This window comes from Medicago sativa, chromosome 2, assembly GCF_051527215.1.
Source record: "Medicago sativa cultivar Bolivia chromosome 2, Bolivia_mono, whole genome shotgun sequence".
Taxonomy (NCBI): Eukaryota; Viridiplantae; Streptophyta; class Magnoliopsida; order Fabales; family Fabaceae; genus Medicago; species Medicago sativa.
Window position 1 is genome coordinate 74613604 of NC_140750.1, and position 123573 is coordinate 74737176.

A 123573-nucleotide genomic window follows, 5' to 3' on the forward strand; every position below is an offset into this window, starting at 1 on the left:
AATCTTTTTTTCCACTAAGAGGGCCACCACTGCCGGGTAAGCAAAAAACTCCAATCATGTGCCTTGGGGTAATTCCTAATCACTTTGTGCTTATTTACTTGAAGAATGGTTGTCCACTACCTCCATCATCTACGGAGTGGCACAATCACAAGAAACAAGATGCGGTGACTTGGGAAGATGAGTATTTGGATCAACATGAGTTGTTCCGAAAGCTCATGGCTATTGAAAGTGGAAACAAACCGCCAAAACCACAAAAGGAATCAAACAAAGCGGCGCCTATTTTGTTGGACACTCCCGAAAAACCAAAGCAACAATTTAAAGTTATTGCGGAAGATGAGGAAGATTTTATGTCACTTGATCTTCTCCAATCACTTGGCCTTTAACGAGTGATTTTTTTGTCGGTGTTAGTCCTTTTTTTTGGTAGAAATTACACCGACGTATATTTTGGGGTCAAAATTGTAATGCCAATTTTTTGTGGCCAATATATAAGTAACATTATGTAATTAATATTGATATATATGATAATATGACTTTTATTGACTTGAAACTAGTGCAATACTTATTTATGGCTTATTAATGTTTACGCATTTGATTTATTCGTTATTACATTCCATTTAATTTTGTTCTAATCTATGATTATTTTGTTAAAGCTTTTGTCAAGTGAAACATGTCAGAGGTTGCAAGAATTGAAGGGCGTGTTAGGTATTGCGCGTTTAAAAAGACGGTTAAGGTTATGATAACACCGACGGACTCTATTGATGATTTGAAGACACAACTTAACACTTATTTTGAGCATCTTGGTGAAAATCAATATACACGTCACTTGTCTGCTCTAATGCCAATGATAGACCTAGGAGAAGATAGTGATGAATTCGCATGGAAAACGGCAAGCTATATGCCTTGGATTATTAAAGACGATAGCGACGTCGGATTTATGTTTAGGAATATGGTGGAAAATAATGTATTATATATATGTTCGTTCCATATGCAATTGTAATGAATGTAAGTAGGGATTTAATTTAATGATGTGTAATGAGTTGTAATGTGTTGTTTGATTATGGACACTATGTTCCGTTTTGATGAATTTCAAACTTTTGTGTGGTTTGAACCAAATGTCGGTTTGATTTAATTATGGACAAATGTAAAAGATATTGTATTTTTCTTGTTTATGACCGAGTTTCATTGTTGTATAATTTGAATTGCCTATGGAAATGCTCTGGTGAAATTACAGGTCAAAACTAGCCTAAAAACGGCTTGGTAAGGGTTAGCATTAATGCAGAACCTGCTGTCTGCATAAATGCTTTCCTCGGCAGTTAATTACCGAGGAATTCCTCGGCAGTTAACTGCAGCCGTATTTTGAATTCCTCGACAGTTAACTGCCGAGGGAGCAAAAACGTATTTTACATGTGTGCCACAACTTTCTCACATGTGTGAACAGCAATTTTCAGAGATTTTTCCGTCACTTTTCAAATATGATGTGAGGAGTGACCACCAGTGAGTTACACTCTAGTGGTGCCATTAGAGTAAATTATCAAATTAATCCTTGATTTTGTATGGTACTTTCAAATAGGTTTTTTACCTTGTAAATATTTTTAAAAAGTTCCAAACACTATTAAATTTTACATATATTTTAGGGACTTATTTGAGAGTTATAGAAAATCAATGTGATTAATTTATATATAAGATTATATTATATATCCTCTCTTTCTTTATCTCTTCTCTATATACTTATTATAAGAAACAATTGACTTTTTTGGTTTATTGTATAAGTGATGTATCTAGTCTATATTTACAATAAGATACATTAATTATTCTATGAACTTAAAAAGTCAACTTTTTCTTATAATAAGGACCGGAGTGAGTATAATACTAATGTGTAAAGTTAACAAGTCAACTTCCACTTATTTTTGAATAAAATGTCAATTTTCTAAGTCAATAGAATTGGTCTAGTGGTGACGGATTTGAGTAGTAGGCATGAGGTTCTAGGATCGAACCTCATTGCATCCGTTGTACATAAAAATAATAATTCATATTCTACTATTTGAAACTGATATTGATAAAGGTAAATTTTGTAAATAGCTAAGATTAGTACAGAAATGAGAAATAGCCAAGATGACATGGAAATAATGTTGTTGTTATTTGACTATTCTACTATTTGAAACTGATATTGATAACTATTTGAAACTGATATTGATAAAGGTAAATTTTGTAAATAGCTAAGATTAGTACAGAAATGAGAAATAGCCAAGATGACATGGAAATAATGTTGTTGTTATTTGACTATTCTACTATTTGAAACTGATATTGATAAAGGTAAATTTTGTAAATAGCAAAGATTAGTACAGAAATGAGAAATAGCCAAGATGACATGGAAATAATGTTGTTGTTATTTGACTATTCTACTATTTGAAACTGATATTGATAAAGGTAAATTTTGTAAATAGCTAAGATTAGTACAGAAATGAGAAATAGCCAAGATGACATGGAAATAATGTTGTTGTTATTTGACTTCTAGTAGGCCACAATATGTATTTATATAAGCACATAAAGTATACCTAAAATTCAGAACTGGATTACTACCCATGTTTTGTGATTTTGGAGTCAACTTATGGATGAGGGAATATGAGAAGATGTTTTGTCCCTCCTTTTTTATTCATCAATTCCAGTGAACAAATATGTTAATGGACTTATGGTTAAATTCGCTGTTCAAATGTGCTTTAAAAGATTAGATATGATCATATGAGCCTAATTTATCCTTTTTTATTTTCTTTTCAATTGTTTGAGTTTTTCAATTCTATGTAGTTACTGCTGTAAAATTCAATTCTAAAGTAAATATGTCATATTATACTGTGTATGCAGGGGGATTCAAAGAAAATATTGCTGGCCCATCTTTTTGACAAGTCATGCTTTTTATGGTAGCTTGCATTACAAGTAACTAATATCAATTCTTGTTATCACATACTTCTATGTAATCCACATTGTCTTATATTTTGGCTGTACATTTCAAGAGGTTGCAGTTGTTCTTCAAATTAATTTTCAATCCGGAATTATAACTAATGCTATCTTTCAGATGAGCAATATGTAAAGTGCATAACATACAATATATACTAGAAAGTTTACATGTAAAATTTAATTAGTCTTATTTTAACTTCAACTTTTATGACAAAACAGATAATGTAAAAGGGAAAACTCAGACAATCAATGTATTTGTTTCTATTCTTTTATTTTTAGATGATCAATTCTACATTTCTTTGTGAAGTCCTTTACTTCAATTTTTGCGCAGTAGTGATCCAAAGAGAATAGCAGACAACATTAGAACTGAGAATGATGAATCGTGCATAACTTAATTATATCATGAGTTATCATTCTTTTGAATTAGACCTTTTACATAGAGCAAGAAACAGAGAGAGTCAATTGTGGTCATTTCCGCACGAATATGTACCCCAATAGAAGTAGTGTATAAGTTAGCCGTTTCAGTTACCCCATTTCTTTACATCAGGTTGTTCTACTTCAAAAACTACTTTCCTTTATGTGCTTGTAGCTCAAGAATGCGATATCCAATCTCCTTTGTAAGAACCTCAGACTGTAGTTTGCAATCCAAAATGCATTGTTGAACAGTTTCCAAACTAGCAATTTCTTGATCTCTGGCCTTATCCTGAGTTCAAATACATAGTAATAATTTATTCATAACCAGTGTGAAAATGGAATGTTTGATAGAATAGAAATCCAATAAGAAAAACAGAAGAACCTTGATTTCAACGGAGTTGGTTTTCTTGCAACTGTTCACACAAATCAGTTTGGCATTTTGGATGTGTTCTTGCAAGAGATCAACTTGTTTAGTCTTGTCAGCCAAGTTATATGTACAACTGAATCTAACAGCTACAACAAATTGCTTCCTCTTGATAAGATTCTCAACAAAATCTGCAAGGTGCAAGACCAGAACAGGCAGAAAATATGTACCAATTAACAACAACAAAAATCTAAGCAGATTGGACTGAACATTTCAAAAATTGTCAAACCATTTAAAAAATAGAAGAGACACATAGAGAGAGAGAGAGAGAGAGATTTAGTTTATTTCATTTTCCAAGATTAACACCAAGATGTCAATTCTCTCTAAACAAAGGCGAGAACTGTGGGGGAAACAAAATTACGCCAATTAGATATCAGTTCAATTTCGTACCAACAACTAATATCATAATCTTTGTATTTAAAATTATCTGACTTTCACAAATTATAACCAAGAGTTATCCTATTTTCTTAAAAGGATTCATTTCAGCCATTTTCTTTAACAGATCCCTTTTTTGCTCCACAAATTGAAAAATGGCATTTTAGCAAAAGAAAAACTTCTCTAATGCCAACTGACATTCTCTTGGTTGTTAGTCTTTTTTACTGACATGTCTAGAATAATAGGTGATTTGGTTTGTACTACTTGTTTTGATATGAATAAATGTGGTGATCCATAAAAGTAGGGAAGGAAAACATGGGATATTATTTTACTTTTTTGAAAGAAACATGGGATATTTATATTTCACAACTCATGCAACTATCATAATATTGACTTGTTCTGTCATATCAATATAATTTGAATTGCAATAACAAATTCCTAAAGACTACATCCACCATAAATGATAAAATGGGTAAAAAAATCCACCCTATAGTGGGCAAGTAATCGGCACCTTTGATCATGAATGGCCATAACCATCTCACCCTAACTGTAGATAAGAATGGCATGGAAAGTAACAATGGATATTAACACATTTTATAATCATATGATACAATGTAAGATATCAAAACATAAAGATAAAAGGAGATACTGATCAGACCAAAGCAGTTCTGAATTAACATACCAGAAACTTTATTTGCAAAACCCAGAGTCTGAAACATCTCCATAGCTATCTTGTGCTGAGCAACCAATGCAAAAAGCTCCAAAATTTCATCTTCATCGAAAGAAGTAAGCAATCGATAAATTGACAAAAGCAGTAGAAATCCAAGAACTGCCAAAGAATCTTCACTATTCTCTCTTATGTAAGCTTTCAAATCAACTGCTAGCGTCAGTGCTTCTTCTCTTACACAATCTTCAATATTCGGTGAGATTCTCATCAGTTGTTCTAGTAGAAAGATGCGGCTATCATCAAAAATCACAGCATTGTCTCCCTTCTTACACAGTGGATTAATGGGTTTCTGTATTATATCTAAAACAACTTTTGCTCGACTAACTAGAATGTTATTGCCATGTGACTCAACTGCAACAGTTTTCTCGCTTGTGTCCAACTGCAAACTTGTTCCATCAATGGTATGACTTAATCGATCATCCATGAAAGATGCAACTGCATATTTAGATAGCAGATATTTAAGCTCCCTCATATTTATAGAAGCGTCAGTAAATGATAGTGACAATAGGAATTTAAAAAAAAATAAAAAATAACAATACTATGCATGAATGTAAGACATCTCCTAGATTGAAATATATGGGTGACTAAAGAAAGCATTATATTAACTGTTACAATCAATGTCAACACAACACCTTAACTGAATCACCAGAGACAGTGTTTGATTTCATTGATTAATAAACAGGACTAGAAACAGTTGCACTAATAGGACTATTAATGCCCCTCAATGTTTGTCAGGAGGTTGAACCTACACCATTTGCAATATACTTGAAAAATTAAAACTACATTACTATACTACTCTTTCATTAGCAGTACCATAATATTATAATTAAGCCTTAGCCATGAATAAAAAACGCAAGTGTTTTTTGAACTTGAGAGATTCATAAAATGTTCAAGGGTGAAATTCAAATACAGCTTGACAGTGTGTGCGTGTGTGTGATATGAAAACTGGAGAAGCTTTTCAAATTGACTAAGCATACAACATTAATACGATTAAAAATAATTTTAAAGAATTATGTATATCGAGTTATCAAAAATATCAACATCATTAAAATAAACAACTGAAATGAAATTCTTTCAGTAAACTATATGAATAAGAACATTTACCAGATTCTTGCTCCCCGTCAATATATTTTCTTAATGCTTCAGATTGTTTACCTGTCAACTTAGGCTCCTTCATTTGTCCATCCAATTTATTCAGCTTTGAATCAGGATCCTTGGCTTGTCTTTCAAACTGCTTCTCATTTAACCTGAGCTCATTCACCTTTTCCTTCGGACGTTCTTCAAATTCCTTCTTCTTTGATTCGAGCTCCTTAACTTGATCTTCGAGTTCCTCCACCTTTGATTTCATTTCCTTCAGTCTGCCTTCAAATTCCTCCTCTTTTAATTGAAACTCCTTCATTTGTCCCTCGAATTGCTTCTCTCTTGATTCTAAATCCTTTATTCGTCCTTCCAAGTTCTTCTTCTCTGACTCAAGTTTATTAACCTGACCCTCAAATTGCTTCTTCATTGACTCCAATTCCTTCATTTGAGCACGACCATTCTCCTTTTCAGACTCTAATTTTTCTGCATGTTCGCCAATTAATTTGTTCATTGTATCAAGCTCTGTCTCTTTGGCCTTAAGTTCCAAAGTACATTCATCAATTTTTTGGGAAAGAGCTTTGAGTTCCTCTTCCTTCCTTTCACGGTCCTTATAAATGACTTGATGAAGTTCTATTTCTTTTGAAATGTTACCCTTGACTTGATTAAGTTCTATCTCTTTTGCCTTGAGCTCTATCTTGCGCTCTCCAATCAAGTTCTCCATCAAATAGAGCTGCTCTTCGTTCACTACAAAATCCTTAATACATTCTTCAATTTTTCCCTGCACTTTGTCACGAACTTCATCAATTCTTCTAACATCACTAACTTGCTTCTTCTTATTGTTCAGCTCTTTGCAGCACTCTTCAATATCTCTCTTTATGGACTGTAATCGCTTCTCTTCTACTTTCTGCTTCCATTTGCATTCCTCAAATAATTCTTCTAACAGCGTAAGGTCTTTCTTCAGTGAGGAAAACGATTTATCAGTTAACTTCTTCGAAAATGAAAGATCATCTTCATCTTGGCCGTGATCATGATGTAGTGACAGCTTTGATTTCTTAACAGAAACATGCAAGGAGGAATCGGGGTTATCAAACATAGAATCCCTCTTCTTAATCTTAACAGAAGCATCACATTTAGTACCACTAAATGTTCCCAAACTTAAAATCTGAGGAAAACTTTGTGACAATGGAACATCATCATCAACATCAACATCATCATCATCATGACCACAAAACTTTGGCATATCAGAAGTGTTAAAATCCATCAATAATCAGCAGCTATAGCAAGCAAGCAAGCAACTGGAATAAAGAAAGAAAAAAAATCAAATAAATAAATAAATAAATAAAGAAGAAGCTTATTTGATTGAAAAATAACAATAAATAGGGGTAAAGGTTAAAACTTTAAAGTTTGAAGATGTAAACAGTAGTAAAGGTTCCATCTTTCTAATCCTCTAACATTGCATGAAAATGTAAATGTAAACGTAAATGTGAAATAGAATGAAGAACAATAATAGTAAGAAAAAGAAGAAGTGATGCTTACAATGAATAGATGAATGGTTGATGCTATCTTCTTAGTGTATACCCAAAGATTTGAGGTAGCTAACCCTAGATCTGAAAGAGAGAGAGCCAAGTTTCAACGATTTCTCAGGCTTTGAAGAGTAAAGTGAAATGAGAAAGAAATTAGATGAGTGTGGGAAAATGAATATTGAAAGTTTGTTTGTTTCTTTACTTGCTTTGGTTTCGGACACAAGGCGTCCTGTGTGCGCCAATGGGGCCCACTAAATACACACTAAAATGGCAAATGGTGTAATGATATGTTTATTGGATAAAAATTATATAGGTCCCACTATATTTATTTAAAACTCATATGAATAAGTGTGTTGTTAAACCCTCCTCATGCCAAATAACTTATTAAAAGAAGTTGTTGGATGAGGAATGCTAACAACACTCTCTTTTGAACACTCTCTCTAGCACTCACTCTTTCATTGGGTGAAATTAATGTAAGACCAACACTTTGGAAATGAAACCCACATAAAGTGGTGGGACGTACATTGATTTTACCAATGAAAGAGTGAGTGCTAGAGAGAGTGCTCAAAAGAGAGTGTTGCTAGCATTCCTCAAAATTTAATGGAAATGCTAACTAGTGCTCTAAGAAGATTAACATAGAAATTATGCATTGAAAATTGGTGAAAAGTGGATTTTTTTTTATGAAAGTCAAAAAGTTGTGTTTTTAATAAAAAGATTCTATTTTTGACATCTTTAACCATTGCCCTTAGGACACTGGTTAGCAAAACCCAAAATTTAATTAGTATAACATAAATACATAAATATGAATATTAATTTAAGAGGTATTATGAGATAACTCTAAAGATTTGGTCTAGTGGTAAAATGACAAGCTTTTGATTTGAAAATCACACGTTCGAGTCTCATTAGTATAAAGAAGAACAGAAAAGGAAAAAAAGAAATACCTCATGATTCAATACATAGAAAAAGAGGATGAAATTCATATTTATTCGGAATTTAGAAGGGGAACATAACTCTTTTTTTTTCTGTTAAACATGCGGTTCTTAGGAAAAGAGGTATTAGTGAACGTAAGTAAAATTTGAGTAAGAATTGTTCAAGTTGAATATAACTTTGAAGTGTGGTAAGAAAGAAGATTTATTAAATGAATTAAACTCTCTTAAAGAAAGAATAAACTCTCTTAAAGAAAGAAGATTTATTAAATGAACATAACTTTTTTTTTTTGTAGATAGACGAAATGACAAAATCATTATAAACTCACGCATACAAGTGGAGGTACCGGGGTTCGAACCTCAGTCATGGCGTCCAGCCTAACAATTTCGGCATTTTACCAGTTGAGCTAGGACTTGCAGACAATGAACATAACTTTTTGTTTCGTCTAACACTATTGATGATGCGATTACCTCTAATAATTTTGATCTTATGATGCTTGATCCTATTAAAAAATATTGTAATTATGTCGGATCCTGAAATAAAGATGAGTGATGAGCAGAAAGAGATTCTCTCATATTTTGAAACTCATTCATGGCAAAAGAAGGAAGGACAACATGAACCACATTATGATTGGGAACTTAAAAGGTGCAATATTGTAAAAGTTAAATTTTTCTGCTCCTTTTAGCAACACATGTTTATTTAATGGAGCTAGAGAGAAAAGATCAACAATAATGTACACGATCCAAGACTTAAACAACCAATATGTTATAAAAAGAACTTCAGTGATCAACTAACTTTGACATTAAGTAACTTAAATATTCATTGTTAAAGATTTCAACATAATAAAAATCACAAAAAAGATAAATCTCAAAAATGATTTTTTTTTTAGAATCTATTCAAAATACTTCTCATTTTTTATGCATTTTATGGAAGAAAAAAAAATTATCCTAAAAAAATCGTAGCAAAAAAAATAAATACATAAAATGGTTTTTTATGAGAATCTATTTAAATCAAATTCTCAATCAGAAAGACAAAACACTTCAAAAATCATTTTTTTTTTAAATTGTAAAAAACACGCATTCAGTCAATTTTATAAGAGACACTAGTGAAATTAAGAAACACTATTTGTGTAAGGATGAAATGAAAGACATCAATGTGGACTTTGTTTTAATAAAAAAAATCCAAGTGAAGGGAAGAAGTGATTTTCAGAAAATATTCCACCCAACACCCAAAGAACTCTGAATTCCTGCTAGTTTTTTGGAAGGTTACATGGTTGTAAGATTGTTCTTCAACTTTGCGGTACTAGTTCAAGACTTTGACACAGAAAGAAGTCTGAATTCCTTAAAAATATATATATAGACACCAAAAACACACCCCAAATGAAGAAGATCCCAGCACAAAACAGAGAACCCTTTTGTCACAGTAAACAAATTGGTCAAATTAGCATTTCACTCTCAGTTACAAAAACACATCAAGTAGAAAACTAATAAGAGAATTTTAAACCACATTTACTGCATATCTATGGAGTAGTCTTAATCAACAGAGATGATTCTCACAAATATTACATAAAAGTACGGATTTATACCTGGATCGACATAGCTTTATTATTTCAAGCTGGCTTCCCTTCTTTATATCAAAAGAAATACAATTTCCTTACAAAGATGTTTAAGTGTATAAAGATCTACATTTTAAAAATGGTTATTTAGTTAAAGCTTTTATACATTCAAAACTTCAGTAACATGTGGCATGTACTCCAAATAACTAGTTTGTATATGAAACATAATAACAAATTCAAGCCTCTAAAAGGAAATAAATAAAAACACCAGAAAGAAAAAGGTAGCCAAGAAATAAAGATAACTTTGTTAACTATATCAAGAGTTTTCATTCTTTCCAATTACATCTTTTTACAGAGTAAGAAAGAGAGAGAGTCACGTGAAAGTCAATCATGCTACCCAAACAATAGTAGTTATAAGTTAGCACGTTTCCATTACCCCATTTCTTTGCATCAAGTTGTTTTGGTACAAAAAAACTAATTGCCTTTATGTGCTTTTAGCTCAAGAATGCGATATTCAATCTCCTTAAGAAGCAGATCCTCAAATTCTAGTTTGTAATCCGAAATGCATTGTAGGACAGTCCTCAGACTAGCAATTTCTTCATCTCTGGCCTTATCCTGAGTTCAAGTATACAGTAACAATTTATTTATAACTATCATGCTAGCGTATGTGTGAAAATGGAATAGAATGTTTTGATAAAGTAGAATTTCAACAAGAAAAGCAGAAGAACCTTGATTTCAATGGAGTTGGTTTTCAGGCAACTGCTCTCACAAATCAGTCTGGCATTCTGAATGTGTTCTCGCAACATATCAACTAATCGATTCTTGTCATCCAAGTTATATGCACAACTGAATCTAACAGCTTCAACAAATTGTTTCCTCTTGATAAGATGCTTAACAAAATCTGGAAGATGCAAGAAATTTCACTTCATCATAACTTATTAGAACATGCATAAAAATTGAAAAAACTAAGCAGATTGAACTGAATATTTCAAAATTTGTAAACCATATAGGTGATTTGGTTTCGAATAATTATTTTGATATGTAATGTGGTGAATCGTGATCCATAGAACCGTAGGACAAAAACAGGGCAAAAATTTAGATTCTACACTTCACACAACAATCTTAATATTTACTTTTTCTATGTCATTTTCAATATATTTTGAATTTAAAACAAAAATTTCTCCATACCATGTTCACCATAAATGATAAACTCTTATAGTTCTGTACTATAACTTATGGTTTTTCATCATGAATAGGTATAACCACCTCATCCTGACTGCACATAGGAATGGTAGGAAAAGTAACAATAGACACCAACTCATTTGATTTTATAATCATGATAAAATATCTAAAGTTTATCTAAATAAACATACCCGAAACTCTGTTGGCAAAACCCAGGCTTCCAAACAGCTCCACGGCAATTTCGTGCATAGCAACAAATGCAAAAAGCTCCAAAACTTCATCTTCGTTAAAATAATCAAGCAACCCATAAATTGACAAAAGCAGCAGAAAACCCAGAACAGCCAAAGAATTTTCAGTATTTTCTTTCATGTTAGCCTTCAAATCACGCGCTAGCTTCAATGCTTCTTTTTTTACACAAGTTTCAATTTTTGGTGAGGTTCTCATCAGTTGTTCGAGCAGATAGATTTGGTAATCAGCAATAATCACAGAATTGTCACCCTTTTGACACAGTGGAATAACGGGGTTCAATATCATATCCAAAACAAGTTTTGATGGATCTGATGATTCTCGCATACTAACTAAAATTCTATTGTAAAGCGATGCAACTCCACCAGTTTTCTCACTTGTGTCCAACTGCAAACTTGTTCCACCAATGGTACGACTTAATCGATCATCCATGTAAGATTCAACTGCATATTTAGAAAGAAGATAATTAAGCTCTTCATACTTACAGAAGCAACAGTAAATGATAGTGACAATAAGAATTTTATGTGTGTGTGTGTACTAAGCAAGAATGTATGTCATTGATGAGTTATGGCTGCACTTATACTAAATATTGGAATGAACTGGATCTTGGCGAGGAAAGATGTGGATGCTGGTGTTGAAAGTTACAGATAATCTAGGGAAAGTCATGGAACTTGGCATATATCATTATTCAAGTTCAATTTTCTGTCCAGTTGTATAGAGGAAGGTTGAATTAACTGATCGTTGCTAAACAAGCTCTTCATTGGACAATTTTATATGACCAATCTGCCATTTTCTCTAAAATCTTTTTTCACTGCAATCATTCTAGGCTTTATTTCTTCCACTTGTACTGCTTATTTTGCTTGTTCCCTGAGACTTGAGAGTCTAGACATAAATGGAGGACATAAATTTCACAACATACGGCCGAAATATTTTAGAGAAGCCTTTTGTACATGGAACTCATAAATGTACTTTCTATTGTTGGGTTGATGCAGACTTAACTCATCAAATTATGAAATATATGGATGAGAGAGAAAGCATTATACTAACAGTTACAATCAATTTCAACATAGACCTTAACTGGAGCCAGTGCTAGTCTGTTAGAGTTCATTGATTAATAAGCAAGACTAGAAATAGTAGCACTAATAAGACTATTAAGTGCCCCTCAATGTTTGTCAGAATATTGAACCTACACTTTTTGCAATATACTTGAAAAATTAAAATTACATTAATATACTAATCTTCATTAGCAGTACCATAATATTATAGTAAAACCTTAGCCATTGATAAAAAACACGAGTTTTTTCACCTAAGAGATACATAAAATGTTCAAGGGTGAAGATATACTGCAAATTAGTTTGAAAGTATTTGGGTGTGATATGAAATCTGGAAAAGCATTTCAAATTGACTATGACATACAACATTAACATGATTAAAAATGTTTCTACGGAATTAAGTAGATCAAGCTATAAAAAAAAAATATCATCATCATTAAGAGGAACAGTTGTAATAAAATTCTTTCAATAAACTAGATAAATAAGAACATTTACCGGATTCTTTTTCCCCATCAAAATAATATTTCCTTGACTCGGGCTCCTTTATTTGTCCATCAAATTTATTCAGCTTTGACTCAGGATTGTTGACTTGTCCTTCAAACTGCTTTTCTTTTAAGTTGAGCTCCTTCAACTTTACTTTGAACTTATACTCTTTCAACTCCAGTTCATTCCATCGTCTTTTAAATCGCTGCTCTTTTGATTTGAAGTCCTCAACTTGGCTTTTCAAATGCTCCTTTTGTGATTTGAGTTCCTCCTCCTTTGATTTAATGCCCTTCACTTGTTCTTCAAATTCCTCCTCTTTTGATTGAAACTCCTTCACTTTTCCTTCGAATTTCTCCTCTTTTGATTCAAGCTCCTTCATTTGGTTTTCGACACGCTTCTGATTTGATAGCAAGTCCATCATTTGACATTCAAATTCCTTTTCTTTTGTTTCAAACTTCATTATTTTGCCTAGAAGTTCGTTATCTTTTGACTGTAATTCCTTCAATTGGCCTTCAAATTCCTTCTTCTTTGACTCAAACTCCATCACTTGTCTTTCAAAGTGGTTCTTTTTAGATTCCACCTCCTTCACTTGGCCATCAAGTTGCTTCTCTTTGGAGTCAAATTCCTGAAATTGTACTTTCAATAGCCTCAATTTTGATTTGAGCTCCACCATCATGCTTTCGAAATGCTTCTTTTTAGATTCCAGCTCCTTCGCTCGACCTTCAAATTCTTTCTCCTTTGATTCATGCTCCTGCAACCGGTCTTCAAGTTGCTTCCCTTTTGACTCAAGCTCCTTCATTTGGCTTTCATAATGCTTCTGTTTCAATACCTGCTCCTCCATTTGGCATTCAAATCCCCTCTCTTTTGATTCAAACTCCTTCATTTTGCCTACAAGTTGGTTATCTTTTGACTCTAACTCCTTCACTTGGCCTTCAAACTTTCTCTCTTTTGAATCAAGCTCCCTCATTCGGTTTTCAAAATCCTTCTGTTTTGATACCAAGTCCATCATTTGGCATTCAAATTCCTTCTCTTTAAACTCAAAATCTTTTACTTTGCCTACAAGTTGGTTATCTTTAGACTCTAACTCCTTAACTTGGCTTTCAACCTGCTTCTTTTTAGATTCCAGATCCTTCATTTGGCCTTCAAATTCTCTCTCTTTTGATTCATGCTCCTTCACTCGGCTTTCATGTTGCTTCTCTTTCGACTCAAACTCCTTCACACGGCAATCAAATTGCTTCTCTCTAGACTCAAGTTCCTTAACTTCTCCTTTCAATTGCTTCTCTTTTGCTTTGAGCTCCTCCACTTGGCTTTCAAAATGCTTCTTTTTAGATTCCAGTTCCCTCATTTGGCCTTCAAATTCTCTCTCTTTTGAGTCATGCTCCTTCACTCGGCTTTCATGTTGCTTCTCTTTTGACTCAAACTCTTTCACACGGACATCAAATTGCTTCTCTTTAGACTCAAGTTCCTTAACTTGTCCTTTCAATAGCCTCTCTTCTGTTTTGAGCTCCTCCACTTGGCTTTCAAAATGCTTCCTTTTAGATTCCAGTTCCTTCATTTGGCCTTCAAATTCTCTCTCTTTTGATTCATGCTCCTTCACTCGGCTTTCATGTTGCTTCTCTTTTGACTCAAACTCCTTCATTTGGCTTTCGAAATGCTTCTGTTTTGATAGCAAATCCATCATTTGGCATTCAAATTCCTTCTCTTTTGATTCAAACTCCTTTACTTTGCCAGCAAATTTGTTATCTTTTGACTCAAACTCCTTCAGTTCACCTTCAAATTCCTTCTTTTTTGATTCAAATTCCTTCACTCGGCCTTCAAGTTGACTCTCTTTTGACTCAAACTCCTTCACTTGTTTTTCAAAGTGGTCCTTTTTAGATTCTAGCTCTTTAATTTGATGATCAAGTTGCTTCTCTTTAGAGTCAAGTTCCTCAACTTGTTCTTTCAAAGACCTCATTCTTGATTTGAGCTCCTCCATCATGCCTTCGAAATGCTTCTTTTTAGATTCCACACGGCCTTCAAATTCCTTCTCCTTTAATTCATGCTCCTTCAATTGGCCTTCAAGTTGATTCTCTTTGGACTCGAGCTCCTTCACTTGGCTTTCACAATGCTTCTGATTCAATACCAGCTGCATCATTTGGCATTCAAATTCCTTCACCCGACCTTCATGTTGCATCTCTTTTGTCTCTAGCTCCATTGCTCGTCCTTCAAGTTCCTTCTCCTTTGATTCAAATTCTTTCACACGGACTTCAAGCTGCTTCTCTTTTGACTCCAGCTCCTTAACCCGTTCCTCAAAGTGCTTCTCCTTTGACTGAAGCTCCTCCACTCGTTCTTCACACTGCTTCTCTTTTGACTCAAGTTCCTTAACTCGGTCTTTAAATTGCTTCTGCTCTGACTCAAAGTCCATCATTAGAGCACAGCTATTCTTCATTTTTGATATTATATTTATCGATATCTTCTTTGTAGACTCTAATTTTTCTGCTTCTTCAGCAATTAATTTGTTTGTTGCATCAAGATCTCTCTCTTTGGCCTGAAGTTCCACAGTACATTCAGCAATTTTGTGGGAAAGAGCCTTCAGTTCCTCTTCCTTCACTTCAACTTTTCTCTGCATTTCGTTGTGAATTTCATTAACACAACTAACTTGCTTGTTCTTATCTTCAAGCTCTTTGCAGCACTCTTCAATATCTTTCTTTATGCATTGCAATCTCTCTTTTTCTACTCGACTCTTCCTTTTGCATTTCTTAAACGACTTTTGTGCCAATGCAAGTTCATTCATCAGCGAGGAAAATGATTCAGTAGTAGATCTGCCCTGCCTTTTAGACATACTAGACGAAGGAATACCATCTGCGTCATTGCCGTGATCATCATATGGTTGCGCTTTTGATTTCTTAACAGAAATATCGAATGAATCGCTGTCATCAAACAGCCTCTTAACTGGAAGTGTAGCAGTATCATGTTTACTACTACATGTTCTAAAACATGATTCAAAGTCTTGACAAGAAACAGGTTCCTTCTTCACATCATCATCACCACCACCACAAATTTTTGGCGTATCAGAAGACTCAACATCCATAATTCAACAGTTGAAACCTGAAAGCTTCAGAAATTACAAACACCAAATTAAATCCGGGGAAGAAATATAAAAATAAAATAAAATAAATAAACAACCAACTTCTTCAACTTAATAAATTGTAGGTTAAACTAAATCATCAAATAATAATAACACATATCATTTCCAGAAGTAAAATCTTAATCAAACGATAAACACAAAATAGACATTTCAAGCTTTAATCAGAAAACAATACCCATGTGAAAAAAAATGTAAACTTTTTAAAGTTTGAACATATAAAAACAGATTTAGTAGCTCTAACATTGCATGATATTGATTTTGTTGAGAAACATGAAACTAAAAAACCCAGAAAAAAATACCCATGTAAAAAAATGCAAACTTTTAAAGTTTGAAGATATAAACACACATAACAGTTGGAGAATGAAAATGAAAGAATAAAGAACAGAACAATGGCAATAGAAACAGCGGTTAACATTTAAAAATATATAAATATACATAGAGATGATTTATGAGCTATAATCTAACATTGCATGTTGTTGAAATAGAGAAACATGAAGTTGAGATGATGCTTACAAGGTTGATGATAGAAGAGAAGAGAAGAGAAGAGAAAAATGGAAAATGAAGAAGGTGAAGAGTTTGTAGAATTTGTTTTGTATTATTAGTGGAGAGTAAAGTGAGAAAATAACGAATGAAGGAAGGAAGAGAAAAAGAAAGGAAAGAGCGTTGAGTTGATAGCTTTGTTTTGGGATAATCTTAGTGTGGGCTCCACAAATCTGAGGACTCTGAAATGCCAAATTAACTTCGCCATCAAGTTGTTGAGGACTGACCAATGGGCTGTTAAGGATAAGAACAAAAAAACTTCTGTGTACTACCAAAACCTAAATTATAGTACTTTTCTCCTTTTAAGTTTTGCTTTTGGTTTCTTAAGTCTGCTTTATTTTATTTTGGTCCCTTAAATTAAATGTTATATAATCTTTTAATATCCTCTCTTAATATAAGAATCTCCTATGCTGGTGAAAACTCAATTTTGACCTTTAATTAATGTTTGACACGTGTCCAATTTGAGGGTAAATGTTGTCCTAAATTTGCTTTTTGCAACCAAATCATTTCTGTTTGCAGCAATTCAGTTTGTTTGCCTTTTACAACACCTTTTCCTTGAGAAGTAACTAAATATTTGCCTTTTACAAAACAAATCCACTTTGAGAGGATATGTGGTTACAAGTTTGCACGGTTACCAATATTTACAGATTGGAATAATGCTTGGCTGTCAAATTTATTTTGGCTCTCAAATTTGAAATTCAAATTTATTTTGCTCAAACATAAGTTTCCCACAAATTTCAATCTTTCTTCACACTATTTATCTCTTTTTCAGTTTCTTTCTCTCTCTGCATCTCTTTCATTTCAAATTGCATTTGACTCCTTCCTTTTTGCTTTCATTTTCCTCCCTCTTTTGTAATTGTAAACTTCAATATCTAATAATTTTTTTTTGCAGATAGCTTGAAAGATATACATCTCTGCACAACAAAGAAGAAGGAAACGGGTAAGTAAAAGACAATAACACCAATTTTTTTGCCTACACATATGCATTCTTCATTATTATTTTTTATTTTGTTCATATCATCTTTAACATACTACCATGTTATTTCTTACATTTTCTTGCTTAGGTTCATTAGCACACATATTACACATAAATGATAATCTTATACATATTTTCATTCTTCCTTACATGTAAAAGAAGCTTTTGTTTTTCTTCAACTTCAATATCAAAATTGTACAAAAAGATTTGAAGAGAATCTAGAAGGAAAAAAGATGCAAGTAAACACTCCAACTCAAGAAGAAGGAAACAGGTAAGTAAAAGACAATAACCGATTTTTTGACCTACACATGCATTCTTCATTATTATTTTTTTAGTTCATATCATCTTTAACATACTACTACCATGTTATTTCTTACTTTTTCTTGCTTAGGTTCATCAGCACACATATTATTCATAAAGGATAATCTTATATATATTTTCATTCTTCCTTACATGTAAAACAAGCTTTTATTTTTCTTCAACTATAAACACTCCAACACAAAATAACATCTATACTTCGGTAAAATACATTATAATTTCATTTGTAAGGAAAAAGAAATCCAGATCAATTGATTAACAAACAACAAGCATAAATAAATGATGGGGAAGATAGTTTCCGTACCTTTATTTTCATATTCATTATTTGCACATTTCATCTTCAAATGAAGTTCTTCTGCAACAAATGTTTTTTTTTTGCAGGAAACCCGAATGATGTTGTCCCTCCAAGAAACTACAAAAAAAGACATGCCTAAATAAATGATGAGGAAACAACGGGAGAGAGTTCGAAAATAGTTTGATTATGAGAGTTTGATTTTGTGGACATTATGTATCAGTGTCTTTTATGTTGCTAATAAGATTGAAAAATATTAAATTTTGCAGGAAAGTTGAATGATGTTCTTATCACTTTAACAAACTGCAAAAAAAGGGATGCTTAAATACAAGATAAAGGAAAACCGAGAAGAGTTTGATTAGTATATTCTTGTGTGATTTTATATTGTTTTGATTCTTCATATCATCTTTAACAAACTACCATGTTTTTTTTCTTTTGCTTAGGTTCGTCACCCCACACATACTACTTACAAATCATCTTTTATGTAACTTTTTCAATTCTTTTTCTTCTTCAATACACAAGGACAAGGATAAGTAAAGTACAAATAACACCAATTTTTTATCTACACATGCATTCATCATTCTTTTTTTTTTTTTTAATGTTGTTCATATCATCTTTAACAAACAACCATGTTTTTTTTCTTAGGTTCATCACCACACATATACTACATAAACGATAATCTTTTATCTAAATTTTTCAATGTGTTTTTTCTTCAATAGATGTAGTATATACGTGGTGATGAACCGACAAGGACAAAGGTAAGTAAAAGACAATAACACCAATTCTTTATCTACACATATGCATTCTCCATTATTTTTCTATTTTTTTCATATCATCTTTAACAAACTACCATACCAAATTTTTCACTTGCTCTGTACTGATTCTGTTAGTATAGAATGAAAGTATTTCAACTTCAAAAAAAATAATACCACCATATTTTTTTTCTTAGGTAGAAGTAAAACAAGCTTCTATTTTTCTTCAACTTCATTTTCAAAATTCTACAAAAATATTTGAAAAGAATTTAGAAACTAAATTGAACATAAAAGAGAACAAACTACAAGAATAAATAAATGATGAGGAAAATGGTTACTTTACCTTTTTGTTGATATTATATTTGCATATCTCATAACAAATGTTATTTGTCCAGGAAACTCGAATGATGTTGTTGTCCCTCCAGAAAACTACAAAGAAAGACATTCCTAAGTAAATGATGAGGAAATAGTTTGATTATGAGAGTTTCAATATGATATGTTTTTTGTGTGATTATAATTGTTATGAAAAACAGAGATATATAAGAAAAGAGTTTAGTTGTGGTGCATACAAATAGACCACAATGGCTTGAAAACAAAATTTACAAGTTAACTATTTTTTTTTTTTTTTTGAGAATTTGAATTGATAGAAACATGGAATGGAATGAGTTGATAAATAAATATTTGATTTGTCATTGATGAGGGAGATGAATTTGGTTTGGTAGAAAAATAGAAATAAATAGTTGATTTGTATGCAATTTCAATTCAATGTCAGACCAAAAAACACAATGTGTTTGCAAAAGAGAGATGAAGAAGGAAAGGCTTTTGAACTTACAATAACATTATCAGAGATATAAATCTATGTCATCACCAGTACAAACAATGGTGATTTTAAACATAGAAACAAAATGAAGTAAAAATTATAATTATTATTTTCTGTAAAATATTTGTTAAAATTATTATTTTTTATTTGAAAAAAAAAATACCAAATGAAATCTGGGTATACATACATACTCATTTGAAAGAAAAAAAATATAAACATAATAATAAATAACAAAATTTAAAATGAATCATTTATTTTTTCATTAATAAGTTAAAATCTGTTTTTACTATCCACATAAATCAATTAAATGATAGAAAAAAAATATTAAATACAGTTTACACATGAAATTAAAAAAAAATCTGTTTTTTCTATCATGTAAACAAACCTACTTAGTTCTTAAACAATAGTTTTCATTTCAAGGAATTTGCAATATAAAAGGTTCTTTATCAAAGATTCGGTAAAAGTATTAACAAAAGAATACCAGTAGTAATAGATCTAAATAAAATCCTAAAACAGATTCATAAATCTACAAAATAATATTCTTACATCTCTTGAAGATACAAGAAAATCGCATCAAATTTCATCTTCTGAATTTGTTGCATGTTTGATGAAGCTATTGCTGTTGTCTCCAAAAACAGTTGCTCCGTCCTTAATTTTTGTGGGTTTTGTTGTGGATGTTAAGAGTAAGTAAAGTATCAGTTTGATTTTTTACATTGGAGGCTCACGGTGGCAGCAAAATCGGTGAAATAAAAAAGGGTGTTTTATAAAGAATGGAGAGATTAGTATAGTTGTGGTGGTGGTGCATCCAAATGTTGGCCGGAAACCTCATTTTTAAAAATGAGAAATTCTCAAGCTATTTCCTTTTGAAAATTTAATTTGATAGAAAGATAGAGGAGAATGAGGTGATGAATAATATGTAAAAAAAAATTAGTAAAGGTCGCCGGAAAGATGTAGATCTGGTCAGAAGTTGCGTTGACGGTGGTTCATGGTGGAGGAGAAAAAGATACGGATGGGGAGAGAGAGTGGGAGGGACGATTGAAATGAAATGGAGAAGAAAAAGATCTGATATGTTAAAAATAAAAAATTTATTAAATAAAATTAAATAAAAAAAATTAAAAACTAGAGAGAGACGTGTGAGGATTTGAGAAAGTGAATAGAATGTGTAGAGATTTGAAGTGGGGTGGTAGGCACGTGTTGTGTGGAACAAAATTTTTAAACTAGCATTAAAACAAATTTATAATTAATTAATATTTTTTAATGGGACAATTAAATAATGAATACAACAACAACTAAATTTTATTCCACTAAGTGGGGTCGGCTACATAGATCAAATGACGTCATAGTGTTCTATCAAAAACCATATTTGGATCTAACTTATTGACCTCTAAATAAAGAATAAATTTCCAATTTAATTTATGTCTTTGTAAGTCATTCTCAGGATTTTATTAATATTTCAAAAATAATTTTTATCAAAATTTTCTCAATTAAATCTTTATCTTTGTGTTTTGTCACACAACGAGTTACTTAATTGATAAACTTTTGACAAAAGTCGAGGGTATTTTGAAATATTATTAAAAGTTCTATATGTCATTTGAATTTTCGTCCATGAAATTACTCATACCATGGATGATAAAGGCCACTGAATTTGCAATAAAAGGTCTTAAGAGATCAACTTATTTATTTCAAAGAAACCAACAAACTAGGTATATGGTACACAAGAGAAATCAAATCAGTATTGAATTAGTACTGAATAAATAATAAATTAATAGTTGATTTGTTATTGATGTGTGGTTAAATGTTATGACATACATCCCGTGAGAGTAGTTGAGAAATCTGATGTGCGATGACCAAACTTTCTTTTTATCATTTCCATATATTAAATGAATAAAAGATTTTTAATTTCTGACAAAAAATAAAGTGGTGAAAATTAATTTTTTTGGTATAATCTGAGTTGTGATTTCTTACCAAAAAATTGAGTGGCGATAATTATATTTTTGTGGTATAATGTGTCGAAGGAACTTTGTTTTAGATTTCAATTAAACTTCAGACCAAAAAACACATGGTAGGTACAAAAGAGAGAAAAGGAAAGAGGAGAACTTACAATAGCATTAGCCGAACTTAAATTCGTGTCATTACCACCAAAAAAGAATGGTGATTTTAAACCATAATGTCTAAGCAAGATGAGAGACAAAACGAGAGGGTCGATCAGAATTTTGTTGAAATAAAGTTCAGAGTCAACCATAGTATCTGCAACGAACGGTAATAAACTATTAGCAACACAAGAAACTCAAATTTTCTCAGGAAATCGATAATCTTCGGGTATGGACTAGACAAGGAATAAGGTCTCAATGAAACACTAGAAAGACACTTAGAAAGACACATATTAAGGTCTCAACCTACTTCTTTAAATATATTGATAATATATTTAACAAATTGTACAAAAAAAATAACATTATTGTTCTTTAAATTAAGAAGATGATGAAGAAGAAACATAGATCCAAAAACATTTTTAAGAAGGAAAAAAAAAAGATAAGTTGTCATTGACCAAACTAATCTTGATCTACATGACAAGCTGTCATTTAAAAATATTGTTCATGCTAAAATGTTTAAACTATTTAGACTATCATATTGCCTAATTCTTTAAAGATATCAAATAATTATCGAACATGTGTATAAATTAAGTAATTTTATTTTTTACAATTGTGTTTTTTTAGTTCACAACCACACGTGTGAACCCCGGACACCCCACTTATTCAAAAAATTGTCAAAAAAGAAACCACACGTGTGTATAATCCCTCAAAAAAAAAAAAACCACACGAGCTAAGTCTCCGGTGATAAAAATTTGGAAATAATTGTCATAAACATTACAAGTTGCCACTTTCTTTATTCAAAAAAAAAAAAAGTTGCCACTTCTTAAAATTTATAATTAATTATTATACAAATTTCATTATCTCCCATATTTTAAATTTGGCAAACATATTCCAAATCTAATAAGTCGATATTTTTTTTGGAGAAAAATTATATAAGTTGATATCATTATTATTTTTTTGGTGGTGTCCGGGATTTGAACCCCGGATTATTATACACGGGACATGTTGACATTGACAAAAAATTTAAATAATTATTATACACGAGCTAAGTCTCCGGTGATAAAAATTTGGAAGTAAATTTTTTTTTTTTGACAAAAGAAATAATTGTTATAAACATTACAAGTTGCCACTTCTTAAAATTTATAATTAATTATTATACAAATTTCATTATCTCCCTTATTTTAAATTTGGCAAACATATTCCAAAATCTAATAAGTCGATATTGGTTTTTGGAGAAAAATTATATAAGTTGATATCATTATTGTTTTTTTGGTGGTGTCCGGGATTCGAACCCCGGATAATTATACACGGGACATGTTGACATTGACAAAAAGTTGAAAATAATTATTATACACGAGCTAAGTCTCCGGCGATAAAAATTTGGAAATAATTGTTTTTTTTTGACAAAAAAATAATTGTTATAAACATTACAAGTTGCCACTTCTTAAAATTTATAATTAATTATTATACAAATTTCCTTATCTCCCTTATTTTAAATTTGGCAAACATATTCCAAAATCTAATAAGTCGATATTGTTTTTTGGAGAAAAATTATATAAGTTGATATCATTATTGTTTTTTTGGTGGTGTCCGGGATTCGATCCTTATCTCCCTTATTTTAAATTTGACAAACATATTCCAAAATCTAATAAGTCGATATTGTTTTTTGGAGAAAAATTATATAAGTTGATATCATTATTGTTTTTTTGGTGGTGTCCGGGATTCGAACCCTAGATTATTATACATGGGACATGTTGACATTGATAAAAAATTTAAAATAATTATTATACATGAGCTAAGTCTCCGGTGATAAAAATTTGGAAATAATTGTTATAAACATTACAGGTTGCCACTTCTTAAAATTTATAATTAATTATTATACAAATTTCCTTATCTCCCTTATTTTAAAATTGGCAAACATATTCCAAAATCTAATAAGTCGATATTGTTTTTTGGAGAAAAATTATATAAGTTGATATCATTATTGTTTTTTTGGTGGTGTCCGGGATTCGAACCCCAGATTATTATACATGGGACATGTTGACATTGATAAAAAATTTAAAATAATTATTATACACGAGCTAAGTCTCCGGTGATAAAAATTTGGAAATAATTGTTTTTTTTGACAAAAGAAATAATTGTTATAAACATTACATGTTGCCACTTCTTAAAATTTATAATTAATTATTATACAAATTTCCTTATCTCCCTTATTTTAAATTTGGCAAACATATTCCAAAATCTAATAAGTCGATATTGTTTTTTGGAGAAAAATTATATAAGTTGATATCATTATTGTTTTTTTGGTGGTGTCCGGGATTCGAACCCCAGATTATTATACATGGGACATGTTGACATTGATAAAAAATTTAAAATAATTATTATACACGAGCTAAGTCTCCGGTGATAAAAATTTGGAAATAATTGTTTTTTTTGACAAAAGAAATAATTGTTATAAACATTACATGTTGCCACTTCTTAAAATTTATAATTAATTATTATACAAATTTCCTTATCTCCCTTATTTTAAATTTGGCAAACATATTCCAAAATCTAATAAGTCGATATTGTTTTTTGGAGAAAAATTATATAAGTTGATATCATTATTGTTTTTTTGGTGGTGTCCGGGATTCGAACCCCGGATTATTATATACGGGACATGTTGACATTGATAAAAAATTTAAAATAATTATTATACAAGACCTAAGTCTCCGGTGATAAAAATTTGGAAATAATTGTTTTTTTTGACAAAAGAAATAAATGTTATAAACATTACAAGTTGCCACTTCTTAAAATTTATAATTAATTATTATACAAATTTCCTTATCTCCCTTATTTTAAAATTGGCAAACATATTCCAAAATCTAATAAGTCGATATTGTTTTTTGGAGAAAAATTATATAAGTTGATATCATTATTGTTTTTTTGGTGGTGTCCGGGATTCGAACCCCGGATTATTATACACATGACATGTTGACATTGATAAAAAATTTAAAATAATTATTATACACGAGCTAAGTCTCCGGTGATAAAAATATGGAAATAATTGTTTTTTTTTTTGACAAAAGAAATAATTGTTATAAACATTACAAGTTGACACTTCTTAAAATTTATAATTAATTATTATACAAATTTCCTTATCTACCTTATTTTAAATTTGGCAAACATATTCCTAAATCTAATAAGTCGATATTGTTTTTTGGAGAAAAATTATATAAGTTGATATCATTATTGTTTTTTTGGTGGTGTCCGGGATTCGAACCCCGGATTATTATACACGGGACATGTTGACATTGATAAAAACTTTAAAATAATTATTATACACGAGCTAAGTCTCCGGTGATAAAAATTTAGAAATAATTGTTTTTTTTTTGACAAAAGAAACAATTGTTATGAACATTACAAGTTGCCACTTCTTAAAATTTATAATTAATTATTATACAAATTTCCTTATCTCCCTTATTTTAAATTTGGCAAACATAATCTAATAAGTCGATATTGTTTTTTGGAGAAAATTTATATAAGTTGATATCATTATTGTTTTTTTGGTGGTGTCCGGGATTCGAACCCTGGACCTTACCAACTGAGCTAACCTCACAGGGACATATAACATTTTTTTTTGAAAGAATATAACATTATTGTTTAAACTTTTATATACATTTTTTTTTTCATTTTTTAAACAATTGGTTTTTTAATACAACTTTTTTTAATCTATTTTCTATACTTTTCAAAGTTAATAATAATTAACCTTTAAATGGTCTAAATTTAAAATGTTAACAAATGCATATTGTCAAGTTCTAACTACAAAAAATCATCCACGACCAACCAGTACCCGTGCGGATGCACGGGTATGTTACTAGTAATGCTGATCAAAAAAAAAAATCTTTTAATATAAAGAGTATTGATATTTATACAATCATTTGTGACAACTTTCTTTTTCTCTCTTCTTATTAGTAAAAAATAACATAGAAATAAATAGTAAGAAAGATAATAAGAATATAATGCGAATATAAGAGAGTTGTCACAAAATGGTTGTACAAATATTATTTTTCTAAGGGTGTGTTTGTTTCAACTTTACCAAATTTATTCCTAGGAATAACATTCCTTGGAATATAAAAGATGTGAATTTTATTAAAAAAAAGATGTTTGATTAACATTATAATATTCCCATAAACCTTAAACATAGGGATTATTCTCATCTTCATGTGAACTTTATTCAACTCTTGTCTTTGGGAATTTTTCTCTATTCCCATAAATATTGTATATCCAGTAATAAAATTTAGTAGACTTGTAACAAACATAACATGTATATATCTATCATTTTATTCTCAGAAATCCATGAATATAGCTTAAAACAAACACACCTTAATATAAACGCGAGAAAGTTCTAATATTAAACGACTGATTTATTACAAACCTTGAACTTGTACAAACGCGAGACACATTTAGCCTAAAATAAATATCATCCGGGTCTGAGTGTTGTGAATTGCATAATTGCCAAAGTGTACACTCACATTTTAGTTCCTTTTAAAACGTCAGGTTCGATTTGGTTCAAGAAAAATATTTTAAATTAAAAATAACAGTTTTTAAGCTTTTGAGGAATTGATTGCATAATTTTTAATGTAATACTATTATATATATATATATATATATATATATATATATATATATTTCTTAACCTGTGTTTTTGGGTATTGGTTATCATTTTTGCATAACGCTTAAGTCGATTATAAATTTTGTTTTCGTCCTTTAAGTTTTTTTTTTCCGTTTCATATTGATTATTTAAATTATAAATATTAGTTTGTACCAAAAAAAATTATATAAATATTAGACAATTTGATCTCTTAAGTTTTTTGTTTCATTTTGATTACTTAACTTATAGATACTAGATATTTTGATATCATTTACGTTACAAACTTAAACACTTTCTTCCTTCCTACCGGACACCAAAATGTCTTATTATTTGTTACTTAAAAGATAAAGTGTCCAACATTCATAACTTAAGGGGCTAAAATGAAATAAAAACAACTTAAAAGAATAAATTGTTTGATGTTTGTAGCTTAACAGACCAAAATGAAACAAAACAAACTTAAGAGACCAAAGCGAAATATAAAAAGAATTTAAAGGACCAAAAATACAATTTAACCAAAATAAATCGGAAGAATTTAATCCCAACCTAAATCGCCATGACATTTTGATTTTTTTTTTTGAGAAATGATATTTTGACAACCATTTTTTGACAACTTATGGACAACTTTCTCTCTCATACTCACATAATGTTGTTATCCTCTCTCTTCCTTTTTCTCTCTCCATTGTTTTTGACTAATAAGAAGTGAGAAAAACAAGGTTGTCAACAAAGTTGTCATCAAATGGATGTCAAAATATCATTACTCTTTTTTTTTTCTATCTATGATGATGACATTATAAAACGTCGAGGTTGATTTGGTTTTAGAAAAATGAACGCAACGTTTAGTCTTTGAGAAAAATAAATTGAAAAAAATTTAGTCCCCTGAAATTTAGTCTCCATGAAAAATTAATATTACTTTTGGGTGGGATTTAGTATGGGAAAGTGGAGTTGTTTCCCACCATGGGAAAGTAAATATTGACCATTAAATAAAGTAGAGAACATAATTTTATCATACACACTCAACACCAGATTTTTTTTCCATGCTCACCAACCACTAGCCGTCCCCAATTCTGCTACTTCCTCTCCTTCTTGTCAGTTTTTTTTTTCCTCTAGTATATTCATTATTCTGGCAAAAATTACAATGATAGAGAAAAAATATGGTTATTTTTCTCAAGCTTCAGGAAGCTTTCAAGAATAAGTCAAGAATTGCTTCTCTCCAAAACAAAATGAGGAGTCTCCTTCCAGTTTAAACAGATTGGAGTTCAACTGATTCATAACCTCTTATTCTTACTTAACCCCATCTTTCATATTTCAATTAATAAAAAATTCACAGATCCAGAGAAATCAAATAATGAAACTAACATAAAGATCCAAATTTTCAAGAAACAATTGCAAAATAAAGAACAAAATCCTTGGATTGAATTTGGGTTTGGTTTTTAGATTGGATGAATTGCTTTAAGGGGTTAGAGAGAACCACATACCCAATGGAATTTTTTTCCATGAATAGGTTTGTATCGTGTTCTTGGCAGGGGATCAGTTACAAACTTCAAACACATTACCAAAGGTCGTCACTTTTCATAAATTCTAATTGAAATTTATCTATCATGTCATGTTTTAATTTATTTGTGTAATTTTTTGCCACTGTAGAGAGAAGGAGAGAATCATATGCCCATGGAAGTTTTGCCATTGAAATATAGGGAATAGTTTTTGAAAAATCTATTTTTCTGTAACTGCCAAGGATTGAAGGAGAGGAAGAAGGAGATCTGTCGACGGTGAATGGGTGTGGGGAAAGAAATTTGGTGTTGAGTGTCTATGATAACATTATGTTCTCTACTTTATCTAATGGTCAATATTTACTTTCCCATGGTGGGAAACAACTCCACTTTCCCATACTAAATCCCACCTTACTTTTGTGATGACATCGTTTTCATGAACTAATTTAACAATTTTTAATTATTGTCAGATATATGTTGTGAAACCCCGATACTTCAAAATGGATGACGTACCGTATCCCCTGCGTGTAACGCCCGTCTTAACTATTTAATTAATTTGATGAAGTTTAGAATATATTTATAAATATATGCTTATATGATTTATGATTTGAGTAATTTATATGATTTATGATTTGAGTAAGTTATATGATTTATGAATGAATTATGTGGAGTATTTGATGTTGTGAAGTTGTTATGTTGGTGTGACTTATTTTATTATTAAATAAAATAAGATATTAGAAATAAAATAAAAATATTAGAAGTTGGGCTGTGAGGTGGAAAGAGTAAGTTTATAGGTGAGATGAGTAATAAGGGTAAATAAATAATACAGACATAAGTGGGAAACGTTTTTACGTGAAACGCTTTTGGAGAAAAGGGAGAAAAGTCAGAAGAGGAGAACCAGAGGGAGAGGCTAACGATTCTGCAATTACAAGGTAAGGGTGAGACTAATTCTCAATATTATTAAGAGTATGATTCTATAGGATGAATTTAGCATGATTAGATTAAGTTTTGGTGAGAATTGGGAATTAGGTTTAAGACCGAATTTGATGATTGATTCATGAAAAGATGTTAGGTTGATGTTAAATTAGTGTACAGAACTTAGATACACCATAAGATGATAATTAGATGTTGAATTGAGGATAGAATTAGGAGATTAAGTGAAAAGTTGGAATTTTTAGGTTTCTGGCCGTACTGACATTCATCGCTCGCACCTGCGAGCAAGAACACTCGCATCTGCGAGCTAGAACCCAGAACTCGCAACTGCGAGCAACACAACTCGCAACTGCGAGTGCCATGTGAGCTCGCAACTGCGAGCAGAATAACTCGCCACTGCGAGTAAATACGTAGGAACCCAGAATGCACACTTTGCTCGCCATTGCGAGTGAAGTTACTCGCCACTGCGAGTTAGGCTGTTAGTTGCCCAAAATTGTCCCGATGCGATCCTTTCGCACGTGTAGTCTTGAGATGACCTTAGAAGTAAGATAGAGAGCTGTTAGGATGCTTTCATAAGCTCCAGAAGTCTGTTATGATGACTGAAATTAGAAGTGTTACTACATGAATACTATAATGATGTTTTGTGCTATTTATATTGATGTAATTAATTCTTTATGTGAACGTTAACACATTCCAGTGTTGTTAATTGTTGTATGTTGCTGCTGTTTTCTGTTGTCGACTGTAGTGTCTTGAGGTTGCATGAGTCGGTCTATGTTGTTGGAATTTAAGAAGTTGTCCATGATTATTAGTCGTATGAGTTGTACACGTCGTTGTCTAAGTTGTTGGAAGTTGAGTTCATTGCATACTCATTAAAGTTGGGGGCTTTAGGCCCGGCAGCCATTGTGCTCATTAAAGTTGGGGGCTTTAGGCCCGGCAGCCATTTGTGCTCATTAAAGTTGGGGGCTTTAGGCCCGGCAGCCATTTGTGCTCATTAAAGTTGGGGGCTTTAGGCCCGGCAGCCTTTGTGCTCATTAAAGTTGGGGGCTTTAGGCCCGGCAGCCTTTGTGCTCACACGTTGAAGAGCCTATTATGCTCATTTTGTTGTTGAATGGTACCACATGCATTTCCATATCAAGAAGTTTCAAGATGAGTCGTGTTGTTAAGTTGTTGTTGAGTTGATAGAGTTGCATGGTCAAGGATGAGTTGTGTCGTCAAGTTGAGTGTTAAGTTGATTATGATTTGTGATGAAAATTAGTAATGGTAATGATGATTGTATTTGCTATGTAATGAAAAATATGCTAATTGTTAATTGTTGATATGTTATTAATGTTTAAGTTGTTAAATGCATTTTATTGGATTATATGCTTAATGTATTGATTATGAAATCTCACCCCTTCTGCGTATATGTTGCCTCGACCGTGGGTAATGTGCAGGTAATAAAGATTAGAGGCGTTCATGAGTGGACTCTCAGTTGGTGTCTAGGTGCTCTGATACGTAACGGGATGGGGGATTGCTTTTACTTCTATTCCTTACGTGTCTCTTTTATGAACTAATTTATGAGATTTTTCAATAAGGCCTGCGTGCCAAGACTTCTAAATGTTAAACTATTTTCCGCTGCAATAGTTTAAGATTTTTCATGATGTTGAATTTGAAGGATAATTATTATTATCCATTTTATGATTTAAAAGAAGTATGTGACATTCCGTTGTGATCAAAATACTCTGATTTTAAATGAAATTTTTATGTTGGGAAAACGGGGTGTTACACTGCGTATCCTGCACCGATACCTGCCCGATACTTCCCGATACGTATCCGGAGAGTATCCAAATATTAAATTTTATTTTTTAAAAAAATAATTATCCGATACTTCCCGATACATCCCGATACGCACGGATACTTGTGTTTTTTATAATATTTTGATTTCTGTTTTTTTTTTATTTTTAAAAATAAGAATAAAAACATTATATTACTATAATATATATACATTTCATTTATCTTTCTTTGGTGCCACGACGACCCACACCACACCACACAAACAATTACATCTTCCCCTTTCTAAAAAATTAGGGTTTCAACTTTTTCTTCCAAAGTGGTCGCCGTCCACTTAGGTCACCGTCGAACTGCTAGGCCATTTTCTTGTCAAGGAAAGAAGATGGATATAAGAAAGGACAATAAAAAATGTGGGACATTAGTAGAGATCCGCATGAACCGCTTGATGATGTTGGAATTAAGTTAGCAAAGTTGTCTTTGGATGAATCGGATTTGAAAGCTGATTTGTATCTTGATGATGGGAATGGAGAGGAGATGTAAAAGTTAGTTACATGTTAGTGTTAACTCTTAGCACTGATGTGTTCTTTTTTGGATATAGTGCTTCTTTTTTGGATCGATATAGTATAGCACTAACAATGTTTCTTTTGGATATAGTGTAGCATTGATGTATAGCACTGATGGTGCTCTTTTTGGTATATATTGCGTATGTAATTGACTAATGACCACTCTCTTAATAGTCAATATTATTTATATTTATGTTAATGTGCTACGAGTCTGGTTTCTTGTGTTTGTTAATATATTTGCATATTAAAAAATTGTTATAATTATATTGTACATTTAATTATATAATTTTTTTATTAACGTATCCCAGCCGTATCGTATCTTGATTTTTGAAATTTTTCCGTATCGAAGTATCGGTGCAGTATCGTATCCGTATCGTATCTCGGCTTCACAGGATATATGTAATTGTCAATTTTCTAACACTAGATCAAGTAGGGACTAAAAATTAACTCTTTTCTAATAATTGACACAGACCTAATTATTGTCACAGACCAAGTTCATTTTTCACACTAAAAATTGTTTATTTTTTTAATGACTAAATTTATTCATCGAGTTTTTCTCAAGAACTCCTTAAGAAAAAGTTTTTCTTAAGAACTAACCTGAATCACTCTTAATCTTATATAATTTCCACTTCAAACTCAACTCAACCCAATCATTTTTACAAAATTAATTCAATTCAATACAAAATAAGATCACCACAAGCCAATCCCAATCCCCACAATATATATGAGAAGATAATCCCAAAATCATCCAAAGTAGAATGAGTTGTGGTTTTCACATTCGAATTAAATGTGTTCAAGGGTTAGGATCCTATAGACAGTTTGGTTGGTTACAACAGTTGAGTCTATAAAAATCTATGCTTTTAAAAGTGGTTACATAATTAAGATTTTATACATTTAAAATTTCAGTAATTATGTTCTCCATATTTTTAAAAAAAATGAAGAGCATCAAACACTCAAAATACAAGTGGCATAGAGTAAGAAACAAGTACAAGTTTGTATATAAAAACGTTTCTGCATAACGAAATCGTATACGAAAATGTTTGAACTTAAAATTGAAAACTTAAAAAGTGCAAGACAATGAAAGCACAGGGAGCCAAGAAATATAGATAGCCCTGTTAATTTTTCACGGGTTTTCACTCTTTTCAATTAGACATTTTACAGAGGAGTCGGAAAAAAAAACTAGTGTTCGAAGACATTTACACGTGAATATGTACCCAACAAAAGTAGTGTATATGTTGGCAGATTTCCATTACCACATTTCTCTGCATTAAGCTGTTTAAGTACTAAAAAAAACTATTTCCCTTTATTTGAGTTTAGCTCAAGAATACGATATTGAATCTCCTTGTGAAGCAGATCCTCTGATTCTAAACTGATGTCTGAAATGCATTGTAGAACAGTTCCCAGACAAGCAATTTCTTGATCTCTGGCCTTATCCTGAGTTCAAGTTCGTAGAAATTTATTTATGACTATCATACATAGGTATATGTATGAAAATGGAATGGTTCATAGAATAGAATTTAAATAAAAAAAATAAAAGAACCTTGATTTCAATGGAGTTAGTTTTCTTGCAGCTGCTCTCACAAATCAGTTTGGCATTCTGGACGTGTTCCCGCAACATATCAATTAATTGATTTTCATCAGCCAAGTTATACGCACAACTGAATCTAACAGCTACAACAAACTGCTTTCTCCTGATAAGATTTTTAACAAAATCTGCAAGGAACAAGAAATTTTACTTCATAAAAACTTACCAGAAAAGAACAGATATAAAATAAGTTCCGATTAACAAAAAACTGAGCAGATTGGACTGAATATTCCAAGTGTATTTCATTTTCTATGCACCAACACCTTGTCAATTTTATCATGAATAGCAATAGCAACCTTATCCTAACTGCAGATAAGAACAGCATGAAAAGTAACAAGAGATATTGACGCATTTTATAATCATATGATATGATGTAACATACCAAAGCATAAAGATAAAAGGAGAGATACTGGTCACATACCAGAAACTTTATTTGCAAAACCCAGGGTCTCAAACAGCTCCATAGCTGTCTTGTGCTGAGCAACCGATGCAAAAAGCTCCAAAACTTCATCTTCATCGAAAGAAGTAAGCAATCCATAAATTGACAAAAGCAACAAAAAACCAAGAACCGCCAAAGAATTTTCAGTATTTTCTCTGATGTAAGCTCTCAAATCATGTGCTAGCTTCAGTGCTTCTTCTCTTACACAAGGTTTAATAGTTGGTGAGATTCTCATCAGTTCTTCTAGCACGTAGATGTGGCTATCATCAATAACCACACCATTGTCTCCCTTTTTACACAGTGGAATAATGGGGTTTTGTATTATATCCAAAACAAGTCTTGATGGATCTGATGATTCTAGCAGATAAACATAAATGTCATTGCGAAGTGACTCAACTCCATCGGTTTTATCACTCATGTCCAACTGCAAACTTGTTCCATCAATGGTAGGACTTAATTGGTCGTCCATGTAGGATGCAACTGCATGTTTAGATAGCAGAGCCAGATAGTTCAGATCCCTCATACTGATTCATTAAATGAAGGTGACAATAGGATTTTTTTTTTTTTAAAAATATACTATGGGAGAATGTAAAACCTTTCTTAGATTGAAATGTATCGAGTGCATAGGAAAGAATTATACTAATAGTTACAAACAATCAATGTCAATATAGGACCTTAACTGAATCAATGGAGATAGTGTTAGATTGGTTCATAAACAAGACTAGAAATAGTTGCACAAATAGGACTACTAAGTGACCCTCAATGGTTTGTTAGGATATCAAACCCACATTTTAACTCAGAGATTACATTATTTGCAAATACTTAAAAAATTTAAAATATATTAAAATACTAACAAATCATTAGCAATACAGTAGTAGCATATATTATAATAAAACCTTAGCCATGAATGAAAACGCAAGAGTTTTTCGCATATAAGAGATTCATAGAATGTTCAAGGGTGAAAAATATAATCCTCCAAATACAATTTGACAGTGCACGTGTGATATAAAAACTGGAGAAGTGTTTCAGCTTGGCTGAGCATACAGTATTAACATGATTAAAAATATTTATAAAGAATTATAAACATCAATAAATGAAACAATTGAAATGATTTTTTTCAGTAAACGAAGGATAAGAACCTTTACCCGATTCTTTTTCCTCATCGATATATTTTTTTAACGCTTCATATTGTTTCCCTGTCAACTCAGGCTCCTTCAGTTGTCCATCAAATTTATCCAGCCTTGACTCAAGTTCCTTGACTCGACCTGCAACCTGCTTCTCTTTTAACTCAAGCTCCTGCACCTTTACTTTGAACTGATTCTCTTTTGACTCAAGTTTTTTCCACCGTTCTTCAATTTGCTTATCTTTTGATTTGAAATCCTCAACTTGGCTTTCAAAGTGCTTATTTTGTAATTCGAGCTCCTTAACTCGACCTTTGAGTTCTTTTTCTTTCAATTCATGCTCCTTCACTCGGGCTTCATGTTGCTTCTCTTTTGAATCAAGTTTTTTCATTCGGCTTACAATATGCTTCTGTTTTGATACCAGTTCCTTCTCTTTGAATTTGAACTCCTTCACTCGTCCTACAAGTTGGTTCTCTTTAGACTCTAACTCCTTCAATTGGCTTTCAAAGTGCTGTATTTTAAATTCCAGCTCCTTCATCTGGCCTTCAAATTTCTCCTCTTTTGACTCAAACTCCTTCTTCCGGCCTTCAAGCTGCATCTCTTTTGACTCTAGCTCCATTGCTCGTCCTTCAACTTGCTTCTTTTTTGATTCAAGCTCGTTCACCCAGTTTTTGAAAAGCTTCTTTTTTGATTCCATCTCCTTTATACAATATTCAAGTTCCCCCTTCTTTGATTCGAACTGTTTCACATGTCCTTCCAGCTGCTTCTCTCTTGATTCTGATGCCTTTACTCGTCCTTCTAAGTGCTTCTCCTTTGACTCTAACTCCTTCAATCGGCTTTCAAAATGCTTCTGTTTTGATACAAGCTCCTTCTCTTGGCCTTCAAATTTCTCTAGTTTTGATTTAAACTCATTCTCCCGGACTTCAAGTTGCATCTCTTTTGAGTTTAGCTCCATTGCCCGTCCTTCAACTTGCTTCTCTTTTGACTCAAGTTCCTTAACCTGACCTTCAAAACGCTTCTTCATTGACTCAAAGTCTTCCATTTGAGCACGTGGATCATTCTGCCTGATTGACATTACCTTTAGTAACTTCTTCCTTTCAGACTCTAAAATTTCTGCTTGTCCGCCAACTAATATTTTCATTGCATCAAGCTCTTTCTCTTTGGATTTAAGTTCCATATTACATTCAGCAACTTTTTGCGTAAGAGCCTTGAGTTCCTCTTCCTTCCTTTCAACTTTTCCCAGCATATTATTGTGAATTTCATTAAGTCTTCTAACACAAATAACTTGCTTCTTCTTTTTTCCAAGCTCTTTCCAGCAGTCTTCAATATCTCTCTTTATAGACTGCAATCTCTTCTCTTCTACTTTCCTCTTCCTTTTGCATTTCTTAAACAATTTTTCTACCAATTTAACTTCTTTCTTCAGCAAGGAAAATGATTTACCAGCTGATTTTCCCATCCTTTCAGTTCTATTCGAGGACGGAGTATCATCTTTGTCTTCGTTTTGATCATAATATGGTGAAACCTTCAATTTCTTAACAGAAATGTGCAAGGAATTGCTGTTATCAAACAGCCTCTTAACTGGCAGTGCAGTAATACTAATATCACTCTCCTTAACAGAAACATCACGTTTACTACTACATGTCCCCCAACTCGAAATCGGAGAAAACCTTGGTGACACAGGAACATCATCAACATCATGTTCAGATTCAAAGTCCTGACAAGAAACAGGTTCCCTCATCACATCTGAATGGGACGTTTTTTGCTCACATGAATTGATCCATTTAACATTTAAGTTCCCATCATCATCACCAACACAAAAGTTTCGCTTATCAGAAGCCTCAAAATCCATTAAGTAATAAACTCAAAAGTTTCTCTTTGGATAAGAAGTTTCGCTTATCAGAAAAAAATCCTGGGAAGAAAAATAAAACAAATAAATAAATAAATAAACAAGAAGCTTCTTCAATTGAAAAATTTATAGGTCAACTGAATCATTAAGTAATACATTACTGTTCGAGAAGCAAACATAAAGGATAAACACGAAGAAAAATGACAATATAAACAGGGGTAAACATTTCAACATATAAATATATACAAATTTATCAGCTCTAAGCCTCAAACATTGCATGTTGTTGATTTGTTCTAGACAAAGAATTGAAAATAAAAAATTGAAAGAGCAATAGTATAAAAATGATATGAGGCATAAACACAAACACCAGACACGATATGGACACTAACACATTGACACTGATGAAATTTTTAGAAAATGACATAATTCAATGCATTCACATGTGTTGGTGTTGTGCCTTGTCGAACACCGGGACACACCATCGATCATAAAAAATAAAATTAGTTCAAGTTGATCCATTTAACATTTAAGTTCCCATCATCATCACCAACACAAAATTTTCCGTTATCAGAAGGCAGAAGCCTCAAAATCCATTATTAATCAACTACAGAAAGAAAAAATAGATAAATAAATAAAGAAGAAGGTTGTTGAATTGAAAAATTTCTAGGTCAAATCATGATGAAGAATACATAGCATTTATTATAAACAGGGGTAAATCAATGTTTCAACATTATAACAATAATAACACACACATTTATTTATTAGCTCTAACCAATAGTAAATCATGAAGTAATGAATGGATTATAGTTTGAGAAACAAAATCTATGATTGAGCTATGGAAACTGAATCATGAAGTAATATATAAAAATGAGAATGAAGTTTAGAAGCTTACAATACAAAAAGTGGTTGACGATGTTATCTTCTTGTTACGGAGATAGAAGAGAGTAAAATGGAGGAGGAAGAAGAAGGTGAAGTAGTTTCTAGAGAAGGAAGAAAGTTGAGTTTGTTACGCTGCTGCATTGCGCTGCTAGTGTGTGGGGTCCACAACAATATACAACTTGCGTACGAAGTTGTTGACATGACAGTGAGGGACGTTCAGTTAAGACAAAAAGTTACTACATTGTTCTCATTTTTGTTCTGTTGGTCATTGGCCCCCTTAGTTTGTCATGTCCCCCAACTAAGACTATTTTGTAGACTACATAATACTCCCTCCGGTCCTTATTATAAGAAAATTTTCAAAAAAAAATTTGATCCAATTTATAAGAAAATTTCACAACTTTTAAGGTGTATTTATTGTTTAAAAGACTTTTATATCCTTCATTTAATGCTTCTCTTTTTAATATTAGTGTGTGTATTTAATGTTTCACAATTTTTTATGAGGGTATATTTGTAAAAATATTCAAAAAGTTTCTTTAATCAATGATTGTATTGGTTTTGATGTTTTTTGGTTTTGTTTCTTATAATAAGGACCGGAGGGAGTAAAACTGGAGTCATGTCTCTTATTTCTTTTAGCAGATTAAGGACTAAATTCAATTAAATGGTAGTATGAGACTACATCTAAGTAAATGGTTATGGGTTCAATGGATCCAAAGGCTTGTGTATTGAGGAAATGTGAAAAGAATCTATCTTATGCGCGTCACACATTTTTCAATAGAGATTAGTCATGGTTAAATGACACTGAAAATTTTGTACTTATAACAAGGTAGGAAAAAAAATTGCTATTTCAAGCAAAATACAATCTCGCGAATCCATCGCGACTTTCTATTCCATCCCACCACTTTTATTGACTCCCGTCTTTTGCAATTGAATTACCGTGAATTCCGCTCAATTCTAAGTTTTCGTTGGTTCCTTTTTAATTCGCTATGCTTTCGTGATGGTTTTATATAGCAATGCCGGAGAAAAAGTGTTACATTAAAATGAAATAAAGGCTTGGAAAGGTAACCGAAAATATAGGGTTTGAGACAATGCGAAAAGCAGGCTAGTTGTCAGTTATGGGGTAACACTTGGGTGACATTGGGGTGCCAATGTTATGTGACATTGACCAACCACAAAGTTACAAGTGTACAAAAAAATAAATTTTCATTGAGAGAGAGAGATGAAAGTCACTTGTAACATTGTGGTTGACCAATGTCACATAACATTAGTACCCCCAATATCACCCAAGTGCTATCACCCAAAAAGATAGGAGAGCCAAGTAATTCTACATGTTGCATTGGTAATTGCTCTATATTCCACACTTTATTTCTTTGTCTTCCAAGATACTTTGCTTGGACTCAAATACATAAGTAATAACAGGTAGTTGAGCACCGAGTGGTTGGACAACTAGCCTAATTTAAATCACAATAGCCTTGAAGACATAGTAAAACCTTGGTTAGAAGTGGACTTGAGGTAGCAAAAGAGTAATGCATGGTTGACGAAGACAATTTAACTGTAAATGTTGACATGATATATGGATGTGTTAATGTAACATTAATAAGACGACCCACAAGGTGCCATCTTTTGATGAAAGTTTTAGGGTTTAGCCATGAATCACTAGATACAAATTATAGCATATCATCAATAACAAAAAAAGAACAAGAGATTGTGTACCTTTGAATTAGGTTGATGAAGGATAACCGTAGACAACGCCGACAACTATGAGAGGGGTAACTACCCTCATTCCGTCTAGCTCTAGGTTTTCTCACCAATCTTCAGAATAATTAACCGTCTAATGGGATGACGTTTAAATAGCTAAACGGCTGAGGGCAGAGACCTCTCATTGGGCTTATCTAAATGGTCCAACCCATCACGGTCCATTTAGTAACAAAAGCCCAATCACTCAAATTCATCATATAATTAGTGCTTAACACAATAGACCATAATTTATATTATGACATCAACTTACAATAATTGATTATTGTCAATCCATAATTGATTAATTAAATAATTAATCCAACAATCTCCCACTTGGATGACAATACTCAATTACAGAAAAAATAAAAAAAATTCACTTGTCATAAAGAATTTAAAAATTTAAAATTACATGTATGGTCAAAGCACTAATCATGCAAAAGAGAAGTAAGCTTTAATGCTGCAGAAATTGAATCCGATAGGGAAAACAAATCATACAGATCAAAGACTCACTTTTCTAACAAATGATGAATCTATAGTGACACGTTTGAATTAAAAAGAATATGTCACTAAAGAATAGCCCTAGCATTTTAAAAATGCTATAACAAACTCCCACTAACCCAAAATAACATAGACTTAATCAAATCATTATGAGTTACAATACTCATATATAAGTATGTGGTTAGTGGTTCTGCCAATGAGTTTTCAATTCCATAAAAGTCATATATCCACATAGGTATAAGAGTAGTAATTACTTATAGGGATAGCCTATAAAGAGATAGTAATTACATTTAGTCAAAGTCGATAAATGTTCTATGACATTCAATTAATCCAAGTTTTATAAAAAAAATGTGACTATGAAAATCCATAAAAGCAAAATAGGAAATTCAATAATCCCCAAATTGGATTAACATAGACACGTAGTTTAAAGAAAAATATGTGGATTAATGTGGCCACTAGAATGTCAATAACAAAAGAACATTTATGATTATCTCAAATTATAAGTACCACAAGAACACAATATCATACTCGATAGGAGTATTGATATTATACATTGTACTTACTATTTATGACCTCAAAAATGTGGAATGTTGGTAAAACAGAAACACAATGTATATTTTCATGCCAAGAAGTTATTGTGCATATTCCAACAAAATTGACTTAAGCATCCAATTATGATGCTCATTGAGATCGATAGAATTTTAACATATATCTCAATATAATAGAATGAGACTAAAGTTTAAAGTCTCTTAAGCTATGCCATATTTTATAGTGTGCACAAGAGTATATGGCGATAACGACAATAATATTGTGTACACATTTCTCTTGATCTCACATATATATATATAAACAAGAGTGAGATTTCTCATTTGAGCTCATAATATATAATATTGTGTACACACTCCCACTGATCCCACATATATATAAACAAGAGTAAGTGGAATTCTCATTAGTGATCACTGATACAAAATATTATAATAATGTAATATTCAACAGTGGGATACTCAATTACTAGTGCAAGATCATCAACATAAGTGGTTATATAATTTTAGCCAATAGAGTTTCATGAACTCAACCACATATTTTGCACATGAGCATAGCAGAATTATTAACACAAGTGGTAACTCAAAGATAATATGAAACCCCATAAATACATATTTTATCAATGGCAGATATTATCAAGAATTGGGTTTCGTAGTTAACCACATATTCTGCATTTACAATTAAGGAGAACGTAAATTTTCATTTAAGAATTTTATAACACAAGATCTCCTTTTCACAATTAAAATTCCACAGAATTTTATAAACATAGTAACCGTTATATGACAGAGTATGATGATTATATAAAAAATTTATCATCATATGAGTGAGATGAGTCTCTAAAAATAGGATATAAGACTCTGTTCACAATTTTAATAACTCACTCAAAACTCAAACGCTACAATTATACTTACACAAATTTGAGAAACAATTAGGTTACAAGCAGCGGAAATACACAAGACTTAAATTTTATTATTATTGAGGATATAAGAGAAAATAGTCATAAGCTTCCATAAGTATTAAAGAATAGCAATAACATAATTAATATCCTCAATATAAGTCTCTATTTCATATCTAAAATATGAAAACAAATAAATATATTTGTTTATGAGATATAGTTAGTTGACATGTAGAATTTTTCTCACTTGTTGAAGAATGATAGTTAAACTATCTTACCCACAAAAGGATGATTATGTTAAGTAATGTCATACCGATAGGGTATGTCCATCACGTTACAGAATACATAGCAATGATTCTCCCACTTGATAGAGAATAGACAATGATAGTTGAATTAAAAAGGTTTGAAAGATATTTTAAATAAAATATTCAACTATTTCTCTATCACAAAATGATATGTTAAGTAACGTCACACCGATAGGGTATGTCCGTCACTCACATAACAAAGGGATAGTAGCAATCCGATATATATATATATATATATATATATATATATATATATATATATATAACACATTTAGGTAGAAATTTAATTCAAAATGTAATAATATTGGATTGCAAAATTTATACAATTTTCTACATGTCTTTTAACAAAGTAACTTACTTATATTAATCTCATTCAAGGATCTTAACGATAATAAGTAAAAACTATATCATCACAATATACCATTCTTATGTCTTACAAAATTTAAACATTGATAGAGTATTCTAATTATAATTGACATAAGTATAAACATTTTAGGTACATTGAATAATAACAATTATATTAATAACAACACACCGATAGGGTATAACTGTTATCAATATAATGCTAATCTATTTAAGAAAATTTGCATAATTGTACCCACGATAGGTGAGATTACAATTATACAAATAAATAATGTTTATGCTTAAGAGAATATGATACAATAATATCATGCATAAACAATTATACTTAAATTTACTCAACTTCGGTCATATTCAAATGATAGAAAAATGTGCTTAACAATATTTTAAATTAGCACATCATAAATATGACTTTAGAATTTCTTTTATATGAAGTAGTATAATAACAAAAGTTGTTATTTGGAATAGAAGTGTGTCAAATAGTTTTCTAATTTATCCAGAAAAGAACTCTTAGAATAAAATTTTTCAATACTCCCACTATAAATTAGAAAAAACACAAATACAAAATGGAGCATTATAGTAAGAAAATAGTATATAACTACAGAGTTTTGTTTAGAATATTCTGAAAAAGGATTTCACTTCTATATAGGATATCATAATTGCACAACAAACGAGAAGAAGAACTAAATTTCTTCATATGTGCAATAATAAGCAATAAGTCACAAGAGGATAAAATAATTAAATAACAACTTACCTCGCAGAGTGTGACATTCATCCTTATACTTAGAGCCACTGAATTTTGATGACTTAACGAGAATATCTTATAATATAGTCATCTCAAAAATATTCATCAATAGAGAATAAGCAATTATAAATAAGCATATGTGAGACTCTAATTATAAATCAATATGATTTATATAAGAATCCAGATGTAAGGATGATACATATTTCAAAAAATTGCCTCCATTCTTAATAAGTTGTTTTGATAATAGTTAACAGATAAACAACAAAGAGGCTTACAAATTTTAATTCATCATTATAATTTTAGCATAAAAAATGCAATAATGCATTATTTACTATATACAAAAATACATAGTTTAACATAATTGTGATCCAAATATTTAATTGCGACAAGACACACTAATAGTATTTATCACAAAATTTAGAGTAATAAATTACGGGTCTAGATTAGAGAGTATAGCAGAAAGCATAATGTATATTAAAGAGAAATATGTCAATATTATATTCAATTAATATAAATGACATATATATAGAACTCACTATACTCATTTTGAAAACAAAATATTATGAGGACCCTTCAAAACAATTTGTGACAAGAATCAAAGACAAGTGTCTTAGTTTAAATATGTTGCCAAAAGAATGATCAATTAGTGAACTTTGGATCTTTATGCTAAGACAATATGAATTCAAGAATATCTTACATTACAATATTTATAATGCCAAGAATATTTAAAATCGTAAAATATAAATTAATTATACTTGGCATTAAAATTAACAAAATTGAGCCTTCTATAAATTCACAATAGTAAATATAAGAGAGAATTTTCAAAAAACAGTTTAAGCTCAAATATTGAGAATACATGATTTGAAATAAATTATTCTCAATTTAATCGATATATGATCTTTTCAAGATTTGACAAAATTTTGAAATCCATGCATCAAAAAATACAATATCAACAATTCTCAAAAATATATTAGTTTATACAAGATATTTGAGACAATAATATAAGACTGAGTCTAAAGATTCTTCACAATACTAACACTTTAAAAGAATAATTTACATAAGTGTTATATTTTAGACTCAAATCTAAAGAATGCATGATTTAAAAGAACATATGATTTTCATATCAATTTACATCAAAAATTTAGAGATTTCAAAAATAGTTTAAATCCCAAATTTTAAGGGTATAAAATAAATCAAATCTTCCGAATATTTTGGGTACAAGATAAATTATATTTATATCCCAAAATAATATAATATTTACTAGTTAATTAGGGATGTAAAATTCCTCATTGACACATCAATCCCAAGTTTGAGAGGGTAAAATTTCTCAAAAATGTCAATCAAGAATAAGGAATATTCATGTAATTTTCACACAACCAAAATGTGAGAATATAATTTAATTATCCCCAAATAATATCATATAAAATATTTATACGTGTAAAATAAATGTGCCAAAATTATAAGAATAGTAAACAACTTATTTGGCATTTAAAGCGAATAAAGTTTGGAACTTTAGAAAATGGCACGCGCTAACACATGTCTGGGTTTTCCATCAAGTTTTTTTTTTTTTTTTTTACCCGGTTTGCAAAGAAAACGGGTCGAAACGACCCGAATTGGACCCGACCCGATCTCATATTCCAGCAACGTAACGCAGCAGTTTTAAAAAAAAAAAAAAGGTTTTGATCGCGAGTCAGAAAACAGAAGGATTTCACATCAATTTCATAAATTTGTCGAATAAAATTTTAGATCAAAATTGGAATTCTTTGTACCAAAAGGACGAATACGTTGAATTCGGCATTCACAGCATAAACATATGTTTATATCACAACTTTGAGTTTCAAAGGAAAACGTAAGTAAATTCTCTCCTTTAATTTATATTTGCATAAGAGAGAATTACGACAAACATAGCAAGAGAGTTACGACAAACAGATTGATCTCCTCACACAAAATAAGTTTTATTCAACCATATACAATTAAACCCTAGATCAAACTTTAAACAAGAATTTTAATATTAAAATTTGATCTAATAAGACCAGGATTAGAATGATTCCACAAAAACAATAGAATACGATGATAGCCATAATATGTATCTATTTGGCTTTGATACCAATTGATGAAAGTTTTAGGGTTTAGCCATGAATCACTAGATACAAATTATAGCATATCATCAATAACAAAAAAGTAGACAACGCCGACAACTATGAGAGGGGTAACTACCCTCATTCCGTCTAGCTCTAGGTTTTCTCACCAATCTTCAGAATAATTAACCGTCTAATGGGATGACGTTTAAATAGCTAAACGGCTGAGGGCAGAGACCTCTCATTGGGCTTATCTAAATGGTTCAACCCATCACGGTCCATTTAGTAACAAAAGCCCAATCACTCAAATTCATCATGTAATTAGTGCTTAACACAATAGACCATAATTTATATTATGACATCAACTTACAATAATTGATTATTGTCAATCCATAATTGATTAATTAAATAATTAATCCAACATCTTTGTGATAAAAAAATGACTTTTTTGATCGGCAACTTCAATACCAAAACAAAACAAACAAAAAAAATCAAATGACCCGATCTTTAATTTTGATTTTGAAGTGGTCTTGCCTGTTTGCTTGCTTGCTTCGAATGAACTCAACATGACAGTGTAGTAAATAAAAAGATATAAAAAATATTTCATCGATCTTGGATATAAACAAATATAATTTACCTTCACTCTATTGATTGATGTCTCTATTCTAAAATATCATTCAACTCATATAAATATTATGTGTGGAATTACTTTCACTCTATTAATCTTGGTTGGAAAGGTTTGATTTCATGCTAATTACCAATTTCAATTGTACTCAAATTAACTAACTTCTATTTTAGAGTTCTATGATGACTTTAATTTCAGCCACAACTCTCCCATATATATTATGTGTGGAATTGATCCCAATTGTTATATTATAGCCGAATTTATCTCATCGTGCTTTTTGAAAATTAAGAGAACAAAAAATGAATTTGCTCATGTAAAATACTTCTCAAATCGTTCATGCGTTTGAATATTCTACTAGTTCATTGGATTGTTTAGTTGTAGATAGTTTACTTGGAGAAATCATCTATTAGGACGATTGGAGAAATCATCAAAATCGAAAGGGAAATATAAAGTGACGGATGATAAAAAAACATTGGGATTAGCTGTGAATGTTGTCGCCCTTGCTAAAGAATGAGTTACGCCATTTGTTAATCGCCTAACAAAACCAACACCATAGTTTGTAAAAGAACTAAGAAGGAACTTACCATACTTAAAAATAGCACCCAAGTGAGAGATGTGATCAAGAGGTCATAAAGACAATTAACAATCCTCAAATCATCTAACTCGAAAAAGACATTAAGTAGGCTTAGTTCTATGACCCATTGGAGAGCTTTAAGGAGACATGTAGTTTCACCTTCAAGAATAGATACGCAATAAGGGTTTCAAACTGTTCTTGATCGAATAAAATTACCACAGTGATCACGAATGCCCATGCTAAAGCTAAATATGCATCAATGTTACATTTATAGAAATCCATGGGAGAGGATTGACAACCATTCAAATATTCATTATAAGCTCTACCTTCCACAACTTGAGTTTATTGTTTTGCCTTAAGACAATCACAAAGGAAGTTATGTCCTCTTTCCACAATTTGATAAGAAGACAAGACATTATTTTTCTAATATTTTCACTGTGAGTTTCATATTCATATTTTGAATACTAACTCCAATTTGAAAAATAGAACATCAACTTCATTAAGTTTCATATTCATATTTTGAATACTAACTCCAAGTTCACACAAATATTTTGACTTTAATCTTTCTTTGGACTTAAATATTCCAGTCCCTATACAAAATCAGAGTAAATATTAGAAAAAATAACCAATAAGTTCGATCTGCTTACTTCATTTGTGAGATGCTTTTGAAGAGTAGTACGAGGGTGAGCAACAAGTTGAGTGCTGGGAACTCAAAGTCAACTGCATTCTCAGATAATTGTTCAGTATATCAATATAGCAAATGTAAAAAAAATTAAATGTGAAGATATTGTAACTTGAAATAAAGAGGAATTAACTATATCTCTATGAACATTTTCAAAAAAAAAATGTAAAGAAAATATTTTAAGACTTTATTTAAATACAAAAAGATACGGTGCTTAAAAAATTACCATATGAGAAAATGACAGAAACAGGAACTAGAATCTTATAACACAGTTATACACGAATAAATTCAAAAATAGATTCCCAGAAAACTTGAAATGCATTAGCTATATTTACCAATTTGGCTCCACTTGTGTTCAATTCAATGCACCACTTAATAATTCATTATCCATAATACAACTCTACAAGAACATTCCAAAAGCGACGAGACATGTTTAATGGTTCCAAGTTCATCTAAAGAACCAGACACCAAATTAAGAAAACAATTGTGAAAAACTTGCAAACCATAAAGAACCAGACACCAAATAAAGAAAACAAATGTAAAAAACTTGCAAACCATATTTGAAACACGGTTCTAAGATTCAGCATTCTCAAAGTAGGATATCAAATTCGAACCTATTCAAAAACATCTGTACAATCACACATATGTTGTGTACAATTTTTTCTCAAGCACCGATAGCTAACACTTGCAATGTGAATTTAAGAGAAGGTACAATCACACTTGCAATATGGATTTGATAATTCTATGGTCTAACATGTCATAGAATAGAGAAAAGGAGAGATATCGGTGACTGACCAAAGCATAAATAAAAACGTACCAGGAACACTATTTGCAAAACCCAGGGTCCCAAACAGCTTCACAGCTATCTTGTGTTGAGCAACAAATGCGAAAAGCTCCAAGACTTCATCTTCATCAAAATAAGTAACCAATCCACAAACTGACAAAAGCAACGGAAAACTAAGAACTGCCAAAGAGTTTTCAGTATTTTCTTTCATGTTAGCTTTCAAATCAAGTGATAGCTTCAATGCTTCTTTTACACAAGGTTTGTTATTTGGTGAGTAATTAATTTGATAACAGAATTCATATTCATAAACACACAAATGGTGCTTAAGTACTGCATTACAAAGATATCTAAAATATGCACATTATTAGTGTATTAGTACCAAAATAAGCACATCATTGGTGCACAAGTACATAATTTACAAAGATGACCAAAATAAGCACATTACTAGTGCATTAGTACCAAAATAAGCACATCATTGGTGCATAAGTACTTAACAAACAGACATCCAAAATAAGCACATTCCTTGGTACATAAGTGTCATATTACAAGATCATAAAGTCAATCCTTAACAACAAATGCCCTGAGTGCTGCCATACACAGTCCAATCTTTGGATTAATTGTTTCTTGAGTCAGCTCACCATCTCTACCACAATTTCCATCACCATTATCTGCCACATTCATCTCACCATCATCAGATACAGTTTCATACATCTCATCATCATCATCAATCACAAATGGTGCTTCTGAGCTGCTACCAGGACCTTTGACAATAGTTCTCATCTTGATTGTGCGTAGTCTTCCACTTGTTCTTCTTTGTAGTCCCAAATGCTTCACCTTTGGTTTGTTTGATTTCTTTGCAGCAGGGGCAATAGGTGGTCTTTCTGTAACCTTTACCTTCTTTTTAACATGCCCAGGAGCAATAACAACAGGAATGCCAAGAACAACAGGAGGTCTTTCTGCCATTTTCACAAAAAAACTGCAATTGAGTTCTGGTTTGTTGAAGAAAAGAGTCAAGGAGGAGGAAATCTGTTTTTACGTTTTTTATTTTGATTTTAGTCCCTGAGCATTTTAGTAATTTTGCATTATTTGTACAGGTGTGATGATTTGGGCTGAATCAATATTTTTGGACACGTGGATGTGCCGTGTCACTGAACCAATGCCAATTCATGGTCTTTTTCGATGACAATGTTAATGAGGGATTAAATATAAATGAGTTCAAATATTATAGTGGTAAACTGTAAGGATTTCTTTGTAGGGTCTAGAACCCAAATTCACCCATGTTACAGGGACCAAATGCACAAATAACCCTAAATAAAACTATAAATAGTTGCACTAATAAGACTATTAAGTGCCCCTCAATGGTTATCAGAATATTGAACCTACATTTTAACTTACGAGGTTTACACTATTTGCAATCTACCTGAAAAACTAAATCTACATTAATATACATATCTATCATTAGCAGAACTATAATTTTATAATTAAACTTATCTATGGGGTTTTCGCATTTTAGATTCATTAAATATCACGGTTGAAAAATATAATCCAACTTAGCTTGACTGTGTGTGTGTGTGATATAAAAACTGGACAAGCTTGTCAACTTGACTAAGATACACTACATTTTTTTTGTCAAGACTAAGAGCAAGATATACTACTTTAACATCATCATTATTATTTTTTTAAGAAAATGTAGATCAGATTATTAAATATATCAACATCATTAAACTAGATGAATAAGAACATTTACCCGATTTGTTTTCCTCATCAAAATCTTTTATTAACCGTTCATATTGTTTTTCTCTCAACTCAGACTCCTTCCGGTGTCCATCAAATTTTTCCAACTTTGACTCAGGATCCCTAACTTGTTCTTCAAACTGTTTCTCGTTTAACTTGAGCTCTTTGACCAGTAGTTTGAACTTATTCTCATTTGTCTCGAGTTCTTTCCATCGTTCTTCAAATTGCTTCTCTTTTGATTTGAGTTCCTTAACTTGACCTTTGAACTCCTCCTCCTTTGATTCAAACTCCTTCACTTGACCTTTGAATTCCCCCTCTTTTGCGTGGAACTCCTTCATTTGTTCTTTGAATTTCTTTTCTTTTGATTCAAACTCTTTCAGTTGACCTTTGAGTTCCTCCTCTTTTGACTGGAACTCTTTCATTTGTTCTTTGAATTGATTTTCTTTTGATTCAAGCTCCTTCAGTTGGCTCTCGAAATGCTTCTTTTCTGATTCCAGCTCCTTCACTCGGCCTTCATGTTGCTTCTCTTTTGACTCAAGCTCCTTCATTTGGCTTTCGAAATGATCCTGTTTTGATACCAAATCATTCACTTGACCTTTAAGTTCTCTCTCGTTCAATTCGTGCTCCTTCAATCGGACTTCATCTTGCTTCGCTTTCGACTCAAGCTCTTTCACTTGGCTTTCTAAATGCTTCTGTTTCAATACCATCAATACCAGTTCCTTCGCTTCGCCTTCAAATTCCCTCTCTTTTGGTTCAAACTCCTTCACTTGGCCTACACGGTTATATTTTGACTCCAACTCCTTTACTTGTCTTTCAAATTGCTTCTTTTTAGATTCCAGCTCCCTCACTTGGCTTTTAAATTCTCTCTCTTTTAATTCACGCTCCTTCACTTGACCTTCATGTTGCTTCTCTTTTGACTCAAGCTCCTTCATTCTCCTTTTGAAATGCTTCTGTTTTGATGCCAGTTCCTTCATTTGGCCTTCAAATTCCCTCTCTTTTGATTTAAACTCCTTCATTTGGTCTACAAGTTGGTTTTCTTTTGACTCTAACTCCTTGACTTGGATTTCAAACAGCTTCTTTTTAGATTTCAGCTCCTTCACCTGGCCTTCAAATTCTCTCTCTTTTGATGCAAGCTCCTTCACCCGGCCTTCATGCTGCTTCTCTTTTGACTCAAGCTCCTTGATTCGGTTTTCAAACTGCTTCTTTTTAGATTCCAGCTCCTTCACTTGGCCATCGAGTTGCTTCTCTTTAGAAGCAAGTTCCTTAAATTGTCCTTTCAATGGCATCAATTTCGTATTGAACTCCTCCACCCAGTTATTGAAATGCCTCTCTTTAGATTCCAGCTGATTCACTTGGTCTTCAAATTCTTTTTCTTCGGATTCATGCTCCTTCAATCGGCCTTCAAGTTGCTTCTCTTTTGACTCAAGCTCCTCCATGCGGCTTTTGTAATGCATGTGTTCTGATACCAAATCATTCCCTAGCTCCTTCACTTGGCTTTCAAATTCCTTCTGTTTTGAAATGTTATCCGTGACTTGACGAAGTTCCAACTCTTTTGTCTTGAGTTCTTGCTTGCGCTCTCGAATCAATTCCTCCACCAAATAGAGCTGTCCTTCCTTTGCTACAAAATCCTTGACACATTCTTCAATTTTTCCCTGCATTTTCTTGTGAGCTTCTTCGTTAATTCTTCCAACATAACTAATTTCCTTTTGCTTATTTTTAAGTTCTCTGCAGCACTCCTCAATATCTCTCTTTATGGAATGCAATCTCTTCTTTTCAACTTGCATGTCCCTTCTGCATTTCTCAAATGATTTTTCTATAAATGCAAGTTCTTTTTTGAGTTCGGAAATTGATTTATCAGTGGACATGGCAGGAACATAATCATTGTAGTCCTTAACGGCATTATCATCATATGGTGTTGGGGACACCTTGGATTTCTTCATCAAACCGCATAAGGAACTGTTGTTATCAAATGCCCTCTTAACTGGCAGTGTAGTAGTATCCCTCTTCTTAGGAAACCTTGCTGACAAAGGAACATCATCATCATCATCTTCAGATTCAAAGTCTTCATGTGAAGCTGAATGCGATGTTTTTTTATCGAATGATGTGAGCCATTTAAAATTTAAGTGATCTTCATCATCATCACCAACACAAAACTTTGACTTATCAGAAGCCTCAACAACATCCATCATTCAATGAACTATAGAAACTGTAAACTCTCGGATATTAAATGAACACCTCAAAATCCTGGGAAAAAAAAGATAAGATAAAAGCTTCAACTTTTAGCTTGAAATTCAATTTCTAGGAAATTAATCAAAATTACATTTTCATTAGTAAAATCTTAACAAAACAAAAACTAGCTAGAAAATAGACATTGAAGTTTTAATCAGAAAACAATGACCATGTAAACTTTATAAAGTAGGTCTAATTAACATTGCATGATATTGATTTTGTTGAGAAATAGCATGAAAGTGAAAAATGTTGGAGAAAAATATAGAAAAGGCATGAAAAAAGTGGAGATTTTTACCAATTAGTTCAATTTGTTGTCCATGGCGACGACGGTGAGACACGAGAGATGGAGTTGTTGAAGCCGTCGTGGTGAAGAGAGAGGGCGAGGAAGAGCAAGAACAAGAGGGTTGAAGCAGACGAGAAGACAGTGTTTTTTCTTCTTTCTTTTTTCAATTATTTCTCTCTGTTTTCTTCTATCTGCTTTTACTGTTATAAAAATAAAGATATATACTGCTACTATTATTAATTATTAATTACCCATTTACCCCAACTAAATCTCACAAAACCATACAATTAATGGGTTAAAATGTCATCTTATACACTAATCAGTATGAGTCTATCTAATCTACGTAATTAATATAGACGCAGCTACATCCTTTCCCAATGCACTTTTTCCTTGAGGCAATGTACAGAATATCTTTTGTTTTATTTACCAAAAAAAAAAAATATATATATATATATATATCTTTTGTTTTTTACACTTAAATAAATGAGGAAGATGATAGCAGCTAGCTAGTATCTCGCTGTCATTATTTCAAGTTCAAGCGCTTAGTTAGTTTCCTCTCACTTCAGCTATACATATATATGCTAATGTTTTTAGGCAATTCTCTATGTTAAATGCCATCATACTCAATAATCTTTTTGTTTTACGAATGTACTAAGGAAAAAGTAAAATGCAAACATGTGTCCAGACACGTGTTAATATATCAAAAATATATATTAGAAATTGTGTCACTTTATATTTCCAAAAGTTAAAAATTAAATTATTTTAATAAATATTTGTTACTATTTGTGAAATCCATTTTAATTTTATATTATAAATTATGTTTTTCTTGTCAGAACTCAAACATGCAAATTCAAAAGTATAGGTCAAATTTTCAATATAATAGTTAAGGTAGGAAGATGAAATCAAAAGAATAAAAATATTCCAATAAAATTTGGTAGTAATGTAAATTTCTTTTACGCTAGACTAAATTAAATAACCTCTTTTTTTTAAGTTATTTCCTAAAATACTTTCATAAGTATCTACTTTGTGTGCTTTGGTTGGATGTCTGTGAAGAACAAAAAATTACATTGTTGATCGATGTGTGAAAATTAATTTCTTATTTATATGGTATAAATATAGAGAATTGTTTATGATGAGGGGAAGGAGTTTGGCCAGAGGCAAGAAATATATTAAAGACTCAAAGAACACTCACAAAAGAATTTACGTTAACCTCACCCAACATACAATCGAGTTAACCGTAAGTCAAATCCAATGTAGTCAAACTAAATGTTACACCAAAATATAGTGTATTTTTTTTCCCCAAAATATAGTATATTTTTAAGTTAAAATATTGTATCTTAAAAAAAAAAATGCCATGTATTCCCTACATAGTTGAGATTAAAAAGTTTCATAAATGATATTCAACAAAAAAAATTGTTTCATAAAAGGAATGTTATACTTACATTGAAGAGCTATGCAGTTAAGATGACAATAAAACTAGTGCCATATCAAAGTTATATTAAACAATAAAAGTAAGAATGAAGTAGATAAAAAATGATGAACTAGAGAAAATGAAACTATAAACTTTTATCAAAACAAAGGAAGCTCTGAAGGGATCAATGGAAGATTATAAATAAATAAGTTCCTGGAATGATCAAGCGGTGACAGAACCACCATTAAGAATCAAATCCGAGCATGGGCTCAATGCTCTTTGTATTTGCGATTGAACATGAAGACAGAGACGAAGATGATGAAACCTTTACTATAGTGTTTGAATTGGGAGAATGATCTTGTGTAAATATTTTTTGCAATGACGGTTCCATTGCTAATCGCAGAGCTGCCAAAACTTTGATTGAACCAATGACGATTTCCATTACCACATTTCTTTACATTAGGTTTTTCTAGCACAAATCTTTCTTTATTCTTCTCAACCAAGTGATATGCACAGCTGAATCAAATTGCTTCCTCCTAATCAGATTCTCAACAAAATCTGTGAGGTGCAAAAAAAATTCATTTCATCAAAACTCAACACTTACTAGAACAAACATTAAATAAGTTCTGGTTAACAAAAAAAATTTACCGGATTAGACTGAATATTCAAAATTCGTTAAACCATTTAGAAAATGGAAGAGATACGTAAGAAAGAGATACGTAAACAATTTACAAGCATTAACACAAAGATGTTAATTTTCTCTTAACAAATGACAGAACTGAAACACAATCAAGCCAATATCTTAATCATACTATCATAGCATATTTGTATCTATCCTGCGTAGTTTTTACTTATCATCTAAAAATAATTGACCTGAGCAAATTTAAACAAGAGTGGTCCTATTTCTTAAAAAGGTTCATTTCACCCATTTCCTTTACTATCTCGGATACAAGCAAGGAACTTGAGGTTTTCATCATGAATAGCTATTAGTTAACTACCTCATCCTGACTGTTGATAAGAATGGCAGGGAAATCATAAACAGAATATCACTTGAAATTAAAAAATAATAATTCTCATCACATGAGAAAATGACAGAAACATGAACTAGAAGCTTATAACACCATCACACCAAAATAAATTCAAAAAGAGATTCACAGAAAGACTTAAGAATTCATAATCGATAATCCAACTCTACAAGGACATTCCAAGATCAATGAGACACATCTAATGATTCGAATTTAATTCAAAGAACCAGATACCAAATTAAGAAAACAATTAAGAAACATTTGCAAACCATATTTGAAACACGGTTCTAAGATTCAACATTGTCAAATAGGATATAAAACTAACTTACCAGAAACTTTATTTGCAAAACCCAGGGTCTCAAACAACTCAACAGCTATCTTGTGCTGAGCAACAAATGCAAAAAGCTCCAACACTTCATCTTCGTTGAAATAAGTAACCAACTGATAAATTGACAAAAGCAGTAGAAAACCGAGAACCAAATAATTTTCAGTATTTTCTTCCATATTAGCTTTCAAATCAAGAGCGAGCTTCAATGCTTTTTCTTTTACACAAGTTTTAATATGTGGTGAGATTTTCATCAGTTGTTCTAGCAGAAAGATGTGGTTCTCTTCAATAATCGCATCATTGTCTCCCTTCTTATACTTTTGAATAATGGGGTTCTGTATTATAATCAAAACAACTTCTGCTGGATCTGAAAATCCTTGCAGATTGACTTGAACGTCATCACCAGGGGACTCAGGTTCATCAGTCTGCTCAATTGGGAGCAACTGCAAACTTGTTCCATCAATGGCAGGACAAAATTCATCATCCATGTAACATGTATCTGCATATATAGACAGCACATATTTAAGCTCCCTCATATATGTAGATCAGATTATTAAAAATATCAACATCATTAAAAGAAATAGTTGTAATGAAACTCTTTCAATAAATTAGATGAATAAGATCATTTACCAGATTCATTTTCCTCATCAAAATATTCTTCTATTAATGCATATTGTTTCTCTGTCAACTCAGGCTCCTTCAGTTGTTCATCTAACTTATTTAGCTTTGACTCGGGATCTTTGACTTGTGCTCCAAATCGCTTGTCTTTTAATTTGAGCTCTTTCACTAGTACTTTGAACTTATTCTCTTTTGACTTGAGTTCTTTCCATTGTTCTTCAAATTTCTTCTCGTTTGATTTGAAGTCCGTAAGCTGACCTTTGAATTGCTCCTCCTTTGATTTAAACTCCTTCACTTTACCGTTAAATTCCTCCTCTTTTGACCGGAACTCCTTCATTTGTCCATCGAATTTCTTTTCTTTTGATTCGAGCTCCTTCATTCGGCTTTCAAATTGCTTCTGTTTTGATACCAAATCATTCACCAATTGGCCTTCCAATTCCTTCTGTTTTGAAATGTTATCCATGACATTACGAAGTTCCAGCTCTTTTGTGTTGAGTTCTTGATTGCGCTCTCCAATCAAGTTTTCCATCAAAGAGAGCTGTGCTTCCTTTGCTACGAAATCCTTGACACATTCTTCAATTTTCCCCTGCATTTTCTTGTATGCTTCCTTAATTCTTCCAACATCACTAATTTCCTTTTTCTTATTTTCCAGCTCTTTGCAGCACTCCTCAATATCTCTCTTTATGGACTGCAATCTCTTCTCTTCTACTTCTCTCTTCCCTTCACATTCCTCAAATGATTTTTCTACAAATGCAAGTTGTTTTTTGAGTGAGGAAAATGATATATCAATTGACATGGCCTGCGTTTTCATTCTCGAGGAAATAGGAACGTCGCCATCGTCATCATCCTTGTTGTCGTTATCGTCATCGTCATTATCATCATATGGTGTCTGGGACACCTTAGATTTCTTCATCAAACCGCACAAGGAATTGTTGTTATCAGATACCCTATCCCTCTTCTTAGGAAACCTTGCTGACAAAGGAACATCATCATCATCTTCGGATTCATTGTCTTCACGAGAATCTGAATGCGAAGTTTTTTTATCAAATGATGTGAGCCATTTAAAATTGAAGTGTCCTTCATCATCACCAACACATAAATTTGGGTTATCAGAAGCCTCAACAACATCCATGATTGAACTATAGAAAACTTTAAACTCTCAGCTATAACACAAACACCTCAAAATCCTGGGAACAAAGGATAAAAGCTTCAACTTTTAGCTTTGAAAAATTTCTAGGACATTAATCAAATAATACCCATGAAAATACTCAAAAATCAAAATAGACATTTCAAGTTTTAATCATAAACCAATGACCATGTAAAAAAAATGTAAACTTTTAAAGTTTCAACATATAAATAAATATGAACATACACGTTTAGTAGCTCTGATCTAACATTGTATGATATTGATTTTTCTAGACAAAAGGGATGAAAATATAAATGTAGAAGAAAAATATACAAAAAAACATGAAAAATGAAAGAGAATGAAGAAAAAGAAGTGAAGGATTTTACCAATTAGTTGAATTTGTGAAGCTTCCAGTGGCGAAAAATAGAAAGTAAACCCTAGAAGAAGAGAATAACAAAATGAAATTTGGAGAGTGAAATAAATGAAACAGACACAAGAAAGAGCATTTTGTGTTGTTGTTTTTGGTTAGGCATGAGCTTGGTTCGTATGTTGAAGTAGGCCCCACAAACAGACTTCTTAATGGCAAATAACTTGCTTATTAAGTTCTTGAGGGAATATTAGAAGTAGGAGTACAGTTCAGCATACGTTAGGGATGGCAATGGGTACCCTGTGGGTAGGTACTACAGTGCCCTTTTCCATACCCGCATTTGTAAAAAATACCTGTATCCGTGTCCGTACCTTCGTGGGCAACAACTCTAGTACCTTCCTCATACCCTATGGGTACCTAAGTGCTCATACCCGCACCCATTACCCGCACTTTAACTATGAAAAGACAATAAAAAACATCACAATTGAAATAAAACGACGGTCCAAATTTTTTAAAATTAACTCATAAAATAGTATGAATCATAGTATTTAGTCAAATAAAAAACATCCAAAATATCCCTAAAAAATTGTACACTGGCATGATGGAGTTGTTATTGTATTAAGAAGTTTTTTGGTTTAAGTTTAGGTTTAGGCTTAAAGAGCTAAATAAATAAATAAATTATACACCAAAAATAAATAATTTTTTTTTGACGTTATAAAATAAATAAATTATTTATGATATGGAGTTTTCTAACATGTGCAATGTTGCAAAGTTTAAGCCTTAATTAATGCATCTTTTTTTTTTCTCTCTCTTATTAACCTTTCTAAATTCTAACCTAAAAATAATTTGTGGGTATTACCCGGACCCGTGCCCAAACCTAAAAATGCAGGGTTTTACTCTACCCATTATGTGTATTTTTTGCGGGTACCCATAGGGCCTGGGTCCAGTTGCCATCCCTAGCATACAAAGAAATGAATAATTGAATTTGAATCCATAATACTATCAAAAAACTTTAGAAGATGAAAAGTTGAATTGAATATATATGTAAATTAAGGGTAATTTAGTAGTTACTAATTTTTACTAATATATACAGTAGAAACTCTTTAATTTAATACTCGGTAAATTAATAAACTCTCTAAAATAATAAATTTGTCCGGTCCCGACTTGGGCCAATGTAAAAAATTGAAAAACTCGATAAAATAATAAGATAATAATTTTTCGGGAGATCCCTTTATAATTTTCGGTCCCAAGAAAATCATAAATTAATAATTCATAGAAACTGAAAAAAAAAAATATTAAGAATACATTGAACACATTTGTTCCTATTGTTTACATTTACTGTACTTCAAAAGTCATTATTGATTTCCAATGCATATGAACACACTAGTTACTAATTTACGTTGAGTCCCAAGGTTCGCTGCAACGTAATTCTAAGCATAGACTAATTTGCCTTTTTGTTTGGTATGTACAGTATAATTACTTAAAAACTCTTTAAATTAATAATTATTAATTTATCGATAAATTAATAACTCTCTAAATTAATAAATTTCTCCGGTCCTGACATTATTAATTTATAGAGTTTTAACTGTAGGTATAAAATATTTCATAGAGTTTTTTTTTTTTTCTGAAGCAATATTTCATAGAGTTTTATAAATTGGAGGCGGTAGGAAATGTTAGGAGTGATAAAAGATATGTTCTCCAAACCATGGATGTTTGGTTCCATTTTTCAAAGAGTCAAAATTGATTCTAGAAATTAAGAATTTAATTTTGAAATATTGGAGTTGCTTTTGACGGAATTAATTTTCAATTGAAGCTAAATATTGGAGTTTTTTTTTGTCAAATAGTCTAATGGTTAAAATTCACTTTTTTCAAGATGAATGAGTGGGGTGTCCGGGTTCGAACTCCAGCTCCTGCATATAACAATGCATGCCCCTATCAACTGAGCTATGCTCACGGGGACGATATTGGAGTTTTTTATGCTTACACTCAATTTTTTTAACTCACTTTTATATAAATCTATAACCAAACATAAATTATTTTAGCTTCGTTTTACTTTTAACCATAATCAATTTTTATTTTTGACTCATTTATATTAAAACAATTATTTTTTATCCTTGTTATTTTATTTCAGTCATAAAATTTGATAATGTTGGAATTGATCCTATAATATGTATGTATTTCTGAAAGACTACGTGTCCAAGAATATTTTGGATATTAAATTTTTTATTAATGACGAACCTGTTAACTTTTTCTGTATAAAAGAGAGGATAATTCAGTTTATACTTTACTAGTATGGATACTCGTGCCAAGCACGGGCTAGAATTTTTTCATATTTGAGGGAGATAATGTCGTGATGTATCAAATGTAAGTTATAGTCTAACATTGAGTAGATGATTGAAGGTTGAACAACATATGAGTGAAAAAATTCATACACTTAGTGCCTTAAAATATTGGGTGAAAATGTGGTATCATTCTTATTTGTGTGGTTCATCTCTATTCGATTCGACTTTGTGGGGAAAGCGGGAGTGATTCAAGGTGGTAGATCACAGATGCAAAGAGTCTCATACTTGAAGAAGAGATGTTAATGTGTCAATTGTGAGTTAAAGTTTTGCATGAAAGCAAGAGTAAATTTTAAAGAACATTTAAATGATATACCATATACCTAGTTAATTCCTTAAAGTTCTATATTGGATGGAATAGTAGATTTCGAATAAGGTATCAGTAAAAAAGACTCATATACTTGATGCTATAAGATATTTTGTAAGGATGTGGTATCAATCTCAGTCGTGTGGTTTCTAGTATACTGTGGGAATCGTACCCAGTGTAGGATTCCCTGGTAGTTCCAAAATTATGATGAATTTTTTTGTTAGTTTTTGGATCCCCGGTAGTCCCCCAACAACTCAATATATTCCGTATACTTTCACAGACAAAGCACACACTCCTTAATTTTTTTCCCTTATCATTTCTCTTATGTTAAAATTCATTTTCATACTATATTTTTATTCAACTTCTATTATTTTAAATTCCTTTAATTTTGATATTAGGTGGGATATAACAATCGAAAAATGCAGATGTGTTATGTTGAGTTTAGAAAATACATGCTTATTAAACATTTTAAAATTATATTGAGTTTTTTTAATTAAGTCTAATTTGTTTGTAAAATAATTACTCAAGATTCCTCAATTCCTTCAACAAATCTATAAAATTAACGACAACTCGTATTATTCACTACTCTATTATGGACAAAACACACTGCATATTTTTTTCTCTTATTATTTCTCTCATATCCAATGTCCTTTTTCGTATTCATTGTGTTTCTTCTAATTTTCTTTATCTCTTCTCGTGAAAGAAAGGAACATAAACATATATCCACGAAATCATCATCAACCCAAATTTTTGAACATGTTGTGTCTCTATTTTACTTTCCATGACTATGTCACATAATTAAGAACACATGTAATCACACAGTTGGTTAAAATATGGTAACATTTTCAACCAACTGTGTGCCTTAAGGTTTATTGGCCCATTTACCTAGTGCCTTAAGGTTTTTTGTGAAGACGTAGTGTCAATCTAACTTGTTTGGTTGCTATTAACATAACATGATTATCCAACCTAATGTAGGCTCTATTGGAAGGCCTAACATTATGATAAACTGATTTGTTAGTTTTTGAATGTCATTTGTTTGATTTTTTTTTTATCTTAAATTTTAGTTAGTAGATGTCATTCGCTTTAATGCTATATTTTTTATTCAAACTTAATATTTTTTTCAAATTCATTTACTTTTGGCATTTGATGAGATTTTACGTTAGACAAATGCAGATGTAATATGCTAAGTTGATAAAATACATGCTTATTAAAAAAATTAAAATGATATAACACTTTTTTTGGTTTAGTCTAATTCTTCTTCTAGAAAATATTAAATTTAAGTTTTTCCATGTTGTTCTCTTTCATACCATTTTTTTCATTCAACTTGTATTATTTCAAATTCTTTTATTTTTGGTCACTTTTATGTTATGTTAATTTGACAACATACATGTTTATTATACATTTTTAAATGATGTGGTGTGTTTTTAATTGAGTCTAATGTTTTGGTAAATTAATTATCGAGAAATTCTCAACCCTTTCAAAAAACTCACAAAATTACCAACAACTTTTGAAAAATGTGTTTCATAGTGTAATTCCAATAATCAAGAACAATTAAACCAATAAACTTTTTTCAGTAAAAAACCAAGATGAGAGATGGTTAATGTATAATAAATATGCTATTTATCATGATTAATTTGAATTAAAAATGCATTTTCTACTTCATTGTGATTTTCCGACTCTAAGTGTTTAATCTAGTGGTAAAAAGAAAAACTTTGGATTTAGAGGTTCCAACTCATGACAGAAAACACATTACATATCTTTTTCTTTTATCATTTCTCTCATATTCAATGTCCTTTTTCGTGTTCACTTTGCTTCTAATTTCATTTATACCTTCTCATGAAAGAAATGAGCTTAAACCTACATCCATGAAATCACCACTAACCCACATTTTTGAACATGTTTGTGTCTCTATTTTACTTTTTATGACTACGTCACATAATTATGAATGCATAAATTTACACACTTGATTAAAATACATTAATGTATGAAGTGTGAGTTAACGTTCTACATATCAGAAGAAAGAGTAGAATTTGATCAACATATAAATGAGATTACCCATATGTCTAGGGCTTTAAGGTTCTGCGTGAAGATGTAGTGTCAAATTAACTTGCGTGATTGCTATTGACCTAACATGATTACCCAACCCAATGTAGGCTCCACCGGAAATCCTGGCATTATGATAAACTCTCAGGATTTAGTCTAGTTAATTGTGATTTTCCAACTCTCAGGGTTTAATCTAGTAGTAAAAAGACAAATTTTAAATTTAGGCTAGTATCATTGGAGATAGATGAAATCATATTTCATACCTTTCACAAAATCAACATTCGTCGACATATTTTTTTTATTAAAAATAAAGTCAATATGATTTTTGTTTCTTATTTTATTAACTTCATTAAATATTATACCTCAAAAATCGTTAGTGCTATGATCGTTAAAGAGTTATCCCATGTACATTTTTATTTATAAAATTAGACATAAAGGCATTAAAAAAAGTGTTATTAAAAGACTTTTACATGCATTATGCTATTAAAAGGACACGACATATATACTTTAAAAAAATTTGAAATACAGACTTTGCAGAAAATTAGTAAAATTGGAATTTAAAAAATCACCGGTTATTGTTCAAATTTAATTTTGGGTAACATTCGCTTCTTCTTCAAAACTTTATTATTATTATTATTTCTATAATTATATGATTTTTCCATTTTATTGAATAATCTTTCCTAAAAAATGTTTTCGATTGATCTTTTTACTTTTATAATATGCTAAAATTTAGGCTTTCATTTTGAATCAAAAAGTTGAGATTTTTCATTTTTAATTTTTTTTAAATTTACAATTTAAAAAAAATGATAAAATATTTGGGGTAATAGTCACTTTGGTCCCTGAAATTGTAATGGGTAGTCAAAATAGTCCTTCAATGTATCAAAACTTTAAAGTAGTCCCTGATTGTGCATTTTGTTAGTCAAAATAGTCCTGAACTTTAAAATATTTCATTAATATTGTCAGATTAGTCCTCCAATATACTTACTTATTGTCATATTAGTCCTTATAAGTACACGTTTATTGTCATTTTAGTCCCTATATGAAAAGAGTTATTGCGAACATTGAGAGGTTATTTTAGTGTCAAGGACTATTTTGACTAACATAATGCACAATCAGGGACTATTTTGAAATTTTGATACAATGAAGGACTAAAATGACTAATCATTACATATTCAGGGACTAAAGTGACTATTACCCCTAAAATATTTAGATGAGTTAGGCTTCGGAAGCTCATTAGGGTCAAAACAAATCTCATGGCTCGAAGAGCATTTAGAGAGGTACTTGTAAATCATTCACTAAAGAAGTCCTCGCGCAAGCACACCATAAGTTAAATCAATTACCTTGCAGTTAAGTCAATTCTTTACCAATTGAGTCTACCTTCCTTTGTAATGCTACTATTAGTAATTTAGTATTAACTTATAAAAAAAAAATTAAAGACATGTTACCATATTTAAAAAAAAAACATGATAGCAAATATTAATACTAATAATATCATTTAATTCTCCTTTTAAATATTGTTGTTATTACTATTTCTATAATTATATGATTTTTCCATATTGTTAATTTTGTTTCTTTGGCTTAAATGTCACTTTGGCCCTGTAACTAATTTTAAAAGTTCAATTTAGTCCCATAACTTTAAAATTGGTCAATTTAACCCATAAACTTATTTTAAAATCTCAGTTTGGTCCCTTAATTTTAATATAAGTCAAATTGATCTCTTAACTTGTGTAAGTTAGTGCAACTTGATCCTTTATCGTATAAGCAGATCAAACTTTGTTAGTATCATTAACAAAAAAACACCATTAAATAGAAGCAAATTTATATGTAGTACAAACCTATGGAATATCATCTTTTAAAAAAGGAATAGGTGTAAAAATATGATGACATATTCAATTTCATTATTTTTAGAAAAGTAATAAAGACCGTTTAGTGGAAATTATATTGTTGTATATTGTATGATTGTTTTTAGGGAAAATGATAATGAGCATTTATTCCATAAAATAATAATAATGGGTATTTAGGTGTCTTTATATTTTTTTTTGTTAACCTTATGGTTCCTAAGAGAAGAGTTCAACCGCGAAGTAACTAAAATTTGAGTTTTCCAAAAAAAAAATCATTTGATGGAGTTCATAAACAACTTGAGCCAAAATAAGTGATTTTCATATTTATTTTTTTAAATTACTATGATTACGATTTCAAAATCAATCAATTTTAATTTTTCAAGTTTGGAGAAGTGTTTTAAAAGTATTGTTTTTCCGTAGAAGTCAAGGATGGAACGAATATTGTGGAAAGAATTAAATATGGAGTCGTTTTTAAACCATTTGCGATTATAAGTTTTGATAATAGAATGGATGCTCCTTAAAAAAAAATGAATGAATACAAAGATATGGCGTTGAATAAAACATTAATATTTTTTTCTAAAAAAATTTAATAATTTAATAATCATTAATTAGAATATTATTTTTAATAATAGTATGAATTCATTTAAATATTTCATAAGGATGAAGGAAATAAAACTAAAAAAATCAAAAACATTATACACTAACGCAAGGTCTTCTTTTTGTTTATTATTTATACGCCCATTAATTAATTAACTTTGTCCTCTCAAATATCTATTTGTTTTAATTATAAAATATTAGTTTTGTTGTTGTCTGTTTTAAATAAATCAAAGGAGCCATAAAAACAATTTTTTTTTAAAGGAAAAACAATTTTTTTTTGTTATCTACAAAAGAAAATAGAAACATGAATAGAGATTCGGTCAAAAACAAAGAATATAGAAAAAAAGCACCAAAAGAAAAATTTAAAAGAAAATATGAATAGAAAATAGCAACATAAGAAATCACAATAAAAAGTAACATGTCATTAAGAAATAAACAAATAAAAGAAAAGAGAATGGGGTTGAAAACAACGATTTTTTATGGGAGGAAGGTGTAGATGAAAATAATGAAAAACAAATTGTCTCTATATATAGGAAAAAAAATCATGTCATTATCAATTTTGATTGGCTCATGAAAAGTAAATGAGTCATTGAACCATTTTGATTGGCTAACAAAAAGTAAATGATTCAATATCTATTTTGATTGGTTGACAGAAAAACATTAAATGAGATGAAGAGCAAGAAGATGTCACGTGTACTATCGCTTATAGAGGTATGCTTTTGTATTATATAAAGATAAAGATGTGCATGATTAGGGAAAAGAATCAACTAAAAAGGCATAGTATCATGTTAATTCATTTGAACATTGAACATTTAGATGATGACCTGCTTCCAATCTTTCTAGTTAAGTAGATCCACAGATATTAGAGCGGTCATGTCCTATGTTCACAATCATGTTATTTATAACTAACATGCAAGTGCATGAAGATGGAATGTTTCATAAACTACTAGATAACAATTATCTTATTTATATCCAACAGTGTACAAATAAAGCCTTAAGAGAGAGATACAAATCGGTAGTAGCAGTTCAATTTACAAGAATTAGCAAGAGTTTGAAGCTAATTACATGAACACTGTTAATTCATTTACAACAGAATGTGTCAGCAAGTTTTGTCTACCACTCACTAATTCCAGTAAAAGACTATCTGCCGTTCTGTCTCTTCAGCTCGATAGTACGATCGTCAATGTTGTTAAGTAGATCCTCCGATTCTAGGTTGTTATCTCTAATACACTGTACTACAGCTTCGAGACTAGCAATTTCTTGATCTATGGCTTTTTCCTGTGTTCAAGTTCAAAGTATTTATAACTATTATGAAACGGTGTGAAGATGGAATGTTTCATAAAATAAAAATTGAATAAGAAAAAAAGGACCTTAATTTCAGTGGAGTTGGTTTTCATGCAAGTACTCTCAGAAATCAGTTTTGCATTCTGCACGTGTTCTCGCAAGAGATCAACTAATTGATTATTGTTGCTCAAGTTAAATGCACAACTGAATCTAACAGCTTCAATATATTGTTCTCTCTTTCTCAGATTATCAACAAAATCTGCAAGGTGCAAGAAAATTTCAAATTATCAAAACTGACCAGAATAGTTATAAATAAGTTCTAGTTAACAAAAAACATAGCAGATGGGACTGAATAGTTCAAAAGTTAAGAGATAATTTTAAGATATCTTGCCTGATATTTTATCTGCAAAACCCATGGCCCCAAACAGCACTACAGCTAAGTTGTGCTGAGAAACAAGTTCAAAAAGCTTCAAAACTTCTTCTTCGTCGAAAGAAGGAACCAGTCCATAAATTGACAGAAGAAGTAGAAAACCAAGAACAGCCGCTGAATTTTCAGTGTTTTGACTTATGTTAGCTTTCAAATCAAGTGCTAACTTCATTGCTTCTTCTTTTACATGAGGTCTAATATCCGGTGAGATTCTCCTCAGTTCATTAAGCAGATGAATGTGGCTATCCTCAATAATAACAGCATCATCTCCCATCTTACACTTTTTAATAATAGGGTTCTGTATTATTTCCAAAACAACTTTTGATGGATCTGAAAAGCCTTGCAGATTACCTAGAATGTCATCGTCAGACAGCTCAAGTTCATCAGTTTGCTCACATGAGAGCAACATCAAACTTCTTTCATCAACGGTGGGACTTAATTGATTACCTGTACGATGTAACTGCATAATTAGCTAGCACATATTTAAGCTTCCTCGGTATTTATTCAAGGATCAGTAAATCAAGGTGACAATATATACTTTATATAATATTATATAGCATGAAATAGTGAAAAACCTCTCCCACATAGTTTGAAAGGATAATGAAATTTGAACCTGTACTGTAACTCATAAGCTTAACACTATTTGCAATAAACTTGAAAAATTAAAACTGCACCGATGTATTGATCTTTATATTGATCCATCAATCATCATCATATTATAAATAAACAATAAAGCCATTGCTAAAATGAGAAAAAAAAAATATTGTGTTTAAAGCAAAAAATATATTCCAAATTAGTAGTAATGAAGATATCTGATATGAAAATTAGTGAAGATTTTCAAGTTGACTAAGACATAGAACATTAACATGATTAAACATGTTTTTAATAAACTAGACAGATTAGGTAATTAAAAACATCAACAACATTTGAAAGACACGGTTGAAATGAAATTGTTATAAAATTAAAGGGAGAAAAAAAAAAACATTTACCGAATTCTGTTTCTTCATCAAATGGTTCTATTAAAGCATCATATTGTTTCTCTCGTAACTCAGGCCGCTTCAGTTGTCCATCAAATTCACTTGGCTTTGACTCAAGACCCTTCATGCATCCCTCAAACTGCTTCTCTTTTGGCTTGAGCTCCTTCGCGTCTACTTTGAACTTCTTGTCTTCTGATTCAGTCTCTTTCCCCTGTCCTTCAAATTGTTTTTCTTCTGAATAAAAATCCTCCATTTGGCTTGCAAAACGCTTGAGCTCCTGCATTCGAGCTTTGAATTTCTCCTCTCTGGACTTAAGTTCCTTTCCTCGGTCTTCATATTCATCCTTTATTGATTGAATCTCCTTCATTTGGTCCTCAAATAACTTTTCTTTTGACTGGAACTCCTTCAATTGTCCTTCAAATTGCTTCTTTTCTGATTCGAGCTCCTTCACCCAGACATCAAGTTGGTTTTCTTTTGACTGAAGGTCCTTCACTTGGCCTTTGAATTGCTCCTCTTTTGAACGAAACTCCTTCATTCGGCCTTTCAGTTGCTCCTCTTTTAACTCTAGCTGCTTCGACCGTTCTTCAAATTGCCTCTCTCTTGATTCCATCTCCTTCACCTGGCTATTGAAATGCTTCTTTTCAGATTCAAGCTCCCTTGTTTGGTAATTAAATTTCTCCAACTTCAATGTAAACTCCTTCCTTTCGCCTATGAGCTGATTCTCTTTTAACTTGATCTCATTTGCATGGCCTTCAAGGAGCTTTTCCTTTGACTCAAGCGCCACCTCTCTTTCTTCACACCTTTTCTCTTTTAACTCAAGCCACTTAACCTTTTCTTCAAATTGCTTCTTCATTGACTCAAACTCCATCATTTGAGTTCGTGGATCATTCTTATTTAATTGCACTACCTTCAGTAACTTCTTCCTTTCTGACTCTAATCTTTCTGCTTGTTCGTCAATTTGTTTTTTCATCGCATCGCGCTCTTTCTCTTTAGTCTTAAGTTCCACAGTACATTCAGCAATTTTTCGGGAAAGAGTGTCAAATTTCCTTTCCTTATCAACGTTATCCTTGACTTGACGAAGTTCTGTTTCTTTTATCTTGAGCTCTTGCTTGCGATCTCCAATCAAGTCGTCCATCAAACGGAGCTGTACTTTCTTTGCATCAAAATCCTTGCCACATTCATCAATTTTTCCCTGCAAATTCTTGAGAGATTCGCTAGCACTACTAATTTCCATTTTCATCTTTCCGAGCTCTTTGGAGCACTCCTCGTAATCTCTCTTTATGGAAATCAATCTCTCCTCTTCTCGTTGTTTCTTCTTCTTACATTCCTCAAATGCTTTTTCTACCAATTCAAGTTCTTTCTTCAATGAAGAAAATGATTTATCAGTCGATTTGTTTGGAATTTCAACTCTCCTTGACAGAGGAGTACTCTCTTTATCTTTACCGAGATTATCATATGGTAACACCTTTAATTTCTTAACAGGAGTTTGCAATGAACTGCTGCTATCAAATCCCCTCTTAACTGCTATTGTAGTAGTACTACCCCTCTTCTTAACAGGAACATCGCGGTCGCGGTTGCTACTGCATGTTCTTGAATCCGACATCCGGGATAACCTTGTTGACAAAGGGACATCATCATCATAATCAGCATCGTCATAAGAAACTGGATTGCTCAAATTTGAGTTATCAGAACCCTTAAAAGCCATATTTCAAAAGTAGCATTCACTCACACCTGTGAAAAACAAAACAAAACAAAACAAACAAGAAGCTTTCTTTAGGAAATTTCAAGATCAATACATGATCAAGGACAGGTTAAATGAAAACAAAACAGCATCCATCACTGGAGTAACATATATACATTGACAACAAATAAAACAAAAACACGTCAAACATAACTTTTAACCATAAAAAACGAAACTTTTTCAAAATCAAACTCAAACAATAAACACTAAGAAAACAGAATCCATCACAAAGCATGAAAATTGATTGAAACAAACCCTCGCAGGAACAAAGCATGAACTAATAATAAAACAAACATTAACCATTAAAAAAAATTAAAAAAAAAATATATAAAGATTTGGAAGAAATAAATGAAAAGAAGATGAAACGTAATAACAATGCTGATGGTTACAAAAAAGAACGTAGTTGATGGTTTAAAATCTCGTTATTCTCAGTAACAAAATAAAAGAAACATTGAGCATTAAAAAAAAAAGATAAAAAGAGAAATGTGGTTGAGTTATTTCTTACAGTTGCAATAAATGAAGATGGTGAAAGAGCGAAAGAGGAGATCTGTTGAGTGTGGTTTGAGAGAAAATCGCAATGAAAGTGAAGAGCAATGATTGTGTGGGGTTCACATAATAAAACACACTTCAAACTCTCAAAAGGGCCAAAACAAACAACTTGCTCAGGAAGTTCACTAGATAGAGCCTTCTTGGCCGTTGATTCAACATTTATTATACATTTAAACTTTTTTTTTTTTAGGGGGCATTTAAATGTTGTTGTTTTCATTAGTAAATGATTTTTTTTAAAAGATCTTTAGTAAATGATTATATAGTTGATTAAGTAAATGATTTTAAAAATATATTTTTAATCTCTAAGATAAAGAAATTCTAAATATTTATAAAGATCATTTATTTAACTCACCAATGCTTATATTTCATGACCAACGAATTAGATTTAAGTGGTTAATACGTTTTTTGTAAGATGAATCGTTCGAGAAAATCTGAATTCAATTAGTGATAAAAATAATTTTTTACTACATTTTACTTACTGACCAATTCCAAATTACTATAGCTCATTTCTTTAAAAATCAAAGAGTTAACACAAACAAAAATAATGTATATCATATTTCTGAAGAAGAAAAAAAATCTCATATTACTATAGTCCATTTCCTTCGTTTGTTTCTTTTGATGTTTCATTTTTCTAAATTAATTTATTATATCTGAACACCTCGTATGTTATATTTATTCAACATCTCATCTTTTTTAAGGTAAAATAAAGGGGCTAAACATCCCCAACCAAACTAGAAACCACGAGGAAAAACTACACTTGAAGTGTTACCAACACCTGGAAATAAACAAAAAAATTGAAACATAATAAAAAAAATATGATATTGACCATCTAAAGGCGACCCAAACTTTGTCAAACTACCATGCAAGGACACAAGTAGACCCACAATCACCTTAGAATCACACTCAACAAAGATTTGTTGGCCACCCTTGTCTAGAGCTACTTTAACACCAAGGAAGATAGCCGAAAGCTCGCACACGTGTAAATTGTATATTTGGTCTCTTAACTTAATTAATGTCTTCATACTGGTCCCTTAATTAATTATTATTACATTTTGGTTTCCTAATTATACTATCGTCTGCCAGATAAATCTATTCCATTAAATCGCGTGAAAAGATTGTTAATCTTCGTCAATAAAATCCAGAATTCTAACAAAATCCATCACTTTCATCTAGGAGTGGACAACGAACGGGTTTGGGCCCAAAACCCCAATATGTCGTGAACTGCAGGTGACACTACAAGCCGCAACTTTGTCCGTTTCAGATTCGGTTAACCGTGATTTCGGTTTTGGCAGGTTGTATGGTCGGATTTCGACGATTTAATAGGATGAAAAATAAAACTGAAAAAACTCAATATTGAAGAAGAGAAGAAACGTAAAACATTCTCGTAAGAGAAGAAATCCAGCAAAAATTCAACAACCCAAATAGATTCATCATAAAAATTACAACTTTTAAAAACTAAATAATTTAAAAGTGTAATATTTGTGCAAATTTAAAGATCTAAGAGTCTACGAGTGCACACCCTGGTGACGCTATAGATCCGCCCCTAATTGGTATTGTGTAATTTTTGTACGATTGTTAATTTTGAGTCATATACGGCAATTTAATATAGATGTCTTGATATTAATGACATGGAGTCGGGTGGGTTACGTTAATGACTTAGAGTCATGTGTGTGCTTTAATCTCATTGGATAATTTTTTGGTAAATAAAAGTTTAGGTGAGTTGTGTTTCAGAAACTCACCAAAATTAGAACAGGCCTTAAGCTTAGAAAATATCAATAGGAAAACTTCAGTTCAAATTACCCTCCAACGAGGCTGTAACTCTGATTGTGGAAGTTAACCACATTCCTCGTGGGATATGAATCAAATCATAAGCTACTGGATCAACCTATATTGGCACATATATGTAGTTGGTATTAGGTTTAGTATTGAATGCAAAGATATGGGAAAATGGAGATATCATGCATTGATAGTGTAATCTTTCCCAAAGTTGTCAATCTTGAGCCGTGCGCAACAATTTAATGCAAATGTCTTTGTGTTAATGACGTAGAGTTATATGCATACATTTTTTGTAGATGGATGAAATGACAATAACATTGAAAACTCAAACACATAAGTAGAAGAGTCGAAGTTTGAACATCAATCACAACATTCAGTCTAACAATTTCAACATTTTTATCCTTTAAATTATAACATTAATGACATAGAGTTAAGTAGATGCATTAATTATCCGTTTACATGTGATGTTTTTGCGGGTTTAAGTTGAGGTTTGCTCATAACGGCTTGGAGACTTAATAAACTTTAGATATTTTAAGATTAGGCACTTGCCCATAATTTTGTATTATTTGGTTGGTCACGAAGGCTACTGCATGCATACCTCAATTTTGTCCACTATACTATTTTTAATCTGCCTTACAAAAACAACACAATACACTATTCCTGTCATCATTTCATATCTTTGAGTTGGATTACAATTTCAATGTCGCCAGTAAAGTACTCCCTCCGTCCCTTAATGTAACCACCCATTTGATTTTATTTTTGTCCCTAAATGTAACCCCCTTTTCAAATTACTAGATGCATTTATTACTTTTTTCCTAAACATATCCCTAATTAATACTACTAACTTATCTTGAAATATGAAAAGTCAAATTTAATACACATACAAACAAAGGACAATTTGGTAATATTAATACACAAAACAGACACATTAATTACACTGACAACTTTTCTTAAGAAATGTGAAAAATGCAAAGGGGTTACATTAAGGGACGGAGGGAGTAGAATAGTACAACACTGTTTACAAGTAACTTTTACTTTTTTGACGTCATGTTCATTTCTGATCGGCTTTTATTGTTTACCACTTTTTCCCACAGGCTATACAATGATGACTTTTATTAGGGATAGTCTTTTTTTTTGTTTAGAACTAGTAAAATACCCGTGCATCCGCACGGGTACCGGTTGATCGGGGATGATTTTTAATAGTTTGAACTCGTCATTAAGTATTTGTAAATAGTTTAAATTTATACCATTTAAAAGTTAATTATTACTAATTTTATAATATATATATATATATATATATATATAATGTCGATATTATTATTATTATTATTATTATTATTATTATTAATTTTTACCATTTATTATTTATTTCTTAACTTGTCGGTATTATTCACGGTGCGAACGATTTATATAATTTCAAAAAAAAAATTATTTGCAGGTTTAAACAATAATAATATCAATTTATATAATTTTCCTCCTGAAAAATACATCGACTTATAAAAATTTAAAATATGTTTGTCAACTTGTCATGTGTACAATAATCATTTTTTTAAGGATGTGTACAATAATCATTTTAAAAGTTTATCAATGACAACATTTTTCGGTTATAATTATTATTTTTAACTTTCAAGAAGTGATAATTTGTCCCGTGTATAATAAATTTTATCATATGTATTAGCGATGACTTGTCACATGTTGCATAATAATTATTTATATAACAATAATTTTATAATATGTATCAGCGATGAATTATCCCGTGAATCATAATTATTTTAAAATTTATATGAGTAACATGACCCGTGTATTTTAGTTTTTTTAGTTTTTTCCTTCAAAAAACATGTCTTGTGTATAGCAATTACTTTTAACTTTTTAGTAGTGACTACCTGTCATGTGCATAATAATTATTTAAAGAGGTGATATTATAAATAGTAGGACTATTTAAAAGGAACAATTTTTTTATAAATAACAACTTGTTATGTGTATCGAAGTTTGTTTAGTCAGTAACAACTTCTCCCGTGTATTTATGTTACTTCTGAAAGATGCTCACTTCTCCCACGCATTTTTAATCAATGTCGACTTATCTCGTGTACTTTAGTTGATAAGTGTGTAATATCATTGTAGAATTGAATTGAAGTGTTGGTATTCTAAATAGTTTAAACATTTTAGCATGAAAAACTTACCCCGTGAATTTGATTTATTTTTGAAATGTTAATTAATGCTCGTTTATCACGTGCATTTTAGTTTATGAGAGTTCGGTATCATTAGTTGATAAGTGTTCAATATCATTCTCGAATTAAAGTGAGGCGATGCTATTGTAAATAGTTTAAACGTCTTAGCAAACACAATTTTTTATAAATGACAATTTGTCCTGTAAATCAATGTTTGTTTAGTCAATGAAAATTTATCCCCGTGCATTTTAGTTTACGAAGGTTTGATTTAATTGTAGAATTAAAGCCATGTGATGTTCTAAATAGTATAAACGTTTTCGCAAGAACAATTTTTTCGTAAATATCAACTTGTCTCGTGTATCAAAATTAGTTTGACTTGACATTAACATGCATTTTTAATCAATGTCGACCAATCTCATGCATTTTTGTTTATAAGTGTGTAATATCATTGTAGAATTGAATTGAACTGATGATATTCTAAATAATTTAAACAATTTAGCATGAAAAACTTATCCCGTGAATTTGATTTATTTTTGAAATTTTAGTCAATGCCCATTTATCCCGTTCATTTTAGTTTATGAGGGTTCATTATCATTATAGAATTGAAGTGGGGTGATATTAAAAATAGCCGGAATGTTTTCACATGAACAAAGTTTTATAAATAACAATTGGTTCTGTGTATCAAAGTTAGTTTAGTCAGGGACAACTTATCCCATACATTTACGTTCCTTTAAAAATGTTAGTCAATGCCCACTTCTTTCATGCATTTCAGTTATCTACGAAATTTTAGTCAATGTCCATCCATCCCGTACATTTTAGTTGATAAGTGTTGAATATCATTGTAGAATTAAAGTGAGGCGATGATATTCTAAATAGTTTAAATGTGTTAGCAATAACAATTGTTTATAAATGACAACTTGTCATGTAAATCAAGGTTAATTTAGTCAATGAAAACTTATCCCGCACATTTTAGTTGATGAAGGTTCGATATAATTGTAAAATTAAAGCCAATGATATTCTAAATAATATAAACGTTTTTGCAAGAACAATTTTTTCGTAAATATCAACTTGTCCCGTGTATCAAAGTTAGTTTAGTCACTGACAACTTATTCCGTGTATTTGAGTTACGTTTGAAAATTTTGTCAATGCACAATTCAAATTTTGTCAATGCACAATTCTGACATGCATTTAAGTTATTTAGAAAACTTTAGACAAACCCCGTGTATATCTTACATTTTAGTTGTCGAAGATTCAATATCTTTACAAAATTGAAGTGAGTTGATATTTTAAATAGTATAAATGTTTTACCATGAACAATTTTTTTTTTTATAAATGACAACTTGTCATGTGTATCAAAGTTAGTTTAGTTAGGAACTACTTATCATGTTTATTTGATATAATTCTAAAATGGGGGTTTTTCTATCATGTGCAAATTTGCACATGTTAAGAAATTTAAAATGGTAAGTTTGTATTAGAACTTGTGTATTCTATATTAAATAGACAACTTTTTAATAATAATTGGTATTTTTTAATGAAAAGTTACTACATTTAGTTTCCTTAACATGTGCAATATTGCACATGTTAGACAAACCCTTCTAAAATTTTATTATTGAAAAATTGTCAAGTGTCTGATAGTGTAATTTAATCAATGTCATATTCTCTCATGCATTTTATTGATGACAACTTTTGTATTGTTTAATTTAATCAATGTCAACTTCTCCTATGCATTTTGGTTTTTTATGAAATTTTAGTCATTGTTCATATATCCAGTGTATTTTAGTCTATTATGGTTGAATATCATTGTAGAATTGAAATGGAGTGATATTCTTTTTTTTTTTTTAAATGGGGTGATATTCTAAATAGTAAAAAGATTTTAGGAGGAACAATTTTTTATAAATGCCAACCTATTAAGTATATGAAAGTTAGTTTAATCAATGACACATGCTGTCCTCTCGTGAGCTTAGCTCAGTTTGTTGGACAATGCATAAAAATATGCAAGGTCTGGGGTTCAAACCCCGGCCACTACCAAAAAATCAATGACACATGCTAGACATATGTGTTCCTTGTTAGATATATGTGTTCCTTAAAAAAAAAAGGTAGACATATGTGTAAAATATCATTTATTCGCTGGCTTAAAAAAAAGGTTGACATAGCTGGCTTAAAAAAAAGGTTGACATATGTGTAAGATATCATTAATGAAGCTATTTTTTTAGGTAAATTGAATTATTATTATTATTATTATTATTATTATTATTATGTTACACTAATTTCTCAAATTTTCAAACAAAAAAGCATATACTCCTCTCTCTATCTCGGTTGAAAGAGTCTTTTTTTATAATTTTCTTATTATTATTATTATTATTATTATTTTTCATTTAACTTTATCCAACACACACAATATTCATTTCAATGTTATTTTTCTCTCTCTTCACCAAAGAAGTTCTGGAAAACTCTCCCAACCCTCTATCAATCCCTAGCCGCCGCAACAAATTTTACGGTCTCCCTCAATGTGTTTTCCGGGCTCGTTTTGTTGTTCTATCATCTTCATTCTCTCCTTTTCATCTATAGTTTTATTCTATCAAATTTATTTTCCGGTCAAAGATGTTTTTAAATATACCTACAACCATCTTTTTGGCTAGATCTCGACAACCACATGCAAGATTTTGAAAAATCATCATCATAAAAAGAGTCCCCTCCATCTCCTCTACAAAACCCATTAAGAAAAATCAAGATCGGACTACCTTCGTCGGTGACCACCGCGCGGGAGCTTGCAACCACCATGCCGGAAAAGAGCTTTTCTCCCATCTTGTATGTTTTGGTCCAAATCTAGGTCAGAATTTTGTACTGTTTTTTTCTTCTTCTCTATTTTTAAAATATGCATTTTTATTTTTTGTAAATTTGCATTTTTTTAGATCCTCCATTTATTTGGTTAGACTATTAACTTTGACTGAAACGAACAAATATTATATTCCTTCTTTTTGTTTATTTTGTTTGGAACATGCATGTTTTCTATTTTCTTCTTCTGGGTGTGCACAATTTTTTAAAGGCATTGTATCTATTGTTGATTTATTACCCTTCATTGCAGTTATTATATTTTTAGAGGCATTGCAGCTATTATAATTATGGCATAAATTTAAATTTAAATCTGAAACTTTTAAATTTTTTATTCTCCCGCTGTTAGAGATCACAAGGCAGTAGTGGCATTGATTTATCTCCCACTTCATCTTTCATTGCAACAATTTTTTCGACCACTCATTTATACAAAAAAAAAAAATTGCATCTATCAGGTTTTCAGGACTCTTTTTCTATTGCTTAATTTAATTTTTTTTTATCATCACATTTATCAACTGTTCACACCTGATATACTGATATTCTTTACCAAACATCAACTTTTTCTTAAAAAATACACAAACTTTTTATCTATTGTTATTATTTAATAATAATTAATAGTAATTTTTTTAACCAAACAAATTCATTATCATTTTCAATCTCTCTGAACCCAAAACAACTTAACCTCTCTAGTTTTCTTTTTCTTCTTCATCTCCACCATGTACTACCAACACCGACCACCTTTCAGCCACAACCAGTCTCCTTCCTGTGACTTAAAAAAAAAAATTGCACATTACTCATCATCTCATTCTCCTCTATTTGTATTTCAAATCAAATTTTCAAAAGGAGTTACCTTTAAAATTTATCATTTTTAAAAATTAGTTTTCCATCCATTGTGGGTTACCTTTGGAAGTGGCACAACTATAACTGAACTCTTTTCTTCCTTTTGCATATATATTTATTTTCTTATTAACAGCCGGTGTTACAAACTGATAGAAGTTAAAAACACATATATAACTACATAGAAAACTTCATAATCAAACTCTTCAAGTTGTTTTTCATCATTTATGTATCCATACATTTCTTTGATGTTTGTTGGTGAGATAAGAACATTGTTCAACTTTCCTGGAAAAAAAACATTTCCATGATCACAAAAATGAAGTTGAAGATGAAAATGACAAATAATGAGATTAACAAAAAAGAAAAAGTGCAGTAAGGAATTTATGTGTTTGTGTATTATTGATTTGGTTTTTTAACACAAGAAAGTATGTATATGAAAGAAAGTAGAAATATGTCAAAACATGCATTTTGTGTAGATTTTCTTTCAATTTTTTTTTTGACAAATTACTTGTTACATAGATTTTTGAAAACAGCATTGCTTAAATCCAATAGAAATGAAAACAAATAAAATACACAAACACAGTAAGACTATAAGGATCATTCACTTACCCGTGTTTTTTCCATCAATTACTTACTCGTTTTTCATCATTTACTTACCCTGTTTTTCTTTTTGTAGAGGTATTGAAGACAAGAAAAGATATTGAGACAAGAAGTTGAAAAGAGACAAAAGTTAAATAATGAAAAGTGGGAGAGAAGATAGCTTCCCACATATTTTATGTGAGAAGAGAGTATCTTATAGGAACAGAAAATTTGAAATAAGTGAAGGGAGGGAAACAAAAATTTGAATTTGAAGTGACATTGGGAAATGTAATAAGAGTAAGGTATTTGATTGATGTAGATCTGATTTTTAGTCCTTTGTTACAAAAGAAATTTTTTTTCATTTTGTTTAGTTGGCATGTAATGGAAACATTAGTCTCATGAGCAAATAAGCTAGACTATTAGTTGTTTTCGGTTACATGACATCACATTAGTTAAGTGAGGTCATTTAGTTACATAAAGTAATTTTTAGACATGTTTTACCCCTAATTGTGGGATGTGGCAGCCAATGAGGTTAGGGTAATAATAAGTTTTCCACAACATATTCCTTTCTTATATTAAGAGGGATAATCTTTCGTTTAGTAAACCTTCGTGAAATGATCCTCGTAAGGATAGTTCAGTTGGTATGACCAATGTATAAAATATATAAAGTTCGAGTTCGATTGGACACAAAAAAAAAACCTTCTGGAAGGTCTGATATCTATTGACCATCCGAAAGATGATCTCCCCTTCCCAGTACAAATAATCTCATCTCATCTCATTCTTGCTAATTTCTATAATTTTCTATTTTTAAAGTTAAATCAGTCGCAACTTTTTTTTAAATATTTTTAGCATGTATCTTTGTCTCTTGAGATCATGTTAGCATTTTTTTTATTAATTGTTTATGAGTATTTTTCAATTGACCCTAAGCACTTGCTCTAATTATAAGGTCATTTTAAGTATTTTTATTTATTTATTTTTACAAAACTTGTTTTAAATTTAAAAATACATTATTTTTTATTAATATACTTTTATTTATATTACATATTTTTTTTTACAATATATAATAAATATTGTACAAAAACAATAATCATCTAGTTGGTTCGATGGCAAATGGTTCTTAATTATGTGTTGTCATCGTACCTTAATTGTGTCCACTTTATTTTTTTCCTATGTAAATTAAATTAAATTTGACTAACAAAATAATAAATCTACTATGTACACTAAATATTACTGTTGGCTTGGATGGCAAGTCCATTCTTATTAAAATGTCACCAATAAAAACAATAGAAATGTTGACAGATGCATTTATGATGATCAAGAATAAGTTTAAAGTAAAAAATTTATCTTAAATTTGTGTATTTAATACGTTGAAATATTAAAAAGTACTCCCTCCGTCCCGGTATAATTGACCTACTTTGGTTTTTCACACAGATTAAGAAAAGTGTATAAATAAAGGGGAAAGTGGAATATATTGTATTGGGAATGATAAAAGTAGTATTATTTAGTGTTATACAATATATTATTTATACACTTTTCTTAATCTGTGTGAAAAACCAAAGTAGGTCAATTATACCGGGACGGAGGTAGTATTATTTAGTGTTATATTGTATTGGAAATGATGAAAGTTGTATTGAAAATTGAAATGGGTCAGTTATTTTGGGACATTTTTTTTTAGAAAATGGGTCAGTTATTCCGGGACGGAGGGAGTAACTTTTTTTATATGAAAGTTGTCGATTGTTTCAATTTTTAATTTCTTAACAATTATCCTAAGGGCACATGTTAACAAGACTTTAAAAACAATAGTACAGTATGGTTTTCCTTTTAATGATAAATGTTAATAGATAGTGTATGTTTGGCAACACATAAAAATAAACTTATACCTTATAAGCTCATACGATTAAAAAAAAAAACATGTTTAGTAACTATTATTTTTACACAAACTTATTGTCTATATATTTTCATGAGCTTATAATGATTTTTGTTAAACTAATTTAAGTAGTTTATATCTTATTATTTTTATCTCCATTTTACCTTGTAATCTTAAATGAAAAAAATACATTAATTAATGCACATATTTTCATATGTCATTTCATAATTATAGACGACTTCAATCGTCAAATTTTTTTTTTTTGGTACAAGAGAGGGCCGAAGCCCAAAAGAGAAAACTAAACACTTAAACGAACATTTCTAGGCATACAAGCTCCAGAGATGTCATCAAAGAGTAGACTATTGAGCTCACTAGGAGGGGTTTCCAAAAGAATAAAATTTCAAGAATTCATGGTAAGGCTGAAGTTGGCAAGCCAATCAGCACTTCTGTTGCCTTCTCTCAAAGTGTGATGAACCTGAATCTGCCAATTACGATTCAAAATATTTTGAATACGCCCCTAATTTTTCAAGCACTTCTGTTAGGCACCCATTTATCTTGCAATTATTTGTTACCATGTCAATAAGCAACTTTGAGTCACTTTCAACGCAAAGATGAGAAATACCGTCCCTCCAAGCCAACTATAGACCAAGGTACATACCCCACATATCTGCATGAAGAGCATCACAAGCGCCAATCTTGCGGACAAAACCTTTGATCCATCTACCATTAGCATCCCGAACTAGGCCTCCACATCCCGAGCGATCTCCATTCTCTTTGCACGCTCCATCACAATTGAGTTTGATCCATCCCTCTTGAGGATATTTCCAGCCAATATAAATTGTTTCGGTGTGTCGAAGATCCATTTGAAACTGATTAAGAGTACAATCTTCAATTTCACTAGTAAACTTTTGGATGATAGTTGTGGGATTCTCCGGTCTCTGGAAATTTTCCTCGAAGACTGTCTTGTTCCGCCATTTCCAAATATACTAGCAAGTAGTCATGAAAGTTGTCTTCCACTTAGAGTTGGGATCTCTGTTCCAACGCTTGTTGAGGTTTGTAAAAACCCAATTCCTGCAATCAAAGGAAAAAAAGTCAGTTATATAATATGAAGGTACAAGTCTGATCCATACCTGAGTTGCATAAGTGCAGTCTCTGAGTGCATGAAGAGTAGTCTCATCCTCACTCCCACAACAAGGACAAATTGGGGATATGCCAACACCCCATCTACTTCGACGATAATTAGTTAAGATGCGATCATGAGCAACCAACCAAATGAAAGTTTGAATACGATGAGGACCCTTCCAATTCCACAAACTTTTCCAATCCCCTTCGGTATTAGCATGATTCCCGTCTTTCAATCGTCAATTTTACCAAACACCATAAATTTAATAAACTAGTATATGCGCTGTCAACTATAAACTAGCTTATAAATCATCCCCTGTAAATTCATCCGTGATAAATTAACTTATCAACTCTTTGTCATTTTATTTATTCTTACCAACAAAACCTTAATCGTTAGCTTAGTTGATTTTATTCGTCTAAGTTTGAGTTAAGTACCTCCAATAACTCATCCTTAACTCAAATTAGTTAAGAGTAAATTACACCCTCCTCCCCTCAAAGATGCTTGAATTACACTCCCCTCCCCTCTTATGTTAAAATATACACCCCCCTCTCCTCTTATTCAAAACATATTAGAAAATATTTCACTCCCCTCCCCTAAGAGAAGCTTGAATTACATTCCCCTCCCCTCTTATGTTAAAATCTACACTTTACTCCCTCAATATTTTTTTTTTAATTTCTAATAGTCTAGCAAAAAAAAAAAATCTAACACACTTCGAAAAAAATAGTATTGCTGGTTTATTTTAATATATTCAAAATTTGAATACATATTTTTCGCTATTTTTGATTCACAATTTCATTATAATATAGTTTTAAACCCTATTATAAAATAGGAAACAACCCAAAATAAAATTAAAATATGCAAAAAATTACTAAAGACAATAAAGCATGGTTATTTAAAATTTAATTTTATACTCTAAATTATAAAATTAATACAAAAATATTTAAATTTAATTATCGTTGACATTTAAATAATAAAGAAATGAATTTATTTTTCTTAAATGGTAGCTCAAAATTAATATATATCATAAAAATATTTATTTATGCGAAAATAGATTAAAGTGTAGTGTATATTTAATTATTAAGGGAGTGGGTTGTAATTCAAGCATCTTATAGGGGAGAGAAATATAAGTTTTACTTTTCAAGGGAGGTGAATGTATATTTTAACATAAGAGGGGAGATGAGTGTAATTTAAACATCTTTAAGGGGAGGGGAATGCAATTTGCAATTTACTCATTAGTTAAATTACTCGACCACAATACAAAATGGTTCATATCCCCTAGAAAAGTTAACGAATAATAAAGGACATTAACCAATGGAAGAAGACAAATTTCGGTTTTATTTCACAATTTTGCACCGGCTTGCAATGCCACCGTACCCATGCACATTCACGAGAAGATGTTACTCTCACTCAGGCTATGTTTGACCAAAGCTTGAAATGAAAAAAAAAAAAAAAACATCTTTCCTTACAACAAAGCTGCTCTGATTATCATCAATAGTATCTGGACACATACATAAATAGATTATCCTTACAACTTTCAATCATTTTTTTTTATCAATTTTCTCTTTATTATTAAAAAAATGTATTTTTTATGTGTGTGTGACCAAAAACTATTTATTTGGTCTTATGATCATATTATAATTCCTCATGAGTGAAAGTATTGAGGCTGTAACGTGAGACTTAGCCTGCAATCCTATTTATAGACTAAGGGGATTTATGCAAGCTCCAATAGTTTAGAGGGTATTTATAACATGTGTATTAGGGTTGTATGTAAGTTTGTACATGATCGAAGGGTTTGTATTGAACCGATCCGAATTGTTTTAAGGGTTCGGCTCTATGATTTTGAACCGAATCATAACTAATTTTTAAACAAATTAAAATTTAATATTCTTTTTTTTTGAGATGAAGTTGTAATCCACTGAAAATAAACCCACACACAACTGTGAGGTCCTGAGTTCGAACTTAGATCACGGCGTCCGACCTTGCAATTTCGGCATTTATCAGTTGAGCTAGGACTTCTAGACTAAAATTTAATATTCTAAACCGAACTAATTATTTTTTTAGTATTGTTAACGAGTGTCCTTCAAGCATTTTTTAACCAAATTATGTTTATTATTAGTGTCGTTAAAAAAATATATAAAAAACCAAATCAAATCTTAAAACTTTTTGAAAACCAAAATGAATCAACCAAACCAAATTGAACTGGATCAATCTCTTTCAGTTTAGTTTCAAAATTGTTGGTAACCAAACCAATTTTTTTTTTTTTTGAAGTAATAAGAAAAGAAATTGTTTTTGTTTGATATGTGCTTACTTGCTCGTGGACAGTGGTGGGTTCGCACTTTGCAGAAAACACATTCACTCGGGATTTTGTCGGCTCATACAAATCAAAATATTCGTTTATTCTAAATTGAAAATTTTAATCCAAGTTGTGTAGTTAAAACCAACCAATCGTGTCAAAATCTTTTCTTCACGTTTAGAACTAAAATTTACTACTCTTCTAGAAAAAATTTACTACACTAAATCTTTTCTTCTTTGTCAATACAGACAGTATTAAGGTTGTGTTTAATTTGGTGAAATATAAGTTTTGAACAAAATAATATAAGACATAACAACATAACATAAGACAGAACAACATATGATGAATTATATAGTATTGAACTTTTTTTGTCTTAAAAAAATAATTTATCAATTTACATAATATTTTTGTTTAAAAAAAAATTGGTGGATAGGTGCCTAATCATTTTTATTTAGGGTTGTACTCCATCCGGTACTTTATATAAGAAAAGAAACCAAAAATCATCAAAACCAAGATAATTATTAGTTGTTGCAATTTTTTGAATGTTTTTACAAATATACCCTCATAAAAATTTGTGAAGTATTAAATACTCCCTCCGTTTCACAATACTTGTCCATTTTGGAGAATTATTTTGTTTCATTTTACTTGTCCCTTTCAAGTTTCAATGCAACATTAATTATTGGTTTATCAATAATACCCTTACTTATTTATTGTAGAGAGAGAAATAATAGAATGAAATAATAAATGAGCAAGGGTATTATAGAAAAAACACAAAGAATTTCATCAAAAATGACAACATTTATTTGATTCCTTGGTATGTGTAATTTCTTCAAAATGGACAAGTATTGTGAAACGGAGGGAGTATATCCACTAATATTGAAAAGACCAACATTAAATGAGGGTTAGAAAAGTCTTTTAAACAATAAATGTATTTTAAAAGTTGTGACTTTTTCTTATAAATTAGACCAAATTTATTTTTAAAAATTTTCTTATAAATAGGACCGGAGAGAGTATCAAGTAAGTAAGGTAAGTATACTCCAAAAAAATAAAAAAAAAATTAATGAGCAAGTTATTTGCCATTTTTGGGTCTAATTCGTGGCCCCACTCAACACAACGACTCTTTGACGCCTAAATCCAGCAAGTAACAAAGTTTCACTCAACTCTCATTTCTCATCACTTTACTCTCTCCAAAGGCAAATGCAAAAGAAACTTTAGAAATTCCTTCTTCTCCTTCTTCATCCTCCAATTTTTCTCTTCTGGTTTCACCGTAACAAGAAAACATCAACGATCAACAGCGTATCTGTAAGCATCTTAACTTCATTTTTCTTTCAGATTTCTTTATATTTTCACGCTATTTCTATACAAATTACTAGATGTGTATATTTATACGTTGAAACTTGATGATTCAGTTTCACCTACAAATTTTTCAATTCAACAAGTTTCTTGTTTATTTATTTTCAGCTGAATGATGGATTTTAAGGCTTCTCATAACCCTCAATTTTATGTTGGTGATGAGAGGGAATTTGTTTCTTGTGAGAACTTTAAATCTCAAGATTATGATCATCTTCCTTTGTTACCAAGATTTTCCCGGGTTTCGAGTTTGGAAAAATGTAGTAGTAGTAGTAGTAGTGCTGTTAAGAAGAGGGATTTTGAGTTTGATCATGACAACAACAATTCCTTACATATTCCTGTTAAGAAATCAAAGGTGTTACCCTATCATGATCACAACAATGATCTTTCATTGTCGAAGAAATTAACTGATAAATCATTTTCCACGCTCAAGAAAGACCTTACATTGTTAGAAAAATTATTCGAGGATTGTAAAAGGAAGAAGAAAGTAGAAGAAAAGAGATTGCAGTCCATCAAGACAGATATTGAGGACTCCTGCAAAGAGCTTCAAATTAAGAAGAAGCAAGTTAGCGTTGTTAGAAGAATTGATGAAGTTCGTGAGAAAGTGCAGGAAAAAATTGATGATTGTATCAAGGAGTTTGTGGTAAAGGAAGGGCAGCTCTATTTGATAGAAAACTTGATTGGAGAGCGCAAGCTAGAGCTCAAGGCAAAAGAGATAGAACTTAATCAAGTCAAGGGTAACATTTCAAAAGAAATAGAACTTCGTCAAGTCATTGATGATATTGATAAGGACCGTGAAAGGAAGGAAAAGGAACTCAAGGCTCTTTCCCAAAAAATTGATGAATTTACTTTGGAATGTAAGGCCAAAGAGAACGAGCTTGATGCAGTGAACAGATTAATTGGTGAACAAGCAGAAAAATTAGAGTCGGAAGGGAACAAGTTGCTAAAGGTAACCTCCGAAAAGGAGAATGATTGTGCTCAAATGAAAGAATTGGAGTCAACGAAGAAGCGACTTGAAGGTCAGGTTAAGGAACTTGAGTCAAAAGAGAAGCAATGTGAAGGACGGCTGGAGGACCTTGAGTCAAAGGAGAAGCATTTTGAGGTACGGGTAAAGGAGTTGATGTCAAGAGAGAAGCAGCTTGAAGGATATATGAAGGAGTTTGAATCAAAGATGGAGGAACTTGAAGGTCGTTCAAAGGATCTTGAATCAAAAGAGAAGCTAGTTGAACGACGGGCAATGGAGCTAGAGTCAAAAAAGATGCAACTTGAAGGTCGGGAGAAGGAGTTTAAATCAAAAGAGGAGAAAGTTGAAGGCCAAATCAAGGAGCTGGAATTTAAAAAGGAGCACTTTGAAAGTCAAATGAAGGAGTTGGAATTAAAACAGAAACATTATGAAAACTGGATGGAGGACCTTGACTTAAATGAGAAGCAACATGAAGGCCGGGTGATGGAGCATGAAGCAAAGGTGAGAGAATTTGAAGGCAAAGTGAAGGATCTGGAATCTAAAAAGAAGCATTTTGAAAGCCAAGTGGAGGAGCTCAAATCAAAAGAGAGGCAAAATCAAGGACAAGCTAAAATACCATTTTTCAATTGGTGGATCAGAAAAGGGAACAATTAAATAAGATGGGTGAAATAATTCCTTTTAAGAAAATAGGAAAACTCTTGTTTAAATTTGCTAAAGGAAAATACTTTTAGATGATAAGTAAAACCTATGCAGGAAATTGAATTGTTTTGTAATTCGATTCATTTTGTTTCCCCCAACTGTTGTCTCATTTGTTAAGTGAAAATTGACATCTTAGTGTTAATGCTTGGAAAATGAAATTGACTTGAAATGTATCTCTCTTTTTATTCGTCTCTTCCATTTTCTAAACGGTTTTGACAGATTTTTAATTATTCTGTCCAATCTGCTTAGTATTTTGTTAACTAGAACTAGAACTTATTAATGTCTGTTTGCAACCTGGGTTTTGCAAATAAAGTTTCTGGTATGTTAATTTAGATATGATTTAGATATTTTATCATATGGTTATCAAATCAAATGTGTTCATATCTATTGTTACTGGGTTATTCATGATAAAAACCTTAAGTTGCTAGTCTTTGAGATAGGGCCATTTAGGTTTGAATGTTGATTACCGGTGTAACTCTTTCTCAGTGCAAACTATGAACTTAAAGAAATTAATTGAATGTTGATTACAGGTGTAACTCTTATTAGGTTTGTTATGGATCTTCTCTTAAATCAATATTGCAACTGTTAGCTATTGATGCTTGGTAGTAGTGGGTTTTGTTATGTGAATCCAATCTTGTTGTTATACAAGTATTATCAATTTATCACTGTTTGTTTTGTTAATTGGTGGCTGTTAAGTGAATGTTGCCGGTTGATAGAGACTTCTATGTGTTTTGGATTTGATGTCTAAAATGTATGTGTTTTAGTGCATCATTTTGTAGTTTCTTGCATATGATGTTATGATGTCGTTTTGGTCAAGTATCTGACCATTGTTTTGCTTCTGTTTGTTTGTGTATACCGATAATGAAGCTATAGCAAGGTTACCAATAGTTTAGTTGTATACGAGAACATGCCAAGGGTATGTTTGAAATGGGGGGTTTAGGAGGGGAGGGCTTACTTTTAATGATATAGGCACTCAAGGAAATCGAACCACAATATTCAAATGGTTTTGATTTATATAATGATACACACACAACATTTTCAAAGAGCATAAAATCAGAAGATATAAAATCATCTGCTAGGTTGAACCATGATATAGGAGAAAAGTTGAATTTATTAGAAGAAAGCAAGAGATAAATATGATGAATTGGTTCAAATTTTTATATCCTATTTTGAGAATGTGTAATAGTAGATTTGTGTTTCAATTCAAATATGGTTTGCAAGTGTTTCTCATCTGTTTTCTTAATTTGGTGTCTGCCTCTTTGGAGTAACTTGGAACCGTTAAATGTGTCTCATTGCTCCTGGAATTTCCTTGTAGAGTTGTATTATGGATAATGAATTCTTAAGTGGTACATTGAATTGATCACAAGTTGAGCCAAATTGGAAAATATAGCTAATGTATTTCAAGTTTTCTGTGAAACTCATTTTGAATTTATTTGTGTATAATAATAGTGTTATGAGATTCTGGTTCATATTTCTGTTATTTTCTCATGTGGTGAATTATTATGATTTTTTCAAATGATTTTCTGTTTGTTTCTTATATATAGTTATTTCCCTGCCATTGTTATCTGCTATCAGACTGAGGTAGTTATGGCTATTCATGATGAAAACAGAAAACCTATAGTTGCTAGTCTATGAGATAGTAAAGGAAATGTGTAAAATGAATCCTTTTATGAAATAGGACAACTCTTGATTAAATTTTATAAATTCAGATACTTTTTTATGGTAAGTGAAAACTATGCCGGATAGGATACACACAAAAATACTAAGGCTATGTTTGGTAATTTCAAGAAGCTAGCTTATAGCTTATTGAACTAACTTGTAAGCTTGTTTGATAAAACTAACATACAAAGATACTAAAGTTAAGTTAAACAAGTCATGGAATTGAGAAGAACCATGTAATTAGTTAACGAAACTCAAGCCAAAAAAATAAAATATACCCACCTTATCTTTGATATAAAAGGATATAAGATGAAATATTTTGCAAGACAAATCGAAACCCCTTTATGCAGGACTGAGAAGGATTAAATAATCAGAAAAATCTTTTAAAAAAATAAAAAATAATATTCAGAATTTATATATTAAACATGGCCTAATGTCGAGTTAATTGTGATCAATGGTGAAGAATTTTTTTTTTTTTGACTAGGAGATCAATGGTCAAGATGAAAATTATCATATTTAAAATTAAAATAAAATATATTTAAAATATATTTATCAAACACTTCAATTTTGATCGACCAACTCTTCAGATATAAACTATAAGCTAACTTTTCAGCTATCAGTTAGTTTATAGTTTATATTAACCAAACAAAGCTTAAGATTAATACATTAGATGTTGGTAATTTGGCACAAAATTCAACTCACGTAATTGGCTTCATTTTCCCCCCTCTGAAAGTTCTGTCATTTGTTAAGAGAAAAAATTGACATCTTAGATGTTAATGTTTGGAAAATGAAATAGACTTGAAATTTATCTCTTCTATTTTCTAAATGGTTTGATGGCTTTTGAATTATTCTGTCCAATTTTCCTAGTTTTTTTGTTAACTAGAACTTATTTATGTGTCAATGACTTTGATAGGACTATCTATTTCTTACTTTTTAAAATATTAAAGTATGAAAAATGATAGGGTCTTGTTAACCGGTGCTCCCGGGGCACTGGTTAAGGAAACTAAAAGAGGAAATTTTAAAGTAAAAATAACACTTTTTAAACTTTTTATGAGTTGACAACACAAGTTCCAATGCTAGACTTTCTACATTTGATTCCTTAACCAGTGTCCCGGGCCTTAGTTAACATTTCCCAAAATGATATGATAAATTAACAGAATTAAAATTAAAATAGAAACACGAAAAAACTATTTGTCTAACGGCTCACTGAATTGGGTGGGCCTCAACCAAATCTCGTAGGCAAACAACAACCTTGTTTGTGTCTGTCTTATTCTTCCATTTCACTCTCAAAATCCCAACAAAATTCAAAACTCCCCAGAAGAAGAAGAAGAAGAATATAACACAAAGCATTGTAAGCTTCACATTCCTTTTCTATATTTTTCTTCAACATTTTTATTTTCATGTTATTTGTAGATTAGAGCTACTAAATGTGTATTTATATGTTTAAACTTTAAAAGTTTACATTTTTTTTACATGGCCGTTGTTTTCTTGATTAAAAATTCAAATCTCTATTTTCTTTGGTTTGTTGAAATAGCTAATGTTAGAAATTAGTTGTTAGATTTGTTTTTTTTTTTTTTTTTTTCCTTTGTATGTGTTTTAACTCCTTATCCCTTAGGTCTAACCCCAACCCCCAAAAGTTGACATGTCTGTTTTCTAGGTGTTTATATTTTCATGCTATTTGTCAAGAAAATCAAGCAATGTTAGAGCTACTAAATGTATATTATATTGAAACGTGAAAAGTTGACATTTTTTTTTATATTGCCATTGTCTTGAGACCGGAAGGTCACGGGTTCAAGTCCTGGAAACAACCTCTTGTGTAAAAAACAGGGTAAGACTATGTACAATACATCAAATGGTGGGACCCCTTCCCGGACCTTGCGTATGCGGGAGCTTTAGGCTTTGTTTGGGAGTTTGGAGGGGAGGGGAGGGGAGGGTTTTGGAAAAAAGGAAGGAGCAAGTGGAAGAAATAGAAGACATTGGGAGGAGAGGGCTTTGGAGGTTAATTTTTTACTCATAATAAAAAATCCCCCTCATTTGGGGGAACTCAAAAATTGCATTGGGGGAGGGTTTTGGGGGGTTATGGAGGGTTTATATGAATTTTTCAAATTCAATCTATGTTGTTATAATATTCTTAAAATTAAAAGTATATTAATCATAAGTATTAGTTTATCATTCTCTAAAAAACTGTTCTTTCAAAAAATGTGAATTTTTTGTCCATTTTTCTATATATTTCCAACCCCCCAAAGCCCTCCCCTCCCTTCCCCTCCAAACTCCCAAACAAAGCCTTAGTGCACCGGGTAGCCTTTTTTTTTTTTAATTTTTTTTATTGTTTTGTGATTTAAAGTTGAAATCTCTATTTTGAGTATTTTCTAGGTATTTATCATTTGACTTAGATTTTACTTCTGAAAGTTTTTCAAAGCTAAAAGTTGAAGCTTTTATCTTTTCTTCCCAGGATTTTGAGGTGTTCATAATACCCAAGAGTTGACAATTTCTACAGTTGAATGATGGGTTTTGAGGCTTCTGATAAATCAAAGTTTTGTGTTGGTGATGCTGATGAAGAACCTTTCAATTTTAAATGGCTTGCATCATTTGATAAAAAAACATCGCATTCAGCTTCATGTGAAGACTTAGAATCTGAAGGTGATGATGACGTTCATTTGTCAGCAATGATTCCTCAGATTATGGGTTTGAGAACATGTAATAATAACAATAATGGTTCTGTTAAGAAGAGGGATACTTCTGGTAATACACTACCAGTTAAAAGGATGTTAATTGATAACAACAATGCCTTGCACGGTTCGATTAAGAAATCAAAGGTGTCCCCAGCACCGTATGATGATAACGACGATGACAGTGATGACGACAATATTCCTATTTCGTCAAGAATTAAAATGGCTGAGATGTCAAGTGATAAATCATTTTTCTTACTGAAGAAAGAACTCACATTGGTAGAAAAATCATTTGTGGGTTGCAAAAGGAAGAGACAAGTAGAAGAGAAGAGATTGCAGTCCATAAAGAGAGAGATTGAGGAGTGCTGCGAAGATCTTGAAAATAAGAAAAAGGAAATTATTTATGTTGCAAGTATTGACGAAGCTCGCAAGAAAATCCAGGGCAAAATTGAAGAATGTGTCAAGGATTTTGTAACAAAGGAAGCACACCTCTATTTGATGGAGGACTTGATTGGAGAGTGCAAGCAAGAACTCAAGACAAAAGAGATAGAACTTCATCAAGTCAAGGATAGCATTTCAAAACAGAAGCATTTCGAAAGGCAAGTGAAGGAATTTGAATCAAAAGAGAAGGAATTTGAAATCCAGGTGAAGGAGCTAGTGAATGATTTGATAACAAAACAGAAGCATTTCGAAGGCCGAATGAAGGAGCTTGAGTCAATAGAGAAGCAACATGAAGGCCGGGTGAAGGAGCATGAATCAAAAAAGAGAGATTTTGAAGAGCAAGTGAAGGAGCTGGAATCTAAAAAGAAGAGTTTTGATAGCCAAGTGGAGGAGTTCAAATCACAACAGAGGCAATTGAAAGGACAAGTTAAGGAACTTGAGTATAAAGAGAAGCAACTTGATGGGCGAGTGGAAGAGCATGAATCAAAAAAGAGAGAATTCGAAGGCCATGTGAAGGAGCTGGAATCTAAAAAGAAGTGTTTTGAAAGTCAAGTGGAGGAGCTCAAATCAAAAGAGAGACAATTGAAAGGACAAGTTAAGGAACTTGAGTGTAAAGAGAAGAAAATCGATGGCCGAGCGAAGGAGTTTGAATCAAAAGAGGATGAATTTGAAGGCCGAGTGAAGGAGTTGGAATCAGAAAAGAAGCATTTCGAGAGCAGGCTGAAGGAGCTCGAATCAAAAGAAAAGCAATTTGAAGGACAAGTGAAGGAGTTCCAGTCAAAAGAGGAGGAGTTTAAAGGTCAAGTGAAGGAGTTTGAATCAAAGAAGGAGGAATTCAAAGGTCAGTTTAAGCAGCTCAATTTAAAAAAGCAGCAATTTGAAAGCCAGGTTGAGTACTTAAAATCAAAAGAGAAGCAATTTGAAGAACAGCGGAAAGAATTTGAGGCTGAAGAGAATAAGTTCAAAGTACTAGGGAAAGAGCTCAAGTTAAAAGACAAGCAATTTGAAGGACAAGTCAAGGATCCAGAGTCAAAGCTTAATAAATTTGATGGACAAGTGAAGGAGCCTGAGTTGACAGTGAAACAATATGAACCATTAATGAACTATTTTGACGAAGAAACAGAATCGGGTAAATGTTCTTATTCATTTAGCTTATTGAAAATTTCATTTCAACAATTTCTTTTAATGATGTGTTATTTTTTATAACCTGATATACACATATGAGGGATCTTAAAGGTAGGAAAAAAGTCCAAAATATGTGTGAACTTGGAGTTAGTATTCAAAAGATGAATATGAAACTTAATGATGAAGTTGATGTTCTATTTCTCACATTTTTGCTTGTTTTATATCTGATGACAATATATCCACTGACGAAATGATACATGGTCTCGGTCTGCAACAAGAAAAACACACAAGTTTGTTATTTCCCTATTTGGATTCTGTTGTCTGCCATACTTTTTCATATTTTGTGTGTTCTCATCTATGAAGCACCAACAGAGACACAAACACCGGATACGACACTAACACGTCGACATTGTTAGGAAATGAATTAGTTGCATTTAATCACATGTGTCGGTGTTGAACACCGACACATGTTGAACACTGGACGCGCCTTTGATCATAAGTGTCAGGGCTATAGAGGTTATCACTCATTTCATTGGTACTCATTTTGTTGGTACTTCTGTGGATTGATGATTGACACACATTATTTCTTCTATTTCAGGTTGGAAAAGAATCTTATACAGGTTTTGCCCTTCTCAATTATCCAAAGTATTTAAAGGAATGTGAAGGAAGATCATACTATCAGTTTGAGCTTGAGCCACTGCAGCTGGAAATCCCCATGTGTTCATTTTGACCTCTTGATTAATGATGCAATTACAAAGTAACAGTCAATAGCTATTAGCTACTCATTACACATGTGATTCAGTTGCTTTAAGAATGCCTCTAAATTTATGTTCCTTAAGTTTTTGTTTTTGGCTTTTAGACTGGTTAATTCACTCTGGACAAACTTAACCCACAGTTGCCTATCATGAGTTCTGTTTTATTTTTCCTGCAGTGACTGGTTGATCTTGCTTTATTGAACATTAACTAAACAATTTTTAAAATTTTGTGTTTTGTTATGTTATATATATTGGGGCCATAATATAGGTGAACAAGCTTCAAGGGAAATAAATATAATTTTTTGTTCTTTTGCCTATTAGAATTGAGAACTGAGATCCCAGATTGTTTTGTTTTGTTATAGGTGAACTATCTCATAGAAATTGGAGCTAATATTGCGAGGATTGCCGGATCCCGAAAATATATTTAATTAAAATACTTCTTCTCACTTCCTCTCCCTTCCGTTGAACCAAACGGCTCCTAAAAGGCCAATAAAGCTAAAAAAAAAAAATGAATTTTGCTCAACTATGATCATCCTCCACCGAGTCCACGACGGTTGGTTTTAGAGATAAATTTATGGAATTGAGAAATGCTATGAGCACCGTTTATGGAATAAACAAAGGAAAAAGTAAAACCAACTTCGAAAGCAATTCTATGGCATTTCTCAACCCTTCCCGACGAGTTAGGATTATCTCCATTTGAGGATCCTAACCCCTTCCCAACACCTTCCCATTAATGGCTATAAAAGTTCTTCTCCTCATAACACAACAACAAATCAAATCTCAAAATAAAATAAAATAAAAATTACAAAATGAAAATGAGCATTATTTATCTTATGTTTGAGCTGAGGTTGTATTCTTCCCCTCTTTTGGGGAGTTTTTTTTTTTTTTTTCGCAATGTCAAGTTTGCAACACATAGGTCGATGATGAATGAGGAAAATATTCAATTCAACAACGACCATGTGTGACCAATTTGATCTTGCGAGAAATTCCTTCGGGATAGTGCAAAGCTGAGAAAAACCGGTGGAAGACTTCATCCTCTCATGTGGTTTTAAGGCCGATGGCAAAAATCGAAGCTTAAAAACCCAACTCACTTGTAGTTTCGCAACTTAATTATAGAAATAAGTGTGTTTGTTTACTTACATAGTGTTGATACAAATGGTTTATCTTTTCATTTTCTAGACTTTTGATATGGGTTATTGGTTTTAGTAACTTTTTACTTTCAATTTGCTCATGCAGACAAATGAAAGATCAAACATGGATATAGCCTTTGTATTCAAGATCCTCAAACTTTCATGTAATCCCGTATTTCAAGATACTCTCAACTTTCATCACAAGAAAACAACATCAACTTGAATTATATCACGAGCCTATCTAAAATGTAAAATTAATGCACGGTACACTTCCTCACTCCTTTACCATTATTGGTTCTCTTTTTTTTTTTGACAAACCATTATTGGTTCTCTTAAAATTATCATGTTTTTTTAAACCTGTCAAGTGTTATTTCAATTATTGTGAAGAAAAAGTGTTATTTCAATTAAAGGATATCACTATTGCTATATCACTAGTAATTTAATCCTTCCAAATATGGATGGTATTGTATACTCCCTCCGTTCCTTAATGTAACATCCCTTTACTTTTTTCACATTTCTTAAGAAAAGCTGACAGTGTAATTATTATGTTTGTTTTGTCTGTTAATATTACCATATTGTCCTTTGTTTGTATATGTATTAAATTTGACTTTTTAAATTTCAAAACAAGTTAGTAGTATTAATTATGGGTATGTTTAGGAAAAATAATAATAAATGCATCTAGTAATTTGAAAAGGAGTTTAGATTTAGGGACAAAAATAAAGTCAAATTGTTGGTTACATATAGGGACGGAGGGAGTATAATGGGGTGTACTAGATTTACGATAAAATAAGAAAATGATAAATACCAGCTATATTTTATTTAGCGGTGTTCAAGGTTAGATTGGATCGGTTTTGACCAAACACAGCTATCTGATCCAATCAAGTTTCATTTGTTTGGTTGGGTCAAAAACCAATATTTTTAAGAGTATTACTTTTCCCACCCTGTGGTATTCTAGCGCGCCTTGCGTATTTTCCAAAAATGCCCTTGAAGTTTCCGGATTTAATAATCTGGAATGGTGTTTTCCTTTGTTAAAGGGTTAAAAATGAGTTACGGATTTTTTCGGATTTTGTAATCCGAAAACTTTAAAAAATAGGGTGCGCCACATGATTTTTCCGGATTACATAATCCGAACACCCCCTAAACACCATTTTTCAAGGGAAAAACAGTTCGGATTATATAATCCGAACTGTATCAGCGCAAATTTTAAACATGTTTGTAACATGGATAGTCATTTTAGGAAACAATATTAATCTTCCTAACTCTCATCCTTCTGTTTTGAGTCATTGTTACCTGTTCTTAGTCAAAAATCAGTTTTTCGGACTATTTGATCGGATTGCTCCGAAACTTCCCCAGAAAATCTGAAAAAATTAAAGGATCATGACTCCCATAGAAGGAACTTCTTATGGGACTCCGCCCCTCAAAATCCAAAATTTCATCGTTTAGACCCATTTTTCATATTCTTAGAAAAATCCGTAAAAATTTGCATTGGTTTTATTTGATTTTTAGAATTTTTTGGTGGTATTTTTATATTTTTATGATTTTATTTGACAAATTTTTAACATTTTTTACTTAGTTTTTTTGTTGTTTTTAAAAGCAAAACTCAAAACTGCTGAAATGTGAGAGAGTCTGATGGCTGATTATACATAAGAATTGTCCGGATTATAAAATCCGAAATAATAAACATGAATCAAGATTTTAAAATCCAAACTGCACAAGGGCATTTTTGGAAATTTTACAGGGTGCGGGAGAAGGCCATAGGGTGGGAAAAATAATACTCTAAAGGAATTGGTTTGAATAAGATCATTGGATTCATGAGAAATAATTTTAAAAAATAATTCGGAAAAAATATATAATAAAATAACATTTTTTTTAGGTATATAATAAAATAACATTATTTTTCATAAAAATTCAATACTTACATTAAATTTTATTTTTAGTTTTTGCTTCCTTTCTTTGTAACTCTGTCAAATTTAAGAAAATGTTGACATTTGTCCTATTTGTTTTTAAAAAATAAATATGATAATGTTATTTTAAAAGTTGTATAATCAATTTTTATAAAAGTCTACAAAATCTTCATTTCAACACAAAATTTCTAGTATTTTCAGCATGACCTTAATCTAATTTAGCCCTTGTAACCGCAGATTATTATTCCTAGATAAAAATCCGTCATTTATAAAGTTTCTATCTTTTTATCACTAGTTGATACTCTTATTACTCTTACATAGCTTTGTCCTTCTTATCTAAGATAAGAAAGAAAGAAAATGTTGAAAGTCCCTAGGTGGATCAGCACTAGGGGTTAATGGATAATACTTAGGTGACATAGTGGTTGGTGATATTGGTGACATTGATCAACCACAATGTCACAAATGTATAAAAAACAAAAATACCTTGAGAAAGAGAAAGAAGAAAAGCCGCTTGTGACATTATGGTTGGTCAATGTCACCAACCACAATATCATCCAAGTGCTATATCAATTTCGAGGGCCTATGTTAGACGAGGTCACACTAGATCAAGTTTTTTTTTTCTTAAATAAAGAAGGTTAATATTTTTTTAAAAGTCTATTTAGATAAAAATGTTACGTTATGGTAATGGATAAAGTCTTTTAGACCTACCTAGTAAATATGAATATATTTTAGTTTACTATTATTATTATTATTATTATTATTATTATTATTATTATTATTATTATTATTATTATTATTATTATTATTATTATTATTATTATTATATTAAATTGTGTACTTAGATTAAATTATGAATTTGTTAATTTTTTAGTAATTTAATCTTATTAGTGTAGATTAATTTTTTTCACAAATTAAATGTATTATTATAATCTATAATTGAAATCTGATATCATATATAGCAAATTTTACTAAAATGTCATGTTAAAAATTCAAAAGAAGTTTTTTTGTTAACCTTTCAGTATTTAGGGAAAAAGACCCTGATAATCTGAAGTTTGACCGGGAGATAAGTAAAGTCTGTCAGAGAATTGTTCCGCCCAACAGTCAAACTCACGCTATCTTGAACAATTTATCTTTTGATAGAGCTTATTAACCACTTAAACACAGTTGCTTGGTTTATCCATAGGAAGTTTAATCTCATTGATTTATTAGTTCATATGCCAATTTAAACATGAATCATACTAGAGCATCCATAATGGTGGTAAACTAAAAAGAGATCTTAATTAGGGCTTACTACCGTGCACTTTAACGTGTGCATTTGGAACATAAATAAAAAGACATAAAAGAGAGCAAGAGTCACATGAATTTGAGATGACGAAAATAACTTTTATTTATGTTGTTTCTAATTTTGATCTTGGAATGCGTTAGTCGTTGAAGAAAGAGAAAATTCTTATATAGTTGTCGATAACTAATATATATATATAGTATTTGTTTTTTCTTCCTCCATTAGAATTCTATAATATGTTAAAGACATTATTAAATAAAAGAATCTCCATTTGAGACGTTTTAACTTATTTTAACAATCATACCAAACTTTCAAAAGATCAGACTAATACCAGACTTAAACTTTCATTTTTTTATGAAAAATGTTAACGAATGCTCACATAACACTCTTTAAAGTTATTAATCAGTACTTTTTTTATGAAAAATTATATAATCAATGCATTAAAAAATAAAATATTTATTTTTTTAAAAAATAATTTTTTATTTTAATATCCTTGAAGAGCCTCTTGGGACACTCGTTAGCCGGACCCAATTTTTTTTTAAGGTTTTTTTGTGTGAACTTGGTGAGCAAGTAAAGTTATTGAGGATTGAGTTTGTTGTGGAGCCCAGTGACTCCCACACAACACAAACGTAAGCGCCGCTACACTACAGTGCAACGAACGAACTCTCATTTTCGTCTCACTCTTGACTATCCAAATTCCCAATGAAACTCTAGAAACTTCATCTTCTTCTTCTTCACTCTTCATCTTCCTCTTCCTCTTCCTCAGTAACAAGATAACATCAACCATTTTATTGTAAGCTTCTCAACTTCATTCTCTTTATTTTTTTTTTCTTTCTATTTCACATTTACATTTTCATGTTTTGTCATTAAAAATCAATAACATGCATGCAATGTTAGATTATTGTTTGATTTTGATTCTTCTGGAACTGTAATGTACTATTTATTACTTCATCATTCACTTTCACCTACAAAGTTTAAACCTTTACTCCTATTTACATGTTCAAAGTTTAAACCTTTACCCTTTGTACTTATTTACATTGCTATTGTTCTTAGTGTTTATAGTTTCATTTTGATTCTGGAACTCTAGTGTACAACTTCATCATTCTGTTTGACCTAGAAATTTGAAACCTTAACCCTTGTAGCTTTATATTTGAAGAACCTTGTTGTTCATTTCTTTGATTTTCGTTTTTTTCCCAGTTTCTGTAGTTGAATGATGGATTCTGAGGCTTCTCACAAGCTAAAGTTTTGTGGTGATGATGATGGGAACTTGCATGTTAAATGGCTCACTTCTTGTGACAACAAAACACCCTATTCAGATATGACAGAACCTGTTTCTTGTCAAGATTTTGAATCTGAAGATTGTGTTGATGATGTTCATTTGTCACCAAGGTTTTCCCCATTTTCGAGTTTGGAAACATACAGCTGTAAATGTGATGCTTCCAGGGATGTTACTACACTTCCGGTTAAGAGGCTATTGAATCAACCCAGTTCCTTCCACATTTCTGTTAAGAAATCAAAGGTGTCACCATATCATGATCACAACGAAGACAATGATGACATTCTGTTGTCAAATCTAATTGAAAGCCCGGACGAATCAGCTGATGAATCATTTTCATTGTTGAAGAAAGAACTAAAGTTGTTAGAAAAATTGATTATGGAATGCAAAAGGAAGAGACATGTAGAAGAGATGAGACTGCAGTGCATGAAGAAAGAGATCGAAGAGTGTTGGAAAGAGCTTGTAAATAAGAAGAAGCAAGTTGGTTGTGTGAGAAGAATTAACGAAATTCACGACAAAATGCTGGGAAAAGTTGAAAGTAAGGAAGAGCAACTCAAGGCTCTTACTCAAAAAGTTGCTGAATGTAATATGGAACTTGAGTCCAAACAGAAAGAGCTTGATTCAATGAAAATACTGGTTAGCGGACAAGCAGAAATATTAGAGTCCGAAAGGAAGAAGCTACTAAAGGTAATATCAATCAGACAGAATGATCCACATGCTCAAATGAAAGACTTTAAGTCAATGAAGAAGGGATTTGAAGGTCAGGTTAAGGAACTTGAGTTAAAACAGAAGCAAGTTGAAGGACAGGCAATGGAGCTAAACTCAAAAGAGATGCAACTTGAAGTCCGGGAGAATGAGTTTAAATCAAAACTAGAGAAATTTGAAGGCCAAGAGAAGGAGCTTGTATCAAAACAGATGCATTTTGAAAGCCGATTGAAGGAGTTAGAGACAAAGGAGAAGCACTTAGAAGGACGAGTAAAGGCATCAGAATCAAGAGAGAAGCAGCTGGAAGGACATGTTAAACAGTTCGAATCAAAGAAGGGGGAACTTGAATATTGTATAAAGGAGATTGGATCAAAAAAGAAGCTTTTTAAAAACTGGGTGAAGGGGCTTGAATCAAAAAAGAAGCAAGTTGAAGGACGAGCAATGGAGCTAGAGTCAAAAGAGATGCAGCTTGAAGGCTGGAAGAAGGAGTTTGAATCAAAAGAGGAGAAATTTGAAGGCCAAGTGAAGGAGCTGGAATTTAAAAAACAGCACATTCAAAGCCAATTGAAGAAGTTGGAGTCAAAAGAGAACCAACTTGCAGGACGAGTGAAGGAGTTTGAATACAAAGAGAGGGAACTGGTATCAAAGCAAAAGCATATCGGAAGCCGAATGAAAAAACTTGATTCAAAAGAGAAGCAACATGAAGCCCGAGTGAAGGAGCATGACTTAAAAGAAAAGGAACTCGAAGGTCGAGTTAAGGAGCTCGAATCAAAAAAGAAACATTTTGAAAGTCAAGTTGAGGATTTCAAATCAAAAGAGAAGCAAATTGATGAACGGTGTAAAGAATTGAAGTCAAAAGAGAACCGGTTCAAAGTAAAGGTGAAGGAGCTCAAGTTAAAAGAGAAGCAGATTGAAGGACAAGTCAAGGAACTTCAGTCAAATCCGATTGAGTTTGACGGACAAGTGAAGGAACCTGAGTTGAAAGGGAAACAATATGAATCTGGTAAATGTTCTTATTCATCTAGTTTATTGAAAAAAAATCATTTCAATTGTTTCTTTTAATCATCTGGTTAATACTGTATGCTTAGCCAAGCTGAAAAGCTTCTTCAGTTTTTATATGACACTCACTGTCAGACTGTATTTGGATTATATTTTTCATCCTTGAACATTTTATGAATCTCTTAAATCCAAAAAAATGCCTGTGTTTTTATCCATGGCTAAGATTTAGTTATAATACATGGTACTGTACTGCTAATGATAGATTAGTATATTAATTTGGTTTTAATTTTTCAAGTATATGCAAATAGTGTAAACTTTAGAGTTAAAATATAGTGTCAATATCCTAACAAACATGAAGAGCACTTAATAATCCTATTAGTGCAACTATTTGTAGTCTTGGTTATGAACCAATCCAACACTATCTCCATTCATTCAGTTAAGGTGCTATATTGACATTGATTGTAACTATTAGTATAAGTCTTTTCTCTGTCACCCATGCATTTCAATCTAGGAAAAGTTGTACATTCTTTCATAGTATACATATTTTTTTAAAATTCGTTTTGTGACCTTCATTCTTTGATAGATGTTTTGGTCAGTTTGATGAAGCGAAATTTTCGTAGACATTGCAGATTTTGTTGAGAATCTTATCAAGAGACAACAATATGATGAAGCTGTTAGATTCAGTCGTGCATATAACTTCAGCGACAATAATCAACTAGTTAATCTATTTGAAGAACATGTGCAGAATCTAAAACTAATTTCAGAGAAAAGTTGCAAGGAAACCAACTCTATTGAAATTAAGGTTCTTTTTTTTTCCTTATTCAATTTCTTTTTTTTGAAGAATTCCTTATTCAATTTCTATTTTATGAAAGATTCCAATCTTCATACTCCTTCATAATAGTTATAAGTACTTTGATATTTTATGAAACATTCCAATCTTCATACTCCTTCATAATAGTTATAAGTACTTTGAATGTGAACTCAGGACAAGGCTAAAGATCAAGAAGTTGCTAGTCTCATTGCTGTTCTACAATGCATTGTAGATAACAACCTAGAATCCCAGGATCTACTTAACAAGATTGACGATCGTATTATTGAGCTGCAGTGACAGAATGGCAACTAGTGTTTTTACTGGAATCAGTGAGTGCAATCCTCCAAATAAGCAACAAATGTAAATATATGTGGTGGAGAAAACCTTCTCTACACGTTCCTTTTTAAATGAATTAACATGATGCTTTCTGTTTCTTTTTTGTGTACAATGTCTCTATTTGGAAAGAATGAAACTCATGATCAATTAACAGGGTCATCGCCATATTTGGCTCACTATTCTTTCTTTCTACTGTATTCTTTATTTTTTTTTAAATTGTGAGTTTTAAATTTGATAGTTAGAATCGTTTTCATATATATGGAGTACATGCCACGCTTTTTGTTCACAATGTTTATGTGGTTAGCCTCATACACTTAACGCAAAAGTTCCCCAAGAGTTCTTTGCTAATGCTTAGAAAATGAAATAGACTTCAAATTTATGTATCTCTTTAGTCTTAATTTGCACACAGTTTTGTTTTTGAAATGGTTTGAGGTGTTTTCTTTTCTTCCCTAGTATTTTTGAGTTATTATTCAGCCTAATCTCTTAGTTTTAGTTAACTATAACTGATATAATGGCTTAACTGGTTAGTTTTGGTAAAGTGAAATTTTGTTGCAGTCTGTAGATTTTGTTCAGAATCTTATCAGAAAGTAGCAATATACTGAAACTGTTGGATTCATTTGTGCATATAATAACTTGGCCTACACGAATAACTGTTTGATCTCTTGCAATAACATGCACATAATACAAAACTGAATTCTGAGAGCAGTTGCAAGAAAACCTACTCAATTGAAGTCAAGGCACTTGCATGTTAGTTACAGCAAATAAGTTGATTGTGAATTTGGTCTTACAGTTGGTCTGCATTTCAGATGACAATATAATATATTTAACCAGAGAGATTGGAAGCATGTCATCTTCCAAATGTTCAATGTGCAAATGAATCAAGTCAATTAACATCCTCCCTACTATCCAATAGAAGAATAAATATAAGCAGTGGATTGAATTTTTTTTTTTTTTTAACAGATTGTAAAAAGGTTTATTAATGAGAACACACACACACACACACACACACACACACATATATATATATACATTTTTTTATTTTAAAAACGAGACAACTCGTTGCTTGTCTTCAGATCAGACCACTATTATCCTCGTTTATTAAATTTTATAAGCTAAAAGACATCATATGTAGACAAAAAGACCACATATATTCACCACCATAAAAAAAATCACACCACCAAATAAAAAAGGGAAATGTTAACCACTGCCCCCGGGGCACTAGTTAAGGAAGCTAATATAGTAATTTTTGCATTGAAAATTGTGTAATCAATGCATTAAAAGCTTAAAAAGTATCTTTTTTGACTAACAATTTCTTCTTTTGGCTTCCTTAACCATTGCCCCGGGGGGCACTGGTTAACATGACCCAATAAAAAAAGACCACATATATTAAAGGGTCTTGCTAACAAGTGCCCTAAGGGCATTGTTTAAGGAACCCAAAAAAAGAAACTGTCTTGAAAATACAAGTCAAACACTTTTTAAAGTTATAACCGTACAATTTTCAATGCAAAAATTGTTACGTTTAGATGCTTAAACAATGCCTTTAGGGCACTTGTTAGCATTTTCCTATATTAAAACACACAATGTTGCAAGACCGTTTCTTTTTCCACCTTGTATTTATAATGGTCTTACAATAAATGCATTGAATGGTTAATAAGTTAATACTACTAGCCTAGGAAGTTGTGTATTGTAGGAGTAATAATAATCAATCTAGGAAGTTGTACAATAAGAAATATCGAAAGATTCTTAATTTTAAGAGTGGTGGATCCTATTCAATGTGTTAAAGGCAAGGTGGTGATTTATGTTTTCTGACAGACAACCTCAAACCTGGGCCATCTAAACAAGCCATCTATCCAAGTGATTGTCTTGAAATTCTATTCAAAAGTGTAGCTTCCGCATTGCTTTATTTGTCTTGTGTCCTTACTAAATTTGAGTTATTATTCTTCTTTTTAGGCTTTGAACCATGGCTTGAACGGACTTTATTACTCAACAGCAATACAGATGTTGCACATGTTCAACTTCAACATATTGTGCCTGAAACTTGACCATAACTTTCAATATCTTAGTTTCTATTTCTAATAAATGTTCTCAACCCAAATTAAATTATATTCTCCCTGATTGATTGATATAAATATCATACTAGAACATATTATTTCACACTCTTATGAAACAAGAACTGTTGCTCCATTTTATTGCATACATGTGTATGTATATTAAACTTCTATGAATTCTTTTATTTTACAAACGAGGATGCTGATTTTAATACACATGCCTCTTATAGTTCTTAAAATTTGTAACCGGAATAATTTCGTTATGCTCTATGCAGCTAAGAAACAAAAAAGTAGAGTTGTGAACTCAGCATTTAGCTCACATGAGACTGATGCAACTCCTAAGTATGCATCAGATCTTGTTTCGGATGATGAACATGGAGAGCAGCTTGTCAGGCCTCAAGAGAATATTGAGGGAAAAAGTAATCAGTTCTACCTATGTAGATTGTTCTTTCAAAGGAAGAAGGGATGAAATTGAAGCTGAGACTGAGAGCAGCTGGTTACTGCTCATGGGAATGCTTGAAAGATGACAGAATGTTCAATGACACTGGAAATGATGAAAGAGATCAATTAAAAATGGTGAATGCAATAGAAGAGCAACCATTTTCAAAGATACCTTGCATTTCATTGTTTGTGTAACTATTTATGTTGCTTCCTAGTTGAGCTGTCTATTTCTTGATTTTGTTTGATAAGTTTGAACATGTCTATTTTAACAATGAAGAACCTGTAGTCATGTGTACTTTCGTGTAGCGTTAGTACTGTTATGCATATGAAATTTGATATGTCATTCTTTTTGGAGGGATAAATAGTGATAATAGTAGTGTTTTAAAAACCAAACACGGTCGAACCCGGAACTGGTCTGGTCTGGCTATTGGATCTGGAATGTAATGAAACTGGTGGGAACCGACGTGTACTGGCCAAAGCTGGAGAAAACTGTGAACTGGACGTGTCTACAACCTGGGCGGTCCAATGCTTACTGGGGGATCTAAAATGGCACTGTTTTGTCATTTTATTTTAAAGTTGAAAATAGAAAGTTAGCGAGGAGAACTGTGAAGTAGAATTAGTCATCAAAAGCATGATGTTAACTTAGGAAGGGAACCATGGCTGGAAGAAAGGAATGGATCAACGCAAGCCGTTTCAAATTTGGAAGAAAGGAAGTCGAAGGAACTTACTATGTGGAAGGGAATTCAGTATATTTTATCATAGGTTAACGATGTTAAGCAGGAGAGGTTAGTTTTTGTCAAAAACCTGTGCACACCCAATATCGGATCCCAGCTTTTTAATTAAATTGTTTTTGTGAGAAAATCTTAACTATGCCTCAATTGTAATTTGGAGATCCCACAAGAGCTCTAATGTATTCAAGCTTGTGTGATTTTTTTGCTCATTGACATCGGCTGGGTTGATTGGTGGCAAACGAATACCAGGATAAGAAGCCAAATCACCATATCAAGAAGGATGCTCCACGTGACTTATTTTTCGCTTCAACATTGTAAACCACACATCATATCAATTTAAAGGTCTAGATTTGGTGTAAGTCCTGGTGTCAAAGGATCTTAGCTCTATATAGGATATGATCAATTAACTCTAAAAGCGTCAAATATATCCCTCAATTTCTATTTACTCAAGATATCAAAATTATGTTTTTTCTTTCTAGATTATTTGAAATGCACTAACAGCTCTTAGATTAGCATTTTCTTGTTCTCTGGCCGGAATATTAAACTGGCTTTATTATGAGATTACATTCAACTTATTTATAACTAACAAGCAGCTGCATGAATATGGATGTTTCATAAAATAGAATTTGAGTAAGAAAAAAAAACACTGATTTCAATTCAATTGGTTTTCTTGCAAATGTTATCAGAATTCAGTTTTTCATTCTGCGCATTTTATCACAGGAGATCAAATAGTTTATTCATGTAGGCAAACTCACAAATGAATCTAACGGCTTTCAATATGTTGCTTCTTCCTAATAAGTTTTTTAACAAAATCTACAAGGTGCAACAAAATTTCACTTTATCATAACTAACCATTTATTACATAAAATCAGTTATAGTTAACTAAAACTAAGAGTATAGTTGAATAATAACTCAGAAATACTACAGTGAAGGGAAAAAAACACCTCAAACCATTTAAAAAAAAAAAAATACAATAGTGGTACATATAGCAAGAGATATAAATTTGAAGTCTTTCATTTTCTAAGCATTAATCAAGATTTCAACTTTCTCAGAACAAATGAGAGAGAAATCTTGAGGAACTTTTGCATCAAGTGTATTGAAGCTAATTACAAAAACATTGTGAACAAAAGCAAAACATTTTCTACACATCAAACTTAAGCCTTTGAGAAATTAAAATTAACTATTAGCATGAGTTAGATAGAAAGAATACAGAACCAAAAATAAAGATGACCCTGTTAACTATTATCATGAGTTTTCATTCTTTCCAATTAGATATTTTACATAGAGTAAGAAACAGAAAGAATCTTGTTAATTCATTTACAAGGAAACATGTTAGCAGGTTTTCGCTACCACATAACTATACATTAGGTTGTTGCTTATTTGGAAGATGACACTCACTACTTCCAGTAAAAAAATACTATTTGCCCATTCTGTCTATTTAGCTCATTAGGAAACTTGTCAAGTAGATCCTCAGATTCTAGGTTGTTATCACCAATACATTGTAGAATAGCTCTGAGACTAGCAATCTCTTTATCTCTAGCTTTATCCTGTGTTAATGTTCACAGTATTTATAACTATCACGAAATGGTATGAATATGGAATGTTTCATAATATAGAAATTTAGTAACATAAAAGAACCTTAATTTCGATTTAAAAAATGCACAACAAATGATGAAGATTAAAAAACCATTAACAAAATATATAAAATAAACATTTATCATTAACAAAATATATATAAATTACAATAAAAAAGACTGAAAAAGAAATGTGGTTCTTACAGTTACAATAAGAAAAAATGAGAGAGTAACCTAGAAATGAAAGGTATAAAGGAAAGACTCTGGTCAAGCCAAGGAGTGAAAAATGTTCAAGAAGTTGGAGTATATAATTGAAATTTGCTTTCTTCCTCCGTCCCTTTACATTAAGTTTTTTTTCTAGCACAAAAACTTTTTGATTCTTCTCAGCCAAGTAACAAGCACAGCAAATTGCTTCTTCCTAATAAGATTCTCAACAAAATCTGCAAGGTACAAGAAAAATTCACTTCATCAAAACATACCAGAACAAACATTAAATAAATTCTAGGTAACAAAAAACCAAAGCAGATTGGACTGAATAATTCAAAATCCTTCAAACCATTTAGAAAATGCAAGAAATACATAAAAGACAGGTAAACTTCATGTCTATTTCATTTTCCAATCATTAACACCAAGATGTCAATTTTCTCTTAACAAATGATAGAACTGTTAGCGGAAACAAATCAAGCCAATTACGCGAGTTCAATTTCATACCAAGTTACAAATATCTACTATATTAATCTGAGTATATTAGTGTATAGCCTGCATAGTTTGTACTTATCATCTAAATGTATTTGAATTTTTAAAATTTCAAAAAGAGTTGTCCTATATCTTAAAAGGGTTCATTTTACACATTTCCTTTACTATCTCATTTTACACATAACCACCTCATCCTAATAGTAGATAGATAACAATGGCAGGAAAATTACAATAGATAGATATAGATAGAAACATGAGGAAATGGCAGAAACATGAACCAGAACCTTATGACACTGTTATACACACATAAATTCAAAGAGACTCACATCACAGAAAACTTGAAATACATTAGTTATATTTTCCAATTTGGCTCCACTTATGTTCAACTCAATGTACCACTTAAGAATTCATCATCCATAATACAACACTACAAGGACACTCCAGGAGAACTGAGTCATATTTAACGGTTCCATTTTCATCCAAAGAACCAGACATCAATTACGAAAACAGATGTGAAACACTTGCAAACCATATTTCAAACACGGTTCTAAGATTCCACATTCTCAAAATAGGATATAAAATTCGAACATATTCAAGAACGATTGTACAATGACACAAATATGTTGTATATAATCTTTTCTCAAGCATCAGCATCTAACACTTGCAATCTGGATTTTAAAGAATATCCATAACAAACCTCATAAGAGTTACACATGTAATTCCTTCCTTCAAAGAAGAGTTACACATGTAATCAACATTCTATCAAAAAGAAGAGTTACACATGCAATCAACATTCTATCAATTTAGATAAGTTCACAGTTTGCACACACAAGACATAATCATACATGTGACTGACCAAACCATATCTAAATTAAAATACCTGAAAGTTTATTTGCAAAACCCAAGGTCCGAAACAGTTCCACAGCTATCTTGTGCTGAGCAACAAATGCGAAGAGCTCCAAGACTTCATCTTCATCAAAAGAAGTAAGCAATTTATAAATTGACAAAAGCAGTAGAAAACCAAGAACTACCAAAGAATTTTCAGTATTTTCTTTCATGTTAACTTTCAAATCAAGTGCTAGCTTCAATGCGTCTTTTTTTACACAAGGGTTAATCTTCGGTGACGGTGAGATTTTCATCAGTTGTTCCAACAGAATGATGTCGCTAGCATCAATAATCACAGCATGGTCTCCCTTCTTACACCGTGGAATAATTGGGTTCAGTATTATATCCAGAACAATTTTTGCTGGATCTGATGATTCTTGCAGATCAACTAGAATGTCAGTTTCATCACTTGGGAGCAACTGCATACTTGTTTCATCAGTGGTTGGACTTAATTGATCATCCATGTAAGATGTAGCTGCATTAGATAGCAGATATTTAAGCTCCCTCATATATATAGATCAGGTTATAAAAAATATCAACATTACTAAAAGAAATGGTTGAATGAAATTTTCAGTATACTAGATGAATAAGAACATTTACCTGATTCTATTTCCTCATCAAAATATTTTATTAATGGTTCATATTGTTTCTCTGTCAACTCAGGCTCCTTCGGTGTTCCATCATGTTTATTTAGCTTTGACTCAGGATCCTCGACTTCTCCTTCAACCTGCTTCTCTTTTAACTTGAGTGACTTCACCAGTACTTTGAACTTGTTCTCTTTTGACTCGAGTTCTTTCCATCGTTCTTCAAATTGCTTCGCTATTGATTTGATGTACTCAACCTTGGTTTTAAATTGCTTCTTTTTTGATTTAAGCTCCTTAACCCGACCTTTGAATTCCTCCTTCTTCGTTTTAAACTCCTTCACTTGACTGTTAAATTCCACCTCTTTTGACTGGAACTCCTTCACTTGTCCATCAAATTTCTTTTCTTTTGATTCGAGCTCCTTCAGTTGGCTCTTGAAATGCTTCTTTTCTGATTCCAGCTTCTTCACCTTGCCTTCAAATTCACCCTCTTTTGGTTTTAACCCCTTCACTTGGACTTCAAGTTGCTTCTTTTCAGACTCAAGTTCCTTAACATGTCCTTTCAATTGCCTTTCTTGTGATTTGAGATTCTGCACTTGCATTTCTAAATTCTTCTTTTTAGATTCTAGCCCCTTCAGTTGGCTTTCAAATTCTCTCTGTTTTGATTCATGTTCCTCCACTCGGCCATCAAGCTGCTTCTCTTTTGACTTAAGCTCCTCCACGCGGCTTTCAAAATGCTTCTGTTTTGATACCAAATCATTCACTAGCTCCTTCACTTGGCTTTCAAATACCTTCTGTTTTGAAATGTTATCCATGACTTGACGAAGTTCCATATCTTTTGTGTTGAGTTCTTGCTTGCGCTCTCGAATCAATTCCTCCACCAAATAGAGCTGTCCATCCTTTGCTACAAAATCCTTGACACATTCTTCAATTTTTCCCTGCATTTTCTTGTGAGCTTCGTTCATTCTTCCAACATGACTAATTTTCTTTTTCTTATTTTCAAGCTCTTTGGAGCACTCCTCAATGTCTCTCTTTATGGAATGCAATCTTTCCTTTTCTATTTGCGTCGTCCTTTGGCAATCCTCAAATGATTTTTCTACAAATGCAAGTTCTTTCTTGAGTGAGGAAAATGATTTATCAGTTGACATGGCAGGAACATCATCATCATCATCATCATCATTATCGTCGTTATCATCATATGATGTTGGGGACACCTTGGATTTCTTCATCAAACCGCACAAGGAAATGTTGTTATCAGATACCCTCTTAACAGGCAGTGTGATAGTATCCCTCCTCTTTGGAAACCACGCTATCAAAGGAACATTATCATCATCTTCAGATTCAAAGTCTTGACGAAAAGGTGAATGCAATGTATTTTTATCGAATGATGTTAGCCATTTAAAATTTAAATGTTCTTCATCATCTCCAACACAAAAATTTGGCTTATCAGAAGCCTCAATATCCATTATTGAACTATAGAAACTGTAAACTCTCGGCTCTTAATGAACACGTCAAAATGCTGGGAAGAAAAAATAAAAACGTCAACTTTAAGCTTTGAAAAATTTCCAGGACATTAATCAAATAATACATTTCATTTCCAGAAGTAAAACTTTAATCAAACAACAAATACCTAGAAAATAGACATCTGAAGCTTTAATCAGAAAACAATACCCATGTGAAAAAATTCAAACTTTATAAAGTTTGAACATATAAAAAGACATTTAGTAGGTCTAACATTGGATTTTGCTGAGAAATAGCATAAAAACCTAGAAAACAGAAGTTTTAATCATTGCAAGGTATTTGAAGTTTTAATCATAAGACAATACCCATGTAAAAAAAATGTAAACTTTTCAAGTTTCAAGTTCAAGTTCAAGATTTAAATACACATAACACTTGAAAAATGAAAATAAAACAGTAAAGTACAGAACAATGGCAATAGAAACAGGGGTAAAACTTTCAACATATATAAATATAGACATTCATTAGTTCTACTTGTAACATTGCAAGGTATTTGATTTGTTCTTAACAAAGCATGAAAATGTGAAAGAGAAATATACAAAAAATAATGTTAAGATTCTTACAAAAACGTTGTTGATCCTTGTCCTTGATGTTGTCTTGTTACGGTAATGGATGAGCTAAAACTAAAACCAGAAGAGGAAAATTGTAAGCTGAAAGGTGAAATGAGAAATAAAAACAAAAATGAATATTTGAGAGTTTGTTTGGTTAGGCGTCAAAAAGAGTGGGTCCTGTGTGGGGTTGTGGGGTCCACAAAATAGTCTCTTAAATGGCAAATACCTTCCTGATTAAGTAGTTGAGGAACTGAGCAAGGACCGTTTGGCCTAAGACTTCTGATTTTCAAAATATGTAGTTTTTTTCAAAATACAATATTCTTATCAATTTCAATCTCTTAAAAAAAAATAAAAAATATTACGAATAACTAAAATTACCATTCAAATTTTATTATGACTAAATTTAAAATATTGTGATTTTGAAGGGATTAAAACATATTTAAATAAAAAAAGAAAAGCATTAAAAAGATAATAGATCCCTAAATATGTTGTGTCACTTTGTGATAATAAGTTTGAGTGACTAGGCTTTTTAGTCATCAAATTTGTATTCACCGGTCAATTTCAATTTATATTTATTATGATAAAAATTGGAGATAGTTGTCACGTAAGTGTATTCAATTGATAGGTATCAAGAACATTGTTTATAGGGGTTGGAGTTTAAACTCTAAGGGAGTGTTTGGATGAAGAGTTTAGGAGGGGGAATGGAGGAGTGAACTTACTTTTCTTTTATAAATTACGGACTTTATAAAATACTTTTTAGAAAATTGAATTAACAACATGATAAATGATCATATAATACTTCAAAAACACTTAATTTATTTTAAAAAAAATATTTTATATTGTTTTCTTAGTTTCATAATATTAGACAATTAGCGGTTCTCGGATACACTGCAATGTGTTTTATTAGTTTCTTTTGTTGATAGAATTTGAACCGTGCGATCAATTAAAATTAACGGTTGAGATTTGGTATAAGTCATTTGACTTGCACCTGGTGTCAATGGATCGTAACTCATATATATAACGTTGTATATGAAGGTGAGAAAAACACAAGAAGGGGGGTTGAATTGTGTTTTAGAAAAATTCTTCGTTTCTCCTAAAAACTGAACACACTGATCAGAAGCTAAGCGAGACAGCTTCTGAAGTGATAATCAGAATCTAAATGCAGCGGAATAAAACAGAGAGAGAGAAGAAGAACGACACAAAGCAATTATACTGGTTCCTTCCACAATCCGGAAGTAGTCCAGTCCCCCTTGCACTTCCAAGGAGATTTCACTATGAGTAATATCTGATTACAAATGCTCAAGCACACAAGCAAGAGACTTCCAATGCTCAAGCACACAAGCAAGAGACTTCCTTTGCTCAAGAACACAATCAAGAGACTTCCTGCTCAAGCACAACTGCAAGAGACTTCCTAACTAAACAAAATTACACAGAAAATTGTTTAAGGTTGAACACTTGATATACAATCAGAGGTGCTCACAATACAGATCAGATACAGACTCAATGGACTTAAGAATTTCTAAGATATGACTTTGAGACACAGAAATTCTAAGTGAATGCAGAACAATTTCAGCAGAGGTTTGGTACTTGTGAAAATCTTGTGAGTCTTTCGTTCAGCGTTCTTGCATTGCCAAATCTCTAGGTCTTCACTCCTTTATATAGAGGTGTGAAAGAGACGTTGTGAAATTGCCAGCACACCAAAGAGTTGTTGTTGAAGCTTGATCTTTCACCAATGATCTTTTGCCTGATTTGGTTGTTGTCCTATGAAGAACAAATTTGAAAACCATTCCTTATCCAAAGGAACATCTATGCAGACGAAACCGTATTCTGGAGCTGTTTTCTTGTCCTGTAGCGCGGACACAAAACAGAGTAGTGGAGAACGTGGTTGTACAATTCGTACAAAGTACAATGTCAACGCTTTCGTCCAAATTGCAAACACACGCCTTCAAACACCTTTGAAATGACCGTTGCAAACTCCACTAATCCTTTGTTTGTGTTTTCGAATCCAATAGACAGCTTTTGCATTGATAATTCTTCAATTCTTGATTCTTTGCAAATCCAGTTGATATTCAGCTTCTGGTGAAATGGCTTCTGATGATGCAGCTTCTGATGACGCAGCTTCTGATGATGTGGCTTCTGGACCTCTTGTCTTCAGAAGCACTATTCTTCAGGAGCAGCCTACTTCAGGAGCGCTATTTTTTCAGGAGCAGCTTGACTTCAGGAGCGTCCAAGCTTCAAATTTTTGTTGTTTCCATAGCTCTTTATTTGCTCATTCAGAACCAATGATGATGTAACTTTATAATTATGGTCCTGTACACTTGAACAAATATTAGCTAGTCCAATTTACAATTTTTAATACCTTGTTATCATCAAAACCCTTTAAGGTTCATTGTTAAACACATTTTGTTCCAACAATCTCCCCCTTTTTGATGATGACAAACAAAAGTATTTAAAATTGATCAATTGTTGTTAATCTAATTAACAAGTTGACTTTGGGGTTCTGAGGTTTGTAAGCTCAGAATCTGAGGTTTGTAAGCTCAAACTCCCCCTGAGTCTGATAGTCTATAAGGTGAGGTTTGTAAGCTCCCCCTAGGTTCTATCCAGGTTAATTAAATTCATTTTTCGCGCAATAATATTATCAGAGCTTAAAAACAAAATTGAATCATTGAAAGAATTAACTTATAGATAAGAAGAATGGTTCAATTAATTTTACTTGAATTTTGATACTCCTTCGTTCGTTCATAGCTTATACCAATAAGGTAAAAAAAATGATAGAAGGTTTTCAAAAATTTCAAATGTCATTAATGGGGCTCAGAGCCTTTAAATACTTGTCACATATACTCCCCCTTTTGTCATTATCAAAAAAAATTTAAGCATAAAAGACAAAAAGATATGAGAAAAACTCAAACAGGAGAGAGTATAAAAGAAAGTGAACTAAATAAGTCAGAGCAAAATATATGAACATGTATATCAATTGTCAGAAGCAGCTAAACAGTCAGAATCAGTAAGCATTCAGAAGCAAGAGAAATAAGACAAGATGGTTTCAGAAGCAAGGACTAAGAAATTTTAAAACAGACAACAAACAAAGAAAAACACAAGGGTGTGCAACTAAGGGTTGGTTTGTTGTTGTTTCTTCATCTCTTCCATTTCTTCAATCTTCTTCTTCAACAGTTCTTCAAGTTGTTGTTGCCTCTGAAGAAGAGCTTGTTCCCTTTCTCTAGCTTCTTGCTGCTGCTGTGCCATCTGTTTCTTCAGAAGCTTACACAACCTGGCTTCTCTGGTCAAGTAATCCATTTCAAAGAAGAAAGGCTGGTTTGCCAGGAGCAGTGTAGAGCTTCTTACTCTAAGACTCTGATTCAGATTTTCCATTAGCCTTCTGACTGAAGCTTGCTTGACTCTGATGCATTTGGCCTTGATCTCTTCAATAAGCTCAGCTGCCCGGTTCTGAAGTGATGCCCAGGAGTCTTCATATGCACTTGTGAGATCAATTGTCCTTCGTTGATCCACCAGATTATGCATCTGACTCAGGATTGTGAGAAGCTCAGTATTGATATATCCAGATTCCAGGATGTTTGTGGATGGATGATCAAGGGTTTCAAGATCAGAATCACTGATTTCTAAATCTTGAATGGGGTTAGGAATTGGAAAGGTAAGGTGTGTTTGTGTGTTTGAAGATGAAGGCTGGTCAGAAACAATGTGTGTGGTGGAGGTTGAGGCTTGAACATTGACTAGAGAGATGTCAACATCCATGGGAGTTGGTTCTGGGGAGTGTTCAGGTAAAGGTTGAAATTCAGTTTCAGTTGGTGGTTGTCGTAGTGAAGTTGTTGTTTGATTGTTGAGTTGGGGGTCAATGATGGCTATAGGTGATTGTGGGGGTGTTGTGGGTTTTTGTGGTTCAGGTGTTTGTTGATGAGGGTTTTCTGAAACAACATTTTCAGAAGCAGTTGCTTCTGGAGTTGTTTCAGAGGCCTTTTCTGAAGTAGATTTGTCTAAAGGTAACTCACCTGAGTAGTGGAGAGCAAGACTGTCTAAGACAGAAGTGTCTTCTATTTGTTCAGGTGCTGATGGTGAAGAGGGTGAAGTGGGGGTAGAGGTGACTGGAATCTGACATACCTTGACTGAAGAGCCAGCTACAGAAGTGGTAGCACTAGGTGCTTTCAGAACCGCTTCTGAAGCTTTAACAGCCACTTCCTTGACTTCTTCAGACTTCTTCTTGAGAGATTTATCACAATTCTCCGAAGCCTTGAGCCTTTGATCCCTTTCCTGATTGTGCTGAGCTTCTTTCCTCTTTATCTCAGCTAGCATCTGAACAGCTTGCTCATCATCTTCTTTCTTCATATCAGAAGTCACTCTTTTCTCAGGAATAGAAGCAGCCCTTATTCTCTTCTTCTCCTGTAACTCTGATAACTTAAAAGCAGCAAATTCCTTAGCCATTCTGGCCTTGGCAGGAGTCAGCTCAACCATAGAGCTTTTTATATCAACAGGTGCCTTTTTCTTCTTCAGCTTGGGCTCAACTTCCTCCTTTTCTATTTCATCCAAGGCTTCATCCAGTTTTTCCTTGTGATAAACTGTTTCAGCTTTCCCCCTCTTTCTTTTGACATCCTTCTTTTGCTTGCCCTTATCAGTAATTGCTTCTGATGCAGTGGCACTCTTTACCTTCTTTACTTTAGCAGGAACAGCTTCCTCCTGAGTGCTTGCATCTTCTTCCAGGACATACTCAGCTACTGATTGAACTAGGAAATCAGAGTCACTTTCCTTAAAGATGGGAGGAAAGTCCCTGATCATCTCAGTTTCAGCAGTTGTCATCTCTAACCACTTTTCATCTTTAGGGGCTTCTTTGATGAACTTCATAGAGCATAAGCTCCTGCTACTGATAGTCCTTTCAGCAGTAGAGACTTCGAAACATCTATCAGAAGCACTCCTTGTCCTTTTTAAGAACTCCAGCACCCTTCCTTGATAAAAGATTTCAGACAGCAATCTTCCATAGGGTACTTGTTTTCTTCCTCTGATAGTGCTTTCATTTATGGCCCAGCAGAGATGATCCATTACATATCTTGGGAAGTTTATCTTTTCCAGAATAGCCATGAAGTAAATTGCTAGCTTCTGTTGATTGTTGGGTTGGTCAGATCCTCCTGCTCTTTGAAAGAAGCAATCATTACTGAATTTCACCAACATCCTGTTGTGAATCTCCATTTCAGAAGGCTTTGCATCTTTCTTCCCACCCAAAAGAGTGTTGTAGTAACCTTGTAGCAGGACATCTTCCTTCCTGACTATTTCTTGGAATCTTCCCTCTGCATCCATCCTACAAGCTTTAGCTATAACGTCCTCAGTGATGGTTATAGGAATGCCCATCACTTCATACCTTATTTCTAAGCTATCAAATGATTTAGGATTCATATCCATGACCATTTTCCCTTTCTTTGACCCAGCTTGTTTGCTTACGACTTTTGCAGGCTTTTCATTGTACACTTCAGCTTTTAACCAAAAGTCCTTGACCAAGTTCACATATGTTGGCCCATTTAGCATCTTGAAATACTCAAACAGCATCTGAGTCTCTATCAATCCTTCCATGTTTACTTCATACTTCTTGAGTGAAGCAAAATCCACCGGTGACTCTACTTGAACTATTAAGGATTCCCATGGAATATCCATAGTCTTCTCTTTGTAGATGGACCCAGATTCTGATACGCTTTGCTTGTTTGATGTAGATTCTGAAACTTTTGAGCTTGATGATGCCATTTGATGATTTACGAAGATTTGAAGAAGATGAAGATTTTAGGGTTCTAAGGTTGAGAAGAATGCGCTTACTTCGCAAGAGGTTTGAGAGCAAATGTGTTTGTTGTGAGTGAGTAGTGTGTGAATTGACAAAGTGTTAGAAGTAAAACGATTGCAATTCAAAAGAGACAAACAAACATAACATTAATGACAAAATTGGGGGCGCGTGAAAAGTACTTTCAAAGCTATTAAATCATCATTGCCCTTTTAGTTATACACCAACACATACAGGCCACGTAAGAAGTTCACAGAGTAACTACCAAGTTAGTGGGCCAGAAGTTACTTTTTAAAAGGTAACTTCCAACGTTTCCACTAATTCAACTATTCAGAAGCAACAAATCCAGCTTCTGGACTTCAGATGCTGACGTCATCATCAGAAGCGAGTTTTCCTCAGAACCTCAATAAAGAGCTTCTGATGGACTACCGCTTCTGAACTAACTTCAGAACCTAAAATCCTATTCAGGAGCAAGCAACCATTTAATCAGATACAAAGTGCATGTTCAAATTTTTCTTTATAATATCAAATCTTTCAACAGTTAAAGGCTTAGTAAATATATCAGCCCATTGATTTTCAGTATCAATGAATTGTATATCTAAAATTCCTTTTTGAACATAATCTCTGATAAAATGGTGTTTGATTTCAATGTGCTTCGCTCTTGAATGCAAAATTGGATTTTTAGACAAACAAATAGCAGCAGTATTATCACAATAAATGGGAATACTGTTAGCAGTTATCTGATAATCTTCCAACTGATGTTTCATCCAAAGTAGTTGTGTACAACAACTTGCAGCTGAAATGTATTCTGCTTCTGCTGTAGACATAGCAATAGTTGTTTGTCTTTTGCTAGCCCAGGATATAAGATTATCACCCAGAAATTGACAATTGCCACTGGTTGACTTTCTTTCAATCCTATCACCAGCATAATCAGCATCACAGAATCCAATTAGCTTATAATCTAAGGATTTCCTATAAAGGAGTCCAAGATTGGTCGTTCCTTTCAAATACCTGAAGATTCTCTTGACAGCAGTCATATGAGATTCTCTAGGATCTGATTGGAATCTTGCACACAAGCATACACTGAATAAAATATCTGGCCTAGATGCAGTGAGGTATAACAAAGAACCAATCATACCTCTATACAGCTTCTGATCTACTTTAGCTCCTTCATCTTCTTTGCTTAAGGTGCACGTAGGGTGCATTGGAGTGTTCATCACTTTACAATCTTCAAGTTTGAACTTCTTCAGAAGCTCCTTTGTGTACTTTGATTGATGAACATAGACTCCATCTTTGCATTGATTGATTTGAATGCCCAGGAAGAACTTCAGCTCTCCCATCATGCTCATTTCAAATTCATCCTGCATTAACTCAGAAAATTCCTTGCAAAGAGATGCATTAGTAGAACCAAATATTATATCATCAACATATATTTGCACAACAAGAATATCTTTCCCAAGGGTCCTTCTGAAGAGTGTAGTGTCAACCTGTCCTCTCTTAAAGTTATTTTTGATTAAGAAATTACTTAGTCTATCATACCAAGCTCTGGGAGCTTGTTTCAAGCCATATAGTGATTTCTTCAATTTAAAAACATGGTCAGGATATTTAATATCCTCAAATCCAGGAGGTTGCTTAACATACACTTCTTCTTCTATGACACCATTGAGAAATGCACTCTTGACATCCATCTGATATAATATTATGCCATGATTAACTGCATAGGAAAGAAGTAACCTGATTGCTTCCAATCTTGCAACTGGAGCAAACGTTTCAGTGTAATCAATGCCTTCTTGTTGACTATACCCTTGTGCAACAAGTCTGGCTTTGTTTCTTGTTACTTCACCTTGCTCATTCAGCTTGTTTCTGAATACCCATTTTGTTCCAATAATGTTCTTGTGCTGAGGTTTGGGTACCAGATCCCACACATCATTTCTTTGAAATTGATTCAACTCTTCTTGCATAGCTAGGATCCATCCATCATCTGAAAGTGCTTCATCAACCGTTGTAGGTTCAATCATTGAGATTAGTCCAATCATTGACTCTTCTTGTCTGAAATGTGATCTTGTTCTTCTTGGACTATCTTTGTTTCCAATGATTAGCTCTTCAGGATGTGAAGACTTGTGTTTGAATGTGTTTCTGGGAGGATCTTCTTGATGTGAGCCATCTTGTGTATCAGAAGCAGCTTCATCTTGCGCTTCTGATGTGGGTTCAGCTTCTGGACTATCTTCAGACTCAGCTATCTGATCAGGTTCTGGAGTAGCTTCAGGAACCTGTATCTCTGCAGAACTTTCACCTTGCTTTGAAGTTTTATCTTCAAGCTCCTTGTCATCAAATTTAACGTGCATAGATTCTTCAACACAGAGTGTTTCTGAATTATACACTCTGTATGCCTTTGACCTTTCAGAGTAACCCAAAAAGATTCCTCTTTGGGCCTTGGCATCAAATTTCTTTAGGTAGAGCTTGTTGTTCAGAATGTAACATGTACATCCAAATTGATGAAAGTAAGAGATATTGGGTTTTCTTCCTTTAAAGAGTTCATATGCTGTTTTCTCCAAAATAGGTCTAATATAGATCCTGTTTTGAACATAGCATGCTGTATTCACTGCTTCTGCCCAAAAATGTTTTGGTAAATTGTTTTCATGAATCATGGTTCTGGCCATTTCTTGTAAAGTTCTATTCTTTCTCTCTACAACCCCATTTTGTTGTGGTGTTCTAGGAGAAGAGAATTCATGGAAAATTCCATGTTTTTCACAAAAAGCTTCAAATGGCTCATTTTCAAATTCTCCACCATGATCACTTCTGATTTTCAAAATTTTTGATTCTTTTTCAGATTGAATTTGAGTGCAGAAGCTACTGAATACATCACACGCAACATCTTTACTCTTTATGAATTTCACCCAAGTCCATCTGCTGTAATCATCAACAATGACTAATCCATATCTACTTCCATATAAGGATGCAGTACTCACTGGTCCAAATAAATCAATATGGAGTAATTCTAAAGGTCTTGAGGTTGAAACAATGTCTTTGGTTTTAAAAGATGATTTCACAATTTTCCCTCTCTGACATGCACCACAGAGTGCATCTGAATGATAGTCAATGTCTGGTAGCCCTTTCACAAGTTGTAACTTACTAAGCTTAGAGATTAACCTCCAGTTAGCATGTCCCAACCTTCTGTGCCACATCCATTTCTTATCATTCACTGATAGTAGGCAAATCACCTTCTGATCAGCCAGTTCAGAAAAATTGATTTTATAGACATTGTCAACTCTCTTTCCCTTGAACACAATGGATTTGTCTTCCTTGTTGATTACTGTACAGTTGGGTTTTTCAAAAAACACATCATAACCATTATCACAAAATTGACTGATGCTCAAAAGGTTATGTTCAAGACCATCTACCAACCATACATTATTAATTGAGGTAGAGGAATTACCAATAGTTCCTGTACCTATGATCTTGCCTGACTGGTTGCCTCCAAATTTCACATTTCCTCCCTCTTTCATTGTTAGGCTGAGGAACATGGACTTGTCTCCTGTCATGTGTCTTGAGCAACCACTGTCTAGGTACCATGATCTTTGCTTTGGCACTGCTCTTAGACATACCTGCATCATTGACATTTTTAGATTTAGGTACCCATTGTTCTATGGGTCCTGGAAGGTTAGTACTTAAGGCTTTACTCTTCACTTCTTGTACCTTGTGCTGTGAGTTGGGTTGCTTCTGATTAACCATCACCTTAGGTTTTGGTACTTCAGAAGCAGTAACTGTCTTCTTCTGAAACTTAGACTTCAGAACCCCAGATTTTGGTTTCACCAGACTCTGAGGAATAGGTTCTGATCTTTTCAGGATCCTAACCTTTGAAGTTTTGGAATCAGATTTGATCATAGCCTTTGACTTAGAGTTCTTCGGCTTTGAAGTAATCTTAGCCTTAGAACTAGAAGCTTCAGGTTCTGATTGAACAACAGTTTCCAACTCAGCCCCTTCTGGTACAAAGAATGTTTTCAGACCTTCCTTGATGCATTCACAACAAGACTTTAGATTGGTTTTCTCCAGTTTTACTTCTGGAAAGCCAATTCCTCTGCCATTGTTCTTGTAAATGCTATAAATCATAGAAGCCACTCTGCTTCTGTCAATGCCAGATATAATAAAATCTTCAAGAGCAATTTCATGGTTACTTAAAGGTTTTTCATTACACTTTTCTTGTAGCTTCTGACATAAGAACCTGAGCTGATCTTCATATGTTTTACACATGAAGTCAAAGCCCCTAAGTCCTTGTTCAGAAGCTTTCAGATCCAATAGAGTTGATTTTTGCTGTTGTACCAAATCAGCATATTTTTCTTTTAAATCCTTCAACTCATTGGTTCTTACTTCAAAATGTGTAAGAAGTTCTTTAAGTGACTCAACAAGTTCATCTCTGGGAATTTTGGAATATACCTCGTTTTCATCTTCTGAGTCTGAATCTGATCCAGCTTCTGAAGTTGCTGTTGCTACCAACCCAACAGCTACCTTTGCATCTTCATCAGCTTCCTCTTTATCAGATCCAGATTCACTACCCAAATCATCCCAGGTTGCCATTAAACTCTGCTTAATCTGCTTCTTGAGTTTGCTTGGTTTGAATGTAGACCTCTTTGACTTGTCCTTTGACTTTTCTCTTTGAAGATCAGGGCATTCAGCAATGAAGTGTCCAGGCTTCTTACAGTTGAAGCATCCCTTCTGATCTTCTTTCTTTGAGCTTCTGGAGTTACCCCTTCTGGAGAGAAACTTTCTGTTCTTCTTGGCCAGATATTGAAGTCTGTTTGAGAGCATGGCCATTTCAGCAGCATCTGGTTCAGAATCTGAACTTGACTGTTCTTCCTCTTCAGATTCAACCACTTTGAGAGCTTTTGATGACTTGCCTTTGGATGGAAGAGCTATTGATTTACTCTTCTTAGTAGACTCATGTTCATTAAGACTTAACTCATGAACTTTGAGAGAACTAACAAGATCTTCGACACTTAAAGTGTTTAAATCTTTAGCTTCCTCAATGGCAGTCACCTTTGGTCTCCATCTAGCAGGTAAGCTTCTGAGTATCTTGCTTACATGATCAGAAGCAACATAGCTCTTCTTTAGAATCTGTAGCCCAGAAACTAAAGTTTGAAACCTTGAGTACATCTCCTCAATAGTTTCATCATCCTTCATCTTGAATAACTCATACTGATGTACAAGCAGGAGAGCCTTTGCTTCTTTGACCTTCTTGCTCCCTTCATAATTTGAACAGAGAGAAGCAAACATAGCTTTAGCAGTGGATTTGTCACTCATCTTCATGTATTCTGCTTTGGGTATGGCCGTGACAAGAGCTCCTCTGATAATATGATGCTTCTTGTAGAGTTTCCTCAGTTCTGGAGTATGTTTCTTTCTATCCACAGCAGCTCCTTCTTCATCAAGGACTAAACCACCAACGCCGTCTTCCAGAATATCCCACAATTCTTCATCTAGGCTCATGATGTAACTGTAAAAATTGGTCTTCCACCAAGAGAACTCTTCAGCATCTCCATTGAACTTTGGAACTTTTCCAACACTGGTTTTCTTACTATCACTATAATCATGTGAGACATTTTTATAGCTAGTATCACCATCAGGAGGAGGAGTAGTCATGTTTTTCTCAGATCTTTGACTGTTGCACGGTTAAGTGATACACAACAGACCAAGGCTCTAGATACCAATTGAAGGTGAGAAAAACACAAGAAGGGGGGTTGAATTGTGTTTTAGAAAAATTCTTCGTTTCTCCTAAAAACTGAACACACTGATCAGAAGCTAAGCGAGACAGCTTCTGAAGTGATAATCAGAATCTAAATGCAGCGGAATAAAACAGAGAGAGAGAAGAAGAACGACACAAAGCAATTATACTGGTTCCTTCCACAATCCGGAAGTAGTCCAGTCCCCCTTGCACTTCCAAGGAGATTTCACTATGAGTAATATCTGATTACAAATGCTCAAGCACACAAGCAAGAGACTTCCAATGCTCAAGCACACAAGCAAGAGACTTCCTTTGCTCAAGAACACAATCAAGAGACTTCCTGCTCAAGCACAACTGCAAGAGACTTCCTAACTAAACAAAATTACACAGAAAATTGTTTAAGGTTGAACACTTGATATACAATCAGAGGTGCTCACAATACAGATCAGATACAGACTCAATGGACTTAAGAATTTCTAAGATATGACTTTGAGACACAGAAATTCTAAGTGAATGCAGAACAATTTCAGCAGAGGTTTGGTACTTGTGAAAATCTTGTGAGTCTTTCGTTCAGCGTTCTTGCATTGCCAAATCTCTAGGTCTTCACTCCTTTATATAGAGGTGTGAAAGAGACGTTGTGAAATTGCCAGCACACCAAAGAGTTGTTGTTGAAGCTTGATCTTTCACCAATGATCTTTTGCCTGATTTGGTTGTTGTCCTATGAAGAACAAATTTGAAAACCATTCCTTATCCAAAGGAACATCTATGCAGGCGAAACCGTATTCTGGAGCTGTTTTCTTGTCCTGTAGCGCGGACACAAAACAGAGTAGTGGAGAACGTGGTTGTACAATTCGTACAAAGTACAATGTCAACGCTTTCGTCCAAATTGCAAACACACGCCTTCAAACACCTTTGAAATGACCGTTGCAAACTCCACTAATCCTTTGTTTGTGTTTTCGAATCCAATAGACAGCTTTTGCATTGATAATTCTTCAATTCTTGATTCTTTGCAAATCCAGTTGATATTCAGCTTCTGGTGAAATGGCTTCTGATGATGCAGCTTCTGATGATGTGGCTTCTGGACCTCTTGTCTTCAGAAGCACTATTCTTCAGGAGCAGCCTACTTCAGGAGCGCTATTTTTTCAGGAGCAGCTTGACTTCAGGAGCGTCCAAGCTTCAAATTTTTGTTGTTTCCATAGCTCTTTATTTGCTCATTCAGAACCAATGATGATGTAACTTTATAATTATGGTCCTGTACACTTGAACAAATATTAGCTAGTCCAATTTACAATTTTTAATACCTTGTTATCATCAAAACCCTTTAAGGTTCATTGTTAAACACATTTTGTTCCAACAGTATAAAGAACCTCACTTACCCGCTGCATGAGAGTGTCATTGTACCTGAACAAAACAAGCGCAATTAAAAGACCCATAATTATGTAACCAAGAACCAAATGAACATATATGCTAAATCATATAAATCATATAAAAGGCTCTCCATGAATCAAGGTAAAGGTTATATAGACTGAATTGACAAAACTGGACCCAATTGATATTCACATGAAATGTAAAGTAGCTGAGTGCAAAATGGTAGACTACATAATATTCCTTCGAAGACAGAGAATTATATATTCAGAGCCCAAGCATCTCAAGCCTGTACAGTTCATCACCCATTGCTATGTATGAAATAATTTCAGATGCAAAGAAACATATTGAAAAAATGAGAAACAATCTAGTGATAAGATTAAAATAAATTAACAAGTACTGGTCCATTTCATCCTGATTTCAATAACCTTTCTGAAATCAATAACCGGTCTGAAATCTCTTTTGCTATCGAAAGTTGATATGGTAAAGGAAACCATTAACCATTTGCAATAGCGACCAATTGGTAGTCGTTCTGAGTTTGTGAATTATAATCCCGTATTGCCAAAGTGGCACATTTGGTTAGCCTATCCTTTTTGATAGGATCTTTGATCTCATCAAAATCTGATACAAAAGTAGAGAAAGTGGAACACATTATCATCATGTCATTAATCATCTTCCAACATTGAATTGATTCCATCATCCATTAACAAACAAACAATATTGAGCAATGAATAGTGAATCAACATAACGAACGAACAGACTCACCCCTTGGTAACAGAGATTGACGAATTGCGCTTCTTCTGCGGGCTTTCAGAGCAGCAGAAGACGAAGGAGAATGTTGCATTTTTTGACGTACGTAAGTCTGAGAGAGAGAATAAGAAAGAAGAACCAATTATGATATGATAGTTGTAGAAATTAGACAACCATAAGTCTGAATTGGGCATAGAGTGTGTTTGGATGAGTTAATTGAGAAATTTTAAAAAATTTAGAATTCTAGGCAATTTAAACGATTCAATTAAATTATTTTGATTTCTCAATACTTTTGTTTGGATGGAGTAATAAAAAATTTCATTGTCATAATTTTTGGCCACCTTTTATAAATTTAAATTTTTTGGGCCAAATTTAAAAATTAAAATTAGGGGTCAATTTGTAATTTAAAAATTTTGAGTGATCAAATTATAATTTTTGAAAAATTTGAGGGGTCAATTTACAGTTTTTTAGAAATTTATTAGGGTCAAATTGAAAATTTTGGAAAATTTGAGGATCAAAATGCAAAATTTGAAAAATTATAACCATGAAGAATTTTGAAATTCTTAACTTTTAGGTATCATTTGAAATTCTCTAAATTTAACTTGAACAAAATACTTCATTATTTCCCATCATTTTAAAAATTCTTCAAATTATTATCCAAACAATAAAATTCACCTCAAAACATTACATTCCCTCAAAACATCCCCCCATCAAAATTTATTTTTAGAGTCTTCTAAATTGAGTCTGAGGAATAGTAGGAATATAAGAAGTGATAAACGATAAGAAGTCCAAACCATTGTGTAAACCTTAACCAAACGGTAAAAGCTTCAATTTTTAGCTGTGGGTAATTTTCTAGGACATTAATCAAATAATACATTACATTTCCAAAAGTAAAATCTGGACCAAACGATAAAAACATAGAAAATAGACATTTCAAGTTTTAATCACAAAACAATGCTAATGTAAAAAAAATGTAAACTTTTCAAGTTTCAACATATAAACACACATTTAGTATCTCTAACCAAACATTGCATTATGATATTGATATTCTTGACAAATATAGCAACTATAACATTAGTTTAATTTAATACTATTTTAGATTATATATTCATAGTCACAAGGATTTTGTTAACAACTTAAGTTCTGATTCTGAACTACAGTTACAACTGAAAGACAACATTCAAAACATGATACCAATTAGGAGAATGTT

The 123573-nt window shown here is 32.1% G+C and overlaps 8 protein-coding genes and 3 long non-coding RNA genes across 14 annotated transcripts; 3 read left to right on the top strand and 8 right to left on the bottom strand.

The window, feature by feature from the left end:
* Positions 1-3319: 3319 nt before the first annotated feature.
* LOC146950685 (uncharacterized) lies at positions 3320-7757 on the bottom strand. Of its 2 annotated transcripts, none has more exons than XM_085746653.1 (5): positions 7509-7757; positions 6048-7267; positions 4848-5327; positions 3749-3921; positions 3320-3655 (listed from the first exon to the last, which is right to left on the bottom strand). In XM_085746653.1, the coding sequence occupies exons 2-5, from the start codon at positions 7231-7233 to the stop codon at positions 3518-3520; spliced, it is 1977 nt and encodes a 658-aa protein (XP_085602779.1). In that variant the 5' UTR covers positions 7234-7267; positions 7509-7757; the 3' UTR covers positions 3320-3517. The 2 variants fall into 2 exon arrangements, with proteins under 2 accessions (XP_085602779.1, XP_085602778.1); XM_085746652.1 differs by having other exon boundaries at positions 5997-7267.
* A 2502-nt stretch (positions 7758-10259) lies between these two features.
* On the bottom strand, positions 10260-16697 carry LOC146950686 (uncharacterized). Its single transcript, XM_085746650.1, has 5 exons — positions 16581-16697; positions 12953-16034; positions 11351-11848; positions 10706-10878; positions 10260-10592 (listed from the first exon to the last, which is right to left on the bottom strand). The coding sequence occupies exons 2-5, from the start codon at positions 16008-16010 to the stop codon at positions 10452-10454; spliced, it is 3870 nt and encodes a 1289-aa protein (XP_085602776.1). The 5' UTR covers positions 16011-16034; positions 16581-16697; the 3' UTR covers positions 10260-10451.
* A 473-nt stretch (positions 16698-17170) lies between these two features.
* Positions 17171-21055, bottom strand: LOC146950687 (uncharacterized). The gene is made up of 4 exons (XR_015027668.1): positions 20312-21055; positions 19289-19374; positions 18206-18313; positions 17171-17521 (listed from the first exon to the last, which is right to left on the bottom strand). It is a non-coding gene; the product is annotated as an uncharacterized LOC146950687 (long non-coding RNA).
* LOC146950688 (uncharacterized) lies at positions 17408-18557 on the top strand. Of its 2 annotated transcripts, XR_015027667.1 has the most exons (3): positions 17408-17547; positions 17743-17854; positions 18283-18557. It is a non-coding gene; the product is annotated as an uncharacterized LOC146950688 (long non-coding RNA). The 2 variants fall into 2 exon arrangements; XR_015027666.1 differs by having other exon boundaries at positions 17517-17854.
* An 11264-nt stretch (positions 21056-32319) lies between the features above and the next one.
* Positions 32320-36852, bottom strand: LOC146950689 (uncharacterized). The gene is made up of 5 exons (XM_085746660.1): positions 36815-36852; positions 34411-36223; positions 33248-33745; positions 32782-32954; positions 32320-32675 (listed from the first exon to the last, which is right to left on the bottom strand). Exons 1-5 carry the CDS (start codon positions 36824-36826, stop codon positions 32535-32537), a joined length of 2637 nt encoding a protein of 878 aa, XP_085602786.1. The 5' UTR covers positions 36827-36852; the 3' UTR covers positions 32320-32534.
* A 10364-nt stretch (positions 36853-47216) lies between these two features.
* Positions 47217-51373, bottom strand: LOC146950690 (uncharacterized). Its single transcript, XM_085746661.1, has 3 exons — positions 51193-51373; positions 48682-50912; positions 47217-47890 (listed from the first exon to the last, which is right to left on the bottom strand). The coding sequence occupies exons 2-3, from the start codon at positions 50855-50857 to the stop codon at positions 47493-47495; spliced, it is 2574 nt and encodes an 857-aa protein (XP_085602787.1). The 5' UTR covers positions 50858-50912; positions 51193-51373; the 3' UTR covers positions 47217-47492.
* A 1206-nt stretch (positions 51374-52579) lies between these two features.
* LOC146950691 (uncharacterized) lies at positions 52580-56253 on the bottom strand. Its single transcript, XM_085746662.1, has 4 exons — positions 56072-56253; positions 54572-55746; positions 53946-54440; positions 52580-53149 (listed from the first exon to the last, which is right to left on the bottom strand). Exons 2-4 carry the CDS (start codon positions 55689-55691, stop codon positions 53061-53063), a joined length of 1704 nt encoding a protein of 567 aa, XP_085602788.1. The 5' UTR covers positions 55692-55746; positions 56072-56253; the 3' UTR covers positions 52580-53060.
* A 7860-nt stretch (positions 56254-64113) lies between these two features.
* On the bottom strand, positions 64114-68263 carry LOC146950692 (uncharacterized). Of its 2 annotated transcripts, XM_085746664.1 has the most exons (5): positions 68114-68263; positions 65880-67598; positions 64855-65337; positions 64550-64722; positions 64114-64457 (listed from the first exon to the last, which is right to left on the bottom strand). In XM_085746664.1, exons 2-5 carry the CDS (start codon positions 67570-67572, stop codon positions 64320-64322), a joined length of 2487 nt encoding a protein of 828 aa, XP_085602790.1. In that variant the 5' UTR covers positions 67573-67598; positions 68114-68263; the 3' UTR covers positions 64114-64319. The 2 variants fall into 2 exon arrangements, with proteins under 2 accessions (XP_085602790.1, XP_085602791.1); XM_085746665.1 differs by lacking the exon at positions 68114-68263 and having other exon boundaries at positions 65880-68089.
* A 6248-nt stretch (positions 68264-74511) lies between these two features.
* On the top strand, positions 74512-76842 carry LOC146950693 (uncharacterized). The gene is made up of 2 exons (XR_015025485.1): positions 74512-74931; positions 76447-76842. It is a non-coding gene; the product is annotated as an uncharacterized LOC146950693 (long non-coding RNA).
* A 5956-nt stretch (positions 76843-82798) lies between these two features.
* LOC146950694 (uncharacterized) lies at positions 82799-99829 on the top strand. Its single transcript, XM_085746666.1, has 6 exons — positions 82799-82934; positions 83094-84553; positions 89587-90462; positions 97602-98594; positions 99211-99392; positions 99576-99829. The coding sequence occupies exons 2-6, from the start codon at positions 83098-83100 to the stop codon at positions 99696-99698; spliced, it is 3630 nt and encodes a 1209-aa protein (XP_085602792.1). The 5' UTR covers positions 82799-82934; positions 83094-83097; the 3' UTR covers positions 99699-99829.
* A 4806-nt stretch (positions 99830-104635) lies between these two features.
* Positions 104636-108911, bottom strand: LOC146950695 (uncharacterized). The gene is made up of 4 exons (XM_085746667.1): positions 108775-108911; positions 106713-108212; positions 106108-106587; positions 104636-104971 (listed from the first exon to the last, which is right to left on the bottom strand). Exons 2-4 carry the CDS (start codon positions 108157-108159, stop codon positions 104889-104891), a joined length of 2010 nt encoding a protein of 669 aa, XP_085602793.1. The 5' UTR covers positions 108160-108212; positions 108775-108911; the 3' UTR covers positions 104636-104888.
* Between the last annotated feature and the right edge of the window lie 14662 nt (positions 108912-123573).

Bases quoted from the DNA above. Each gene is read 5' to 3' on its own strand.
- LOC146950692 (XM_085746664.1), bottom strand. From the start codon at position 67,572: ATGGCTTTTAAGGGTTCTGATAACTCAAATTTGAGCAATCCAGTTTCT. The intron at 65,338-65,879 runs GTAAATGTTTTT...TACATCGTACAG, and splicing joins TGATGAAGAAACAGAATTCG to GTAATCAATTAAGTCCCACC. The intron at 64,458-64,549 runs GTCCTTTTTTTC...ACTTGAACACAG, and splicing joins CCAACTCCACTGAAATTAAG to GAAAAAGCCATAGATCAAGA.
- LOC146950689 (XM_085746660.1), bottom strand. The intron at 33,746-34,410 runs GTAAAGGTTCTT...CTAAACATGCAG, and splicing joins CGATGAGGAAAAAGAATCGG to TTGCATCCTACATGGACGAC. The intron at 32,676-32,781 runs GTTCTTTTATTT...ACTTGAACTCAG, and splicing joins CTAACTCCATTGAAATCAAG to GATAAGGCCAGAGATCAAGA.
- LOC146950695 (XM_085746667.1), bottom strand. From the start codon at position 108,159: ATGGATATTGAGGCTTCTGATAAGCCAAATTTTTGTGTTGGAGATGAT. The intron at 106,588-106,712 runs GTAAATGTTCTT...TATCTAATGCAG, and splicing joins TGATGAGGAAATAGAATCAG to CTACATCTTACATGGATGAT. The intron at 104,972-106,107 runs GTATTTTAATTT...TGTACCTTGCAG, and splicing joins TTTTGCAAATAAACTTTCAG to ATTTTGTTGAGAATCTTATT.
- LOC146950691 (XM_085746662.1), bottom strand. From the start codon at position 55,691: ATGGATGTTGTTGAGGCTTCTGATAACCCAAATTTATGTGTTGGTGAT. The intron at 54,441-54,571 runs GTAAATGATCTT...CTATATATGCAG, and splicing joins TGATGAGGAAAATGAATCTG to ATACATGTTACATGGATGAT. The intron at 53,150-53,945 runs GTAAGTTAGTTT...TGCACCTCACAG, and splicing joins TTTTGCAAATAAAGTTTCTG to ATTTTGTTGAGAATCTGATT.
- LOC146950690 (XM_085746661.1), bottom strand. From the start codon at position 50,857: ATGATGGATGTTGTTGAGGCTTCTGATAAGTCAAAGTTTTGTGTTGGT. The intron at 47,891-48,681 runs GTAAATGTTCTT...TGAAAATGGCAG, and splicing joins TGATGAGGAAAACAAATCGG to AAAGACCTCCTGTTGTTCTT.
- LOC146950694 (XM_085746666.1), top strand. From the start codon at position 83,098: ATGATGGATTTTAAGGCTTCTCATAACCCTCAATTTTATGTTGGTGAT. The intron at 84,554-89,586 runs CTAAAATACCAT...AAGTGAAGGAAT, and splicing joins GAGGCAAAATCAAGGACAAG to TTGAATCAAAAGAGAAGGAA. The intron at 99,393-99,575 runs GTTCTTTTTTTT...ATGTGAACTCAG, and splicing joins CCAACTCTATTGAAATTAAG to GACAAGGCTAAAGATCAAGA.
- LOC146950686 (XM_085746650.1), bottom strand. From the start codon at position 16,010: ATGGATGTTGAGTCTTCTGATACGCCAAAAATTTGTGGTGGTGGTGAT. The intron at 11,849-12,952 runs GTAAATGTTCTT...CTAAATATGCAG, and splicing joins TGATGGGGAAAAAGAATCCG to TTGAATCTTACATGGATGAT. The intron at 10,593-10,705 runs GTTCTTCTGCTT...ACTTGAACTCAG, and splicing joins CCAACTCCATTGAAATCAAG to GATAAGGCCAGAGATGAAGA.
- LOC146950685 (XM_085746652.1), bottom strand. From the start codon at position 7,233: ATGGATTTTAACACTTCTGATATGCCAAAGTTTTGTGGTCATGATGAT. The intron at 5,328-5,996 runs GTAAATGTTCTT...CTAAATATGCAG, and splicing joins TGACGGGGAGCAAGAATCTG to TTGCATCTTTCATGGATGAT. The intron at 3,656-3,748 runs GTTCTTCTGTTT...ATTTGAACTCAG, and splicing joins CCAACTCCGTTGAAATCAAG to GATAAGGCCAGAGATCAAGA.